This window comes from Sorex fumeus, unplaced genomic scaffold (genome assembly GCF_029834395.1).
Source record: "Sorex fumeus unplaced genomic scaffold, SorFum_2.1 ptg000039l, whole genome shotgun sequence".
In the NCBI taxonomy this organism is placed as follows: domain Eukaryota; kingdom Metazoa; phylum Chordata; class Mammalia; order Eulipotyphla; family Soricidae; genus Sorex; species Sorex fumeus.
This window is the reverse complement of record NW_026606096.1, coordinates 36077087-36221265: the sequence shown is the minus strand read 5'-3', so window position 1 is coordinate 36221265 and position 144179 is coordinate 36077087. Positions and strand designations below refer to the sequence as shown.

Genomic DNA, 144179 nt, shown 5'->3' with positions numbered 1-144179 from the left:
AAGAGAAAGCTTTTGAGTAATATAACCTCTGGCTAATAATACACTGCATATATTTAATCTTAAATCACATTTTCTTTTTCCTCTTATTGACCTATACAATCAGTACTCTTTTTTTTTTGAGGTTGACCCACATATTTATTGAAGACAAATTTATTGAATAACATTTTTTAAAATTTTTTATTGAATTACAGTGATAAACACATTTACCAAGTTGTTTGTGATTGGGTTTCAGTTACACAATGTTCCCACACTCGTCCCTTCACCAGTGTACTTTGCCCACCACTAATGGTCCCTATTTCCCTCCCGCCCTTCTCCTCCTCCTCTCCTTGCCTTCCACGATGGCAGGCACTTTTCTTCTCTCTCTCTCTCTCTCTCTCTCTCTCTCTCTCTCTCTCTCTCTCTCTCTCTCTTCCCCCTGTTTCTCTCTCTCTTTCCTTTTGGACCTTATGGTTTGCAATACAAATAATGAAAGGTTATCAGGTATATCTACTTACCTGCTTTCTTTTTTAGTTATTTCCCAGTATTTACTGCCCCCACGCATATATAAGCCTTCATCCTTCTAGGAGAGCCCGGCAAGCTACAGAGAGTATCCTGCCCGCACGGCAGAGCCTGGCAAGCTACCTGTGGCGTATTTGATATGCCAAAAACAGTAACTATAGTGGGCTTCATTTCCCTGACCCTGAAAGAGCCTCCAATACATTGGGAAGGACAAATAAGTAAAGGCTGCTAAAAATCTCAGGACTGGGATGACTGGAGACATCAATGGCTCCCACTCTGGCAAATTGTTGAACAACGGGATGACAGTGACAGAGATACAGTGATTGTCATGTTGGTCCCTTCTTTATCCTAACTGCCCTTTGCCCTCCACTCTCTCTTGTGGCAAGTTTTCAACCATTGACCATTTCTCCTGGCCCCTGTCTACCCTTGCCTGGGATCACTTGGTCACTTGACATCCCATTACTCATCGATTTGCTCGAGTGGGTACCAGCAAGACCTCTCTTTTCATCCCTGTCATGTGCTAGTGTAGCCCAATGGCATCTGCTCGTTCTAGGAACACGAAGAGCCTCAAACCGATCATTCAGGATCTTGACGAAGAAGTCTGACCATCTCATAGGTGGGTGGCCATGCGATCTTTGGACGTCCAATGAAATCCAGTCAGTAATGCCTCTAGTCCAGCGGTTGTCTCCAAATCTCATTACGTGTCCAGCCCATCTGATTTTGCCTGGGATATTATGAATATTAGTCTCATAATCAGTGCTTTTCTGATGTGCGATGTGATAGGGAGATGTACCAAGAACAGCAACAAACATAGCTGGACTCTCTCATCTGTAGATATTTGGACAGGAAAATAATATCAAATTTATTTCCCAGATGTAGTGTTCTATGTTTGGGGCCTCTGGGTAAGAATAGAAGGCGTCTGTGAAATCCAAGGATAAGACTACCATCTTAAATTATGGTAAAGGGGGCAAATATTGAAGAAAAACCTGAAAGAGTTTGCATTATTTTTGTATTATAATCAACATAATTTGGTGAGTTGGTGAGTGCTTTTAGGTGTGTAGCAAGACAGAGAAATCATTTTTGTTTCCATTTCTCTAGCATGAACAGGAAATCAAATGTAACAGATGATGAAATTTCCTTTTGAAGAAACTTAAAAAATACCTATAGGACTTTGTATTCCTACCTCAGTATTTCTTGAGATTTGCTGGGGATTAAGTAACATCCATGAGCTCAATATGTAAGATCTGGGGACCATATAAATACACAGTCCTCAGTCTTCTGAACACTTTCATTAATGGTAATTAGCATAAGTTGACCTTTATGGTTTCTGAAGTGCTTTAGTATATTGGATCTCAATAGATTATTCTACACATATCACTAACTTCTGGCCTATAAAGTACTTGTTCCAGGAACTCTTTTCTTGGGAAAGCCTCAATTGTACACTTTCCTTGCTGAATCTACTCACCTTCAAGCTCCGGCTTGCATGTCACTTTTCATAGCTTTGTACTCAGGACTTACTCCTGGCAATGCTTGGGGGACCATATGGGATGCCTGGGATCGAACCCAGGTCGGTCGTGTGCAAGGCAAACACCATACCTGCTGTGCCATCACTGCAGCTCTAGGTTTACTCTCTCAATCTCAATTCTTTCCAGTGAGGTGTGTGTGTGTGTGTGTGTGTGTGTGTGTGTGACTTTCTCCCTAAAACACTTGCTGCAACTTATCTTAATATACTTAAAGGTAGGGTGCTATTGTTAATAACTTCTCTCCAGACAGTGCATGAGGGTTGTGGGTTTTTTTCCCCTCTACTGGTTATCAGACCTGACTATTATACCTAATTAATAATATAAGACTTGTTCTTCTTTTTGATGAATGAAGAAAAATAATAACTTTTTTAAATTGTCCTTTGCACGTGGAAGACATACTGCATATTTTTCTCTGTGTTGGACTTAAGTTCCTCTTCAGGTTTTGATATTAACAAACATCATATAAGTTATTTTACTACACTAGAGCATGAATCCCTATGGAGAATTTACATATATTACACTTGTTCATAGTAGTTTGGACATAGTAGGGAGAAGGTACAGAATTGGTTGACAAGAAGTGATATGGATCAACAGACAACATATAAACCATGAAAAGTACATAAGTGAATATTTTATTTACATTCAAAAATAGTTTTTTAAACAATGGTTCTTAATCCTTTAGGTCTTAGGACCCCTAATACTCATATTAATTACCAAAATTCTCTGTAAACATTGTGTTTATATAGGTTATATTGCATACAAAGAGAACTGTAAAAATATTGAACATTAAATTTTCAAACACCACTGTTAAGCTACGCGTGTTAATATGTTTTATAAAAAATACATTCCAAGAAAAAACTAAATTTAGAGAAATGAGAGGAAATTTTTTACTTTTTTCCCCACAATTTCTACATTATGTAGGTTGAGGAAAAGTAGACATATTGCTAGAACTGTTTCTGGATCTGATCTTTTTCTTACATTATTGAAATATATGAAAAATATATTTTATACAGATATTTAATTGGAATAGGGAGAATGATTCAAACTGGCTTTCAAGTAATTATGAATATTTTTCTCTGACACTGCTCTAAAACTTGTCCAGTGTTATTAAGATCTGGAAGAAGTATGGGACCTAAAACCATATGAACAAATTTTTCATGCGCCATTAAATTAAAATCCACTGTCTATTTTGAGCTTCTAATGATGAGATACTTTTACATAACTTTAAAATATATACCTTTAGAAAATACAGTTCACTGAATTATGAAGATTTACCAAAATGATCTATTTAATTATATATCAAATGGTATTATTCATTAATATCACTGCAGCCTCACCTGAATGTCCTTAAATGCACAGAAACTGTCATGTTCATAGCAGCAGATAGAAGATTTTCAAATTTTTAATTCTTATTTGACACTCACCTTTTATCATCAGCATAAATAGCATTAGTTATTTTAAGGAGTGAAATGTGAATAATCAGTTTGTCCTTGTTTCAAGTAAAACTGGTTCTTCATTTAAAGTAGCAATAGTCAGAGTCATAGAGATATTACAGGCAAGGCGTAAAGGCTCTTTCTTGCCTTATATGCAGCTGACCAGAGTCCATGGTTCAATCCCCTGAGAAATGCCAGCGGTCATCCTGAGCAAAGAGTGAGGAGTAAGCCCTGAGCCCTTGGGAGTGTGCCCAACCCTCTCCTAAGCTCCCCACTCCCTACACACACACACAATAGCAAGATTATATAAGGTGAAAAAAATGTAAAAATATTGATAAAACCTGATTTGACTGGGCCGGAGATATAGTACAGGGATTAAGGCATTGGCTGCATATGCACTATAGCACTGTACTCCCGTTGTTCATCAATTTGCTCCAGCAGGCACCAGTAACAGCTCCATTATGAGTCTTGTTGTTACTGTTTTTGGCATATCGAATACGTCAAGAGTAGCTTACCAGGCTCTGCTGTGTGGGTGGAATACTCTTGGTAGCTAGCTGGGCTCTCCGTGAGGGATGAAGGAATCGAACCCAGGTTGGCTGTGTGCAAGGCAAACGTCCTACCTGCTGTGGCTGGTGGCTACATATAAAATATAAAAATTAATGTTTAAATATATGGATTTGGGGCTGGAATGATAGCACAGCAGGTAGGGCATTTGCCTTGCACGCAGCCAACATGACCGACACAGGTTCAATTCCCAGCACCCCATATGGTCCCCTGAGCACCGCCAGGAGCAATTCCTGAGTGCATGAGCCAGGAGTAACCCCTGAGCATGGTCAGGTGTGACCCAAAAAGCAAATAAATAAATAAATAAATATATGGATTTAACTGGAATATTCTTCATAGTAATAAGAACTTAAGAATAATCAGAACATGTATGCCTATATGTATTTGCTTATAATAATTTTGGTGCATCCAATAGAAGAGGCATGAAATAAAATGATAGAATGTTTATCATTGTCAAAGACGGCCCAAAATTAAGTAAGAATTAAACATAAAATGTTGGATAAGGTTGGGTTGTCCTTGCTCCTCCTGCAGGGAGTTTAGGTTTATTGAGCTTCTCCCACAACAGTGCCCCTAAGGCACACCCAATGCCATTAAGCACTAATAATCCTCTATTGCTTTTCTCTTTCCCTTATGTCACTTGCATGGTTTAGCAATGTCCTTTTTGTATAGGCACAGGAAGACATTGATGACTATGAGAAGAATGAGGGCTAGACTAGAAACAGAAGGATAAGATGAGGACGAGAAAGAGGTGGGCAACGGATGAGGACGAGGATGAGGGAACAATGATGACTGAAACTACGACCAAAACTATGACTACGATTGTGCTGTTAGGAGAGATGGGACTACATTGGGGGAAGAGAGAGAAATAAACTGTCTACCAACCAGCCTGGGGTCCAGGCCCTGTTTCTCTGTTCCCTGGTCCTTCGTCTATCCATTGCCATCGTCCAGCCTGAGGAGACGACTCTTGGCCACTGGACGCATGGGCCCCACGTGCGCCTACGCTTTTTCTTTAAAACTCATAATAAAAGACATTACCAAAAACACAGTATTTATGTATTTATCTGACCCTATATTTATAATATCCTATCTAAAATACATTTTACATATGTAAATGGAAGGAAGTGTTGAGAGAATGTATTTATAGAGGGTGAAATTATAGGTGATTTTGAGTTTCTTTCTGTGCATACTGGTGTTTCTCCATGGTAGGTATGGAATGGGGGTGGGGGAACGGGTCAATATTTTTTCCCTTTGAGGGACACTTGTTAGTACCAGAAATATTTTTAAGTATCAAAATTGAGGAAATACTACTGGCATTAAGACAGAACACACAAAGTCATAGAGCTCCGAGTGTCAACCGAGTCAGTTTCAAGGTAATTCAGGCCAATTAAACTTTCCAACTATGCACTGAACTTATGAGTATGTGCCAAATACCAGGAGAACAATAGGAAAAATGATATTTATAATACCTGGATCTTATTTCATGAATCCTTTATCAATTGGTGAAAAACATCATGAAGTTATATTAGTAAGGGGGGAAAGTAGGTTGAATTTCTTAAAAGTCCGCTTTGATATTTTAATTCTGCTCATCGGGATTTTTGTAAGAGACTAATACATTTGCACAGAGATTTATGTACAACATCGCACAATGAATTATTTAAAAGGCAGGGAATTTGGAAATAAATGTGCAAAAAGGAAGGTAAAGTACAAACATTCAGCAGATGGGCTGCTAGGAAGCTTTTAAAATTCACGTCTTTAAAAAATATGGGTTTGAGAAATGTTCACTGTGTCACACGAAATGAAAAGACAGAACACAAATCTCTAAGTACTTCATGATCCTAAATTTAAAGTTACAGGTGGGGTGAAAGTTACAAGCAGGAAAAATGCTCAGATGAGTTATGTGAATGGTCCTGTATGATCATACACAATTTCAGTGCTTTTATTTACACTCTGGGTACTTTCTATGTCATCTAAAATTAAAATATAATCTTTTATAATCAAGGGTGGGGGAAACATACATGTGGTTTGCTGCATGCAATATTCTTAGGATAGAAGAATAAGTATTGTTTCAACCTTTGAGGACCTTGCACATGAAAAAGACGGAATACATGCCTACGAAATGTGTGAGGCACATTAATGAATACAAAAGGAAAACCAGTTTGAGACAAGTATATTTTGAAGATGTGCAGGTGGACCCTGGCCTAGGTGCATTTTTACGTTTGCTGGTTGGTTGGTTTGTGGGCCAAACATGGAGATAATCTGGGCTTACTCCTCGCTCCGAACTCAGCGGTAACTTCTGGCAGTGATTGGAGAACCATATGGGATGCCAGGGATCAAATCTGGGTTGGCCCTGTGCAAGACAAGCATCTTGCCCACTGGAGGATCCCTCAGCTCCTGCTGTCAGTTACTTTAAGTAAGATATATATATTTTTAATTTTTATTAGTGAAACATCATGAGGTAGAACTGTAGACTTACAAATGTTTGTGCTTGGGTTTCAGTTATACAATGATCAAGTACCCATCCCTCCACCAGTGCTCATTCTCCACCACCATTGATCCCAGTATCCCTCCCAACCCCCATTCCCCCACATCCCACCTTGCCTCTGTGGCAGGGCATTTCCTTTTGTTCTCTCTCTCCTTTTGGATGCTGTGGTTTGCAAAAGAGGCATTGAATGGCAATCATGTTCGGTATATAGTCTACTTTTAGCATGCATCTCCCATCCTGGGAGGATCCTCCCAACACCCTTTATTTGGTGCTCCCTTCTCTATCTGAGCTTCCTTTTCCCCTAGCATGTGCGGTTGGTCTCCAGGATTCGATTGCCTCGAGCAGGCCCCAGTAACGTCTCTTTCATCCTAGCCCTGAGATTATATTCAAGGCTCTTTAGGAGAATGAGACCCATCATTGTTACTGGTATTTGGCATATTTGGTGCACCACGGGGAGTTTGCCAGACTCTGCCCTGTGGGCAGGCTATATTCGATAGCCTGCAAGTTTGTCCAAAGTAGGAATGAGATAATAAGATATCATAAAAAGATGTCCTGATAAGATGTCCGGGAGCTGGATTTTATAGTCTCTGAGTCTTGGCCGTTGATGGGATTACACGGCGCCAGGGGGCCAGGTGGTGGGTGTGACCCCCGCCTACTGGAATTTGGAGGATCTGGGTGGAGGATGCTCGACTCCAATTCGAGTAGGCTTGGAGATCTCAGCCCCGGAACCAGCGTGGCTTTGTCCCTCTGCCAGTACCTTCATGTCTGCGGAGAGTGGTCTCAGCATGGTAGTGGCTGGTCCTGGAGGTCTTCGGCTGCCGGAGCCCTGGTAGGGGCGGGGAGGAAAGCTCAACCCATTCCCCTCCAAGGATAAGTAAGATATTTTAAATCACCCTGTGGCTGGTATTAACATCCCTGTCTTTAATTAGTGGGGGTGGGGCAAAGCCAGTTCTTTGAGATGAAATCGGCCTTAGGGTATCTATTGAGGTCATGAACCATAGAGAGGTAGTGACAGGTTTCAACCCTAGGCCTGAGTCATTTCAATAAGTAATGATCATATTTTGGGTGCTTTTCAAGGAATAAGGCACCAAAAGAAAAGATTGTAATGATTCATTTAGATGCTTCTAGAAAGTCAGGAAAACTCACTTGTTTTTTCCTTAAACAACAGAGATCATCACCAATGAGAAAAAGAAATATATATATATATATATATATATATATATATATGTGATAACAGCACATAGGGTGTTTGCCTTGCAATCAGCAGACCCAGGTTTGATTCCTTCGTCCCTCTCAGAGAGCCCAGTATCCTGCCCGCAGCGCAGAGCCTAGCAGGCTCCCTGTGATGTATTCTATATGCCAAAAACATAACAACAAGTCTCACAATGGAGAGGTTACTGGTGCCTGCTAAAGCAAATTGATGAACAACGGGAGGACAGTGTTACAGTGATATATATATATATATATATATATATTTATATATATATATAAAACACAGCAGTAGGGCATTCGCCTTGCATGCAGCCAACATGGCCGACCCGAGTTCGATTCCTCCGCCCCTCTCGGAGAGCCCGGCAAGCTACCGAGAGTATCTCACCCGCACGGCAGAGCCTGGCAATCTACCCGTGATGTATTGGATATGCCAAACACAGTAACAACAAAGTCTCCAATGGAGATGTTACTGGGCCCTCTCGAGCAAATCAATGAACAACAGGAGGACAGTGACAGTGACAATTTATATTTAAATATATATATATATTTATATATAGCACTGTAACACTATATATATATTTATATATAAAGCACTGTAACGCTATATATAAATATATATAATATATAAATATATATATTTAATTCTATAAGGACGAATTCAACTAATGTCTCTCAAGTCCTATTGCTTTGAGCATAGGCTTTTGATGTCTCTGAGACTTACGGCTTTCAAAGAGATCCTATGAATCTCTGTATTGCATCCATAGCCTCTGCCATGGGGGGGTTCTTAATCCCAAGAGGAGGGTAGAGGGGTGATTCACGAGACCACGGTGGATTACTTTCCAGCCTCTTCTCCTTACCTACGAGTAATATAAGTTGGCAGAAAGTCAGAAAATGAATGTTTCCATCAATCTTCCTTTCACGGGGACACATCTCTGCCTGGGAAGGTGTGAGCAATCCCAGGCCTCTCTCCCTGGTCTACATTACAGGGTCTTGGCTCCATTTTCTCTGACACGGGAGACAAATTTATTCAAAATAATGGTTCTCATTTAGATAGGGGAGTTAGATCTATCACTGTGCCGGACAGCATTCCCAGACCTAATTCTCTTTCTCTATTAAACAAATAAAACATCACCCTGCGTCTGCTCCTGAAAATATCTGCCAGTGCTGCAAGATTTATATTTGTTCAGGCTCCATTACAGGAAATCTAGAATTTCTTCTGTTGTTTAACTCAGACCTTTAACCACACTGAAGGGTCCTGGAGTAGAGATGAGGGCCTGGAGTTGTGGAATCCAGTGTATTGAAGAAAAACAAGGCATTAAAATTTTATTCTTTATATTTTATATAAAATTTTAACTTTTATATATTAAAATGCATATTTATGATAACTAGCCGTATTATTTTAAAAACCATTCTCTTTATTTCTCCCTAATGTGATCTTAAATGGCTTGGAAAGTCACTCAGAAAAACTGCATTCTCATTTGGAATTTTGCCAATATATCTAGTATTCTTAAACGAAACGTCATACATTTATTTTCTTGATTTGCAGTATTATTCATTTGCTCGATTGCTCGAGCGGGCCCAGTTACGTCTCCATTGGAGACTTTGTTGTTACTGTGTCCTCCGCCCCTCTCGGAGAGCCCGGCAAGCTACCGAGAGTATTCGATATGCCAAACACAGTAACACAGTATTATTCATACTGATGATAATTTAAGTACATACCTTAAACTGTGAAAAGGGTTATTTCCCTCATTTGCTAAATGAAGACACTGAGGCTCAGAGTTTAAATAAATCACTCTAGCCTTATAGTTATAAATATTTGATTAGGAAGTTTAATCTATTCTCTCTCTCTCTCTCTCTCTCTCTCTCTCTCTCTCTCTCTCTCTCTCTCTCCATCTCCCTCTCCTTGTTTTTGGTCCTCAGTTAGTGAAGCTCAGAGGTTATTCACAGCTCTCCATCTGGGGATCACTCTCAGTGGTGCTCAGGGATCGTGTGGTGCTAGAGATTAACTCAGGTTTCCTTAATCAAAGCACATGCTCAGTCTGGTACATTTCCACTCTCTTGAGCCTGAACAATAGTATAGCCGGTAGGGCATTTGTCTTCTTAGGTGGCTGGCCTTGGTTCTACCCCAACATTCCATATGTTCCCCCAGCACTGCCAGGAGTAATTACTGAGTGCAGATTCAGCAATAAAAAGGTGTGCCCCCCCAAAAAAACCAAAATAATAATAATAATAATAATAATAATAATAATAATAAGAAGAAGAAGAAGAAGAAGAAGAAGAAGAAGAAGAAGAAAGAGAAGAAGAAGATGAACTGGTGAAGTATTTTTGAAGTTTCACTATTACCTTCCCTTTACATCTTTGTTTCAAAATTCCCTATATTTTAAATAATAATTCATTATATAATTTAAATAATTCAGTGAAAATTTCTTATTAATGATTTTAAAATCTAATGAGTAGAGTTAAAAGATGAAAAAAGTATGTATTAAAGGCTGTATTAAAAAGACTCTTTACCTTTCTCTCTAATTAATATAATTTTATAGTTTTTGCTAATTTATAAAGGACTCATGGTATCTACCCAAAAGGTTTAGAAGTGCTAATGCAACCCTATCTCTGTGCTTCGCATTATAAGTCAAGTTGTGCTTCAGTATCTGAATCACAACAGTGTTGTCTTTTTTTGACTTTTGTTTTGTTTTTTTGGGGGTCACACCCAGTGGTGCTCAGGGGCTATTCCTGGCTCTGAGCTCAGAAATTACTCCTGGCGTTTCTAGGGGAGACCATATGAAATGCTGGGAATCTAACCCAGGTTGGCTACATGCAAGGCAAATGCCCTCCCCTCTGACCTATCCTTCCAGGTCTCTTGTTTTAAAACATCAGATCAAATTGTCAGACATACTGCGTCTCCTATGGAATGATCTATGGAAAACATGTGCAGCACAGCTGGAGAGAAGATACAGCACTAAAGACAGTTGTCTTGCGTGAGGCTGATCTGAACTTGATTCTAGCACCTCAAGTTCCCCTGAGAACCATTGCGTGCGGTGGTTGTAAACCTTTCACACACCATCAAACTTAAAAGCGTTTGGAACCCCGTTATTCTGTAAGAAGATTAGGTGAAGGAAGTTATGTAGAACTTCTTTGTGTGAATCTTCAGTTCACACAAATCTGGTGAAATATGGGCAATGAGTCCAGAGTTAATCCCCCCCTCAGATATTGTCACATACAGTGGCTCATAGAAGTGAGCAATTCACCTGGAAGTAAATTACTGGATTCTCAGATAACGACTCTTGTGTTTTCTTCCAGGGCTCTGACCCTTAAGTAATCATCTTACTATTATGAATTTTCTACCTCTCTATGGAGCGATAGCACAGCGGTAGGGCGTTTGCCTTGCACGCAGCCAACATGGCTGACCCGAGTTCGATTCCTCCGCCCCTCTTGGAGAGCCTGGCAAGCTACCGAGAGTATCTCGCCCGCACGGCAGAGCCTGGCAAGCCACCCATGATGTATTCGATATGCCAAACACAGTAACAACAAAATCTCCAATGGAGACGTTACTGGGCCCGCTCGAGCAAATCGATGAACAACGGGAGGGCCTTTACTTTACTTTACTTTACCTCTCCATGGAATGGTGTATGTGTCTCCTTTGGTGATGAGATAGTTTTTAGCTACTAAAAGTTCTAAATTAAAGCAGATAAGATGAAGAATATTAGCCTGATATCATACTTGGAGTTCAAGGTCTAGAATAAAATTTTCAATAATTGAGGCAGCTATATATGCTTGGCATTTAAAGAATTTATAATGTTTAATAGAACCTGGTAAATGAAAGGATCTGAATACAAATTAAAATGTATAATGAATTCTAGAATTGTGCCTGTAAGCTAAAACTGTACCTGAGAGTTTGATTACATTTTAAAAATAAGAAAATGAGAGATATTCTATTAGCGAGCCTACATTACAGTATTTGCAAGACTTTTAAATGCAGACACAGGTTTTCCTTGTTAGACTTTTGTTTTTAAGTTCTCAGAAATTTTAAATGCCTTCAAAATAAAACACTAAGTTTCTAGGCATACTCTAAAATATTTTATAAGCTGGAAATTACTCAATTTGTCAATGGAATTAATTATTGAAATGAATTTGGACTGTTCAATGAATTAATTGAATATTCATGAAAGGAAAGGGAAAATAATTGCTCTTTGCTTATTAGTTTTTACAAATAGGAGACTAAGATTTGTTGTTTAAGTTAGAAGCTTAAGAGAAGCTAGCTTCCTTTATAATCACAACTTTTTAATAATAGTCATATCAATTTTTAAATGAAGAACCTGGACATCAATATTTCCATCACATAGTGCCCAGGAAGATATTTTAGAATTCATACTGATGTTCTTGCCATGAAAGCTGTATGAAAGCAATGGGTCTCAGGTCTTATGGACCTTCTTATGGCTTTGGATCAGTGAAATTACCAACAAGTGGAAGTCATTTGCATAAGAGAATGAATAGGCTATAGGTTACCCTACACAAACATCAAACCCTCTCTGGTTTCCCTCTGGAATATTCTGCAAGGTGGCTTATTTCTGAAAAGCAAAGCGTTCTGAGTTACAGCTGCCATCCACAAGGTATTCTGCACAGTGGCTTCACGGATGAGTAAAAAGAATCAGGAATCTAAATAAAGTGTTGACAAGATATCCTGTTTGCTTTGTTTCCTCCTGAGGATTGACACTTCTTGAAAGCTAGAGTTAAGGATGTGAATATACCTGTATTTCTGTCTCCATGCATAAAGAAGCCAGAAAATTGGACATAACATTAAAAAATTATTTAATAAAACTTTCAGGGAAATTACTCTGATGATTATAACTGTTTATCATTAGAGTCAGTTAAGTATACATTATTACAGCACTGAGTTTTTGTTAACAAAAATTTTTAGAGATATAATTGGTTTTCTTGGAGGGGAGCGGGTTGAGCTTTCCTCCCCACCCCGACCAGGGCTCTGGCAGCCGAAGACCTCCAGGACCAGCCACCACCATGCTGAGACCACTCTCCGCACACATGAAGGTACTGGCAGAGGAACAAAGCCACGTGGGTTCTGGGGCCGAGGTCTCCAAGCCTACTCGGATTGGGGCCGAGTATCCTCCACCCAGATCCTCCAAATTCCAGTAGGCGGGGGTCACACCCACCAACTGGCCCCCTGGCGCTGTGTAATCCCATCAATGGCCAAGACTCAGAGACTATAAAAACCAGCTCCCGGAACCACGCCGCACGACATCTTATTATGATATCTTATTATCTCATTCCTACTTTGGACAAACTGGCAGGCTACCGAATGTAGCCTGCCCACACGGCAGAGTCTGGCAAACTCCCATTGGCGTACCCAATATGCCAAATACCAGTAACAATGATGGGTCTCATTCTCCTAAAGAGCCTTGAATATAATCTCAGGGCTAGGATGAAGGAGACGTTACTGGGGCCTGCTTGAGGCAATCGATGAATAACAGGATGATTTGTGATTTGTGAAAGGATTCAGGAATTGGGAAGTCTTCATCCAGCTAACATACAGTACTGCAAGAACTTGAGCACAGTGGAAACTTTTATAGTCAGAAAGAAGTGTAAAGTTACAAGCAAATCAAATATTTTTCAGGCCAAGTTCCTTTGTTTAGGGGAAGCTGGGAGTGGAGATGTACACAGATTACCATATTTGTATTGATTAGGAAAAGTTAGGATTAGTTAACTGAAACTACCCTTTGGAAGGAGCAATTGATGTTGCTTAAGTTAGAATTTACACCTCGATGGGGCATAGTATCAAGTCCATGTGGGGCATGTTGCTTTTTTTCTTTTTTAAAAAGTGTGTGAGTCTTTAAGAAATTTTTCTTAAGGATATATCGAAAAGTGAAAGCACAGTATATGCATTTTACATAAACTAAAAGAGGTTATGTATTTATAAATATTAAACAGGCCAGTGCCCAGCAGATGTGGGCGGGGGGTGGGGGGGTTGCATTACTAACTGTTCTGTTGGACATAATTTCACATGGCCAATTTCAAGCTTTCACCAGTTCGAATATGGGTAAGTTTCTTCCCCTCACTGCATGCTGGCCTTTAAAGCTTCCATTCCTGTTCCTTTATTCTGGCAGCTGATCTGGTGATCCAGGCAAAACTCTGCAACTCAGAAAGAATGGCTACTGTAGAAAGCATGCAGTATTGTAAATCATGCTGCTTCAAATAAAAAATAAGGCCCTAGTGTACCATCAGCCACATAAGCAGAAAGCTTATCAGAGAAAGCAAAAACAAAAGCAAAAGTAAAAGTGAGAGTCTACTCCCCCCAAATTGGCTAACCCATACAAAGTTGGTTGCCCTGGAAAATTCCAGTGCTCAGCATAAGTTCTAATAAGTAAAGACTGAACAGGTGGGGAATTCCTGGCATTTGCTTTTCTTGGGCAGGTAGTTCTTAGGGTTTCTTTTTTGTGTACTTTCTGATCCAATGTGGGTCGCCTTCACCACACTCTCCTAGAGTAACACCCAAGCATAGAGCCAAGAGTTGCTCTCGTGGCCCCCAAGCAAACCAAGAAAAATTTTAGACAGAAGTAGTTATAATTAAAGAGATTTAGAGCGACAAGTCCATGATCACAGCCCAAAGGCAATGGGGCAGAGTGTAGAACTTAAGTTGTCTGACTCTTCAATCTTTGCTCCTCATCACAACATTACAAAATTGGCAACCAAACCCTCAAAAAAATATATTACTTATTAAATGCTTTTTATGCATTTTACAAGTTTTTTTTTTAATTTTTCACTTAATTTGATACAATGCTTCCTGTGATTCTGGTTCCAGAAAGTTCTAATAGAATGGATGCCAGGTATTTTAGCCATTTCCACTAATAAACATTCAGTTCATCATCATTTTTAAATTGCCATTTACATTAATAAATAATTATCAATCTATTCATATAGAGCGAAAGTAGTTAGAAGCATCAAGTCAGAATTTTAAAAGGGTATTCATCTCCAGATCATTTCAGATAAGCCGGTGGAGAATCATTAAACAGAAATGTCTGATAAATGATTCTAATAATACCACACAGAGACACTGCAAAAGGGGACTGAGAAAGGGAACGATTTGTTCTGTACCCAAGAATTACAAAACTGTTACTGCTATTTACCACACCAATATATCAGTTCAATTTCTTACATAATTAAAGTATTAAAAAGGTCATAGTAATCACAATCAATGTGAGACTTAGTGTTCGATGATTTTAGTTCCATTAATTTATAGACAATCAAAAGTCAAGAGATTTATTGACTTGTCCAACTGAAATCACCAAAATTCGGCAGAGCCACGATAGCCGATGACTACTAATATGAATTTTTGTATTTTTCTATTATTTTCTCAAGGAATTTAAAAAATAATCTTTGGAAAAATGTACAAAACATATCCATGCAACTCTCTACAATACTAGTTATGATAGTTTATGTACTACATGGTAGCACTGTCCTCCCGCTGTTCATCGATTTGCTTCAGCAAGCACCAGTAACGTCTCCATTTGAGACTTGTTGTTACTGTTTTTGGCATATCGAATATACCATGGAGAGTTTGGTAGGCTCTGCCGTGCAGGCGGAATACTCTCGGTAGCTTGCTGTGCTCTCCGAGAGGGACTGAGGAATCAAACCTGGGTCGGCCACATGCAAGGCATATGCCCTACCTGCTGTGCTATAGCTCCAGCCCATACTACATAGTAGATAGTAAGTAAACACCACAATACATGTGATGTAACTTAAGAGACATGATTGCATTAACTCTTGCAAAAATTTTAATGCTATTGAAAGTTGAAGAACGTAAAAACAAATGAGAATCAAGAGATTCCATAAAGACTTCAAGAACTGGATTTTAGCTGTACCCTTGAGGTCCCTTCACCCAAAATAGAAACATATTACAAATGTGCAGCATTCAGTAAAAGCTGGAAGAATTAGCATAACATCAATCAAAGAGGACAAAAAGCATGGAAAGCAGCCAATTATGAATGAGGATATAGTATACAGTCTATTGGTCATTATATATAGCACTGTAGCACTGTCCTCCCATTGTTTGGTTTGCTCTAGCGGACACCATTAACGTCTCCACTGTGAGACTTGTTACTATTTTTGGCATATCAAATATGCCACAGGGAGCTTGCCAGGCTCTGCCGTATGAACTGGATACTCGCTATAGCTTGCCAGGCTCTCTGAGAGGGGCGGAGGAATGAAACCCGGGTCGGCTGCATGCAAGGCAAATGCCCTACCCACTGTGCTATTGCTCCAACCCAGGACATTGTATGTAAATGCGAAAATATTTAATGCATGATTGCAGGTTATTTGACTAGCTCCTTATTAGAAAAGAAAGAAGTCTTAGTCTAACCATAAGCAAAACAAAAGAGAAAGCAAAGAGCAACTCACTGTATTTCACACCGTAGCACGGAAGAGATTGGTGAGCAGATAGATACTCATCTTACAGGCTGTCTAGAAGAACCCAGAACTTAGCCAGTTCTATTGGGACATCATGCTGTTGCATATACTCTTTCTAGGGAAACGAGGTGCTTGGCAGGAAACCTTTCATTTACAAACATCTTTTGATATCACAGTGATATCACAGCCAGAATAGAATTGGAGTATCTCTTTATAAATTTATTTGATATTCTTCAGTAATGAGACTTGTCTCAACCTCTGTTGAGCCTCTGGCTAGGAGTTCAAAAAAATCTTCTATGGAAGTCACTGTGTCCAAGAACTGTGAACGCTTCAGAGTGATCTGTTCTATTGTTGTTGGAGGAGGTGTTGGGCCACCCCTAGCACTGCTCAGGAATGACTGGAATTAGCTCAGGAATCAGGGGTCCTCCTGGCTGTGGTGGGAAATAATACCTGGGCCTTCCACGTGCTGAGCTTTCACTCTGGCTTCAAGAGCTACCTCTCAGGTCCAGCAAAGTAGCGTTTTCCTTTGCTTTTTGGGTCACACCCTGCAATGCACAGGGGTAACTCCTGGCTCTGCACTCAGGAATTACCCCAGGCGGTGCTCAGGGGACCATATGGGATGTTGGGAATCGAACCCGGGTCAGCTGCGTGCAAGGCAAAAGCCCTACCCGCTGTGCGATTGCTCCAGCCCCCTTGATTTATTTCCAAAATCTACGATCTTCAAGTGGGTCTCTGTAGCGTGTTTGAATGGACACTCTACATATCAGCTGTTAGTAGATTTTGTTAATCTCACAAAAATGTAATTTTGTATGTGAATGTGTATGTGTAGGATAACACTGTTTTGTCCTTCCTCAGGTAGCTTAGGTTTATCAGGTCACACCCATCTAAGGACACTGAACTTGTATTGTAAGCAATGTCCTTTCTGTGTGGACATAGGAAGACAGTTAATATTATGCTTTGTAACTTGGGAGTTGATTGACTCCGAATAATATTTACTCCTGGGCATCTGCTTTCTTGACTCAGTTGCCCTTAGTTCCTAGCACCCCCAAAGCAGGGTCCCGACGATGGACTGAATGGACTCACGGCAAGCTATGAGCTACCCTGGCATCAAAATGGGCCAGGCCAACATACCACAATACTCAACTATAAAAGTTGAGGGCATGATCATGGACAAATGCTGTCATGATCCAAAGTAAGTAACGATGAGACTAGGACTCTAGGACTAGGAAGACTAAACTGACCTGAGGACTGTGGAATGTATAATGAGATGTTTATATCTCTTACTGTGCTCACAGAGAATGACATTGCTAGAAATATTAGAAGTAGATTTACTACAACTATTTAGGTAGATTACTAGCTGAGGAAAGAACACACCCTTGTTAGGATCCCACCCTTGAGCAGACCTCCTAGTAATCTGGGATAATCTCTTTAGATGAGATTTTATCCTTGAGTTAATCTCCTGGAGGAGTGGTTTTACCTCTCTTTGTTGATTTGTCAGTATTCAACCCACCTTTATGTCACCGCCTTATGTGACTGCTATATAAACTAAGACTGTAAGCTCGGAGAGGGGAGTCAGAAGCAAGAGGGCTCGGCCTCCAGAGATCCAGAGTCAGAGCCAGAAGGAGAAAGGTTCCAGATTGGAGTGAAGAGGATTGGAATAAACTACTATTGATATTGACCAGCCTGGCCCTCGTTTCTTCTTCCGTCTGCCCTTGGCCTTCCCAACAGTTGTCCCGATCCAGGCCACACACAGCCACTCAAGAGCACCAAATGCGGGCGGTGAGAGCAGTGAGACAGTGCTATCCAGTGAGCCCCCGAACACACAACCTTTGGCGTGATAAGATTTTACATATATGTATCCTCAAATTATATCCAATTTAAAGATATGATTTATAAAATTCCAAAAGATTTTGCTCCTTGATATCTCACCTTCTAACAGTCTTAGAGGTAATCACTTTTTTGATTTTTTTCCTCCCCTGCTTTCTTAGAATGATACATCAGTAGAGAATTGAAGAGCCATTTCTCTACTGACTCCCACATAATAAATACAATTTATTAGGGTGCAGGTGGTAATTGTCATGATCTGCCATGACATAATGTAATTTTCATTGAACATAAATATCATAAAATAGGATTCATCTTCAGCTAAAATAATACATAAATGTACACATAAATGTACATTGGATTTTATCTCCAAGGAATTTCAAACTCTTTCTGAATGTCTTATGAAAATTGAGAGGGAACATGCAGCATGACCCAATCAATCACAGCCTACCATTCTTCTAGAGTTTGTTAAATGTAACGAGTTCAGAAATTAAAGCATTGACTCTCGAGCTAGAAATTCTGGATTCTAACTTCACATCTCTTTAGCTCTGTGACTTTGGTCAAGAGTAAGAAATCTGTACTCCATCAATTAAATTAATAAAGTAATTTTAATAGAAATCATTCCATAGGATTTACATGAGCATTAACATAAGTAAATTGAGCATATAATAGATGTCATGAAAATATGAAGAGCTATATGTGTTTCATATTATTTTATATCCAAATGCTTCCTATAAATGATTTAAGTAGAGATGTTTTCTGAGGGCAATGCAGTCTTATATTTCTGACTGTTTTCTTGTTTCTTAATATTAGTGATTTCTACTACATATATTGTCTTGGATGAAAGAGGACAGGCACTCCATATTCCAGCAAAGTTTCAACATTTGGATTTGATCACACACCACTTAATTATAATAGCACTGTAGCACTGTCCTCCCATTGCTCATCGATTTGCTCGAGCAGGCACCAGTAATGTCTCCATTGTGAGACTTGTTGTTACTATTTTTGGCATATCAAATACGCCATGAGGAGCTTGCCAGGCTCTGCTGTAAAATCTTATCACGCCGAAGGTTGTATGTTCACGGGCTCACTGGATGGCACTGTTTCACTGCCTGCGTTCGGTGCTCTTGAGCCGCTGTGTGTGGCCTGGATCGGAACGGCTGTTGGCCAAGGGCAGACGGAAGAAGAAATGGGGGTCAGGCCGGTCTATATCAATAGTAGTTTATTCCAATCCTCTTCACTCTTGTCTTTCTCTGCCTCCTTCTCTCCTGGGCCCCAGTCTTGGAAGCTCTCTCCTTCTGGCTCTGACTCTGGATCTCTGGAGCCCGAGCTCTCTCACTTCTGACCCGTTTTCCGAGCTTATGTCTTAGTTTATATAGCAGTCACATAAGGCGGTGACATAAAGGTGGGTTGAATACTGACGAATCAACAAAGAGAGGTAAGACCACTCCTCCAGGAGATTAACTCAAGGATAAAATCTCATCTACAGAGATTACTTCAGATTACTAGGAGATACACCCCAATCTACTTCTAATATTTCTAGCAATGTCATTCTGTATGAGCACAGTAAGAGATATAAATTTAGTTTGGTTCTTCCTGAGAACATCTCACTATACATTTCGTAGTCCTCAGGCCAGGTTAATCATCCTAGCTCCAGCAGGGTCCTAGTCTCGTCGTTACTTACTTTAGGATCATGACAGCATTTGTCCATGATCATGCCCTCAACTTATAGTTGAGTATCGTGGCTCTTTGGCCTGGCCCATTTTGATGCCAGGGTAGCTCACTGCTTGCCCTGGGTCCATTCAGTCCATCGTCGGGACCCTGCTTTTGGGGTGCTAGGAACTAAGGGCAACTGAGTCAAGAAAGCAGATGCCCAGGAGTAAATATTATTCGGAGTCAATCAACTCCCAAGTTACAAAGCATAATATTATCTGTCTTCCTGTGTCCACACAGAAAGGACATTGCTTATAATACAAGTTCAGTGTTCTTAGATGGGTGTGACCTGACAAACCTAAGCTACCTGAGGAAGGACAAAAGAGTGTTATCCTACACTCTGCCATGTGGAAAATTTGAAATTCAGGACTTACACTAAATATTTTTTAATATGACCTTTCGATTGCCTTGAGCAGGCCCCAGTAACGTCTCTTTCATCCTAGCCCTGAGATTATATTCAAGGCTCTTTAGGAGAATGAGACCCAATATTGTTACTGGTATTTGGCATATTGGGTATGCCACGGGGAGTTTGCCAGACTCTGCCGTGTGGGCAGGCTACTTTCGGTAGCCTGCCAGTTTGTCCAAAGTAGGAATGAGATAATAAGATGTCATAATAAGAAGTCTTCCGAGAGCTGGTTTTTATAGTCTCTGAGTCTTGGCTGCTGATGGGATTACACGGCGCCAGGGGGCCAGTTGGTGGGTGTGACCCCCGCCTACTGGAATTTGGAGGATCTGGGTGGAGGATGCTCAGCCCCAATCCGAGTAAACTTGGAGATCTCGGCCCCGGAACCTGCGTGGCTTTGTCCCTCTGCCAGTAAACTAAAGTACCTTTAGTTTTCACGACTGTAGTCTGTATCTGTCCAAGGTACCACAAATTTCTTGTTTCAGTGTTAAAATTAATGGCAATAAGAAATCAAGCCCAAGGGGCATCTAATTGGCTTTATGTGAATCATTGAAACCATATTATTTAGAGGGCTGGAGCGATAGCACAGCGGTAGGGCGTTCGCCTTACAATCGGCCAACATGGCCGACCCGAGTTCGATTCCTCTGCCCCTCTCGGAGAGCCCGGCAAGCTACCGAGAGTATTCGATATGCCAGACACAGTAACAACAAAGTCTCCAATGGAGAAGTTACTGGGCCCGCTCGAGCAAATCGACGATCAACGGGAGGGCCTTTACCTTTATTATTTAGAGCAATCAACAATAACTGGAAAAATAAAATGCAGTAAAATTTGTTAAATTCAAATGTAATTTAAAGAGATAAAATCCTAATATATATGTTTTCATACTGCACTGGAAGTTCTACTTGTCAATATAGATTTTAATTTTAATTACAGGAAGGAAGGTGATCAGTTTAATCTAGTGCTAAACTTTTCTTCTCATCCAACTTATTTAATATTCTGATATCTTTCCATTGATATTTACCCTAAGAGGTCTGTGCTTTCCACAGGAAATAATCTGATCTCTCTCTCTCTCTCTCTCTCTCTCTCTCTCTCTCTCTCTCTCTGTGGAGGGTGATGATTGCGTGTATATGTATTTGTTTTAAGGTATAACACACATTCCTATACTTATGCATAACAAAATATGCAGTCATGTATAATGTGTAATATTATACATGACAGTATTATACATGACTGTATACATGACTGTGCAAGCTTAATACATGATTATTATACTTAAAGAAGATAATCCTGTCCTTGTGGCAATGTGGAGGCAACTGGAGGTCATTATGCTAAATAAAATAATCCAGACAAAGGAAGGCAAATATTTCATGACCTCATAAGGCTGAGATCAGTATGGTGTCTGCCAGGGGCAGGGACTAAGCAAATAGGAAGATGTTCATCAAGATAAATAAGATATCCATCATGAAGAATGACTAAATTCTGAGACTCTAAATCACACCCTGGTGACTACAGTTAATAATAGTGTAATAGCTATTTAAACTTTTCTGAGATACCATAATTCTCCTCAGCACAAAAAGATAATGAGATGAGGACAATGCTCACTATTCCACTAAACAACTCTCAATGAAAATATTTCAGAACTCATATTTTGTATTTAAATAGATATAAATGTAATACTTTCAAATATATATCAATAAGGTTGGAAAAATAATATAAATTTTTTAAAAAAAACCTTTAAAAATGTGGGGTAAAAAAGGTGTGAAGAAGACCTAATTCCCCAGAATTTGACTGTAAATATAAATGAGATGATCATGGCCCTTAATCAATGTTCCTGGATTAAAAATGAGAGTATGTCCCAAGGGGAGTCACAGAAGAGCCAGGCTCCAGAGAGTTAAATATCATTAAAACAAACCAGCCTACCTGTTAGGAAGGTAATTCATTGCTTAAACTGCAATGATCTCCTGGGCACCAAAGTTCACATTCTCACTAAAACCACTGTCACAGGAATGGTGATATAGGCTTTAGAGAGAAAGGTAGAAATCAAGCTAATTATTTGATTTGATTTTTCAGCTGCATCACCAGGGTTTGTTCTCACAGCCTAGTCCTGGATAGAACTGATTTCACAATAAACTCTTTCTGGATGTGTGATAGAATTACATCCCAATGAGCCCTTTATAAATTAAAAATATTGCACCAAATAATACAAAAGCTATAAAATATCATGGTTTAACTTATTCTTCTTTCAATGTGCTTGTTAGACAAAACCATTTAACACAAAGTCTAACTTCCAATCGAGTGTTGCCTATCTCAGAAACATATTGGTGTTTTGTAGACATGATGAAATACAAAAACCTCAAACAGTAGATCAGAAATTCTGGCAGCATAGAACAGTGAGAAATTAATTGTTAATCTGCATGATGGTTGCTTAGGTGTTGCTGTGGCTAGCTTCAACTGGCCAGGAGAGAGGATCACTCTGCACATTAGTACCTTGGGAAACTGGGAAAGCATCAGAATTTAAAAGCTAAAGTGAAGTTTCTGTTGGATTAACCTTCATGCCTCCAGAAAGTTCAAAACTCAGAAACCAAACCTCAATAAGGCAGGAAGAGAAGGGTCCTCTTACTTATTAGCACTGTAGCACTGTCCTCTCTTTATTCATCAATTTGCCCGAGCGGGCTCAGTAACGTCTCCATCGTGAGACTGGTTGTTACTGTGTTTGGCATATCGAATACGTCATGGGGAGCTTGCCAGGCTTTGCTGTGCTGGCGAAATACTCTCCTTAAGTTGCCGGGCTCTCCGAGAGGGGCGGAGGAATCCAACCGTTTGTTTGCAAAGCAAACGCCCTACCCGCTGTGCTATCACTCCAGCCCACTTATTAATTTATTAATCTTTTATTTTTATTTTTAAAGGTGCTGGAGTAATAGCATAGTGGGTAAGGCATTTGCCTTGCATGCAGCCAACCAGGGTTTCATTCCTCCATCCCTCTCGGAGAGTATTCCACCCACATGGCAGAGCCTGGAAAGCTCCCCGTGGTACATTTCATATGCCCAAAACTGTAACAACAAGTCTCACAATAGAGACGTTACTAGTGCCCGCTCAAGCAAATCTATGAACAATGGAAGGACAGTACTACAGTGCTATTGTCACTCTGGTGCCTTTTCTATCTTACAAGGGGTGGTCTTTAGTAGAATGCCAGCATCTCTCTTGTCTCCATATCCCTGTTTTCATCCCTGTACCCATAAGTACCCTAATGTGGTGGAGTGTTTTTTTTAAAAATCAATTTCCACAAATCAGCAGATTTCTAATTTAGATGAGAGCTAGAAAGCTCTTTATAGAAGACAGATAACGGAGGGGAATGCCCTGCCACAGTGGTAGGGTGGGAATGGGGGATGGGGGATGGGAGGGATACTGGGACTGGTGGTGGTGGAAAATGGGCAATGGTGGAGGGATGGGTATTTGATCATTGTATAACTGAAACCCAAGCACAAAAAAATTGTAAGTCTACAACTGTACCTCATGGTGTTCCACTAATAAAAAAAGAAAAAACAAAGAAAGTTCCTTATAAAATAGGTATAGCTTCCTTCAGAATCCCTCTGAAAATTCCTATCCGGTCATAACTGTGGCATCTAACTACACGAAGTTCTCACCATCTGGTTAGTATCAAAGTGGTACTAAGGTGCTGTTGCTGGGTGGAGAGAGGAAGGGACCTTGGGAGAAGAAGCCAGTGTCTGAAGCTGGGCATAAAAGGACACAGCTAAAAAAATAAGTTAAAATAAAAAAAAAAAAACAGAAGACAAAACTTCTGTTAAACTTCTCTTGTTTTATCTAGAGACTGAGCTTGGCTTCTGATCTACAACATGTGAGATAGTAAGTTTATTCAACTAAGGTGCTAGTTTGTGGTACTGTTGTGGCAGCAGTAAGAAACAAATGTACCTAGTAATATAAAATTCCAAGTTTTCAAAGTAATCCTTTGATGAAAAGAAAAGGAATGTAGACGCCTGGCTGGGGAGAAGGACAAGAGAAGTAGTTCCCCAAATAAGCAGATGAGTAGTGCCTAAAATATCAAACTATAATAGATCAAGAAAACACATCAAACACAAACAAGGTTGAGGGGGTTGCGAGAGGGATGGGGCGAGGGAGTCTAGAGAACAATTTCCATCCATTGTTTTTAGAACCAGAAAATAAAATCACACTTAAAAAGAAAAAAAGGGTCCTAAAAATCACGCCATCATGGCTTCTTAAGATGGTTGCACTTGTCAGAACTGTGGTTATTTCAAAGTACTGAAAGAGTGCCGTGAACTCGAGCACATCAAAATTGTAGCTTTTATAGCTGGAGCAGAAACATTTTGGATTCCCCCCCCCCGCCCCGGTACACACACACCAGACCTCAGGACCCTGGTCCACCTCCATTCTCATGTCACTTAAGCGTCCCTCCATCTCCACATGTCACAAAGTCACAAGTGGCAACCAGAAACCAGAATAGCTGACTCACACATGTCCCATCCCTGAATCCATCCGCTGTCATTGCCCAGACCACAAGGAGTGACTCTGCCTTGCGGAGAACCTGCCATAACCCCTGGGGAAACAGATTGTGACCACATTCCCATTTTCACATTTTAAATTAAACTTACACCACTGAGCTTTTGCCCGAAAGAAAGCTGTATGGCAAACCAAACAAATCGGCAAACTTTTGTAACATGTCCGAGTTAGAGGTTTCGTTGTTCTGGAGGAAGGTGGGTGTGAGAAGCGGAAGAATCCTCAGTATGATCATAGGAAAAGGGAATATGAGAAGCAGAAGATTCCTCAGTGAGATCACAGGAAATGGGGAATGCGAAGACATTACTCGTGCCCGCTCAAGCAAAACTATGAACAACAGAAGAACAGTAGTACAGTGCTATTGTCACACTGGTGCCTTCTCTATCTTACAAGGGGTGGCCTTTAGGAGAATGCTGGCATCTCTCTTGTCTCCATACCCCTGTTTTCATTCCTGTACCCATAAGTGCCCTAATGTGGTGGAGTGTTTTTTTTAAATCAATTTCCACAAATCAGCAGATTTCTTATTTAGATGAGAACCAGAAAGTTCTTTATAAAACAGGTATAGCTTCCTTCAGAATCCCTCCTAGCTCACCTCTTCTCACTCTGGTTGTAAAATTTGTAGGGGGCAGCTCTGGCCAAGAGGGATAAATGAGTAAACTGAGTTAACTAGTTTACAGCAACAGACCAAGAAAAACTCCTGTAGGAACATAAGGCCAGGAAAGGAATTTCAAAAAAGACCATCACCATTCCCAACGCCCCTAGTACCCGTCTTAAAGGTAAAGGTAAAGGCCCTCCCATTGTTCATCGATTTGCTCGAGCGGGCCCAGTAACATCTCCATTGGAGACTTTGTTGTTACTGTGTCTGGCATATCGAATACGTCACGGGGAGCTTGCCAGGCTCTGCCGTGTGGGCGAGATACTCTCGGTAGCTTGCCGGGCTCTCTGACAGGGGCGGAGGAATCGAACTCGGGTCGGCCATGTTGGCCGCTTGTAAGGCAAACGCCCTACTGCTGTGCTATTGCTCCAGTACCCATCTTAGCAACGGACTTTTGTCTAGGTAGAAGTCCACATTGGGGCAGGTTGGAAGAACCCTATAAAGGCCACCTTGAACAAAGGAAGGGCACGCATATGCCACGCAAGTCCATGTGCTGCTTGTGCCCATGTGACCGAGCACATGTGCCCGAGCACATGTGTTGTCCGCATCTCCCCTCTTGAGATGTGTACTTTCATGCTTTCCTGTCTAGCTGATAAGATGCTTTCTTGATGTATGGGAACTGGGAATGTCTTCTCAATTGGGATTGTTTGTTTTCTTGATAATTTGCTTTTGTATGCTTTTATTCACTTTGGACTCTTTATAAGTTACTTTTGCCTTTGGAATTGTTTTTCTTCGAGCTCCGACCTGACTGTGAAGTCAAGACATCTCGGCCCCAGCTAGCTGGTAAAATAAAATCTTGATGTGCAGTTTGCATTCCCACTGGACTCTTTGTCTCTCTGAATACTGAGGAGTGGTCTTTGGTCCTAACAGTGGGGGCAGATAATCAAGATATCTGGTCCATCCTCTTCATAGAAAACCTGGGTTGTATAGGGCTTATGTGGTCTAATTGGTCATTTTTGTATTACTAAGCATGTAGCCAGTCAGACAGCGGAAACAGTTAAGGGCAGAAGTAAGATAGAAAGAAAGAAAGAAAGAAAGAAAGAAAGAAAGAAAGAAAGAAAGATAGATAGATAGATAATAGATATGTCACTGCATTGGAGTTTAGAGTGGCAGACAATAGAGACAATGAGAGGAAGAAGGCGATGCAGATAATGCAGCTGGCATGGATAAGCGGACAATACAGACTGATGCAGACTGACAAAACCAGTGAAGAGTGGCAGCAAACTGAGTGGGGAACATGGGTAATAACTAGCGTGACTGTCCTGGATGCAGAGATTCCTGTTTCTGGTGCTGCTGCACCTCAGGGAGATAGATCTACATGAATTGCTAAATGAAAGAGTTGTTAACACTGAAGACATCTGGAGTTTGGCCTGCTCACCTTCCATGCCATCCACGAGAACACAGGAGCCGCCTTAACGCACGTCTGGAGATAGCTGTGCAGCTGCACCAGACTACCCAGGCTCGTTCTTAAACAAAGGTGCTGACCCTCGGATTCCTGAGCTAAAGTGCTTGCATAAGTGAAAGCAACTCATTCATACTCCATGTATTGTTCCCGCTCCAGGAAGTTTATCTGGGCATGTTCTCATGATAGCAACAAGGCACAAAAGACCAAACAGAGATGTATGGCATCTTAAAGTCTGGGCTCAGAACTAGTCAGTAATCCATTTTCTAAATTGGCAAGACAGTGATGGAGTTCAGAATCAAGAGTCTGGAAAGGGTCCTCACCAGCAGAGGCTAAATACTCTCTTGGCCTCAGTTGGGCAATGGATCCAAACTTCTCCTGCTGCTTCCTCCCCTGGATTCCTCTTCCCTGTGTTGGCCAATATGTCTCATAGTGCCTCTCAGGACTTTTCCTTTTATCAATACCTTAAGCTTTTTTTTTTTTGCAGGACTCAAATAACACACTCTTTTTTTTTTCTTTTTGGGTCACACCTGGAGATGCACAGGAGTTACTCCTGTCTTTGCACTCAAGTATTACACCTGGGGGTGCTTGGAGGACCCCTATGGGATGCTGGGAATTGGACCCTGGTTGGCTGCATGCAAGACAAACGCCCTACCCACTGTGCTATCGCTCCAGCCCCACACGTCCTTCTTAAGAAAAAATGCTATTTCCTTACAAATGGCCAAAAGGCACATGAAAAAATGCCCCACATCACTAGCCATCAGGGAGATGCAAATCAAAACAACAATGAGATATCATCTCATACCACAGAGACTGGCACACATTCAAAAGAACAAAAGCAACCAGTGCTGGCATGGATGTGGAGGGAAAGGGACACTCTTTCACTGTTGGTGGGAAAGCCTACTAGTCCAGCCTTTCTGGAAAACAATATGGACAGTCCTTCAAAAACTAGAAATTGAGCTTCAATATGACCCCGCAATACCACTTCTGGGAATATATCCACAGGATGCAAAAAAGCACAGTAGAAATGACATCTGTACCTGTATGTTCATTGCAGCACTGTTCACAATAGCCAAAATCTGGAAACAACCCAAGTGTCCTAGAACAGATGACTGGTTAAAGAAACTTTGGTATATCTACACAGTGTAATACTATGCAGCTGTCAGGAGAGATGAAGTCATGAACTTTGCTTATAAATGGATAGACATGGAGAGTATCATGTTAAGTGAAATGAGTCAGAAAGAGAGGGACAGACATAGAAGAACTGCACTCATTTGTGGAGTATAAAACAACATAACATGAGGCTGACACCTAAGGATAGTAGATACACGGGACAGATAGATTGCTCCATAGCTGGAAGCCTGCAGGCCTCATGAGCAAAGGGGAGAAGGTAGCTGGAATAGAGACAGGATCACTAAGAAAAAGATGGCTGGAGGAATCGGTCGGGATGGGAGATGTGTACAGAAAGTAGATAAAGGACCAAACATGATTACCTCTCAGGGTCTGTATTGCCAACCATAATGCCCAAAATTAGAGAGAGATTATGGGGAATCATGTCTGCCATGGAGGCAGGGGGAGGGTGGGAAAGGAGGGATATTCCGGAGATATTGGTGGTGGGGAATGTGCACTGGTGGAGGGATGGGTGTTTGATCATTGTGTGATTGTGACCCAAACATGAAAGCTTGTAACTATCTCATGGTGATTCAATAAAATTTAAAAAATACTATTTCTTATTCAAATTTCAATTCCCTAATACTACTATGGCAGTTGCATATAATAATGAGCATTTGACAACTAAGGTCATGCAGTTCCTAGTATTTTAGTAGATGGAGCCAAAGTAGCTTCATTAAAAGTGTTTCTATTTGGAAAGTCTGAAGACAATCCCCTTAGAATATCCATCTAAATGCTCAGCCATTCCAGGCAGTGTAGGTCTTTCTAGCTTAAAAGAAAGAAAATAAAGTTTTAAACAGCTCTAAGAAAATGCAAAACAGTGTCTTGGGGTTATTTTTTTATTTTGCCTGTCTTAACCCTAAGGGGCTAGATCCATTCCTTTTTCATGAGCTAGATGGGGTTGCCTATTTGTATTGTATTAGCAAGTTGCTTAAGATGTGAAAGAATGTAGGCTTTTTCTTTTACACCTGACTTGCAATGATTAGTCTCTTACTAGCACTTGAGAAATTCAGGCTTGATTTGCCAAGGGATTGGGGAGGAGGATGGAGAGGACTCTGAGTCATTTCAGGTGATTGGTATCCTGTTGGAACATTGCATACCTGAAACTCTATTAACAGTATTGTAAATAATGGGATCCTCATAACAATGGAGAGAGAAAAAAAGAGAAATTCAGGTTTGAATTTCAGAATTGGTTTTTGCCCTCTTTGATTTAGACAATACCCTTGGCCTTGTCCCCTTGAGAAATAAACCCTGGAAAGTAGCTTGGGACATTTAACTTGCTGGTGAACATGATTTAATGGAGAAATAAAAATGCATCCGTTTAATATTGACAAAATACACACCCATTATATTTTACTTTCAACTTTAAGGTACAGATATTTCACTTCAAGCAGTGGGTTTTATTGCTGGATTTCATAGCTTGTCCCCAGATCTTTACATTTTGATTCAGGACCTGAGAGGGGCTTCTGAGTTTTCATGTCCTGATCCATAAAAGATATGGTAATTAGGCAAGATTGGGAATGTTACTTAATATTTCTAGATTTTAGTTTTCGCATCTATAAAATGAGACTACTAGAAATCCCTTATATTCCAACATCCTGCTCTTAAAATTCCAAACAGCCTCAAAATGTGAACTTCAGACTCAACTCTAACAAGGAAATAATTTTTAAAACCGTTAAATGAGAAAGTTGCTATTTGGACACATAATGTTACTGGAACCTGACTTTGAGTTCTTGTGTCTCAAAAGCCAATTAGGGATTGATGCAGAAAGAAAAGGGGCTTATTCAGGGGTAACCTTGAGAAGATAGTAGAGTTTGATTGTTAGTTACACCCGTTGCGCTCAGGGGCAGCTCTTGGGGAACCATGTAGTTTTGGGGATCAGACATAGTCGTGTGCTTCACCCCATTGATCTATATCTCTGCCCAATTGGGGCACTTATTTTGAGGGGGGGAAACACTCCAATGTGCTCAGGCTTGACTCTTCACCCTGCTCAGGGATCACTCCTCCTGATACCTAGGGAAACTTACGTGGTGCCAGGGAACAAATCTGGGTTCATTGTCTGCGATGCAAACACCTGAGTGCAGGTGGGGTATTTCTCTCCTCCAAAGTCATGTTGCTCTCTGGGTGGGATTTCGAAGTTCTGCAGGCTGGTTGGGAAAGTAGCACTGTCCTCCCGTTGCTCATCTGTTTGCTTGAGCAGGCCCAGTAATGTCTCCATTGTGAGACTTGTTGTTACTGTTTTTGGCATACCAAATACGTCACGGGGAGCTCGCCAGGCTTTGCCCTGTGGGCGAGATATTCTGGGTAGCTTGCCGGACTCTCCGAGAGGGGAGGAGGAATCGAACCCGGGTCGACTGGGTTGGCCACGTACAAGGCAAATGCCCTACTGCTGTGCAATCGCTCCAGGAAAGTAAGTTAGAATTAAAAAATGGGTGGTAGGACTGGGGGAAAGACCTCAAATTTTAAGTCCGTCCAGCGTGCTTAAGTGAGTTTTGAGTCGGTGGGAGGAGGATCTGTTCACAGTAAAACTTTGAGATGACAAAGTTGAATAATTTGAGAGACTTGTTCAACACAGAGGGACAGAGACAAAGTGAAGAAATAGAAGTTTATTATAAAGTGGAGAAACAGAGAGGTGGGATTCTGGGAGGAAGGCCCCCTCCACTTACCACCATTTAATATTTAACATTGTCCTCCCATTGTTCATCGATTTTACTCGAGCGGGCCTAGAAACGTCTCCATTTTGAGACTTGTTATCACTGTGTTTGGCATATTGAATACGTCACGGGTAGCTTGCCAGGCTCTGCCATTTAATATTTAATATTCGTTTAATATTATTATAAAGTGGATAAACAGAGAGGTGTTCTCCTGGGAGAAAAGCCCCCTGCCACCTACCACCAAGCCCCTGGCGAGGCTGGGGCAGAGCCGCAGTCTGGGAAAGACTAAAAGGGCTTTTTAGTTGTCTTGGGCCGGAAGAGGGAAGAGGGACCAGTGGAGCCTGTGTGTTTGTTCCTGCCGTCTGTTGTCTGTAAGGGGTCAATGTGAAGAAGCACGGAATGCAGCCTGGTAGCTTCCTGGCACCAGGAGGGCCTTAAGACCTGTCCTCCGCACTAGAGGCAGGGTGATCTTTGATTTGGGGGGTGTCACTATCTTATCAGCTGGTTGCCATTTGGTTGGAGCAAACCTTACAGTAATGTCCTCCTCCAAACTACAATGGCAGCTTCAGGGATCTTTTCAGATCCTGGGGTTCACTCTTTCCCCCTCAGGACCTGGTTTAATGTCAAAGGACCCATGAGAACATGCCTGGGAAACAGGACTAGGAGACAGGGCAAAGGAGACATGAGAGGGGCTAAGAATCACACAGTGGGAAACGGGATGGTGTCTCTGACACTCTCAGAAGGCTTCTGCTCAGTGAGTTTCAATCACACAGCGGAGCACATTTGGTGAGTCAGACCAGCTGTGCTTGAACTCAGAACTCTGCCTGAATCAAAAACAATATGCCTGACCTATTTGCTCCTCCGGTGGCTGCGGGATTGAATGGAAGCTGAAAGTTCATGTTGGGAGAGGGGATATTTACCAACCCGAGCATAGAAAATGTCAATAAAAGCAGCAGAGGCATGACTTTACCTTTAATGGCTGCAGCAGGTTACGCCTTGGCATTTCCATGCCCCTGCCAACCTCCACAACTGCTCTGCAGGATAAGCACCATTTCATCCCAGTTTCTAATACCGAAGGGCTGATTCTGGCCCAAAGCGCCTCTGAAATGGAGACACAGTGCCTGGAGGCTTGGCATGGGGGACAGGCCCACTCCAGGCACAGCTGGGCAGAACACCAAGTGGCTATTGGGGCCAGTGGCATTGCAGACACACCCCCTGCCACTCACAGAGCTGCCGGGATGAGGGACGGGCAGCTGTCTGGTCACTGTGACTTGAGCCCAGCTTCGATTACCAGTCTCTGCTCACGGAGGTCTTTATCCTGTGTGTGGCAAGGCTCTAGAAGAGAAAGACAGGCACTTGCTGGCCAACATTGACGGCTCATGAAGAAAAGTTAAGATGAAAACTCTGTTCCTTACGCACGAGTGCTGAAACTTCTACCAAAGCCAACAGCAAGTGGATGTACAAGCTAAAGGCCTGATTACCATGGTTACAAAACAACTGTAAAATTTTGGGGCAGGTGGTGGGGATCAGAAAACAGTTGAGTGAAATGAAAATTGATACCTCAAGAGAAATCCAGACCTATGTTTGAGAAAAACAAGAGATCTGTTAGTTAGTCACCTGATGTTCCCACTCAGGCTCTGTGGAAAGAGAGGGCTTTTGCTAAACACCTTTGTCCCCTATTTAAGATCGAGCTTTCCAGGCCCACAGGACTAATCTTAAGCCTCCTAGGAGATCCAGGTCAGTCCTCCCTGACTTTGGGCTTAGGTAAACAGATTTAGTCTGAGCCATAGCTTTTGAATGCTTTGAGCTCTGAGTCATTTCAAGGAATATTTTCTCTGCGGACATCAGAACACACTCAGGAAAAGAGTATCATACATAGTACTCAGATATCCTTCTAAAGTATACATCATTTTGATATTTTCATTCTATTTCATTTTTTCTACAAAGAAATTTTTTTAAGTTTTTTTTTACAGGCTTACAAACTTTCATGATTATTTTTCATTCATACAATGATGGAGTACCCATCCCTCCACTAGTGCCCATTCTCCACCACCAATGTTCCCAATAGCCCTCCCACCACCCCCACCCCCCTCCCACCCCCTCCCTCTGTGGCAGGCACATTCCCTCTTACTCTCTCTGTCTCTCTGTCTCTGTCTCTGTCTGTCTCTGTCTGTCTGTCTCTCTCTCTCTTCCTTTGGGTGTTATGGTTGGCAATACAGATACTAAAAGACCATCATGTTTGGTCCATAGTCTACTTTTAGCACGCCTCTCTCATCCTAGGTGAGCCCTTGAACCATCATTTATTTAGCGGTTCCTTCTCTATCCCAGCTGCCCTTTCCCCCAACGTGAGACTGGCTTTCAAGCCATGGAGCTATCCTCCTGGCCCTTATCTCTACTGTCCTTAGGTGTCAATAACCTATTATGTTACTTTATATTCCACAAATGAGAGCAGTCATTCAATGTCTGTCTCTCTCTTTCTGACTCATTTCACTTAGCCTGCCCATCCACTTATATGCAAATTTCAGGATTTCATCTTTTCTAATGGCTATTTCATTTTTTATGAAACAGCAATCATGGATCTGAAGAGGTAGCTCAACAGATCAAGCCTATATTTTGCATGTAGGAGGCCCCGGGTTCCATTCCTAGCACTGCCAGGAGCACCCCCTGGGCCTGGCTGCATGTGGTCCCCAAACAAACAAAATAAATGAAGAACAACTGTAATTAAATCAGTATGTCCTGGAGACTTTCAGATCTGATCTGCACTTTGAAAACTGATGACCAAGTAGCTAACAAAAGACTAGCTTATATTTTCTGTCCCTGTGGAAATATGTGGCATCTCCTCCAGCCCCTAGCAATTATTTTTATCACGAATTTGCATACTGAAGGATATCTTAGTGTAATTGAAACTAGGAAGATCCATTTCTACTGCTGCTCCAGGGCCAATCGAATGAGAGACACATTTCGAGAAAGACCTTCATTTGCAACCCACCAAATGGGCTCCAGTCCTCACAGCAACCATATTTGTGCTGGCTTATTTGGTTATGGATCACACCCCGTGGTGCTCAGGGGAGCCTGCTGGTTCTGTGCTCAGGAGGACCGTGCATGGTGTATTTGGTGCTTGGGATTGGAACCAGGCTCTGCTGAATGCAAAACAAATGCCTTAACCTCTGCACTAGCCAGCCCTAAAGCAATGATTTTGCTTGCATGGTCAAAGGAAAGAGATTTTATAGGGGTGGGGGAACAGGAAGAAAGGGTGGGCTCCAGATTAAGAGGCTCTGGAATAAACAATAAAATCTTCACATGGTTTTGTCCCCGCAGATATGTCATATCTGAAAACTCAGACAAAGAAAGAATCTGCCTTCTGGGTGTAGGTTAAACTGAGGATAAACTGTTTATCTTTAGGCTTTGGGTCAAGGGCCTTATTGTACTTGCTGAATATTGATCTTCGACTTGGTTCCAGGATGAATTTAATTTCCATAACAACGGTTGTTTAGATTTGTATGTACACTAAAATTTCAACTCATTTTGGATAATAGGGCTAGAGCGATAGCACAGCAGTAGGGCGTTTGCCTTGCACGCAGCCAACATGGCCGACCCGAGTTCGATTCCTCCACCCCTCTCGGAGAGCCCGGCAAGCTACCGAGAGTATTCGATATGCCAGACACAGTAACAACAAAGTCTCCAATGGAGACGTTACTGGGCCGGCTCGAGCAAATCGATGAACAATGGGAGGGCCTTTACCTTTACCTTTACCTTTGAATAATTACCTAGGAGGGCGATTCCTAGTTTAGAGCAGGTTCAGTTTTATAAGAAATCACCTGCATTTTTTCCCAAATGACTGTGTCATTTTTTTCCTCCCCCTCCATCCCCAGGAGTGAATAACAATGAATGACAATTCTGGCTGCTCCGAATCCTCAACCATCATCTGGTGTCACAAAACTACTGCTGTCCCACATCCCCCAGGACCTATTAGACCAGCCCATAAGAATTGGAGCTAAAAAGAACTGCACAGACATCTGCAAACATACAGTTAAGATGCTACTTCCTGTGCCCTGAGGAATAAAATATTTTGTCTCTGACTCACTAATCTTAAATCCTTAGCTAGAATCCAGGAAACTGTGCCAAGAACTTCTTAGCTTTCAAAGGGTAAAATCTGATCTTACTTGCAGATCTTGACATGTATTGTAAGGCCAGAGACAGAAATGTAAGGGCCGCCCGGGGTAATAGTCATGAAAGAGTTAAGTGGTAGGAAAGAGTTAACCAGAAAACGGTAAAAGCTGTGAAAGCTAGAGTCGCAAAAGCTGGCTCGAAAGAGTTATAATGTAGCTCCCACCTACACCCTGCTATGACCTTGTGGTTGGGCCAGATATGGGGACATTTGCTCAGATGTTTCGAAGAAGTTCATCTTGTGCAAGTGTTGCACTGTTCTTGGTAAAGCTGCAGATTGCTGTACTGTAAGTTTCCTTTATTTATTCTTGGTTATAAAAACCCACTGTACTTTGGCTCGGGGCTCTCTGCCTCTGTCCTGTTTGCGGGACATGTAGTGAGCCCCAGCATGCTTGGACAATAAACCCTGTGTGTGTTGCATGAGGAAATCTCTTGGAGTCTTCCTTCACGGACAGCGAGCATCTCCACCCTAACAGTATAATCATAAAAACCTGTTTGTGTATAGGAATGTTCACTGTAGTTTTGCTTATAAGAGCTGACTAACAGATGGAAAGGACACAATATCCAGTCACAGGTTGCACTGTAGCACTGTCCTCCCTTTGTTCATCTAGTTTGTTTGAGCGGGCACCAGTAACGTCTCCATTGTGAGACTTGCTGTAACTGTTTTTGGCATATCGAATATGTCACAGGTAGCTTGCCAGGCTTTGCCATGTGGGCGAGATACTCTGGCTAGCTTGCCGGGCTCTCCGAGAGAGGTGGAGAAATTGAAGCCAGGTTGGCCTCGTGCAAGGCAAATGCCCTACCTGCTGTGCCATCACTCCAGCCCCTAGCACAATATCCAGTCACAGGTTAACGGCTAAAATTTTCATTTGTCAAACAATGGAATACTATATAGCAATGTTGCAGGCAGATAGGTAGGGTGACCTTCCTGATAATTTATTTTTGTGAGGGGGGATAATAAAAGCAAGAAAAAGCTGCCTAGTCACCAGTCCTAAAGTATTCCAAAGTCATGAAAACCACATCTCTTTGAGACATGCAAAATGCCGAACCCTTGGGAGATATGAAAATGGGATAACCAGATAAGGATGGAACCTTCATTGAATGAAAAGCTCAAAGATTAAAATAAAGGTTCTGTTAAGAATACAAAAAGATTGTCAAGAATCCAGGGACCTTGAAATGATGATGCAGTGTGTAGGGCATTTTTCTTGTACATGGTTGACCCGTGTTCAGTTTTGGACACTTTACACAGTCCCTGAGCTCACCAGGAGTGATACCTCAGTGCAGAACCAGGAGTAAAGTCTGAGCACAGCTGGGTGTGTTCCCCAAAACAAAACAAAAAAATAATTAAAGAATCCAAGGAGATCCCCTTAACAATACCCCAGTCTACATACAAAATTCTAGATGGGGACAGTTTGTGGAATCCCTTGTGTTAACCAAAATTCATAAAGGGATAAGAATTATATTCTCTTTCTTGGGGGAACCTGCATCTTACTCTGAGATGTAATTCCTTTCTTCTTTTTTATTCTTTATAACCTTGGATGTTGCCCATATCTCACTCTGAGATCTGTACTCTTCTCTTTTCCCCTCTGAAGAAGCCTGTGTTCTCTCTTGGATATCTCTCTGTCTCCGTCTTTCTGTCTCTGCCTAGTCTGCTTCTGTTTTCATTATATCTCCAAATGCAGTACGACATTTCTCTCATTTCACCCTGAGATGCTTTTCTGTGAGGGAAAGTGATGTTCCTGCAAACACTTGGGCAGAGGTCAGGACTGCTTTCCTTGCCCTGAAACAATTTCTCAGTCCAGCCTGAGTCCACGGTTGCCCAAGAATGCGGTGGTAGGGACCAACTCACATGCCTTGCAGATCAAGTGGACTGTGGTACAGCCTGCCTGACTTGTGGTATTGGTGGGATGCAGCATAGGTACATGTCACTGATGTACTAGCAGTCCTAGTACTGCTCCAAAGCTTTTCCCAAAGTGACTGAAGTGGGAAATAGCCCCCAGAAAAATAATGCAACACTTTGATAAAATACAAACCCCCAAACCAAAACCAACCCCCTCCAGGAGTGATTTCTGAGTGTAGAGCCAGGATAAGCTCTGAACACTACTGGGTAGAGTTGGCCCCAAAACAAACAAGAAGTCTAGGATTTTTACAAAGGAAGTTGTACATTGACAATGGATTACAGGAAGCACCTGCACCGGGACTACTCAATGTTAGTTCTGATAACACCGTCTTGCTAACCTTAACTCTTGGCCAGATTCTTCTTTTCATTCTGTCTACCTTCTTTCCCCAGCCCTCACTGCATCATATTTATATGTCACTGTCCACTGTCACTGTCCTCCCATTGTTCATCGATTTGCTCGAGCGGGCCCAGTAACGTCTCCATTGGAGACTTTGTTGTTACTGTGTTTGGCATATCGAATACATCACGGGTCACTTGCCAGGCTCTGCTGTGCGGGCGAGATACTCTCAGGGCACTCCGAGAGGGGTGGAGGAATCGAACTCGGGTTGGCCATGTTGGCTGCGTGCAAGGCAAATGCCTTACCGCTGTGCTATTGCTCCAGCCCCATATTTATATAGCAAGAATAAAAATATTTTTCACAAGCTCGTGGTAATTTTCCATGCCTTTCCTGGATTTTTCCATAGTAGAAGTGATGGTAAGTGGAAATATGATGTGATAGAGAAAACTATTGAAAATCGGAAAAACAAAAATAAAAATTTTAGTTGTCAGTTTAGTCTTAAGGTATTTTTTGCTTCACATCTGGTGGTGCTTTCGAGTCGCCAAGACTCCAAGAAAATCCTGTGAGTGGAAGAATGCAGTGCTCAGTCTAAGGCCTGTATGCAGACTTGCAAATGTGAATGCGCTCTCTCACTTTTTAAAAATACATTTAACTGATTAAGTTAAATTTTTAAATTTTTATTAATTAAGGTTTTATGAATTAAAAAAATTATGATTGGGCTGGAGCGATAACACAGTGGGTAGGGCGTTTGCCTTGCACGTGGCCAACCTAGCCAACCGGGGTTCAATTCCTCCACCCCTTTTGGAGAGCCCGGCAAGCTACCAAGAGTATCTCACCCGCACGGCAAAGCCTGGCAACCTACCTGTGACGTATCGAATATGCCAAACACAACAAGTAACAACAAGTCTGACGATGGAGACGTTACTGGGCCCGCTCGAGCAAATCGATGAACAACAGTAAGACAGTGCTACAGTGACAGTGCTAAAGTTTTATGATTTACAATACTTTATTAGTGGCTTTCCATGAACATCATTTCAACCCACAACCATCACTATTACGCCTACTTCTCTCCCCCAGATATTCCAATACCCTTCCTTTTCAGCTCCCCCAACTCAATTGTGTTATTAGTTCTTCCATTGTGTTGTCTTTGGTTCTTTGTTGCTACCTTACCATATACTTTAGGTCCAAAAAAATGTCTGTGTGTTCTCCCACTTGAGTCACATCACTGGGCCAAAAATCTGAAGGGAAATGTTGATTGGTGGGCCATATGAGGCCATGGTCATGCGCTATTGCTGTCTCTGTGCTCAGGCTCACTCCTGGCAGTGCTCTGGGGACCATATGAGTTTGTAGGAACCAAACAAAGGTTAACTATATACAAGGCAAGAACCTTAACTCCAATACTGTTTTTTTTTAACCCCATTACTTTTAAGATGATAAGTTTTTTCGTGAACAAAGTAGCTTAGAATTTTAAGTACGTTACCAACTGTACTAGAATATTTAAGACAAAAATTATGAACCAGTTTAAAAATCAATATATTTTTCTCAATATCTTTATGAGATTCTGAATTTCTATCTTACTTAAGAGCCTTCTAACATGTTAAAAAGTACACACTGATTTTCCCACTTATTTAGTGAAAAGTATCACTCCAGAATTCTAGTGATACTGTTCATCATACTATCCGAAGTTTATTAGACTATCCTAAGTAAGAGATGGTATAATCCTAGGACATTTTTATAAGCATTGGTACCTTGTTTGTTAGAATTTTTTTTTAGTTGCAATTGACGTATGGTACTATATTATTTGGGGGTCAGAGAGATAGTTCAAGGTATAATATGTTTGTTTCGCAGGGAACTAACACCAGCTTAATCCCAGCACCACATATGATCCCATAGTACCTCACTGCTGTGTGTGACCCAAAAATCAAAACGAAAGCAAAAAAAATTCACACAACAAAACAAAAAACAAAATAACCCCACCCCAAACCCCCATTACACCAATGTATTGAATAGCATAACAAATCTAATTAACATCTGTTTTCAAAAATCAATTATAAAGAAATGTTTTTTCTTATTATAATGACTTCTAAGTTTTAATGTCTCAGAAACTTTCAAGGAAAGACTTAAATATTATTAGCTATAGTCATTTACTACACATGTCACTGATGTGACATTCATAACATTTGGGGGTTAATTATTAGGGATTAAAGGTCAAAAGGTATAAGGTCCCGGTTATAGAATAAATAGGGTAAAAAACCCCTCGTATCAAATTAATTACAAAATTTGAATATTAATTTTGATTTAATAAACATCCTATTTAATATAGGATACCATTTGTTATACATAAGAGAACCTCCTGAATCTTTTATTTTACCCATTTTTAGGTTTATCACCACATTTGAAACTTTCCACTCTATTTCTAGCAAAGAAATTTTACTTAACATAAAATAGATGTCAAAAACTGTGACATTTCTTATTTCCTCTTAAGAAAGCTGAGCAGGGAGGAGTGTGTGTGTGTGTGTGAGAGAGAGAGAGAGAGAGAGAGAGAGAGAGAGAGAGAGAGAGAGAGAGAAAGAGAATAACCAAAGTACTATAAAATAAAATATTACAGATTCATATTCAGAGATAAAAGAGGAAACTTACTTTATTGATCTTTTCTCATTCTTACCAATTTATAAATCATTGATGATAGTTGCACTCTAGTTGAAGAGTTGATTTAAAGAATCCTTGAGTCAAATCTTAGTTACTAGATAAACTTCGGATATAATTCAATGAATAGAATGAACATAACTTTTCATTTTTTCCAGTTGAAATGTACATTTGTCATAGACCGCCAGTTCATATATTTGTTGATCTCTGTTCTTCCTGAAAACTCTAACTTCATGAAATTGCCACAGTGATAGTGGTGTCAGGAATAAGAACTTATGGTCTGATGGCACCAGCCAGGGCTATGCAATCAGATGAAGTGACCATGTTAAATAGGACAGGTAGAAACATTCTGCAGGATCATGTGAAGTGAAACTGAATTAAACATAAACACAGGAAGAGAAACAATGAAATGGGCCAGAATAAATATTCTTGGCATGAAGTCATTGTTATAAGATCCAGGAAAATGAAAGTTACCTACTCTCCTTAAGGGAGAGCAGCTGTATCTCAAGAGGAATCTAAAGCTTTCTTTTGAAAATCTTAAATAATTTATCTGCATGTTTTCTGTGCATTTTCCTCCACTCTGTTTCCTCAATGGTGCTCTAAAGAGAGATTTTTCTCTCCCTATACTCTCATGTCTACCATGCGGCTACCCAGAAGAGCCATTGGCATGAAAGATTACCATGTACTTGTGAAGAAGATTTTTTTCTTGTTTATAGAAATTTGATATGATGAGGACTGGGGAAGGAAGGTAGAGAGGAATGCAAGGAAGAATCTGACCAGGAGGTTAAGCCAGAGAGAAGGTGTCATCGGAACCAACACTGAATGATCTGTCAATGTGCTTCCTGTAATCCATCAATGCACAACTCCCTTTGTAACAATCCTAGACTTTTCCATGTCCCTTTGAGTGTAGCAGTAAGCAAAGAGAGCATGAAGGCGTGAAAAGAAAAGTTCTATTCCAGATGGAAGTGGCACAAAGAGAACCAACTGGGCCTGAATGATGGAGAAGACACAGCCAAAAGTAGAACCTCCATTAAGAGATCATTGTTTTCAAGCCATGCGATGAGTTCTAAGAAATTCTTTACAGTTTTTGCTAGAAGTGTCAAAATACCTGTCAAATGCTGCAGGCTATTGTAAAGAAATAGTAAAGATTTGGGGGTCAGAGCAATAGTACAGAGGGTAAGGGACTTGCTTTGCATGCGGCAGACCTGGGACTTATCCCCAGCAGTCTAGATAGTCCCTTGAGCACGCCACGAGTGATCTTGATCAGAGTCTGGAGCAAGCCCTGAGCACCACCAGGCGTGACCCCCAAGCAAACAAATAAAAATAAATAGGGAATGGGATATAAGGACATTCATAAAAAATTTATGAATCCAGGAATGAACAGAGGGATAAGCCCAGGAGTTAACTAAAACAGAAGGTATCCACTAACTCAGGCCAAGAAGATCTGGGTTAGCTTTGAGCTTTGTTTTAAATATCATATTTAAGAGAAAGAAAAATTAGGGCCATTATAGAGTGAGCAGCTAGATGGAAAATCCTAATGTAATACTCAGACTCACAAACCAGGCTAGTGATGAAATAGGTGACTTCTCAAACTGGCATTTCCTTTGTACAAAGGAACAAAACGTACTTTTCTTTCAAAACTGTGTTTTAATAGGCTTGGGACTTGATTTCATATTATTTGCAATCAAAAAATTTTGTTAATAAATATTGGGGATTATAGCTTCCTAGACCATAGAAAAGTAGAAAAATTTTTATTTGGTAACTATTTTCTTGAGAGCTTGTTTGGAGGTTCTAGCAGGGGAGTGCAGCTACTCGTATACCCTTGACTGAAGACCAGTCCATCTCTATTCGGGGAAGGCTGTGCTCTTCCACCGAGCACGCAGCTTCGGGAGGGACGCACATGGAGCGGTGGGCTGGAGCGGTAGCACAGCGGTACAGCGTTTGCCTTGCAGGCAGCCAACATGGCGGACCTGAGTTCGATTCCTCCGCCCCTCTTGGAGAGCCCGGCAAGCTACCAAGAGTATCTTGCCCGCACGGCAAGAGCCTGGCAAGAGCCTGGCAAGCTCCCCATGACGTATTCGATATGCCAAACACAGTAACAACAAAGTCTCCAATGGAGACGTTACTGGGCCCGCTCGAGCAAATTGATGATCAATGGGAGGGCCTTTACCTTTACCTTTAACTATTTTCTTGAAACAAGTTTCAACAAATATCCTTGGAATTTTAATGAACACAGTCAGAATCAAAGATTATAGAACAGATAAATAAAGTATGAGCTTGTGAGACAGACTAGTAATAGTACATATACACAAATATCAAAATCACTACAATACAAAAGGAACATGATTAATAAATTCATATAAACAAAATATAGACTAAAGACATGAATAAAGACCAAGAATCCCTCAAAGAAAAGCAGGCAGAATTGAAGAAAGAAAAATGGAACTTTGGGGGCTGGAAGTTTGGATCACACTGGCGGTACTCAGGGATTGCTCCTTGCTCTGTGCTCATTTATTACTCTGGTAGTTCTTCATGGGATCATGAAGTGTCAGGGAAAGAACTCAACCTGCCCACATGTAAAGCATATACTCAGTTGGTCGAACTATCTCTCGGATCCCACTAGCACCGAATTATTACAAATGATACATGCAGTCAGTGAAATTAAAACTAAACTTATAGAATGCAGTTGAAGAGAGAATGAAAGAGTTAAGGAAACATGCAATTGATATCCACAAAGTCAAAGATATAGAAAAATATAAAAGGGAGGTTGAGAAACATTCAAGACAGGATGAGCTAGTGTAGCTAGCTAATCTAATCAGGGATCTGGAAAATTTAAAATAAAACTCAACAGAGATAGATAATCTTTAAATTTGCAATTGCTGAGAATTATAAGATATTATGAAGAAATCAGGAAACAACAGATGCTAAATAAATACAGACCAAAAGTGCTTCAGAGTATCAAATATGATAGCAACTTAGAAAAGCAGAGAGAAAAAATATGAATTATGAGCATAGAAATGAGCAGCTAGCCTAACATTTGATTTTTTCAAATTTCACAATGGAAGTCAGAGGTTTTAAAAGCAATAATAGCTTCAAAATGTTGAAAGTCTCTTTCAACCCAAAATCATACCCAACAGACTCTTTTCAAAGAAAGCCAAATTAAATATATTAAAATTTCATTAATGATATTGTAATTTAATAAGTATTCAACAGATTCCCCCTGAAGGAGTTTTTGAAGGATATACTTTAGGAAGAGGGGAAAATGTATGAAAGGAATTTCTGAGATTTTTTTTTTTTAAAAAAATAAAACCAAAACAGTGCACAAAGGGAGCTCATTGGACACCACCAGCTTGAGAAAGGCTCTGATTTGCCCTATTGTTTGGTATTATACATCATTCAAGTGTCAAGTATGTTCATTTATGTGTCAAGTGCTTCATAATTTGAAAGGAAATCAATGAAAATAACCACTAGATCCCTCTAGCAGAAAAAAAAATGTATATTGTGCTATAAGAGAAACTGGAGTGTGTTATCCAGAAAATCAGGGAACAATTCTCTCTCTGGAAACATAATTTACAGAAGGAAGCAAAAGGATCTCTTAAACCACTAACACCAAAGGACTCAAGTCCTTTTTCCTAAGATGAGTTCTGGCTGCATGCAAAGAACAGGCTGCAGGGGTGCCACTGGTCCCTGCGGGGAGAGGAAACTGGGACTCAAACACAGGCAGCAGGAGAGACAATTACTAAAATGACCAAGAAAATAGCTGTAACAGAATGGGCCTGCTGAAGAGAAACTGCAGTAGAGAGTTGTACGGAGGCATCGGAGAAATATTTCAAAGGGATCATGAAGTGATGCAATGAAAGAGAGGATGAAAGGATTGCAAACATGAAAAGCAAGATAGGGATCAATTTTTTAAAAGGTAGCCAGTGCTTAGCAAGAAGAAGCCAAGTCAAAGAACGCACAGCTGTTACCTCCTGGCAGTCCTGGTCCACACGTTATAGCAGTTGCTCATCTGCACAGTAACATGTGTCGGCTCTGGTTTTCCAAGTACGGGAGAAAATAAGAAGCTCAAAAAAAAATATTGTGGGGCTGGAGCGATAGCACAGTGGGTAGGGTGTTTGCCTTGCACGCAGCAGACCCGGGTTTGATTCCCAGCATCCCATATGGTTCCCCCAGCACCGCCAGGGGTAATTCCTGAGTGCAAAGACAGGAGTAACCCTGTGCATTGCCAGGTGTCACACACACACACACACACACACACACACACACACACACACACACACTGCTAGCTAATGTTCACAGAATTGGAGTTTGAATCCAGGGTTTTCTGATTCAAGCATTTGCATTGATCACTTGATTACTTGACATCCTGTTACTTATTGATTTGCTCGAGCGGGCACCAGTAACATCTCCATTCATCTTTGTCGCTTGCTAGTGTAGTCCAATGGCGTCTGCTCGCTCCAGGAACACGAAGAGCCTCAAAGCGATTTTTCAGGATCTTGACAAAGAAGTCTGACCACCTCCTAGGTGGGCAGCCACACAATCTTTTAATGTCCTGTGGAATCCAGCTGGTAACGGCTTTAGTCCAGTGGTTGTCTCCAAATCGCATTACGTGTCCTGCCCATCTGATTTTCAACGGCTTGGCAAATGAGACAGTGTCCCAGATTCTCGGTTGTCCACGGAGGTTGAAACTCCAGATTTCTTCTCTCACTTGAGTGAAGCATGATACTCCAAGCATAGCTCTTTCGATTCCTCTTTGGGAGACCTGAATAGCGTTCTCATCCTGTTTTCGTGGGGCCCAGGTGTCTGAGGTATATGTCAGAACAGTGGAATTGAAGAGATGTGCCCAGAGTTGAAGGTTCTTCATCCTCTTAGCTATTTCTTCAATGCTCTTGAAGGCGTTCCAAGCCACTCTCTTCCTCCTGCATAACTCAGGTGCCAGGTCATTTGTCATGTTGACTTCTCAACCTAGGTAGACATAACTGTTGCATTTGGAGATGTTTGTTCTGTTGAGAGCAAATGGAACAACAGGAACGAGTCTGTTTCTCATAAACATTGTCTTTGTGAGAGTCAGCTATAGTCCTACCTTTTCATACTCACGGTTGATCAAAGTTGGCCAGCATTTGTGCCAATTGGCTAATGTTTGGTGTAATTAGAACGATGTCATCAGCAAAGCAGAGATGGTGTAGTTGCCAACTGTCTATCTTCACTCCCATCCCTTCCCATTCCAGTCACTGCATGACGTTCTCGAGGGTGGCACTGAAGAGATTCAGTGAAATGGTATAACCCAGCTGAACCCCTCTCTTTTTTAATTTTTATTGTTTTTTTTTTAAATTTTTATTAGTGAGACATTATGAGGTACAGTTGTAGACTTGCAAATTTTTTTGCTTGGGTTTCAATTATTCATTGATCAAATACCCATCCCTCCACCAGTGCCCATTTCCCACCACCATGGATCCCAGTATCACTCCCACACTCCATTCCCCACATCCCACCCTGCCTCTGTGGCAGGACATTCCCTTTTGTTCTCTCTCTCCTATTGGGTGTTGTGGTTTGCAAAAGAGGCAATGGGTGACAATCATGTTTGGTCTATAGTCTACTTTCAGCATGCTTCTCCCATCCTGGGAGGATCTTCCCAACACCCTTTATTTGGTTTTCCCTTCTCTATCTGAGCTCCCTTTTCCCCTAGCATGTGTGGCTGGCCTCCAAGCCATGGAGTAAAATTCCTGGTACTAATCTCGGCCATTCTGGGGTGTTAGCCAAACCCCTGTCTTGACATGAATGATCACTTCCTTGTAGAATGGTGAGATCCTGGTAGTATATTCATAATACAGCTCAAGGAGGATCCTGATGTATTGAGTTTGAACGCCCTGCTTGTCTAGGGTTTCGATGACCGCTTCAGTCTCAACAGAATCAAAGGCCTTCTTTAAATCAATGAATGTTAGACAGTGCAGCATCTTGAACTCATGAGAAACCTCAATGATCTTGGTTATCATGTGGATATGGTCGATTGTGCTGAATCCTTTGTGGAACCCAGCTTGCTCGTATGGTTGTCCTTCATCTAGTGTTCTGCCAATCCTATTCTGGATGACTCGAGTGAATAGCTTGTAGATGACAGACAACAGAAAGATCTGGGAATAGTTGCCAAGGTCCTGGATGTCCCGCTTCTTGTACACTCCTGCTGGTTTTCAACTGGGACAGAACCTTGCATTTAGACAGCGTGTGAAGAGCCGAGCCACTGTATTGATGAGTACTGATGGCTGATTCTTCAGGTGTTTGGGTCTGACCTTGTCTAGGCCGGGTGCTGTTCGCTTCTTTACCAATAAAATGGCGTGTCAGGTTTCAGAAGGGAGAAAGTTAAGAACGACATATCCACCCTGCAAAATTTGGTATGTGTATGTGGGCAGGTGAATGTGGTTATAGATGAGATCTGAGTAGAAATCATGGATAATCTTCTCCATTGCCCTTCTGGAAGATGTTATAGATCCATCAGGACATAAGAGGGCAGTCATCTTGGTCTTGTAGTTGACAAAAGACAGGCAGGTGTGGTGTTGCAATTGCATTTCCTGGCTTCTGCTGCATTGGCCAGCACTGCTGCTCTTTTCTCTTTGAGGTCTTCCTTTATCGCTTCTCTGCACTGCTTTGCAAGCTCAGTCATTTGCTTGCAGTTGCCTGAGGCTCGCGCCAAGCCACGTTGGTGAATGAGCTCGAGATTTTTCGAAGACAGGCATCTTTTTGTGGCTATCGCTCTCTCTCTCTCTCAACATTCCTAGCACAATTATAGAGGTGCTGAAGCAGTCGATCATATTCTTCATTAATGTCATCAATGACGGCATCTTCCCATGTTGCCTCTATAGTGCCAGAGAGCTCCCAGTTGGTTTTCATTCTGGGAGTCCTCTTCTTAAGCTTTGCAGCCCTTTCTCCCCACTCCGTGAAGTAGAATTTTGCATGAAAGAGACGGTGATCTGATCCTGTTTGGAAGTTTGGGACAATAGCGACATGGGTCAGGCAAAACCGTCAATTGAATATGATGTGGTCAATTTCGTTGTAGAACCATCCACTGGGAGACTTCCATGTCCAGCGTTTAGATTTGGCCTTCTAGAACTGTGAGTTACCATGGATATTCTTGGTCCACATGATGAACCCAGTCTCTCACCCTGTTCATTCCAGTCTAGGCCATCGATCCCGATGTGGAGTTCTTCAGCTGATTTTCTCGGTCCTATCTTGGCATTAAAATCACTGACAATGATTTGACTGCATTTGCATTAGATGCAAAAAAAAAAGTCTTTTCCAAAAATATTAAGACATTCAGAATTTGAGGTACTTTACATTAAGAAAGAGAAGAGCAGTTGTGTCTTTATCACACACAAAGTGTCAGCAAAGATAAGACAGTATTACAAGCTTGTACTCCAAATACAGCATGGGAATCTATCAGCAGGTAAAGGGAGAGAATAAATAAAGACAGTGATATAATTTATGAGGGTTAATGCAAATCTATGAATTCCATTTAACAACTATTGAATTTATCAAAATTGTAAAGGAATATAAATCAAATGGTGCTGGAGTGATAGCACAGCGGGTAGTGCATTGGCCTTGCACTCGGCCAACCCAGGAGACCCAGGTTCGACTCCTCCGCCGATCTCGGGGAGCCTGGCAAGCTACTGAGAGTATCTTGCCCACACGGCAAAGCCTGGCAAGCTACCGTGACATATTCCATATGCCAAAAACAGTAACAAGTCTCACAATGGAGACGTTACTGGGCCGGCTCAGCCAATCGATGAATAATGGGAGGACAGTGCTACAGTGCTATAAATCAAATGAACAGTTTAATCATAGAATCTATATATGACAGATTCATAATCAATACAAGGAAAATTTTACTGCAATACACCATTTCCATAAATAAAAGTTTAATTAGAAGATAATCTCAGTTTTACACTGAACATTTATTATCACTAAAACTCCTTAATAAACTGACATTAAATGAGAGTTAAATGTAATTCTTTTTGCAATAAAGAAAATGTTTTTAACCCACAGTCCAAAATACACTTTTGGTTAAAATAGCAGAATTATTCCCAATAAAAATAAAGGAGCAACTTTCCCACATTTGTTTAAAATTATTCTAGAGGTAATGAAAAGATAACCTAATGTGCTAAAAACTTGCAAAACCGGTGAGGTTTGATCCCCATCACCCCATTTCCCCATGCAGCGGCAGGAGCATCCTCTGAGCTCATCCATCTGAACACCTTGAGTTAGGCTAAAAAAAAAGAAATGACAAAAAATTCTATTAATAAAACATATTTAGAATGATAGCCAATTCGACAAGTATTAAGAAATACAAGTTTGGTTTGCATTACAATTTTATGATTATATATAATGGATGTTCTCCCCAATTGACAAATACAAAATTCACAAGTTCTAAACCAAACTAGTCAGAATGATTTTGTCTTTCTGGATATTGACATGGAATTAGGAGGTTGTGGTTATGATACCAGAGTGCTCCTGGGATGATCAGTTCATGAAAAAAAAAATTTTTTTTTTTGTTAATTATTTGGACTCTGCTCTCAAAATACTCAGATATGTGTATATTTAATGATTTCAATGTTGTTTTCACAATAGTTCAAAATAGTAATGCTTTTAAATAAGCAATTTTAAGAGGTTTAATTCAAGTTATTTTACTATATCTTTATTAATTTGGATCTTGGAAGATATCAAAGGTTAGGGGTAGGTTAATATGCTGACAGATAAAGGTTTATATTATTTTATTGTTCTAAAAGAGTTGATTTTAAAAAAGATAATTTTAAAAACAACTAAGAAGTCTTCTACACAATATGTTCTATTTAGTGGTAAACTTAAGATTTATAATGTTTCAATAATGTTTCAGTACTAAGATTATAGTGACTTAGACATATCTTCTGTGTAAGTTTGAACTTGATTCAAATTGGAGATAGGATGCAAGATAGAAGAGAAAGAGAGACAAAGAGAGAGAAGGAGATGGAGATAGGGGGAGAAGAAAGGGGAAGGGAGAGAACAGATGGCTTCCCAAATTGGATAGAGTTCTAGCTAATCACAACCATGCCACGAGACAATATGTACATATATACATATATATACACAAAAGACACATGCACACTTACATGCATAGAGCACATACACAAACATGCACAGACACACAAACTAAGGGGCATTTTGCTTGGTAAAATAAGTCAAATGGAGGAAGACAAGCACCTATGATTTCACACCTGAATGTAGAATATTAACAAACTGAACAAACTCTAAGAGTTCAAGAGCAGAACTGGGGAAATGAGGGGAACCAGGTCAAAGGAGCTGGTATGAAGAAAGGTGGAGGGCAGATATGGGGCAGAGATTGTGATGGGACATAGGAAGGTCCTGAAGTATAATTCCAGACCCCTGATTTCTACATAATGCCACAAAGCAACATTACTTCAAGAAAAAAATAAACAGACCAACAGTGGAAGAAGAGAGTGATTTGGGTTGGTGGAAGCCTGAATAAAGAAGCTCATGGTGGAGTGAGTCATCCCTGGACTCTCCAGGGATGTTTCCAGATTAAATGCCATAGGAATTTGATTATATTCCTGTAAAGCATGCCATGGGCTACAACTCACTCCTAATGTGGTTAAACACTGAAATTATCTAACAGAAGCCCTGGCCACTTTCAATATGCTGAATATAAATTGGTGAGCTCTTTTGACAGTTCAACATCTGGCACTGGCTGGGTGACAGTTTGACCTCCATGTGCCCACACCGGGGAAAATGTGCTGATGTGAATGATCCTGATTGTCACAACACTTGGAAAGTATGGTATGCTTGTCAACATTTATAAATGTGGGAAATGCAGATCAAAATGGATTGACTGGACCACACGGAAAGTCAATGGTAAATTCAGATATTGAACACTGGGTCTCTCTCCACAGTCCTGAGGCCCCCAGGGTCTACTTTCCCTCATTATGCATGTGCCAGGCACTCATATCTAATTCTACGGCTGATATCACAAAGTAGCAGCAGCAATGGGACATATAAACATCAAGTTTATATATCTCTTCATTCTGTTCCAGCTCAAATGCAGTGTTTTGGGTTTGTTTTTACTTGTTTGTTTGTTTGTTTGAAATTATTGACATGATTTATGCTGTACTGACATCTCAGGAAATATTGCAAAAATTTCTCACCTACAACTCTATGCCCAAGGTACACATATGCACGTGGGTCTGACTGTAAAGGAAGGGATTATTCCAAAGAGAGAAGAACATGAAGTCAGCATATGCAAGGTACTCTCGAGTTGGTCTTTGAAAGATTTGACTCCTTTAAATTGAACAAGAGGAAGATACACACTAAATAAACATGCTTTTTAGCGCCAGTACACTTATTCAAGATTGTAGAGAGAGATTAAAGCGAGGAGATCAACCAATGGGAAGCTTCGTAACAGTCGGAAGTGCTGGACATAGAGCTCAGTGGTATCGCACCAGCCTTGCATGTGTGAAGTCTTGTGTGTTAGATTCCTGGAATTGCCAGGACCTATGTCCCCCTCCCTCCAAGCACGAAGGATATGGCGTCGGTGACACACTTTCAGTGACACACACACATACACACAATAAATTGCTCAATAACATTGTGTGTTGATGTTATTATATACACGAACATTAAGGCAACCACCTTAACGTTTAGCTGTGATTGACATCTAGTAAGTAAAAGCTGGGGTGTGAACTTTTTATTTCCTTTGCACATTGATACCATCTTGTTATCTAATTCTCTATGTGAATCCAAATAACTATTGAGTAAAAGCTAAGTTTTACCGCTTATGTTGATATATTTTTGTTGAAATTTTTGGTGAGACATGATTTTTTTCCCTCTACTTATTAAAACGATTGCATTCAAAACTGTACCCAACCAGAAGAGCAGATGGCTCAGTTATAAATAAAGCTGTCTTCTCTGTAGGTTTCCAGAACAACAAGAAAAACCCAATAACTCATTCCACAGTTACTTTGAATCAATATCCTATGATAATTTTAATTTTCCCTATGATCTTTTATTGATTCAATCTCCAAGAAAGTGTGTGTAAATCTGCTTTCCTGAACTACAGGTGAAATTAAGTAAGTTTTACTCTGTTATTTCTCGAGTTCATACCCTGCTATGTCATTTGCTACATTACTTAATCTCTTTGAACCCCAGTTTATCATGTGGAATTTGGAGATCATAATTCCTACATTAAAATTTTAATGTTAGGATTAAAGGTGCTGCCTATTACATATTGATAATAGAACATGAGGGAGGGGTTTATTTGTCATGTTAATCAGATACTGATCAAAGTTCAATGAGCTTGCAATCTTTTAGGAAATATGAGGCTTTGCAAAATAGAATATGTTTAAATATTGGATGCACAACTGAATTTCCCTGGACAATTTTATCTTTGATGCCCCAATCACAAATAAGTAAGTGCTCAGTTAGACCAGGTAGATTTAAAAGTAGGCCTGTCTTCAATAATTTTATAAGTTAATATTTTCCAGATAGATATCGTAAAACTCTATCGTATTTCAGTGACTCCACATCTGTGAGATAAGTGCGTGTGACTAATGATACATGGCTAAATCAGTCTTTGAACCCTTAATCCCAAGATTCCTTTTCTAGTTTTAAATGCACACGAATTAGCACACATCTGGCATAAAATTTCCACTAAACAAATTTTTATTGTTGTTTCACTTTGGTTACTTTCTATGTGATCAGCTGCAGGTATAAAATTCAGACATAAAACAATAAAAATTATCACAGTTTTCTAGAAAATAGCATGTTTTTTATGATCCTATTTTATGAAAGTCTACATCCACAGTCTCTCATATGCAACTGTGAAGTCTAAATATCCGTGGAATTTAAAGGTACTTTAAAAAAATCATTAAGCAGAAAAGCGATGTTTCAAATTTACTTACGAGAAACTATGTAGAGTATTTAAACAGGATTTATTAAAAATGCTCATATTCAGAAATGTCAAAATGTTCTGTTATGGAATATCGCCTAGCTTCTATATCACAACACACAGTACATATGCACTGTAACACTGTCCTCCCGCTGTTCATGGATTTGCTCAAGCAGGCCCCAGTAAGGTCTCACAACAAATTGTGAGACTTGTTGTTACTGTTATTGGCATATTGAATAGGTCACGGGTAGCTACGGTACATATAACATATATCACTGTATCACTGTCATTCCGTTGTTCATCGATTTACTCAAGTGGGCTCCAGTAATGTCTTCATTCATCCCAGCCCTGAGATTTTAGCAACCTCTTCTTACTCGTCTTTGTCAACGCATACTGGAGGCTCTATCAGGGTCAGGGAAATGAGTCCTGTTATTGTTACTATTTTTGACATATCAAATATACCATGGGTAGCTTGCCAGGCTTTGCCATGCGCTATAATATATATAAAAGACAAAAAAATAATAAGGTTTTTTTTCAGGAAAGATATTATGAACATATTCTATGGATATATCTAGCTAGTAAATTTTCTATCTCATCCCATTGAGTAATTTTTTTCTTTTTTGGGTCGTTCCCGGTGATGCACAGGGCTTACTCCTGGCTCTGTACTCAGAAATTTCTCCCAGCAGTGCTTGGGGGACCCTATGGGATTCTGGGAATTGAACCAGGGTTGTTCACATGCAAGGCAAATGCCCTACCTGCTGTGCTATCACTCCAGCCCTGAGTCATTTATTTTTAAAGATAGTCAATTCAAATGATATTATGACCTCAAAGTAATTGCACTCTAAACTTCTGCTAAGGTTTTTTTGCATCGACGTTTTCTACAAAGCATTATTTGCAGTTGGATTAACCTATGAAATTATAAATTTATTTATGTAGCAATCCTGTCCCTTTGGGAGGTGGTGACTCTTCCTGATACTATTTCTATAAAATAAATGATGTATGAGGATTCTACATAAGACTTCATTCTTAATAAGCACAGGGAAAAGTCACTTTGGTATTTTAACTTTGGGTCTGTGAAAATCTGTGTTTCATCCACAGATCTTACATTTTACAAACTAAGTTAGATGTAAATGAGAACAGGACTGGGAGTGGGGGGGGGGCGTTAGAAGGGCCAGGGAAGCAGCAAGACCCAAACAGAACCAACATATCTCCAATTAGCCATATAATGGTTGAAAGTAATTGCAAACACCCTGAGTGAGCTTTTCTAACACTTTGATTTCCACTAGACTTGAACATGAAAGTTAACTTGGCAAGCAATTTTCCTTTGCAGTTTTATTTTGCAAATAAAACAAAAATGCCAACCTTTCCCTTGGAAAGTAATTTGTCATGGAAGTGGGCACTCCATATTCAACTTTAAACAGTAGTCAACTCTGAAGAGCTTTCTTGGAAAACGGCACTTTTCCTGGTTGTGTACTGGACAAGAACCTCAGTAGGTACTCTGTAACAATTCAGCTGCAATTTGTATGGCAGGGAGGTCTTCTGTGGTTCATGGCCAAGTCTTTCTTACGACTGGCAAATGCCCTACCCGCTGTTCTATCGCTCCAGCCCCAACAATTTTTTTCAATGAAAGATTTTGCTGAACACTTAGAAGGGCTGTTGTCAAATAAAGCCACTATTTTTTTAATTTAATTTTTTTTTCTTGGTTGGGGGAATTGGGCTATACCCAATGCTCAGATGCTCAGAAGCTACTCCTGACTCTGTTCACAGGGTCACTTCTGGTGGTGTTGGTGCATATGGGGGTGGGTAGATAAGGTAACGTTGAAAATAAAACCTGGGTCAGTTGCATACAACATAAGCATACAACATAAGCACCTTAAGCTCTGTACTATCTCTTTGGTTCTATTTGAGTTGAAATCCACAGCTGAGGACTTTGGCCGTATCTATTCTGTTAAGACATCTGTTCCGTCTACCATCATTTGCATGTAACTGTACATGTGAATCACCTTGTTTCAATATACACTGTTTCAAAACAAAGTTAAAATAGCAAGTGAATTTCTTGGCAGAGATGACTATCGCCTTCCCTCCCATTGTTCAGAGGTTACTTTAATCACTGATCTAAACCTTGAGCCTCAGTGGTCTTTAATGAGTGTTGGCTAAGTTTAAATTTGAGATTCTCCTGACAAATTTCATGTGATAACTTTTTAATTTCGGAAACAAATAAGTCAAGTTATAAATGGCTATTCATCGATTGCCTCGAGCAGGCCCCAGTAATGTCTCCTTCATCCTAGCCCTGAGATTTTTTTTAAAAGTCTTCAATATTCCATATTCAAGGCCATATTCAAGGCTCTTTCAGAATTAGGAGAATGAGACCCTTCATTGTTACTGGTATTTGGCATATTGGGTACGCCACAGGGAGTTTGCCAGACTCTGCCGTGAGGGCAGGTTACGTTCGGTAGCCTGCCAGTTTGTCCAAAGTAGGAATGAGATGATAAGATGGCTATTAGTCATTTATAACTAAGTTGTCTAGTTATTATAAAATATTGTTTTAAGTATAACTTATTGGGATGGAGAAGATGGTACAAGAGTTAAAGTGCTTGCATTCATGTGGCCAACCCCAGTTCGAATCCTTGGCACCCCAAAGAACTTCTTGGAGTGATCCATGAGCACAGAGCAAGTAGTTAGCCAGAGCCAAGTCTGACTGTGGCTCTAATCCTAAACAACAAAAGGCAGTTTTAAAAATTGTTTATTGCAGATTAAAATTGAAAATCCGGGGGTCACACCCACCACCTGGCCCCCTGGCGCCGTGTAATCCCATCAACGGCCAAGACTCAGAGACTATAAAAACCAGCTCCCGAAAGAGAACAGTGCAGTCTCCTGCCCCCGCACCTGGCTGTCCTCACTGCGGCCCCTTGGAGAGGAGCGGGTTGAGCTTTCCTCCCCGCCCCGACCAGGGCTCCGGCAGCCAAAGACCTCCAGGACCAGCCACCACCACGCTGAGACCACTCTCCGCACACCTGAAGGTACTGGCAGAGGGACAAAGTCACGTGGGTTCCGGGGCCGAGATCTCCAAGCTTACTCGGATTGGGACTGAGCATCCTCCACCCAGATCCTCCAAATTCCAGTAGGCGGGGGTCACACCCACCAACTGGCCCCCTGGCGCCGTGTAATCCCATCAGCGGCCAAGACTCAGAGACTATAAAAACCAGCTCCCGGACCCGCGCCGCCGCTTATTATGACATCTTATTATCTCATTCCTACTTTGGACAAACTGGCAGGCTACCAAATGTAGCCTGCCCACACGGCAGAGTCTGGCAAACTCCCCGTGGCGTACCCAATATGCCAAATACCAGTAACAATGATGGGTCTCATTCTCCTAAAGAGCCTTGAATATAATCTCAGGGCTAGGATGAAGGAGACATTACTGGGGCCTGCTCGAGGCAATCGACGAATAACAGGATGATTTGTGATTGATTGTGATTGAAAATTGAAAATATTAGAAGTGTCATATGAAAATATAATGGAACCAAAAAGCTTATTCCACAGCAACAATAATCGCATTCTAATTATGCTTTTCTTCCTTGATCAGCATTGATATTAGGGGCATCAGAGTCCTTGGGTACACTGATGGGGGGTGTGATGCTGGAATTATGAGCTTGGGAAACCATCACTAACAGTATTGTAAATCACAAAACCTCAATCAACAACATTTTTTTTTTTTTTTTGCTTTTTGGGTCCCACCCGGCGATGCTCACAGGTTACTCCTGGCTCATGCACTCAGGAATAACTTCTGGCGGTGCTCAGGGGACCATATGGGATGCTGGGAATCGAACCTGGGTTGGCCATGTTAGCTGCGTGTAAGGCAAACGCCCTACCTGCTATTCTATCGCTCCAGGCCCAACAATTTTTTTTAAAGTCAAGCAATTTCAAACAGGATTTTCTCTCTCTTTCTTTCTCTTTTTTTTTAAACTGTAGAGCTCTCCAAAATGTTTAGCATATAGAAAGTCATTTAGATCTTTATATTTCCATGCTTGCTTTCCTTTGCTCAGTTACTGCTGTGATAACCAGGGTTTGTATACACATGTTTTGTTGTGGTGCTCACCAGGCTTGTGCTCACACATCAGGCAGAGGTGCTCACAGAATCAACTGCTGCTCTTCATATGGGCCTGCCAGGTTCACAACCTGTAGCTTTGGTGCTTGGACACACCTAGTGCTCGACATCTTGGAGGGCACAGTTGCCAGGCTCAGGCAGTGATCCACTGGGATCTTGTTCCATGCATATCATAGTGCCAGGGATCGAACTCACGACCTTCTGCTTGAAGTCTGGAGTGTTAGCCAGGGCCTTGTCTCACTGTTCCTCACTTCGTGTCTTAACAAAGAGAAAAGTTGTTTCGATTTGGAGAAAATCCAGTCATGTTTCCTTTTTCTCCCATTATGAGATGCTTTTTGAACTCCGTCCTTTGTACCCCTCACAAGATGGCAGCGATTTCCCCCTAAGCTTCCTTTGAAAGGCACTGTACTTTTGGCTTCTATGTTAAAGTCTATGAACAATTCTGTATTAATTTTTATGAATGATATAACCTTGGGAATTGGGAATAGTTTGGGGAGCCCATATCTGTCGCTATCCCTGGTGTTCAGGGACTTTTCACAGCTTGGTGTTTGGGGATCTCTCCCCTAGTGATGTGGGGGGCAGCATGGTCCCAGGAGGAGCCAGGGACCCCAGATGTAAATCACACTCTCCAAGTCTCTGAGTCACCCTCGGGCCCTGGAAATTATTTTTGATAATACCCCCAGCTTTTCCTTATATTTTAAATATTATGCCTTGGTTCTCTCTCCTTAGCACAGAAGCCAAAACCAATTGACACTATATCTTTGGATTTTGGATTTTCTAAGCTCTCATTGAGTCCATTGGTTTATCCGCTTTTATGCTATTACTATACTGTTTTGGTGTAGCCTTATTTAAACAGGATGAGAACGCTATTCAGGTCTCCCAAAGAGGAATCAAAAGAGCTATGCTTGGAGTATCACGCTTCACTCAAGTGAGAGAAGGAATCCAGTGCGGAGTTCCATTCTCCGTCAACAATCAAGGATCAGGGATACTGCCTCATTTGTCAAGGTGTCGAAAATCAGATGGGCTGGAGACATAATACGATTTGGAGACAACCACTGGACTAGAGCTGTTACCGACTGGTTTCCACAGGACGTCAAAAGAATACCTGGCCGCCCATCTACGAGATGGTCAGACTTCTTCTTCAAGACCCTGAACGAACGGTTTGATGCTCTTTGTGTTCCTGGAGTGAGCAGATGCCACTGGGCTACACTAGCACATGACAGGGATGAATGGAGACATTACTGGCACCCATTCAAGCAAATCAATGAGCAATGGGATGTCAAGTGATACAAGTGATACCACACTGTTTTGGTGTTTATAGCCTTATTTAGGCTCAATAGCTATTAGCAACGATCCTCTAATATTACTGTTTTTCAAAAACATTTTACCTCTTCTTGCTGCTTTGCATGTTAATTTTTTGCTACAGGGAGTTTTGAGCTACACCCAGTGGTGCTCAGGGCCTACTCCTGACTTGTGCTTAGGGATCACTCCTGGCAGTGCTTGGGGCACCATACACGGTGCTGCCCATCAATGAGCTTTGGCCACACGCAGGACAAGAATTAGAGCTCTGTGCTATGTCTTTGGCCCCCAGTTTATGTACCAGAAAGTCTCTGAGATTCACTGAATCACTATGTAGGTCTGGAAAGAGATGCCATCTTAATAGCCTTGAATTCTCTAATTCATGAACACAGTATCTCTCCAAGCTCTTTTATAAAGCATTAATAAAATATTTCTGTAAAAGGGAAAGTAATCACTCTGTTAAGTTTTGCTAAATTACAGTCTATTTCAAATTTTCAGATGCAACCGTAGTCACAGCTATGTGTGAAAATATGGATGTGACGGCATTAAAAGATAAACAAGGCAAGTACATGTTAGGGGAAAAGGGAGCTCAGATAGCGAAGGGAGCACCAAATAAAGGATGTTGGGAGGATCCTCCCAGGATGGGAGATGCATGTTGAAAGTAGACTATAGACCGAACGTGATTGCCACTCAATGCCTCTCTTGCAAACCACAGGACCCAAATGGAGAGAGAGAGAACAAAAGGGAATGCCCTGACACAGAGACGGGATGGGATGGGGAGGAACAGGGGGGTGGGAGGGATACTGGGATCATTAGTGGTGGAGAATGGGCACTGGTGGAGGGTTGTGTGTTTGATCATTGTATAACTGAAACACAAGCACAAAATTTCTAAGTCTACAACTGTAACTCATGGTGTTTCACTAATAAAATTTTTTTAAAAAAAAGATAAACAAGGCAAAAACTGTGTGACATAGTTTTTCAACTGGTTTCAGATCATTGTTAGTTTCTCATTCTAAAGCTTTCATCATAGCTATTGTTGAATTTATACTTAAATACAAACTATATTCAAAATTTGGAAAGGCAGCTCAGGGCCCGGGGCCCTTCGTAATGAAGCCTGGTCCACAGGGCCAATTGCTTAGTATGAGGGGCTGATGGTTTGCTTCTTGAATCCTTTGGTACCAGAGATTATTCTGAAATATCCCAGTAGTACTCAGAATTCTCTGGGGCCATACCTGACCATATGTTCTCATGGCCAACAACTTAACCCCTCCTATCTCTCAGGTCATGAATATTTCCAATTTGAAAATTATGTATTGCTATATCATTTATTCTACATTACATTGTACATTATAAACATATATAAGCATAATTTATCTTGTATCCCATGAGTGGGCTAAATTCACATGCCATTCTGGTTTTGCTAGATTCTTTGGGAACAGATTGTTGAAATAAGTATAATCTTTATGGGTTTTTTCTTTTCTATTTTATTAAACTGTCTCAAATCTCCAGTGCCAGTTGAAGAGGAATAAGAAGAGTGGACACTCTGTTGTTGTTTTTTTAATAAATTTTATTGGATCAGCGTGAGATACAGTTACAAACTTTCATGATTCCCTTTCAATCATACAATGATCAAGCACACATCCCTCCACCAGTACACATTTTCCATCACCATTGTTCCCAGTGTCCCTCCCACCACCCTCACCCCATCCCATCCCCTGCCTCTGTGGCAGGTACATTCCTTCTTATTCTGTCTCTATTTTGGGTGTTATGGTTTGCAGTACAGAAACTAAGAGGCCAACATGTTCGGTCTTTAGTCTACTTTCAGCACACATCTCCCTCCAAGCATCATTTACTTAGTGGTCCTTTCTCTATCTCAACTGCCTTTTCCCCCAGCACGTGGGACCAGCTTCCAAACTGTGGTGTGATCCTCTTGTCCCTTGTCTCTACTGTCCTTAGGTGTTAGTGCTACTTTATATTCCACAAATGAGTGCAGTCATTCTATGTCTGTACCCCCCTTTCTAATTCATTTCACTTAGCATGATACTCCCCATGTCCATCAAGAGGGGACACTTTGCTTGCAGCTTGAAGAGTAAAGCACTCATCTTTCACTAGACGGTGAACCATTCACTACGGACACTTCTCCAGATGCCCTTTCTCAGGAAGAAGGAACAGCCTTCTCTTTCCAGATTCCTCTGCAGTCTTGTCTTCACTGAAAACTGAACACCAAGAGGATGGAGCAGATGTGGCTTATTAATAAATCCCCTTTTAACATTTTTTAATCACATATTTACAGTATAATAGGATTTGGGTTTTTTTGTTTTGTTTTGTTTTTCGGCCACACCAGGGAGTACTCAGGACGGACTCCTGGCTCTGAGCTTAGGGATCATTCCTGGTGATCGGGATGACTTGTGCTGTGTGAGGAGGTGACCTGTACAGAGCAAGGGTTCCAACTAGAGTTGGCTGTGTGCCAAACAAATGCCCACACTCCTGTACTTCTCTTGGACTCTGGATTCAGGAGTCAGCTTCACACCTCTAGACGTGTATAAGGGTTGCCGCCCTTACCACCAAAGTTATTTTGTTGACTTGCTTATTTATTTTTGTTTACTCTTGTCTCAGAACTCAGGGATCAACCCTGGTGATGCTTGGGGGATCCAATGAGGTTCCTGGGTTTGAGCCCCCCATGTCTGTTGTATGCAAGGTATACTCCCTGCCTGCTGTACTGTTGCTCCAACCCCCATCACCACCAACATTCTAAAAATTCAAGAAATATTTATTGAATGTCTGTTTGCCAGTCACAAGGTCAACATAAATATCATAGTGAGTTGCACTTTGACTATTGGTATAGACATATTATATAGGCATATTATTTGACTCTGGTTTCACGCCTTTTTGCAAAAGTTATTATGTAATGCAAAAGAACATAAATTTAAATTAGGGAGTGAACTGCAGAAATTTATATTTTCTATATACCAGCAAGTATATATGATGAAAAGTCAAATCTCTTTTTATAAGTGCTGATAGAAATACTTGCCAAGAGTCCTTCAATATAATGCACTCTCATTATAAATCTTAGTAAGGCAATTAATGTTTTTTGAGCTAGATTTTTATTGATATATATAAAAAGAAAGACATCCTCCCACTCCCTCTCTCCCCCCATATACACATACACACATAAACCACTGGGATTTCATCTAATTTGACAGGCCTGAAAGCAGTTAGTTTGCTGCTAAGTTTTCACCCAGAGATATAAGGAAAAAGAGTATTCTGGTACTTTCTGTCTGATTATAGCTGGAGGAAAATGTGAAGATTTTGCAGTTTCCAAAATGCTTTGGCCACAACATAGAACATAAAATTCGAGTTGACAGAAGGTACTGAGAAATTATTCCCTTACACTCTCGAAATCTTTCAGTAGATTGTACTTTAAAAGTGAAAAGTGTTAAAACTCAAGCCAGTGAGTCATTAAAAAAAAAAGGTGGGAGGGTATTTATTCTGACAGTTAAGGGCAAACCAGTATCACCCACCTCTAAGGGAAACCAAGGAATCATCCCTCAGATTGCAGTTTTCCAAGTCCTTTTTCAGTCACTTCATTCAAATAGCTGAAGTTAGTAGCCGGGCTGTGAACACCCAGGGCAATTGCATTACAGAAACACAATGAGATCAGGGAGCAGAAATTCAAGCGAATGATGAGCTTCCTCCCTTTGGTGCTTATGATAATTCTGGAGCAAACACAACTGGGCTGAGAGAGAGTACTCAAGGCCCATGGCTTCTTTCCTCCAACCCTTTCCTGAGGTGTATGTGACTCTGTGTGTGTGTGTGTGTGTGTGTGTGTGTGTGTGTGTGTGTGTGTGAGTGTGCACGGGTCTCTCAAGAAGAGATGGCTTTGAACTTATTTTTTCCCACCTGTATATAAATGGAGTTGATACAGGTTTTTATTTCATAGCATTGCTGTGAGAATTAATATCCTTACTTTGCAAGACTTGGGGACATACTTTAGAAATTATCTATTAGTATTTGCAGGGGGAACTAAAACTAAGAAGCATTTGAATACATAATATATGGCTGCGGGGGGGGGGGTTCCCAAGCAGTGCTCAGGAGTCCCTATGATTAGTCCCTGCCTTTCTCAGCACGGCTGTGCAAGGGCCTGAGAGCCGGGTGCTTGCTGCTGACTTGATGTTACTCAAGCCAGAGTGTGCGGGGGTCATCAAAGCCACACTGCCAGGAGCCCCTGCCTGTAATATTCCAGGCATGTGCTCCAGCCCTTTGGGCTTTCCCCTGGACCTGGAATTTAAATATTAAGAGAAAGAATATTGTCCAGTGCCAGAAATACCAAGGAACAAGAGACGTGAGGCCCCTGAGGCCAAGGGGTGCCCAAGGTAAAAAAAACTTATGGGTTCCAAGATCAGGGTTTTCAAAGATCAGCTAATGAATGTCCTTGCTCTGCGACTTGTTCTTGGGAAGTGCATAATAAAGTCACAACCCCGGATAAAAATCATGGGGGAAACCAATGAAAGAGGAGGCCTCAGTTTACTCTTGCCAGCTACTGGGAGTAGTCCCGCTTTTGGCTGGCCTGCAAAATTTTGACTCCCTGCAAATTCGTGGAATTTTCTGATAAACAGGGAGTTAACAACTGTCCAACCTAAAACTCTTCCCCAGAGCTTGTGCTCACAGGGAGGCTGAGATAATGGACAGTGCCTGAGGCAGATGGGCAGAAGGACTCAAACAGAAGACCACCCTGGAGATTCCCTGTTTCTCTCGCATTTGTCATTGATGAGAAATGCAAAGGGCTTTTAAAAAGGGCTACAGAAACCCTGACTTTTTTTTTTTTTTTTGCTTTTTGGGTCACACCCAGCAATGCTAAGGGGTTATTTCTGGTTTTGCACTCAGGAATTACTCCTGGCGGTGCTGGGGGACCATAGGGGATGCTGGAAATCGAAGCCGGGTCGGCCGCGTGCAAGGCAAATGCCCTACCCGCTGTGCTATCGCTCCAGCCTGCGAAGCTCCTTTTCTTTTCTCTCCTACTTTCCAATGATCTTTTCTAATTTCCATGAGTCTGAGCATCGTTATCATTCAGTATCTTCATTCTCAAAAATATCGAAGAACCTGGGAATTGCAAAGGACCAGAGGCCAGCCGCGGCCGCTCCTGCCTCATCTGCAGCAGCACCTAACTGCTTCCATATCGTTTCAAAAGCCAGAGAACGCATTTGTTAGCATTTTATTTTATTTTAACGGGGCAGGTGGGGTCATAGCTGGCAGTGCTCAGGGGAGTCCCATGTGCAAAGCAAGCCCCTTAACCCGTGTGCAATCTCTCTGGTCCTATTTTATTGTTTGTGACTCACACTCAGTGATGCTCAGGGGTTGGTTATTCATGGCTTTGTACCCAAAAATTACTTTGAGGCAGTGCTCAGGGGGACCCTATGGGATGCTGAGGATCTAACCCGGGTTGGGCACGTGCAAAACGATTGCCTTACCTACTGGACCGGACTGTCTCTCCAGTTCTTGTATTTTATTTTCAAGACAGCTACCCCATTGGCCAATGCTTCTTTGGGGTCGCATCTTACAAATTCCATTAAACTATGGTCCTTATGGTTGTTTCTTTAAACTCAAAAAAGGTTATTATGGTCACTTCTGTGAGGTTTAGTTAATTTTTATTTCTTTCCACACTTCAATTTTATTATCTTAAGGCAGTTTAAAATTATTTCATCCATCTTTGTCTTTGCTTTTAATTTGTGTGCAGGAATTTGCTCATTGGTGTGAGTAATTTTAAATCTCTTACAGAATAGCCTGTGGTAACTTTAAATAAAATTTGCATCTCTTAGGGTATTCTGTTTGAGCACTGGGCCCCCATACAAGTAATGCTGAAACCCCACCTTCAGTGAATTTTAGATACTTCCATCTCCAATTCAAATACTATGTATTTCAATATATATGTATATGTATGCATATATAGATACATTACACATATTCATATACACATATGCATATAAAATTCTCCTGAAATTAAGAAAGCAAATTTAATCTACAGTTTGGGGAGGCCCAGAGCAGAACAAGGCACATCACAGAATGCTATAATCATTTGCTTTTTTTGTTGGCTGGGGGGGGGGGGGGGCGGCGTCACACTCAGTGATACACTCCTGACTCCTGGCTCTGCACTCAGGAATTACTCCTGGTGGTGCTCAGGGGACCATATGGGATACTGGGAATTGAACCCGGGTCAGCCATGTGCAAGGCACACGCCCTACCCACTGTGCTATCGCTCCAGCCCCAACAGTAATCATTTTCAATTTTACTCTACTGTTATTTGTGTTGCTTTTATGTCCCTTCTGACTAAATACTTTATATATTGCCCCCTTCACCTTGTCCCAGAACTTACGTGGACATCGGATTACTCTTTGTAGATCGATTTTAATATTCTCACATCTTCAACTTGTGCTTTAAATCTTAGCTCTAGGAAGCAAAATTCCTTTCCATTTCAAACTGTGGTAAAAACTTTCCAGTAGCTTGAGAACGTTCCAGACATGCTAAGACTGTCATCAGACTGAGTTTTTCGGGCCTGGGACAGCTGTTAGACTGTGGAAGCCACCGCTTTTGAGCTCCAGCTAAGGACAGCTTCGCCCTAGACTGGGGCCACAGTCTACTTCTCAACCCACAGGACACCTGGATTCCTCAGTTGGCTGCTGTTTCCTTTGTCACCAATTCACACCCAGCTGCAGGCCCATAAATTCTCACAATACAAGCTCATCCTCACACCAAGGCTGGCAGTGTTCTGTTAGGCAAAGGCTGGTGAGTTGGACTTCCCTGGCATTATCACCAGGAGAGTCAACACTATCTTTATTTGGAAAGAGATAAAAAGATCCCAAGTTCCTCAACTATGGTGAAATTCAGAGTGGTTGTAAAGCTGGTTTTTACATGAAAAAACCTGTTATTCTGTTGATAAGGGCTTAACTTCATTAAAAGAAAAACATGGCTTTTATGTGAAAATTTGTTGTAATTTTATATTTAGCTGCGTATGACTATTTTTGGTTATGGGGTACACCGGTCTGTGATCAGGCTTACCACTGGACAGTGTACTCAGAAATCACTCCTGGGGATGCTGGGTGACCCTACCAGATGGTGTCATAAATCAAACCAATCAAACCAAGGTTGACAGATCTACCTGACAAGCTTTGCCTGCTAGGACACTCCCTGCTATATGGTCTCTCCCACTCTGCTTTGATTTTTGAGGTGCCAGGGATCATGCAAGGCATGCTTTCTCTGCTGAGCCGTACTCTCTGTGGTCACCTGTAGTATTTGAATCACAGTTAATCTTCTATTTTATTATATTATTGCTGGATTGGAGTGATAGCACAGCGGGTAGGGCGTTTGCCTTGCATCGTGCCAACACAGCCGACCCAGGTTCGATTCCTCCGCCTCTCTTGGAGAGCCCCAGCAAGCTGCCTGAGAGTATCTCGCCCACACGGCAAAGCCTGGACAAGGACCCATGAGGTATTCCATATGCCAAACACAATAACAACAAGTCTCACAATGGAGACGTTATTGGGTCTGCTCGAGCTTACTCTTGGCTCTGCTTTCTGGGATCACTTCTGGGGGGCTCAGGAGAATGAATGAATGAGGTGTGTGTGTGGGGGGGGTTGCACCTGAGTCGGCTGCGAGCAAGGCAGACGCAGTTGCGTTCAAGGTGAACCCACTGCACTAGATATATCCGTTCATTTCGATTTTATTATTAATCTATATAGGCTGCATTAAAAAGTGGGGTTTCGGGGAATCTGGTGGTTACTTCTGTGCAGAAGCTCTGGCAAACTGCCCGCGGCACCTTTGCTTGGGGCATGACAGCAGGTGACTCGTGCGCGGGCTTCCCCGACGTATTTACCCGAGCCGGTACGAATGAGGCCTCGGGCTGCGCAGGTGTGGCGCGCCGGCCTTGCAACCACCGCGCACTCGGCCCCTTTCTGCACAGGTGAGTGAGGGCAGTCACGACCTTCCACGCCGTTGCCTCCAGCCACGCGGGCCCCGCAGCGGGATGCGCCAACAGGTTCTTTTCCTCCAAGGTCCTGCCAACTGCCTGGCGCAAAACGGTCACTGGGGATCCTTCCTGGTCCTGAGTCCGGGCTCGTGGTCGCGCCCAGGGCCAGGACAGTCGGGAACAGCCGCCCAATCCCCTCCCAACACCTTCTTCCCCTGGTGCTCCCGGCGCTGCGCCCAAGACTGCAGCTCCCGGTGCCCTTCTCACGCCGGGTGAGGGGTCCCCAGCTGGGGTGGGGACAGCAAAGCGAGCGTCCCCTCGCGGCTCCTCTCCCCCCCCACCCCCCTCGGCTTTGCACCCTGCGGTGGGCGACCGCGGTGACAACGTGCCCGGCGGGGCCGCCCGGGGGTGGGGGTGGGGATGCGGGGAGCACCTGGCCACCTGCGCACGTCCTCCCTGAGCGCGCCCCTCCCCCGGCCTCGCCTGGGGAATGTTTATCTGCGCCTCTGCTCCCGGCTCTTTTTCTCTTTCACTTTTCTTTTCGTCGGGTGGGGGTGTGTGGGGGGGAAGAAGGGTTGGGACTCCCGGGTTCAGGGAACTCCAGCTTTACCCGCGGAGGTCCCAGCCCATCGCCCTGGACGCAAGCCGGTGGCGGCACCCCGGCCGGCAGCGCTACCTGCGGCCCCCTCCCCACACCCACACCCCGGGACTCCGGCGGGTCCGCTTTGGGACGGGAGGTGGTGGAGGGTGGAAGGGCTGGGGGGCTTCCCCCCACCCCCATCCCGCGAGCGCCCAAGCCTCGGGCCCCTCCCAGGCCGGCGGGACCCACCCGGCTCCCCCCCGACGGCTGCGCCCCGCCCTCGGCTGGGGAGCGTTTGGCGCCGACTCCAGTTTTCCGCGGTGGTGCTGCAGCGTGCGCCCCTCCAGCCCCTCTGGTCCTCTCCCGGGGGTGCTCGCCCTCCCCTGCCGCGGGGCGCACCTCGCGCGGGTCCCCGCCAGGTGCTCCCGGGGTGCTGGGCCAGCAGCCGGCGAGCACCGGGCGGCGCTGGGCACCCGACAGCGCGGGCGGCGGGGAAGCGGCGCGTCCGCCCGGCCTCGAGCTCCGGAGAAGACGCGCTTCCGAGCTCCCCGAGCGCGTAGTTCTGCAACTAAGCGAGCGCAGAAAAGTTCCAAAAAGGTACCGCAGATCTTCGCTTCCTCCCCGACCCCTCGCAGACACCCCGCGCGCGCCGGTGCAGACCTGGCTGCCAGGGTGCGCGCGCGCCTCGCTGTCCTCTTCTCTATCTTTTTGGCAGAAGCCAGTGACTCCGGCTGCCACCCCTCCTGGGAACGGGACACTTGTCTTCCTAGGGAGAGGAGTTTGCAAAAACGGTCCGTGCTTGGCAGTCAAGCCCGGGTTCCTCATACGCGCTCCGACTCTGGACCATGCAACTTAGAAGGAGCATTTGAAACGCGGGGGTTTGCCTTGCAACGGCTCCTTGCTAGAGGTGACCACAGGAAAGCCGGCTAATTTTTCAAGCCTTCTGGAAATTGCACACTGCAGAGTATATCGGTCCTTTGAAGTTGACTTAGATAATTTCATGCATTTAAATTGTTCCCTTTAAAGTATGTCCAGGGCTATCGATATTTAGGAACGATGCTTATAGCAGATTCTGAAACCGTGAGTCAGGAGTTTCGAAACTGGAAGAACAGCCTTGTCACTATTTTCCAGTGAAGGCTATATAAAGCTTCTTCCAATGTCACGAGGATGTAATAAGGGCCAGGCCAGTACGCTGGGCACACTGGTGGCTTCAATAGGCTTTAAAAAAAGATTTTTTTTTTTAACGGAAGGAAGGGATTGTTACAGCTGGGAGAGCGCTTGCCTTGCACGTGGCTGAGCCTGGTTCCATCTCCCGCACCCCATAACGTTCCCGAGCCCCGCCAGGAGAGACCCCTCAGCACAGAGAGCCAGAAGTAAGCCTGAGCACACTGGGGTGCGGCCCCAAGCCTAAATGATTCGCTGCCAAGGCGAAACTACTTTATTGAGAAGGAGGTGCGATCTGCCTAAGGTAAACTGTCATTTTATAAGCAGGAGCAGAGGGAGGCGCGTCCCATAGGGAAGGCGAGGGGAAATGCAGGACTATTTCATCCAGTTAAGAAAGCTCAGTAAATTCTCATGGTTCCTAAGCGGTGGGGCAGTGTCTTCATGTTCTAAATTTCCCTCATGCAAAGGGAAAGACCTTTGCTACAGGATCGTCTCTGACACAGTGGCCAGGAGGGGAAAACTGGGCGTTGGTGGGCGGGGACTGTCACTCACTGTCCCACCTGCTGCGCTATGCCTCTTGGAAAGCTCCGGTGAAACCCCCAGGGTTTTTTCCTCAGGGTTTCCAGGATTACTGGCAGGTTGAAGTACAGTAGCTTGGTGTTTTGTTTTCGTTCCTGAAATATGTGCATGTACTTACAAACGTATGTGTGGATAGAGGTTGTCAGCGTCCCAGCACAGAGTGTGGTCAATGATATAGCTGTCTATAAGCTGCTTTGCAATAGTGGGGCTGAGGTTCAGTGACTTAAAGTTTGGGGAACTAAAGTTTGAAAATGAATGGAAGGCTTTTCAAAACTGGAAGTACAGCCTTGTCGCTTTTGCTAGGGTTCTGCTCAGTTTCTTTTTTTTCCTTCTTTTCCCTATACTCAACAAAGCCCAACAATGTGACTTAATTGGATGTTGGGAGAAAAATAATCCCAGTTTTACTCTACTTTTTTCATGGGTATGGGGCTGATGGCAGTCTTAACTGTTTTCATTATCTCCCCCTCCCCTCCCCACAACTTCCTTCCTTCCTTTCTGCCTGCCTGCCCGCCTGCCTTCCAAGACCTTTCTATTCTTGCTTTCTTAGAATTGGCTTATTATGTAACTGTGATTTTGAAAATTAGTTAATAATAACACGGAGCATAGCCATTAGTCATTAGCACCAGCTGAGTGGATTACAGGAATTGGTTTGAATTATACCTAACACCTGTTGAGTTCTGTACCAGATTTTATTCCAGATATGTCTGTCATAAATTCCTGTGGTGGTAGGGACTGCTAGTTGCAGCAGAAGAAACTAAAATTTAAGAACAGTTTAGTAACTTTCCCAAAGTTACAGATCTAAAAAGTGGAAGAGCTGTGAAGCAATAGTGACTTTTACTACTTAACTGTATTTAATTATATGCTACTTTATTATATACATATATTCTAAATATATACAGCACTCCATTGCATTGCATTATATGAAAGAATGTTTTGTTTGAAGTTATTCACTGGAATAAATTGTAGGGAGACTCTGATCTCATTCAATTCAGCAACATTATTTGCACACCTTTTGTATCTGGATGTAGGTATGTATATGCACATATCTTCTACATAGGTTAATCTGGACAGATACAAAATCATGGATATTTATGGAGAATATTGTTTTCCAAAAAATATTGGCCTCAAATTGACAGTAACACCAATATTGCAATTTAATGCAGTATTGCAGGTGTTAGAATGTTAGTTCAGCTTCGTTTCCTTGGGAGGAGGTGCTAGACGTGGTTGTGTTCAGGAGACCATATGGTACTGGGAAACAAACTCAGGCCCCCCACAGCAAGTCATGCGCTCTGGCCTATTGAGTGATAGCCGCAGCCTAGAATATTCATTCTAAATGATTGGATGGTGTTTGGCAACTGACATTTTCATGGTATGTTTTGAGATGATCTTTAAGAGCAAGTAACATTCACAAGAGTGTCTCGAGGGGTCGTTGGCTCACTAGAAGAATGTCTTTTATGCTCCTAAATGAAAGCATTTTTCTGATTTACACCCATTTTTGTCCATTGACTGATTGTGTTGACAGAAGACAAACGAATGTGGCCTAGTGTTCTTGGTGTCTGTATATCTCTACCTACTGTCAGCTCATCAATCCAAATAGAAGGTTATGAAACATGGGGAACTGGAGCAGAAGACTTTCCTATTACATCAATGAAGATGGTGCAGCCAATTACATGGGAAGCCCCTTTTTCTGGAAATTTTGGTCTGAGTGTTGGCAAGTAGCCAACTACTTCAGTCCAGTATTAATTTATCCACAGATTACTCTACAAGATTACTCTGAGGGGCTGACTGAGGTTGAACATTCAGTTCTTACTGCGCTTCTAATTGGATGAATGGATCATTGGGAGGGAGATATTCCTGAGGGAAAATCAGAGGACGTTAGTGATCTTTAGCTACTCCTAATATGTATTCATTACTATTTGATAGTGACTTTTAATAGTTAATGATAATCAATTACTTACTTTTGCATTCGTTGGGTCAGATGATGACTTTTTTTTTTTTTTTTTTGCTTTTTGGGTCACACCCGGCAGTGCTCAGGGGTTGCTCCTGGCTTTGCACACTCCTGGCGATGCTCGGGGGACCATATGGGATGCTAGAAATCGCACCTGGGTCGGCCGGCCGCGTACAAGGCAAACACCCTACCCGCTGTGCTATTGCTCCAGCCCCCAGATGGTGACCATTTTTAAGAGTTACTTAGTTGGAACCAATGGAGGGGGCAAGAGTCTCTTTGCCCTCATTTCAGCGCAGCGCTATCCAGGTCCTGGGTTTGTTCCTGGAGGCCTAGGGCGAACTGCATGCCCCGCCCGCCTTCCAATGGGGTCCCACCTTCACATGCGGCGCTGGCTTGCACACTCTTGGTTCGGATGCTTGCACGTACCTGCCCAAGATCACCTGGGGCTGCGGTGCCAGGGACCCTAACAGCAGTGCCCCCTCCCCCCCACGGGACGCCTCTAGCAGGTGGGGCAGGGACCCGACGGGCAGTCTCATCCTCTGCGAGGTAGCGCTCACCACTGCGCCCCACTCCTGTGCTGGTGCCCTTTTCCCCAAGCTTTCATCCTGCAGACCTACAGGTGGTGTCTGGAGCGCCCCCTTTCGGAAGGAGCCAGAATTAAGGATGGTGTAGACCAGTGATGCCCTTCAGCTTTGTATCCTGGTGGGGGGTGGGGGGGGGTGTCTCTCTGGCACACCTGTTGTTCCTAGTCTGGTTGGTCCCCGAGTCTTGGACCTTGCCCTCCCATCTGTGTGGTGTTTACCTGTGGTTACCTGTGGTCTCTCGACATGTCCCGGAGACCCAGTGATAAGGGCAAATGGCCCTCAGTTGAGATATGCTGGTATACACCACTTACAAGGAATTTTAAAAAACGTCTGTATGAGCCATTCCTATTATTTCCCCTTCCCAGAGCTGAGGTTCCTCCAAGTGCGGATGGTGGCAGGGACCAGGAGAGTGACAGAGCACTTTGTCACAAAAGAAATATAAAAAGGGCAACTGAAATTGAAAGTGATGGTGGCGGAGGATGATGGATCTGGGGTGAGCTGGTGCTCTCTCCTGGAGAAACCCACAGTGCTTGCTGGGCCCTGCTTACCCCAGGGGATCTTCTTCCCCCACATTTCACTCCAAGTTCATTTAATAGACACTTGAGAGGTTAAAAGCTGCACAAACTTGAGAAATGTTCGAATTATTCTTTTTAAACCGGGCATTATATGGTTAGACTCTTTGTTTGTTTGTTTGTTTTGGGTGGGGGCGGGGACCTCTCTCTGCAGTTCTTGGGGTTCACCACTGGCTCTGTGTTCACCGTGGTGGGTCTCAGGAAAATCACTGGTTTGCCAGAAATTGGACTCAGCATAGTACATTCTTCCCAGCTGTGTCATGTCTCTTGTGCCAGTTACGCAGTTTACAAAGGAGCCCTCCACCTGCTCCTAACTGACAGAGAGGACCATGTGCATTGATATTCAGTTATTGAAATCGATAATTTAATTGCTAGAGAGTGCTCTGGAGGCCAGACATTATCCGTACTCTACCCAAACAACATATTAACTTTTGATACTTATTAGGCATGTGATTAGAGCTATCCATCATAACTGCCAAGCGGAGTCAGATTGGTAATAACACTCTGACAAGAGATTTCTTCAACTTGGTATTTCAAATGTCCCTTTCTTTGGCAGCTTGGAGAGGCAAGATGGGATGAAATTCTGAATGGGGGAAAGATGAGTCTTTCTGTCGGGTGGGAGGAGGGTGAAAAGGAAGTGGGAATGCAAAAATGTGCTAGAAATCTGCTGGACTGTGGCTTGTTTCAGTCATTTCTTTGGTGAAAAGGAGAGTGTGGGCGGTAGTGGATTTGGACCCAGTTCCCTTTGGAACTCTCTGTCTGTACATAGCCTGGAAAATTCTGGAGTTCCCCAGAGCACTTGTTCTCTTCTTGGAAGATCTCTTGTTCTGGTTCAGCATTACCCCCATGACCTACCCTTGGCATCTGGGTCTCTAGGACTAATTGTGCTTAATAAAACTTGTGGGGAGGGTGCTGAATCGGGGAGGCAGACTTAAGAGAGACACTCCTGAGAGTGCCGGGCAGTGGGTTCCGGATTGTCTTGGCTGTCTTCTTTGGCAATCTCAACGCAGTCACTTCTCTTACATGCAAGGCTCTTCTAGTCACAGCTGCAGTCACTTCCTCCACATTGTCATTCATTGTCACCCTCTGCCTCTGAAAATCTACCACCTGCCTCCAACTCCATCCCCTGTAGCCTGTACTTCATCCTTCTACTGCCCAGGGAAAATTATTTGTGTCCACTGTAGCACTCTAGCACTGTCGTCCTGTTGTTCATCGATTTGCTTGAGCGGGCACCAGTAATGTCTCCAATGTGAGACTTGTTGTTACTGTTTTTGGCATATAGAATATGCCACGAGGAGCTTTCTAAGCTCTGCTGTGCGGACGGGATATTCTCGGTAGCTTGCCGGGCTCTCCAAGAGGAATGGAGGAATCAAACCTGGGTCAGCCATGTGCAAGCAAACACCCTACCTGCTGTGCTATTGTGTCCACACCTGAATTTATTTGAAGTGGGTGTCATTTCCCTCTAATAGCATTCACCATGGAAGACTCATCTTGTGACTGTCTTACCATTAGCAATGAAAACAATCTCCCTGGTGCCCTGGCAAGGGCTGCTCACCCTCGTGGACTTGTATAGACTTGACTCAGTGGTGTGTCAACTGGGCAACACTCTTTTTTTTTTCCTTTTTGGGTCACACCTGGCGATGCTCAGGGGTTCCTCCAGGCTCTGCACTCAGGAATTACCCCTGGCTGTGCTCAGGGGACCATATGGAATGCTGGGAATCGAACCTGGGTCTGCCGTGTACAAGGCAAACATCCTACCTGCTGTGCTATCGCTCCAGCCCCATGGGCAGCACTTTTGCACTGTAGCACTGTCCTCCTGTTGTTCATCGATTTGCTCAAGCAGGCCCAGTAACATTGTGAGACTTGTTGTTACTGTGTTTGGCATATTGAATATGTCATGGGTAGTTTGCCAGGTTCTGTCGTGAGGGAGAGATACTCTCGGTAGCTTGTGGGGAATGGATGTAAAACAGAAAACAGAGTGATGCTGTTTAAACAGTGTTGGAATATTGTCATGAAAAGCTAGCACTTTAGGAATGTTAGTCTGGGGTGGGATTGAGGTAGAGAAATAAACCTAGGAGAGAGGAAGGAAACAGGTAGAAATCCGTGGTAGTCACTCAGTCACTCGATGTCTGGCATGTTGTAGTCCTGTTTCCTGTCTCAGGACACAGTTTTCCTCCCTTAATCTTTCTTTCCCTAGTGAGTCTGGCCCATTAGTGTGCAGCCAAGTTCTAATTTCTCCCATTTAAATAAAAAACAAAAATAGAAACATTTTCGACTTCAAATTTCTCTCCAGTCACGAGCTGTGTTTTTCTGGTTGCATTTTCTCTCTTCTGCCTTGAATCAGTTATGTTGTCAACTCCATCACTTGACTGGGGACCCACTATCAGTAGTCCCGAGGTCAACCCCCGTGCTTGCTTCCTGGTGCTCTTTCTGTGAGGTCTTCAACAGCACCACTTTTCCTTTGACCTTTGACCTCTCCAGTACTCCTGTCCAAATTCAGAACTTGACCTCTAAGAAGAAAGGAGTTTGAGGGCTGAGTTCTTAGGCTTCGCTCTTTCTCCGCTCACTCTCTCGATAATCTCAATTAGTCTTCTGGCCTTAAATACTTTTAATGCTGGTGATTCCTGCATTTACGTCTCCAGGCACAAGGTTCCTGAAGCCCACACAGTCCTTTCAACATGCTGGTTTGGATAGCTGATACTCACTGGATTCATTCCTGACTTAGCTCCAAATTGCTTCTCTTACCTCCTGCCCCATCCCATCTGATGGCAGGTTTACTCTCTTCATTGCTCAGAGAAGCCATCAGTCATAGAAACTTGGAATTCACATGTATTCCACCCCAATCCATTTAGCTGTGCCTTCGAAGTTGCCCTCATGAGGCTGGAGAGACAGTTTGCATTAGGTCAACTTGGGTTTGGGCCTCAGCTCAACTCATACTTCCCTTGAGCACCACCAGGAATGAAGCCTGAGCACAGAGGCCGGAGTAAGCCTTGAGCACCATTAGGTGTGGCCCAACTTCCCCCACTTCTCACAACTTGACCCATGTCTAAAGCCTTCTCATCACTCTGGTACCCTGGTCTGTCGCCCTCCTCCCAACTCAGGAGCTTCCAAGAGCTCCTCTCTGCCATTGCCCTGCTGGCTGCTGTCTTTACACCGGACTCGTCCCAACTACCAGCAGCCAGATTATTCCATGTATCTTCCATGTATCTTCCATGCGTGCATTAAAATTAATCCAGTTAACCAAACACAAAACATATCCCAACACCTAGCCTATTGTATAACAAGGTAACACGGTCCTCCCGTTGTTCATCAATTTGCTCGATTGGGCCCAGTAACATTGTGAGACTTGTTACTGTGTTTGGCATATTGAATATGTCACGGGTAGCTTGCCAGGCTTTGGCGTGCGGGCGAGATACTCTCGGTAGCTTGCCGGGCTCTTCGAGAGGGGCAGAGGAATTGAACTTGGGTCAGCCATGTTGGCTGTGTGCAAGGCAAACGCCCTACCCGCTGCACTATCGCTCCAGCCCAGCCTATTGTATAAAAGGTAAAGGCCCTCCCGTTGTTCATCGATTTGCTCGAGCGGGCCCAGTAACGTCTCCACTGGAGACTTTGTTGTTACTGTGTTTGGCATATCGAATACGTCACGGGGAGCTTGCCAGGCTCTGCCGTGCGGGCGAGATACTCTCGGAAGCTTGCCGGGCTCTCCGAGAGGGGCGGAGGAATCAAACTCGGGTCGGCCATGTTGGCTGCATGCCCTACCGCTGTGCTATCGCTCCAGCCCGCAGCCCATTGTATATGACTTACAATATAGCCAACGTGTGATTTTGCATTCTGGACTGATTTGGCTGCATGGTGTCTCTTTGGCTTGTGTGTGTGTGTGTGTGTGCGTGTGCGCGCGTGTGCCTGTGCTTGTGCATGTGTTTGTGTGTGTGTGTGTGTGTGTGTGTGTGTATGTGTGAGACTGTGGCCTATGCACATGGCTCACTTATTCTTCCGTCTGCCACAGATGTCTCAGTGTGGTCAGGCTTCTTCAATGGTTATTAACCCCCCAGAGTCCCACTCCCCTGCACATTTCATTATCGCAGCAGCCCAGGCTTTCTCTAAAGTAAATCTCTAGGTGTGGATGAGATTTCCAAGGCAGTTTCTTGAGTGCAGAGATCTATGAACTGAAGAGACAGATCCTCTGTCACTCTTCTTTGCTCCAGATGGTGAGACAAAGATGGGACAATAGCAAGGACAGTGACATTTAACAGGGGGGAGGTGGGGGACATGGGATCGGACTTGTCAGTCCAGAGTTGTGGTGAAAACCAGCCAGGCATGTGTCCCAGGTTCCTCTTTGCTCTGGATGCTGAGCATGTCCCTGGTTTAGGCTCAGAATCATTCTTTAGATTCTGAAAATGGCAGCTTTTAGCTTTATCCTTGGACTTTGGGCTCCACCTCTTTCCCCCCAACCCTCCCAGCCCTATCAGTAAGAACTCACTTTTGTTATTATGACTGAGTAGGCTGTTTTCTGCTCATACGATTTAGGCCAATAGAGGATTTAGCATACCCCTGTTTGACTGGTTGTTGGTGCTTTTTGTTTTAAGCTACAGTTTTCTTATAAACTTGGGTGCCTCGTCTTCATTTTTTTTTTATTGGTGAAACACCATGAGGTACAGTTGTAGATTTACAATTTTTTTGTGCTTGGGTTCCGATTATACAATGATCAAATACCCATCCCTCCACCAGTGCCCATTTTCCACCACCATGGATAATATCCCTCCCACCCCCATCCCCCCCATCCCACCCTGCCTCTGTGGCAGGGCACTCCCTTTTGTTCTCTCTCTCCTTTTGGGTGTTGTGGTCTGCAAAAGAGGCAGTAAGTGGCAAACATGTTCAGTCCATAGTCTACTTTCAACATGCATCTCCCATCCTGGGAGGATCCTCCAAACACCCTTTATTTGGTGCTCCCTTCTCTATCTGAGCTGCCCTTTCCCTTAGAATGCCCGGCTGGCCTCTAAGCTATGGAGTAATCCTCCTGGTGCTGATCTAAGCTATTCTTGGGTATTAACCTCATATTTTGTTACTTTATATTCCCCAGATGAATGCAGTCTTTCTATGTCTATCCCTCTCTTTCTGACTCATTTCGCTTAGCATGATACTTTCCATGTTGTACCACTTGTATGTAAATTTCATGACTTCATCTTTTCTAACAGTTACATAGTACTCCATTGTGTAGATGTAGCAAAGTTTCTTTAACCAGTCATCTGTTCTTGGGCATTCAGGTTTACCTCGTCTTCATTTTATTCTCTCCATTAGAAAGACATAATCCTTCTCCCTCTAACACTCCTTCTAACTCCTCTTTCCCTTGGTGGTAGGACTGGAAGCTGTAAGGAAGGTGCTGAGGCTTGTAGCAGTGCTTCTGTCTGCTGGTAGTGTCCCTGGGTGCCACCTTAAATCCTTCCCACATCTGGGTGAAGGATCTTCCAACTTGATTTGATCTTTGGCCCCAGAGGACATTGCACTCATAGACCTTGGATTTGATCTTTGTCCTCCAACTGCTTCTTCCTTTGAATTTCTTTTGTGACCCAGAGAGATCAGAATGACGACGAATTTTATCTTCCCAACCAGCAAACCCTGAGTTGGGCTCTGATCTCTAACCACTGCCTCTTCTACAGTCTGACCATTGAGTGCTTTCAGAGACCTCTTAGGCGCACAAGTTCTTTGGTTGCGTTTCCTTTCCACTTTCTCTTCCTGGTGACAGTGTTGCCTAAGAGCCTCCGGGAATAATTTCATCACTGCCTTTTCAGACTTCACTTTCTACTTCTACCTCTTATTCTTGTTTCAGTTATGCATTAATTATTCATTGCTGTGGCAAGGAACTCCCTTCCAAATTTCTTGGTGTAGACATGGAATCATTTGATGTGTCTGAGGTTCTGAGTTTAGAAAGTTTGGACAGTAACTGTACAAAGATGTGTCTGTACAGCTAAATCTGTACTACACTACATCCCCCTCACCCCACCCTGCCTCTGTTGCAAGGCATTCCCTTTGCTCCCTCGCTCTCCTTTTGGGTGTTGTGGTTTGCAATCGAGGTATTGCTTCAAGCTGTCTGTGGTCTCAGCTGCTCTCCATCTGATGTCTGGATAACAGTCTGAGATGGCTCAAGATGGTGGTTCATTTGTCTGGGGCGTTGGTTCTGGCAGAGGACTGAATTCCTTTGTTTTTCACATTGGCTAGACTGAGCTTGCTTATAGCATGATGGCAATGAAGTACAGGTACAGACTTACAATCTTTCGTGCTTATGTTTCAGTCATACAATGATCGAGTACCCATACCTCCACTAGTGCCCATTCTTTGCCACCAATGACACCAGTATCCCTCCTACCAACCCCACTACATCCCCCTCACCCCACCCTGCCTCTGTTGCAGTGCATTCCCTTTGCTCCCTCGCTCTCCTTTTGGGTGTTGTGGTTTGCAATCGAGGTATTGCTTCAAGCTGTCTGTGGTCTCAGCTGCTCTCCATCTGATGTCTGGATAACAGTCTGAGATGGCTCAAAACGATGGTTCATTTGTCTGGGGCGTTGGTTCTGGCAGAGGACTGAATTCCTTTGTTTTTCACATTGGCTAGACTGAGCTTGCTTATAGCATGATGGCAATGAAGTACAGGTACAGACTTACAATCTTTCGTGCTTATGTTTCAGTCATACAATGATCGAGTACCCATACCTCCACTAGTGCCCATTCTTTGCCACCAATGACACCAGTATCCCTCCTACCAACCCCACTACATCCCCCTCACCCCACCCTGCCTCTGTTGCAGGGCATTCCCTTTGCTCCCTCGCTCTCCTTTTGGGTGTTGTGGTTTGCAATCGAGGTGTTGCTTCAAGCTGTCTGTGGTCTCAGCTGCTCTTCATCTGATGTCTGGATAACAGTCTGAGATGGCTCAAGACGGTGGTTCATTTGTCTGGGGCGTTGATTCTGGCAGAGGACTGAATTCCTTTGTTTTTCACATTGGCTAGACTGAGCTTGCTTATAGCATGATGGCAATGAAGTACAGGTACAGACTTACAATCTTTCATGCTTACGTTTCAGTCATACAATGATCGAGTACCCATACCTCCACTAGTGCCCATTCTTTGCCACCAATGATACCAGTATCCCTCCTACCAACCCCACTACATCCCCCTCACCCCACCCTGCCTCTGTGGCAGGGCATTCCCTTTGCTCCCTCTCTCTCCTTTTGGGTGTTGTGGTTTGCAATAGAGGTATTGAGTGGCCATCATGTTCGATCTATAGTCTACTTTAAGCATGCATCTCCCATCCTGAGCGGGTCCTCCAAACACCCTTTACTTGGTGGCTGGACACCTTTCTTTCTCTTTGTCGGGAAAAGCAAGTCAGATGGCCATTCCAGAGGCCAGCGAAGAGGACACTGACTGCGTCTTGGGAGGCCTTGTGTCCTGCTGTCCCTGGAGGGAAGGAGTTCAAACGTGCAGCTGTTGGTGGAGATTGTCCACCACATTTTGCGATCTGTTTAGGACGGGACTCTAGCCATGGTACTCCTCTGTTCTGAACTTTACATTGCCTTCATATCTCTTTCCAATAAGAGCTACATTCTGGAGCTGGAAATATAGCAAAGGACTGGAGTGTATGCTTCGCACACAGGTACCCAGAGGAACAGCAGGAATAACACCACTGCTCATCCCCAACACACATACACGCACATACACAAGCAAGCAAAAAGCCAGGAGTAGCTCCCCCCTCAACCCCCAGCACCTCTGGGCATAGCCTAACAATCAAAACCAGATTCGAGTCCTTCTCCAATCATCAGTGAGACTCTAAGCAACATCAACCTTCTGTCTCATCTCTAAACTCTCCTGAGCTCCCTGATTTCAGCTCTATGCTGTCCTGCTCTGTGTTTATCTAATAGTCTTTGAATTCTAAGTCAGCCATTGGCCCTCTCCCTTCCCTTAGCCTGTGCTCAGCTCATTTACCTCCTTTGTAGTGAGGCTTCCCCCAATGGGCGTACTTCAAGTTGTACTTCTGTCAGCCCATACTTCGTAAACTCTATATCCCTGTGGCCCTCCAATATCTCCCAGGCATGTTATTGTACCCTATCCCATCTGATATGATCTGAAATTCATGCTTGCTTTAAATTTTGGAAAGCTCACTGTCCTTGGCTAAACGGTGCCCTCAGCCTCTTTTTTCCAGAGGTTGAGATACTAATGCACCCATTGTGATTGCATTTGGGGACAGGATTTTTGAAAAGAGGGAGTTCTGGATAATGCCTGATAGAAAGAAGGTTTAGGTCACTGAAGAAGACCAGAGTGAAGGTTACTGAGTTGAAACTTTGAATGAATGAATGTTTGGGAATGTCTGCAGGAACGGTTTGGCCAGCTCTGGATCTTCCAAAGAGAATGTTGGACTTCTCAACACCTCTGGCTTCTTGTTTACCAATGTTCCCAGTGCCCCCTGCAAATTCCAGAGGGACTCTGCGTGCCTTCTCACATCTTCTTATGTGCCTCTTGAATGCGTAGAGTTCTAATGTCAGTCCCCTGACATTATTTCCTGTCCAGACCTCTAGAATACTGACCACACCCTCCTTCATGCTGTCTTAGAGGAGCAACCCCTACTCTAAGAGGACCTGCAGTATTTGCAGTATTTGACCTGGCCGGTACGTGTTCACATTGCTTCTCTCCTCCCTTGAGTGATCCAGAGGGTGCAAGAGTGACAGGAGTGGGATCCTGATTGGAAGGGAACTGCTGTGCCCTGGGATGTAGTTGCCTCATCTGGAATAATGTCACTTTTGTTGTCAGTTATCCATCCCTGATTGCTGAGGAGAGGTCAAATGAGATAGGGTTTTGAGTAAAGAAGTTGAACTAGATCAAATCACCGGTAGTCACAAAGTCACTGGTAAACCCTTTAAGAGGCTTCTTCCTTGTTGTCAGGGTCGGGCAGGAAATCAGGTTTCCTGAGGTCCCAATGGGGGTCAGACTGCAGGTGGGAGTCTGACGTTTTCTTGTTTGGATGATGCTTCCAAGCTCTTTAGGTCATTATGAGTTTTTTTTTTAGAATCTCCCAATAGAACTGTTTAAATTTTTGTGCCAATTTTATTATTGAGTAAATAATTTTCTAAACCGCAAAGTAAATAGTAAAATAAATGAAAGGAAGTAGAAACAGGGCACGCCCTCGCCAGTAGAAATTCTTTCATTTTCTTAATTTTATTTGCCAAATATTTGGAAAAGAAAGTGTTTTCAAATACCTGAAAGTACAACAGTGAGGAGAATTTTTGTAAAAGTCGTAGCAGTGTGGATATTTATCTACAGTTTACCTTCTGGAGAGTCCAAGAGAACAAATATCATCATTACAACGTGTTAGGCACTTTATAGCTGTTAGAAAAGATGAAGTCATGAAATTTATGTACAAGTGGTATAACATGGAAAGTATCATGCTAAGCGAAATGAGTCAGAAAGAGAGGGATAGACATAGAAAGATTGCATTCATCTGGGGAATATAAAGTAACAAAATATGAGATTAATACCCAAGAATAGCTGAGATCAGCACCAAGAGGATTACTCCATAGCTTAGAGGCCAGCTGGGCATTCTAGGGGACAGGGCAGCTCAGATAGAGAAGGGTGCACCAAATAAAGGGTGTTTGGAGGATCCTCCCAGGAGGGGAGATGCATGTTGAAAGTAGACTATAGACCAAACATGATTGCCACTCAATGCCTCTTCTGCAGACCACAACACTCAAAAGGAGAGAGAGGACAAAAGGGAATGCCCTGTCACAGAGGCAGGGTGGAATGGGGGGAATGGAATGTGGGGGTGATACTGGGATCCATGGTGGTGGGAAATGGGCACTGGTAGAGGGATGGGTATTTGATCATTGTATTATCGAAACCCAAGCACAAAAATTTGTAAATCTACAACTGTACCTCAGGGCTGGAGCGATAGCACAGTGGGTAGGGCGTTCGCCTTACAAGCGGCCAACATGGCCGACCCGAGTTCGATTCCTCCGCCCCTCTCGGAGAGCCCGGCAAGCTACCGAGAGTATTCGATATGCCAGACACAGTAACAACAAAGTCTCCAATGGAGACGTTACTGGGCCCGCTCGAGCAAATCGACGATCAACGGGAGGGCCTTTACCTTTTACCTTTACAACTGTACCTCATGGTGTTTCACTAATAATAATTAAAAAATTAGTTATTTGTAGTCTTGGACTCTACACGTAGAAAGAAAGTATTATCTTTATTCCCACTGTTTTGTGCCTGCTGGTGTTTTCTTTGATTTGATACTGAGTTGTTTCTCTTCTCCATGCTTTCTTAATTCAAGGCACATTCAAGGAGACTCAGGTCCTACAGTTCTGGTACCCACCAGGGTTTCCACTGGTAATCAGGGGCCTCTGGCTATACCCAATCATGTACTAGAAGTTATGTGATGCCAGAGATTGAAGCAGGTCTTTCATTTTACCCTAACCCTAATCTAATGAACCAAGTCTTCTGCATGCAAACCACATGTCCTGACCTCAGAGCGCACTCCTGGGCCTTTAACCCAATTCAGTGACCATTTCATAGCTAACATTCATTGTCAGCTTTGATGCAAGCATGCAAGTATTGCATGCAATACTCCCAGACCCCACCTTACTGCTTTTCAGACTGCTTATTGGAAGCTCATTTCTGTTTTAATGAAAATTCGCAGAATATTGAAACTAATAAATGAGTTTTGCATGATGGTCAGACAAAACATCCCATTAATTTGTCAATGCTAAATTAAAAAAAAAGCTAGCCAATATGATATGCTGGGGAAACACACAGTATAAGCTCCCCACCAGGAAGAAGGGCCACTGTTTATTATAGTTTATTTGAAGATAAATAGAGGGCATAGGATGGCAGAGGATAGCCATGTAATTTTCAAAGATGCTGAAGAAGTTTTTATTTATTTATTAATTATCAAACTCTTCGATGAGAACTGGGTAGGAAGATTGGGGATCGTCCAAAGAGTGAATGATTGACAGTTACTCCAAGTTCTAGTGAGCATCATACCTGCAGTGCTGGACTAAACATCAGTAGGCTGAGCATCTCTCAGCCCTGTCTCCAAGGAAGATGAGGGAAGAAACAGCAGGTGGAAACTTCCACCTTATCTCATCCTCCATCTCTGGCCCCTGACTCTGTCCAGCTCCTTTTTGCCAATTCCCTTTGCTTTTCTTAAGAGATTTTATAGATATGTATCAATTCTTCAGCATGGATTGGCATTCTGCAGCTCCCCTATTGCTCTGAAATTTCTCTGAATTTCCATAGACAGAACTGGTTTCCCTTGCTGGTTCTTGAACTCGGCATTGCCTGCAATTTGTTTCTCTTCCTTTTATTGGATGGATCCAAGAAAGAGTAGTTGTCTAAAGCTATGCCAATGTTCGCCAGTATTCAACACCATGCAAAGATCCCTGAAACCCAGTGTAAAACCCAAACTGAGGTATTGGCCTTGGTGTACAGAAGCCAGTGAAGCTTTTGTCTTCCAACTTGCCTAGTGCTCACTGGGGTACCATGAGTTACAGTGACAGAGTTGTTTCAGAACAGCTGAGGTTGACATATTTCCCTTGATAGTTCCATAAATATCTGTTTGGGGAAAAAAGGAGAGTGAATTGTATTGTAGCAGCATTTTGATAATAAGATTGAACATATAATAATATAATAAAATAATATTTTATTTTTAATAATAAGACGATGAACATCTCAAATCTCATACTTTCATTTAGTTGTAATCAATACATGCGGGGTCACAATCCAAAGCTTATTGGACTCCTAGAGTTTCCGGATCAGGAGACACTTTGGACATGGAAACTGATGTTGAGAGGCAGCCCAGTGCCAATTCATGTCCTGTACTCCCTGTCAACTGCACGAATGATTCCTGAAGAATGAAAAGGGGAATCCAAGACACATGGATAAGTCCCAATTTCATCTCTTTATATAAAACTTGGGCAAGACTTTCAGTTTCTCTGCACATAGTTTCTCTTCTGGAAAATTGGGGTGATTCAGCTAGAGGAATCCCCTCTTCTGTTGGCAACTGTGATGATCTTGAAGATAAACATAACAGGGATGCATTTGGTAATCTGGCAACAATCAACTTGTGATCTTTACTGGAAAGAATATCTGAGCCTCACATCGGTCTCCTTATTTCAAAGATAAGCGAAGAGTAAGAGAGCCTGGTTGAGAGCTTACCTTCTAGGGTCACAGAAGTGTCCAAAGACAGAAATGGCACGGGGGTTACGGTAAGAGTTAGCAGTTAGGATTTGTCTAGACAGATTCATTTTAGCCCCAGAGTTGAGTAACATGGAAGAAATCGTAGAAAAATTTGGGAAATGAAAGCAGAGAACAATGAAAATCAGGGTTAGCTCTCAGTATCTGTATTGGAAGCCATCATGCCCCAAAATAGAGAGAGAGTACAGGGAATATCGTCTGCCATGGAGGGTGGGAAAGGAAGGGGTATACTGGGGATATTGGTGGTGGGGAATGTGCACTGGTGGGGAGATGGGTGTTTGATCATTGTATGATTGTAACTCAAACATAAAAGCTTGTAACTATCTCATGGTGGTTCAATGAAGGAAGGAAGGAAGGAAGGAAGGAAGGAAGGAAGGAAGGAAGGAAGGAAGGAAGGAAGAAAATCAGGGTTAAAATCAAATCCTGGAGTCCTGCTGCCCCACATTGCCAGATCTTTGCACTGAAAGTCTGGTCTTGTTGGCCAAGAGTCACTGGGATGGACCAATAACCCCACTGAGAACTACATGGGAAACTCTCCATCTTGCCAAAGAAAGAAACCTTTCAACTCCCCTAATTTTGGGAGAGTGACTTCCTGTTAGCTGGAACCCTGTATGGCCTGGTGGAGAAGCAAATTTCAATAAGAAGCAGGGTTCGAGGAGGTAGGGAGTTCTGTCATCCTGTCCTGGGACAGGTGGCCAGGAGCTGCATGAAACACAGGACAACTTGAGTCCCCGCACTCTGCCCGTTGCCAAGGAAACTAGACACAGAGATTGTCTCCTTGCTGAAGTCCTCTAAGAAGTGATTTAGTCTGGGAGCAGTTCAGTTTACTTTTCAGGAAGGAGCGAAGCAAAGAAATGCCTTAGTGATAAGACCTTTGAGATAGCTACAGCGAGTTTGCAGCCTCTGTATTGATTTGGAGATCCAGTGTTCAGGGCAAAGCACTGGAGAGATTTCCTAAAAAGCCATGCCGCTGAGATAGGGCGTTCCAGAGGTTCAATCCATAAAATAATTTAACATTGGAAGAGTGAAGGCCAGCTTGGGGAAGGAAATTGTCAGGAGTCAGGACAGATGGACAGGTAGATGGAGGGTGTGCATCGATGTTTCATGAAAGATCAGCCTTGCTGCACATTTTGTACTTAATTGTGTTATTTCCGAGCCTTGTGGAAATCATGCTTCTTCACTTTTGCAAGGGATTGGCAAGAAGCAATAAAAATGTTTGAATCTGCGTATTTGCCAGCGGGAGATGGGCTATGTAATTATGTGTCGTTTTCACTGATAGGTTATTATCAGCAGGTAATAAGAAATGTGCATCATTATAAATTGTCTTATGGTATTTGAGGCTGCAAGAGATGAGGTATGGGTTCCACTAAAGTGCCAAGCAGTCAGGTGGAGATGGTGCTATTACGGGTGTTATAAATCTCAACATCCACTTTAATAGTTAAACAATTATCTATAGTGGCTGTACCGGAAAATTGTTTAGTAATGATTGGCTGATTTTTATGATGAAGTATAATTCTTTATAGATCTTTTTTTTTGTATGAATACCTGAAGAATTCAGAGGAAGAACTTTTTAAACACATCCTTGTCGGGTCTGAGGAGATAGTATAAGAGTTAAGGTCTTTGTCTTCACACGGTCAATCCTGGAATATGGTTCCTTGAGTACTACCAGGAGCTATTCCTGAGCACAGATCCTAGAGTAACCCCTGAGTTACTGCTGTGTGTGCTCCAAACCTCCCTCCCCACCAGATAAAAAGATCCGTTGCATTTTTTTTGGTCTTTAACTACAAATGTTTGAAGTTACCAAAATAGCTTTTTGTATATATTTTTAGAGTGAAAAGTTATACATCAGTAACCTAGAACATATGCTAATATATCAATTTAGTTTTATCAATGAACTAGGCAAGATTAAATTTATATGATTTGTTTTATATAAATAGAATATATACATCTGTCTTTCACCTTCCTATTTTACAAAGATACTATGTAGTAGAAAGAAAGTACTAAGGTCACAAGGATGTAATTTTAGCTAATAAGTTAATTAGTTTAGTAGGGTTTTTCAGCCATATCTATCACTGTTCAGGGATTACTTTTAGCTTCAGACTCAAGTATCCCTTTTAGAGGGGCTGGAGCAGGGGGAACATGCAGTACCGGGAACTGAATCTGAGTTTGATTCCTATTGAACAGTTAAGGCAAGCACCTAACCCCTATGCTGTATGTTGGCCCCTGTCACTGTCACTGTCCTCCCGTTGTTCATCGATTTGCTCGAGCGGACCCAGTAACGTCTCCATTGGAGACTTTGTTGTTACTGTGTTTGGCATATCGAATACATCACGGGTAGCTTGCCAGGTTCTGCCGTGCGGGCGAGATACTCTTGGTAGCTTGCCGGGCTCTCCAAGAGGGGTGGAGGAATTGAACTCGGGTCGGCCATGTTGGCTGCTTGCAAGGCAGATGCTCTACCGCTGTGCTATAGCTCCAGCCCTAAAAATTTAAAATTTAAAAGTTCTATAACCCTTCTGCTCCTTTTATTTCTCTTCCCCCACCGTGGTTTTCATGTTTTTCATTCCTCAGCCTCAGTTGCCAGCTGCATGAACCTGACCTTGGCTAGTGCTGAGTTTCTTCCATCCCTCAGATTCCAGTGGATGGGGCATCCCCTAGCCTGCGCTGTTCCATAGTCTTTTCTTTGTGAAAACTTTTCATATCAGTCGTGGGGTCTGTGTTAGACTTCACCAGCCCATTGCCATCTCGGGTAGGAAAATATTAGTTCTCAGAATTATTTGGCCCAAGAATGAATAGCGCTTATGCCACATTAGCACCATGTTTAGATCCTCTGACCGCTCTTTTTGTTTTTTTTTTTTTTGCTTTGTGGGTCACACCTGGTGATGCACAGGAATTACTCCTGGCTCATGCTCTCAGGAATTACTCCTGGCGGTGCTTGGGGGACCATGTGGGATGCTGGGACTCGAACCTGGGTCAGCCGCATGCAGGGTAAATGCCCTACCCACTGTGCTATCACTTCAACCCCTGGCTTTTTTTTTTTTTAATTTTTCACAGCAAGACTTTAATGAAGAAAGAATCAATTCAAACTCATTGAAAACTGGGATGTTAGTAACCATGCGACTCTGAAAAGACCCTCTGGTCACTGTTTCTGTGTCTGGTCCTCTAGGAGGATTGGAGCAGCCTGACTGGGAGAGTTCGGGTGTCTGGAGCCTGGGATTTGTCCTTCACAGGAGTGATGAGTGCAAAATAAACGCATCTGGGGGGCTGGAGCAATAGCACAGCGGGTAGGGCATTTGCCTTGCACGCGGCCGACCCGGGTTCGATTCCCAGCATCCCATATGGTCCTCTGAGCCCTGCCAGGGGTGATTCCTGAGTGCAGAGCCAGGAGTAACCTCTGTGCATCGCCAGGTGTGACCCAAAAAGCAAACAAACAAACAAACAAACAAAACCAAAAGCATGTGTCTGTGTAGAGACCCACTCCCTGTGTTTGCCTGAAGAGACTCCCTTGGGCCCGAAGCATCAGCCCAAGGGGCTTGATTTGCTTGTGGCTGACCCTGGTTTGATTATGACACCTCACATGTCCCCTTGATCCTCTCCAGAAGTGATCCTCAAGCAGAGAGTCATAAGTGAGTCTGAGCACTTCTGGGTGTGGCTCCCTCCACACCCATCATACTCGGGTTGGTGTTCCAGCCATTGCCTTTCTCTTCTCCTCCTGATACTGAAGTACTTTGTCTATGGGACAAGGAGGTTGAAGGTGGTTGGAGGTAGTTGAAACAGGTGTTCTCTCCCGAGTTAGCCTGGAACAGGTGTCTGGACATTGCTCCAAAACTCTCTTTAGGATATGGGGCAGTTCAGGGCAGGAGAGACGTGCAGCGTTCCGCCCTTGCCTTGACACTGAAGCTGCTTCAAGCCCAGCTCCCTGCATGGTCCCCCAAGCAAAACCAGGAGTGATTCCCGAGCACAGAACCTGGAGTGAGCCCTGAGCAGAGCTGGGTGTGTCCCCAGAGCCTCAAAAATAAATAAAATTTAGGGACCAGACCTGGTGTTGCTAGAGCTCTTCCTGGCTTCTTTCTCAAGGTGACTTCCATTCGCGCTCAAGGTTCCTTACAGTTCCAGTAGAACCCAGGACTCCCTGCTTACAAAGTATGTGCTCAGGCCCTTACATCTACTTCCCTGACCCCTTAGTGCTTCTTTATTCCCAGAATTGGGTTCTACTCACCAATTTCAAGTGTGAAATCTCATTTAACGTGGCACCTCTCGGCCTCCCATTGTTTTGAATTCTGAGCATCTTCAAGTAAGTCTTTCCTTTTGCTCAAGGGCCTATTTTTCGATAGTGCTCCAAAGTCCTCTCTCTGAAGCTTTACTTTTTGGCCACATCTATTTGTACTTAGGGATTACTCCTGAGTAAGGGATGCCCCCTGATGCTGCTCAGGAGATCTATGTGGTGTGGGAATCATCGAACCCTGGCTGGCCACTGGCAAGGCAAATGCCCTTCCCGCCGTACTATCACTTGGGCCCCATCACTGACGCCTTTTGAAGTGAGCTGTCCTCTTCACGCCCATAGAACCAATCAAAACAAACTTGTTTACACATGAAAATGCCTTTATTCTTTTGTGAAGACACTCAGTTCCCAGATATTTTCTCTTTGTTAATAGCTCCTTAAGGGTTGAGACCAACAACTAGAACTGAATTCTGAATCCTGACCGTGGGGTATTTTGAGCAAATGTTCTAAACTGTGAAAAGGATATTAATAGTCTTTCTGGACCTTTAATAATTATATTAAATTTTCACTAAATCAGTGATAGTCTGAAGTAAGATTATAAAGGTAATTTTCTTTGTATTGTTGATATTAATATCCCTTACCTATGTGTCATACTGAACCTTTTTTAAGTAGTCTAATTTATAAAATAGGACTTAGGCTACTGTCTACTTCACTTTTTAAAGAAATGTAAGGATAGGGAGAAGACTCCTGTGGACACAGGTGGTCTGGGTTTGATCCTCAACACCTCCTTGTCCCCCAGGCACCACTGAAAGAAGCATACTCCCACCCCGCCCCATGCACTGAGCCAGAAGTGATCCCTGAAATGCTGGATAGGACCCCCTCAAAAACAGACTGATCATTTTTTTGTGGTGATTAGGAATGAACTAAGGTACTGCCATGCACGTGAGGTATGTATTTATTCTACAACTGAGTCACTCCCAGGACTCCTGATCACTTTCATAAAAAGCAGGAAATATATTAAAGGTTTTCAGATGATCTGTCACCTTGTCCATACCCTTTTGAAAACATGATGTTTTCATGCTGTGCTTTACTCCAGAGTGCCAAGTGGAAACATGGCCCCTCCCTCTATGGACTCACAACCTGCTTTACACCTGCAGTTTGAAACAGCTCTCCACAATACATTTGAAATCCCCTTTCTTTGTGTTGTTTTGTATGACCATGGGGAAAAAATTTTACTAGGAAATTCAATGAAAGGTTGTACTTTCAACGAGATATGATGATGCTTTGTCCTCCAAAATGAAGTCACTGTAGTCTACACAGATGCCAAGCAAAATGATGGAGAAATCAAAGATTTTAGCAAAGATCAATCCCAAACATGCCTTATTGGTTTATGAAGCTTTTGCTACACGTCTCCATGTCTTCTTTAGAATGATGGGAGTGAGGCTGTCCTAAGTCCAAGGAGAGGAGAATTAGTCACTAATTGTTATTCTTTTCATCTACCTTTGACTCCAACAGAACCCATTTTCACGTGTGGCCCTCTGGCTGTCTGAAACAGTTGCCCATCACGTACCATTTTGGTGACACATGAAAGTTGGATGACGCTACTCACCAACCCACTGGAGGACCTGTAAGTAAGTATGTTTCTAAGAATTATATCAATGCTCAAGAGCCTTATATGTAATCATGTGATTAGAATAATGCAGAGGTATCAGATCAGGTAAAGTTACATGTCCTCAGAATTTAAAAAAATGAGCATCTTGTCTAAGAAAGGAAAAATGACAGTTGTCATAGAAATGAATTTTAAAGCTGGGGTACAGAGGTTACTGCATAATATAGAAATGATACAGGTTTTCCTTGGAAAAAGCCAATAATCTTTAGGGCTCTGTGGGACAAATTATCTTGCCTCAACTACAGGATTCTGCCTGGATTTCTTGAAAGCAACTGTAGGCATGATCAGGTTTGCCTGAGTATTCACAGAACTTTATTTACAGAAGCATGTGGTTGCTGAGGTTTTGGACAAGGACAGTAGTACGCATATTCTGTGGACAAAGAAGAGGGAGGAATTGGGCATCTCACTTTCTTCTGTCTTTGGGCTACTCTAAAAAGAACTGGGCTATTTAAGAATACATAACAGATCTGATGATTTTACTCATAGGAGTATATTGGAAAATCAAAATACATGTTAGGACTTTTGATCAACTCTGAAATTTCAGAAAAAATAATTGAGGATATATGAAATCAAGCTCACTTTAAAAACTAAACATAATAAAGCGACAGCGGTTTAGAAATCGAAGTGGCTGTTTTCTTTCTGATAGAACACAGGCGTATTTCCTTTTCACTTTCATTTTCGGTTATAATTGATATTTAACCCTTTCAGACAGCACGTAGCTCAGGGTGAAGAGTGAAATACATAAAGGAGTTCTGGAAACAGAAACTCATATTTATAGGAATCCTAAAGAACAAAAGGTAATTCCTCTCTTGCTCAATCATTTCTGGCATCAGAAAACAATAAAGGAAATAAAAATGAAAATTAAAAAATGGAAAAGACGTGCCTTTTCCTTGGTAATTACCTACAAAGTAAAGAGTCAAAGAAGTGAAGAAGAAGCTATTCTTATTTATTTATTTATTTATTTATTTGTTCAGTTATTTTATTTTAGCTATTTATTCACGGCTTAATGAAGAGGCAGGAGGACACTTTGGCATATTGAAGAACAAAACCTGGAACCTTTTTGCAAGAGCATCTTGGCCCTGACTTGTTCAGTCATTTTGAGCTATTTCTAAAAATAAGTATTATTTTTTTTAAAAATTCCATTATGATGACTCCTTGGGAAGCCAGTGGAGCTCCAACACGGGGAATTCTCCTAAGTGAAATTGTATGCACATGTGCTTGGAGAAAAATAGGAAACTCCCCTCTGTGGTTTGGAAGTCACAAGAAAATTATTCTGGACTTTCTGTTGGAGTTCTCCTTCAATCCTAGACTTTTGTTGCAAGGTTAAGGCACATGCCTTGCCGATGGCTGCGCCAAATTCGATCCCTGGCCCCACGTGGTCTACCAAGCAGAGCTGGCACAGGATGAAGACCTAAGTAGCAGTGACAAAATGACCAGAGGATCCCGGGCAGCTCAGGACCTGCTCAGTCCCACACCCTCAGGGTCACGTGCAACCTCAGCTTGGCTCACTGTGGGCCACGGGGAAAGTGCTCAGACCCCTGTTCTCAGTTAAAAAGCAACCACAGTCTTTTGAATGTGGTTATTTGTTTGTTTCTGGATTTGGGGGCCACACATGCCCATACTCAGGCTTACTGCTCCTGGTTCTGTGTTCAGGAATCACACCTGGCTTTGTGCTTGGTGGGCCCGTTAGAGGTGCCAGGAATTAAACTGAGGTCGGTCTGTGGCATGCAAGGCAAGCCTAACTCCCTGTACTGTGTCTCTGGTCCTGTAATTAACTAATGAATCATTCAACATCCCTGTTTTTAAACCCTCTCTTCCCTGCTCCCCGAGAATGAGAGCAGTTCAGAGGTAAGGGGGCACACAATTTTTCTTGGAAATCAGAATGGGATTTGGGGGAGCACCTGTAATCTAAGTCTCCAGCAAAGCCCAGAGACCATGCAAAGCCAAACAATTCAAACTGGGTGTGGGCCAAGCAGTGGTTTCCGGTGGTTTTGAGGATGGGCTGCAATTCAGGAGGTTTCAAAAGATTGACAACAGTAGTCTTCTGCCTTAGTCATAACTGGAGCTCAGGGACCTGTATGGAGGTGTTCAAAGGTTGAAGAACAGCATGTGGACAATAGTTTAATGAGACATACAGCTCTGCTGAAGGGGCCTAGAGGAAGCTTGGAGAGGGTCTGTGGTGGCGGTTGTCTACAACAGAGGACCATGTCCAAGAGCAAAGATCCCCCATTCAGTGGGAACTGAGCTCTCCAGGGATCTCAGTTGGCAGCAGTGGAGAAAGTGCTCCCCATAAGGAGTGTCAGGCTTGGCAAGCAAGGAGCTATGGCCATCCTCCAGGGAGCTGAGGTGGGGTCCCAGTCACCCGTTTCCCCAGGGATCCTTGCCGGAGAGACGCTAACCAGGGGCTGTAGTCGACTCCTGACTCAGGCTCAGTGGCTGGGTGCAGAGACTGGCCTATCATGGAACCACAGCGTGCAGGATTCAGACATATTCTTGGCTCTTTCTGTGCCTTGGAGGCACTGTGAACTCGGGTGGCTTCGCTATCTCCATTTAGGAAGACCGGGCCCTCGGCCCCCCGCAGCCCTCCCCGCCTTTCCGGCTGCTTTCCCTTTTCTGGTCCTTTCGGTTTCCTGGAATCCCAGAGTGTTTCTCAGATGGTGATTTCACGTCTTTGTACTTGGTCAGATTTCCTCTGGGATTTGTGTTACATTTCCTTTGCTTTTTGAGTTATTTACAAAGCACTACCACACGTTTATTTATTTTTATTTGTTTGTTTGTTTCTTTTTTTTAAAATTTTTATTAGTGAAATACCATGAGGTACAGTTGTGGACTTACAAGTTTTTGTGCTTGGGTTTCAGTTATACAGTGATAGATACCACACGTTTAAGTCACTGAGAATCCCTTAAGAATTCCTTTTTTTTTTTGTTGCTGAGCCAGAATTCTCCCAGAGAATTAGCTGAATCATCTCAGTCCTTTGAATTGTATACCAATGTATTTCAGGGTCCAAGGTAGGGCCACTTTGGCAGCTCTTCCAATAGTACTTGGGGGGAAAAGTGAATTTTGCTAGGTTCAGTGCAACAAATATGTCAGGGAGATGAACGAAATGCATAGATTTTTTTCTTAGACTTTTTCATCATTATTAGATTTTTCTGACATCTTTTAATTTGCCACTGTGATGGTGAATTTGCCCACCTCTAGACAGGCTCGCCTGTTTTACATTCTGTTAATTTTGCCTCAAAGAATGGTCAGATATATGGGGGTAGAGAGATATTACAGTGGGCAGGGTGTTTGTCTTGCACATGGCCAAACCCAGTTTTGATTCCTGGTACCACATATGATTCCAGAGGTCCGTCAGGTGTGAACCTTGAACAGAGCCAGGAGGAAGCCCTGAGTAATGTCAGGTGTGACCCCAAAGCAAACAAAAACAGTTAGTCAGGTATAAGTTGAGGTGGCTTCATTTTGATCTTTTCACAGACATGAATCTTTCTAGAAGATTCCTCGCCTAAAGTCTGCACCTTCTGGTAGAACTCCCTCTGTGATTTCACTTGGTCAATGCATGCTAAAAGACTCTCTTTCCAGTTACTTTCGGTCTGTTTCTGTTTTCTGTTACAGGGATGGGTTTTGGGTCAGAGTGATTCTACTGCGGGTCGGTAAGGGCATTCGCTGATTAGGGTTTGATCTTTGGCACCACGTCTAGACTCAGCCCTGTTTGTAAACAACCTTTGTTTTTAATTCAACTGAGTAGTTTTCATCTTTTATTTATCTAGTCCATTTGTAAAGCTTGAATATGATTACTGGTATATTTGTATATACAGTTGTACATAGTTGTTTATAGTTTTTATTCTATTTTTATTTAGTGTTTGGCCTATCTCTTATGTCATGCTCACCTTCTTACCTTTATCTGGATTAATAAACATTTTTTTATATAATGTAGGAGTACTGCTATTTATTCAGCCATTGATTAAGCTGATTGAATTGGGCATGAATTCCACATTACTTTTACTATTTTTATTCAGAGTGTTAATTTTATTTTATTATTTTATTACTACTTCCCCCCAACCCTTTCTTTTGATTCATCGTGAGATACAGTTACAAGACTTTCATGTTTGAATCATCAGTGCACATTTTTGATAACCCAAATCCTCAGTATTCCTCCACTCCCACCCCTGTTCCAACCCTTACTCTGCCTGTGTCATAGACAATTTCCCCCATACTCTGTCTCTATTTTGGTTACATTTGATATTTTGACACCAGTCTCACCAGCACTCAAACCTGCTGAAAAGGCAACGGTAGACAATTTGTTTTGCATTGCTTGTTATGGACAGAGTATAATGTCCAGAAAATTCTGTGTTATTCTCTTCCGGGAGCTTTAGTTTATAGTCTCTGAGTCTTGGCCACTGATGATATTCTATGGCACAGGGGGCGGTTTGTGGGTGTGACTGCCAAGCTTCTGGAAAACGGAGAGCTGGGGGGAGGAGGCCCAGTCTCGATCCAAGCATAAGTTCCTGCATACCTGGGTTTTCTGGCCAGTCTGCTCTCTGGTGAGGTTCATCCCATTGAGTGAGGCTCGTCCCCTCTTGGAGGAGGTCATCCGAGCACGTGGAGAGTGGCCTTAACATGGTGGTGGTTGGGTTCTGGAGGTTTTGGGCTGCTGGAGTTCTGTTTGGGGCAGGGAGGGAAACTCAACCCACCCCCCTCCGAGGTGCCCCAGTGAAGACAGTCTGGCGCGGGGTCAGGATATTCTGTGGTTCTCTCTTCCAGGAGCTTTAGTTTATAGTGTCTGGGTCTTGGCCATTGATGAGATTGCATGGTGCCTGGGGCAGTCTGTGGATGTGACTGCCAAGCTATTGAAAAACTGGGCACCTGGGGGCAGGAGGCCCAGTCCCAATCCAAGCAGGCCTGGAGATCTCAGTTACAAGTTCCCACCTACTTCCATGCTACAGGCCCTAACTGCATCTTTTGTTCTCTTTTGAGATTTATGGCTCTCTGAAATATGGCCCATAAGTGAGCTTATATAGCTGAGCAGGAAGTGGTTTGTGGGTGTGGCTTCCACATCTCTAACTTTTGGCCATTTAATTCTTGGTAAACTTGGCCTCAAGTTGTTGGGGTCTGCATCTAACACTTTAACATTTTCAAGGATTAGCCAGCAGTTATGAATTTTCAGAAAAATCTGTAATGATTGCTGCCCAGAACCTGGAATGAAACAGATGTCCTTGTTATTTCCCTCTACGTGTTTAGGTAAAGGGTTCACCCCTTCACGGAGGCTCCCAGCTGCAATTCCCATCTAGTTAGGTCTCAACATGGGCATTAATATTCAAGCCTCTTGGTAATAAAGATTTACATATCTGTAGAATAGTGAAGGAGTCAGAAAACATCCACTTTCCAACTCTTATAAGTTCACCTCTTTATTTATCCTTCATTTTTTATATCTAGTTAAAGAGATGTTTATTATATTTTATTCATCATTTCTAAGTTTTTCATCAAGCAGCAGTTTCTTTTTTTGTTTTCTCTTTTTCATTCTCCTTTCTTTTGTTGTGCTGGGGATTAAATCCAGGACCTCATACACACAGGACAAGTACTCTATTATGAAATTACATCCTCAGCTCTTTCATCATTTTTGTCTAACAAAGAAATGAAGATGAAGCAAATATAATTGACTTTAAATAGAAACTTCACAGCAAAATATAAATGAAACCTGAGGTTCTGAATTCCCGTTCACTTCTTTTTTGTTTTATTTTTGATTTGGGGCCACATCCAGTGATGCTTAGGTCTTACTTCTGACTCTGCACTCAGAAATTACTCCTGGCAGTGCTCAGAGGACCATATGAGATGCGGGGAATTGAACCCTCTTTAGCCTCACTCAAGGCAAGCACCCTACCTGCTGTACTAATGCTCCTGTCCTGTTCACTTATTTTAAGACCATATTAAATAGCAATTCTTCTGTGGTGAAAAAAAAGTTGTTGGGGGTCTGGCCAAAGGCACAGCAGCAATTTTGGGGTATCTGGAAGACTGAAGACACCATCAGGCTTCTGATACATTCGTCCCATGGGCACAGGTTGACCTGCTGGCGGCACCATACCCCCTTGGATTAATAAACTTCTATTAGTTTTTCCCTAGCAATTGTCAATTTATATCACTTTGCTCTTTTATTAACTTGCATACTTCAAGTGTGTCTTTTTCTAAGTTGCTATTCTAGATATTAGTTGTTACCTACATAACACGTTAGACAGATTTATATATTACATTCTATTAATAGTTTTTTGAGGGAGTGTCATACTCAGTACTGCTCAGGGACTCTGGACATTCAGAGTTTACTCCTGGTGATTTTGGGGGACACTTAGGATTTGTTCCTGATGATTTTGGGGGATCATGCAGTTCTGGGGTTAAGCTCAGGGCTTTTATATGAAAAGTATCACTGTATCACTTATCACTGTCATCCCATTGTTCATCGATTTGCTCGAGCAGGCACCAGTAACGTCTCCGTTTGTCCTAGCCCTGAGATTTTAGCAGATTTTATATGGAAAGTATGTGGTCTAACTCTTTAAGATGAGTCCTTATCCCATGTTCAATGTACAGTACCTTATTAATGAATACATAACTTCAGTGTGATTTAACTCTTCCAAAAAGTTACAACTTTATAATTTCATAAAATGAGAATATCATTGATACCTAAGCATGATAAAAATTTCAGAAGAGAAAGATAATACCCAATTTCATTCATGACTATCAATGCAAAACTCTTGAGAAAATTATTAGCAGAAAGAATCCTAACAGCTCATTAAGGGGGCAATAGATCAAAATGGGTTCATTTCAGGAATGAAAGATTATGAACCCTATTAAAATAATGTATCACGTTAATTGATCTAAGGAATAAAAGCCTATGTTAAACTCCATTGATAGAATATATCCATTTGACAAAAATTAATAGCATTTTATGGATATTTTCATTAAGAGGGAGTGGGCTGGGCATGTAGCTCAGAGGTGGAGCATTTTGTCTTTTTTGAAATTTTTTATTTTATAAGGCAGTTCACAATATTTGATTACATTTAATATTCAAACACCAATTCCACCACCATCACACCTTCCCACCACCATATTTGGGGTGTTTCCATCCAAAGCCCCAATTCCTGTCCCAAAGCACAACCAAAATAATGTATTTTTTGTTGTTTGTTATGGAAAAGTGCTGTAAATGCGACAAAAAAAGTATCCATAGAGGAAAGAGAGGGAAGATTGTTCTATTTTGGCAGGCGCCATTAAGACCTTTAGGATATCACAAATATGTTGTTAAAGGTTGAATGATGTAAACTTTCGGGTTTTCTGCTGCTGAGGATGGGTCCCTTGGGATGGGGAGCTCTCACCCATCCCCCCATCCCTGCCCAGGGTGCCCCGAGTGAAACAGCCTGGTTCGGAGTCCAGTTGAATGGCTATGGCGGGCATCATGTTGCTCTCTTCCGGGAGAGAAAGCCCAGAGCATTTTGTCTTGCATATTTGAAGTTCTGGGTTTGATTCCAGCACCTCACAAAAGAGATAATGATAAAGAATGAATAAGTAAAAGAGAGAGAGAACCTGACAGAATCCAAGTAAAATATTGTGTAACTATCACAAACTTAGACCACTTATGCCCTCATGCGCACACACACAAACTCATACCAAAGACAGCATCATAAATAATGGTAAGAAACTAGAGATGTCTTTTTCTCTCTCTCTACTAAAAGTATAGTGAGATAAGGAAACACAATACTCGATCTATTAGTGATGCTGAACTACAGTCAAATAAGAAATCACATATGAAATTTAGGAAGATGAAAGTAAAACTGTTATATGTAGACAACTTAATACTTAGAAAGCCCAAAAGAATCTCACTAAAATTTTTCTATTAATTCCATCACCTAAAAGAGAAAATAAAGATCAATCTGACTAAAAAAATCCTTTGATGGATAAAAAAAGAAAACAAGTAAACCCAACTTCTCTGGGGGAAAATCTAAAGTATGATGTCATTCTACAAATGATAAACTGGGAAAATATTTGCCTCATAAATTACCAGAGGGCTTTTTTCCCCTAATTTATCAAGGGATTTTAAAAATTAGAGAAGGTGGGAAAAGCATAAAGCAGTTCAAATAGGGACAAAAATCACCAGTGGATAGTTTACACAAAGATACACAAAAATAATAATTGGATAGTTTGCCAAAAATACAAAGGGTTTGCACAAAAATACAAACATCTATTTTTTTTAATGCAAACTGTAATATACTCAAGGGGTGAGATATATTCAAGAGGTATATATTCAAGAGGTGATGGAGATAGACCCATGGGCCCACCATATACTTCTCATATTTGAGGCCCAGTTTCACTCAGGGCACTGTATGATCCCCTGAGCAGTGGACAAGAGTCACCCCAGAGCAAAGACACATGGTGAAATATTAGATGTAACCCAGAAACCAAAAGGGAAAAATGTCTGTCTGTCTGTCTGTCTGTCTGTCTGTCTGTCTCCAGTGCTGGGGGGCGGGGATGTCTCAAAGTGCTGGAGTCTGTGCTTCACATATGAAAGCCTGGGTTTCTGTCTCTGCTATCCCTTCTGCACTGACCCAAAGTCACCCTGAACACTTCTGGGTATGCCTCCAAACAAAAGAATTTCAACCAGGTGAAATCCTAGTCATTTTTTCATTTTATTTGAACTATCCAGGAATATAATGTGTTGTGCTAAATTTGCTTGCATTTTAAAGGATACTTTCAGGGGTCCATAGAAATTCAGCATAAATTTTTTTTTCAGATAAAAAGGGTGGGTAGTTCAGGAGTTAAGGCATGATCTCTCTTCCTTCCTTCCTTCCTTCCTTCCTTCCTTCCTTCCTTCCTTCCTTCCTTCCTTCTGTCCTTCCTTCCTTCCTTCCTTCCTTCCTTCCTTCCGGCTGTGTTCAGGGTTAGTCCTCGTTCTGTACTCAGGGATCACTTCCGGCAGGGCTTTGGGGAACCAGATGTAGCAGGATGAAGGATCTGGGTTTGTGTAGCTGCTAACCACAGACATGCTTTACCTGCTGTACTTTCTCTCTGGCCCCACAGCGTGATTTTTAAATGACTGCTTCTTCACACTGTTTTAATTTGCCATGAACTGTATGAATATATTACCTTGAAATAAAAATATAATAAAGTGTAGAATTGCAAGTTTGTTGTGAGAATTGCATCTCATTATATTTTGCATTCTTGATTACTTTAGATGTTGAGTTCCTAGAAGTGCTTGTTATTTGTATCTTCACTCTTAGAAATGGTTCGTTCAAGTTCTTTCTATCTGGAGAGATGTGTTTTCCTCTGTGAGATTTTTATCCCTTAGTATAAAAGGAGAAAATACATTTAAATATATTTATTTTACTTTTTAAAATTTCTTCATTATATCATTTTATTACAGCATTAGTTGATAGGAATTCACAATTTTTATTTAGCCGAATCTGTAAGACATGCTTTCTTAGGTATTATTTTTGGTGTGTGTGTGTGTGGGCTGGAGTGATAGCACAGTGGGTAGGGCGTTTGCCTTGCATGCGGCCTACATGGCTGACCCGAGTTCGATTCCTTCGCCCCCTCAGAGAGCCTGGAAAGCTACCCAGAGTATCTCGCCTGCACAACAAAGCCTGGCAAGCTCCCCAAGATGTATTCGATATTCCAAACACAGGAACAAGTGTCACAATGGAGACGTTACTGGGCCCGCTAGAGCAAATCAAACAACGGGAGAACCGTGACCGTGTGTGTGTGTGTGTGTGTGTGTGTGTGTGTGTGTGTGTGTGTGTTGGCCATCAAAACCAGCACATCACAGGTATGAAGACATGTGCTCTACCACTGAACAACATCCCTGGATCACTTTGTTGCAGGCCTGCAGGGTACTTGCCTTGCACATGGTTCAATCCCCAGTACCACATTTGGTTCCCTGAATCCATGAGTACTGATCCCTGCGCACAGAGCCAGGAGTAAGCCCTGAGCACTGCTGGTCTGGCCCTCAGACAAGTAAACCAAAACCCTCCATAATAAGATACCTTCGCGACCATATCCAGGAACAGATTCTCATTTATATAACTTTTTCTATATTGTTTCAAAGCTTTCATTTGCTGCATAAAATGGCACGAGAATATGCTTTTTCTCTCTAGTAACTAACCAAAGATTCTGCAGAACCATTGTTAAGCTCTTTCCTAGGATGGCTCCCAGTGTTACAATTTCATTGGGTCAGACCAATATCAATACTTCAGTGCTAACCAATTTTAATCCTGTGATAAATTTAGTCTCCACTAGGTCAGTTTCTCCTCATTAGTTTTCTATTTCAAAATTATTTTCACTTATTTTTACCAGTGGATTTTTCCCCCTGCTTGTATGTTTTCAAATATAGTATCAATTTCAATTTCTATGTCAATTCTTATGTCAATTTCACTTCCAATTTCACTTCTTATGAACTAACTGGAGAAAATAGTTTCTCATGGTGTTCCCATCTAAAAATAAAATGTTTCCCAAATTATTTGATTTTTCTTTCTGCTTTTTAAAAATCTAGTTTTATTGATTTTTAAATAGAGTTCTAGTATGTTCCTTATCATATGCATTCATAAGCATTGTATAATCTTGGCATTAATGTTGATTAATTTGCTTTAGTTATCAAATTATATAATGATCAGTATGAAAATTACTGGTTACTTAGTTTTAATTATTATTATTCTTTTGTCCCAAACCATCTCACAAACTTGCTGTTTAAGTTCTTATGCTTTCAGATAATTTAATAGTTTGGTTAATTAAATACTTTACATAGAGTCCACAAGTTTTATTTTTTGAATAATTTTAACCATAGTTGCTTATTTTCTTTATTTAGATCAATCAGAAATTCCAGAAAAATGTCAAAGAATAGGCACCAGGATGTAATATTCTTATTCCTCACTATGACAAGTATACCTACAGTGAATTGTTACTGGGTTTGAAGGTTGTCTTAAGGAAGAGTTTAGCACATGAAGAAATTATTATCTTTTCATTAGGAATTAATTTTTTTGAAAAGTAGGGGTGCTAACTTTTAATTGGTACAGGCTTGAGAGGTTGTGGTGACTGAAACTGGTTTATTAGGTTTATTAGAAGCGGTCTGTTGCATCTTGCTAGCTGGTTATATATTTTTTAAAATTTTTATTAGTGAAACACCATGAGGTATACAGTTGTAGACTTACAAATTTTTGTGCTTGGGTTTCAGTTATACAATGATCAAGTACCCATCCCTTCACCAGTGCCCATTTTCCACCACCACGGGTCCCAGTATCCCTCCCACCCCTCACCCCCCCCTCATCCCACTCTGCCTCTGTGACAGGGCACTCCCTTTTGTTCTCTCTCTCCTTTTGGGTGTTGTGGTTTGCAAAAGAGGCATTGAGTGGCAATTATGTTTGATCTATAGTCTACTTTCAGCATGCTTCTCCCATCCTGGGAGGATCCTCCCAACACCCTTTATTTGGTGCTCCCTTCTCTATCTGAGCTCCCTTTTCCCCTAGCATGTGTGGCTGGCCTCCAAGCCATGGAACAAAATTCCTGGTACTAATCTCAGCCCCTCTTGGGTGTTAGTCTCCTATTTTGTTACTTTATGTTCCCCAGATGAAAGCAATCTTTCTATGTCTATTCCTCTCTTTCTGACTCATTTTGCTTAACATGATACTTTCCATGTAGTACCACTTGTATGTAAACTTCATGACTTCATCTTTTCTAACGCTAGCTAGTTATATTTTGCTTTCTCATTTGTTATCTGGAGATAGCAAACATCATAAAGTTCTATAGTTGGCACACAACCAGATGCTTTTAATGTGTTTTGTCTAAGCCTTGGAATATGGTAGGCACTCAATAATCAGTTTCTATTTTTCTCCATTCAGAGCCTGGTGTGAATAGATCTGGAACAACCTCAGGCGAAAGAATTTGAGCAGAGCTGGTACCTCAGCTAGTAGGGGCTCATTTTACCATGAGCACGTGGGCTCCCTGTGCCATGCTTGAAACCCTTGAAACACCTTGTTTTTCCACACACAAAAGCAATTCTTTTGCTCTATCTAGTCTGTGAGACTAAAAAAATAAGTTCATCTTCTGCTTTCTGGGGCTCTGCTTGTCAATTTGTAAAAAGCTCATGTTCCAGAAAATGTCATTTTTGGGGATGCTCTTATACATAGAGGGGCTGGAGTGAGAGAACAGTGGGTAGGACACTTGCCATCTATGTGGCTGACCCTGGCACCTCTGTGGTCCCTTAAACCTGCCAGCAGTGATACCTGAGCACAGAGCCAGGAGTAAGCCCTTAGCACGTCTGGGTATGGCCTCAGAAGCAAAGCAGAGAAGAAATACAGCGCATGTATGGGTCATGTTTATTATTTCATGTTTATAAGGTGATTCGTATGCATTGCTATTGTATTCAAACTTGCTAAAGATTGTTTTTGTGATAAAGATAGATGAGGCCTCGTGCCACGGTGGCTGGAATATAGGTCTCCACCCTTGTTATAAAAAGTCTTTAGGCAGGAAGGAGGCTCTGGCCCTGAGCCTCAGTGTACCTTAGCTTGCTTTTTTTTCTTTTTTCTTTAACCTTCGCTTGCTTTTACGTGCCTCTGGCTTTCTCCATTATCAACCTCTATGTATTCCCTGGTGGTTTTGGCAGAAACGTCTGGATTCCTTCCAGAAGCAAGACGAGTTACAGATAAAATCCTTCTCTCTTACTAACTCATTGTCATCTTTGCTTTTTCTGTCACATTTGGTTGCCCCTTGGGGTGGGGATAAGGGAGTTGTTGTTCTCATGTTGGTAATAAAACAGTGGAGGGGAGGAAATGACTAAGAATGGCCTCCCGACTCCTTTGTACCCCTCCATATGTGCTCGAAATGCATCTTCAAAACGCTGGCCCTGGACAAAGAGTGTATCTCAGTAGCCACTCGCACTGGGGGGTCCCTTTGTCCCTTCTGACTGAGTCTCTCCCTGTCTCCCGGATCCCCCATGTGTTTTCCCTCCCTGCTCTGGGAGAAACCCTATTCAGGCAAAGTTTCATTTCCAAGGGTGGAGCCTCCAGAAAGCCACGCATGGGGTTTCCCCAGCAGGAGGAGACTTGATTTAATTCTGAGCGGAGCTCAGAGCCAAGGTGAAAATGTGACTGTAAGCTAGGCTGTCTGTCCAGTCATCTGTTCTGGGCTGCCTCACTGGGTAAGTCATAGAGTTTCTCTGTTCTTCAGATTCTTGTTTTTTTGAAATGATGATAACAGTACCTTACTAATGAACTTCTTGTAAGCAAAGAATTAGCTAATAGTAAAAAGTAATAGAAGGTAACGTATAGGCAGTCTGTGCTTGATATGGTTAGCTTTTGTTCTTTTACTATCATTTGTAAAGACAGTTGTAAAAATTCTTTGTATTATATCTGAAGGTGTAGAATGTAAGGAGAATAATGTGGTCAATCTAACAAAAAATAAGCAAATTTCTACTGGAATTCCATGGAAAGTATATTTCTATATTTAGGGATATATAGGATAATATTGGTTTGTCCTTTCCACCTTGCCAGAGGGAGCTTAGGTTTATTGGGTTACTCCCATCACAGTGCTCCCATTCCTCTGTGTTTATTTGTAACCTCTTTCTTTGTGCTCTGCCTCCCCAACCGGTGAATCACCTTTATCTCCTAATCAGACTCTCTTAACTTGTAAATATTGCTTTCCTCTTCTCCTTAAGTTCTTTGCATGGTTCATTCAGAGCAATGTCCTTTTTGTATGGACACAGGAAGACAATTAATGCTATGAATTTGTGTAAACAGCTGGATTAGGACCCTGCTAGGGTTAGGAAAGATTAATCTGGCCTGAGCATGTAGTCTGAGACCTATAGCGAGAAGTCCCCAGGAGAGCCACCCTACAAGCTTAATGTATCTCTTACTGTGTCCATACAAAATAATTAATATTAAGAAGTAGAATTAAGACGTCAATTAGGATGTTAATTAAGTTATTGGATTAAGAAGAGGAGAAAAACCACTAGGTGGTATTTCTGTTCTTGAGGGCTTTGATATGTTGTTTCTGCTACCCCCAATGCCAGGGGAGTTGGTGAGAGACTAGAAAGAGATCAAGGCAGTGAGCTGGAGCAGAGAGAGGAGCAAGGGAGACAGGAAGAGACGGGAATGAGGGGCAGTGTGAGACTAGAATGGGGAGCTTAGTTAGACTGGAACAGCCACGTGGGGAGAATGGAATAAACGGCAACAGATCACCAACTAGCCTGGCCCTCGTTTCCTCCTTTGTCCTCCCATGGCTTTGGCCGTCCTGGGTTGGGGAGGGGGCAGCCCGAGACCACCAAAAGCTGGTGAAGAGAGAGAGAGAGAGCCAAGAGATTTCCTAGTTACCTGGTGGTTACACAGGGTCGTAGGTTCATGATCAAGGAAGATGCTGGAAGCTCCACGGAATTTAGAAATACCACGGTGACAATAGGGAGACTGGATATCATTCGAGCCATCAATAATGAAATTTGAGTTCTAAATGAACCCAGAAGGAGCATGTGCAAAAGGCTCAAGTTGTGAGAGGGGATGTGTAGGTAGGCGTGGGGATTCCATTGTGAAGTAATGAAAGCTGAGGTTTTGTGGTTGCCAATAGCAGTAACAACAAAAGAAGACAGAGAGATTGTAATTAGTCAAGATGAGGATGACATCTTATTGAATGAATGAGAAGTAGAGAATTGTGAAAGGACAGAAAATTTTGGCTTTTGATTTAGTTTGAGACAGTAATGACTGGTGAGGTAGAAGTACCTACTGGCCAGGGACTTCGCAATCTCTTGGGTAAAGGGTCAGACAGCATATATATTAGTCATTAAAGACCAACTTCCTTATTAATATTTTTTTACATGTTACATTTCTATTTTGTTACATTTTTGTTGTGACTTTTGTTTTGGGGTCACACCTGGCAGTGCTTAGATTTTTCCAATCCTGGCTCTGCTCAGGGGTCACTTTTGGCATTGCTCTGGGGACCATATGTGGTGCCTGGAATTGAATCTGGGTCATCTGTGTCCAAGGCAAGTACTACCCTCTGGACCATCTCTTTGGCTCCTATGCTGTTAAAATATTTTAACAAAAATGAAAACCCAAATCAAATTACAACTCAATCTGCCCATAAAGCCATAGTTTCTTCACCCCTACTATCACTTATTGTAAAAGAACAGAACTTGATTGAAGTCTGGAGATTAGGAAGATAGATTCTTCTGGTCTTTCATATATATATGATTTTTTGAAATTATATATATGTATAACTTCAAAAATCCATTAGCCAACATCAACACTCTGTGCAGAATGTTAATGAAAATGAAATTTATAGTGAAATAATTTACATAATTTAAATGAGGTTTTGTCCAAAAATAGATTTTTAAAATCATGTGCCACTTCTTTTGTTATAAAGTTACTAAGAATCCCACAAAATAAGTTCAACAAAATTTCTCTAGCTGTGTTTTAAAACTGTTGATTATAGTTAAAATGAAAGATTCGGAAAATTTCAATTTTATAAATTTTTTGATTTGGGGACCTGTGTACTAGGGGTTGAAACTTTGTGAACACACCACAAAGTGAGTGTGTTCAAGCACTTTTAGTAAATTCTCTGGCTCCTGGTTTTATTCTTTCATGAAAATTAATGCAAAATAAAATTTGACTGAGTGCCACAGACATATAAAATGATAGTTTTGGTTTCTGACTGCCTTTATCATAATGTGATGGTAAGTGACATAATAAACTAGGCCAGGAACACAGTAGCAGCTGCATTTTGGAACTGGAATTAACATGTTTATTAATTAATAAGATTTCAAACAAATGCTTTAGCCCCAAGTCATGCTTCCAGCCTGACTCTGAGACTGTGGAGATTACATACTTTTCAAACTGACCACATGCAGTAAGTGTATTATAAAAATCATTAAATAGAATAATCCAAATTAACAAAATCAATGACAATTTAAAGCTTCCTCTTAAGCAGACCAAAATGAATGAGCACATTTATTCTCTCAAGTTAAGTAGATTATCAGTGAATAAAGTTACCTTCCTCATGTAATTTTATTGACCATAAGTTTTGTGAAGACATTTTTTGCTTTACACAATCAATTTCGAGAGAGATTTCATTTTATTCATGATATAAGCTAGAAATAATTTTAGATTTAAAAATTATTTCTTATTTCAAATAAAATAAATGTTTGAAATCTAAGAATATTATTTGCTTATTGATGAAGTTTGTTAATATTACAAAAGTAGCTTTAGAACTTTGATATGATTGGCAGTTTCAAAGACCATTTTGAGAGAAACATTAATAAATTGCATTCTACTTAAAAGAAGAGACCCAGGAATATAAAATTCCTAGAGACTAACTCAAGTGACAAATATAAAAAAACAACTACTATGGAGAAGAAAAGTATTGGAGGGGGTTGGACTTGGAGGAGGGCTACACACATCTCTTCTTTAAAAAAATTAAAATAGAGTATGTAGTGATCTGGTCCATCATCCATCCATCCATCCATCCATCCATCCATCCATCCACCCAACCATCCATCCATCCATCCATTTATCCATCCATCCCCCCATCCCTCTATCTCTTCATCCATCAAAATTTGCATTTTGTTGTTGTTGTTGTTGTTAGCCACCATACATCACTTGATCACTTGACTTCCCGTTAATCGTCGATTTGCTCGAGTGGGCGCCAGTAACATCTCCATTTGTCCCTGTCGCGTGCTAGTGTAGCCCAATGGCATCTGTTCGCTCTAGGAACACAAAGAGTCTCAAACCGATCGTTCATGATCTTGATGAAGAAGTCTGACCATCTGGTAGGTGGGCAGCCACGCGGTCTTTTGACATCCCGTGGAATCCAGTCAGTAACAGATCTAGTCCTGCGGTCGTCTCTAGAGACGACCGCTACCATACATAAGGTTGAAAAACTGCTTTTGGGCTACAAAGGTGTGTTAGATAACCATACATAAAGAAGCTCACCAACTAATGGGGAGAGTCAGTTTTGGGGGTATACTTCCTACCCTGTTATCCCATCTACGTTTATTTACTCCTCTATATTCTTGAATAATAGTAATAGTGGATTCATAAGATCATGGTTAGGGGGGAAGTATATTGCATAATATATGGAAAATGCTGTAGAAGGTTAGGTGCCTTCATTCTATATACAACGGCCTCATTGACAAGGATTAATAAGACAGATTTTACAAGCTTGTGCTTAAAAATTCATAAGGAATCGCTATTTTCTGCATTGTAACAAACCATTCCAAAAGGTAATAGCTTCAGGGCACGGTGCTTTATTATTTCTCATGATCTGTTGATTGTGCAGTATTTTCACCGTCTGGGTTTGTTCAAGATTCCCTCATTCACATATTTGGTGCTGGCTGCAAGCTTTTTATCTGAATGGTTTATTCACTTAGTCATCTAGTTGGATTTACTTTTAGGACCGCAGAAGCTTTCAGAGGTGATGAAAAGATTAAGCCTCAGAATGTGGCTAGGAGCAGAGCACATGCATGTGTGAGTTCTTGGGTTCAATCCCTTGCACCAAAGTTGCCATCACCACATAACACAAGCAAAGGTGGAGGAGATAAAGCAGGGAGGCTTCTTTATCTTGAATATTGCTAATTATTTCTGCAACATCTTCTCAGTCATAGCAGGGCACAGGAAGGAGCAGTTCAGAGTCAGGAAGAGAAACGGACTCCATATCTTATTGGAAAACAGAAATCCCAAAGTCACGTTGCACCAGGGGGAAGGATAGGAGAATGTTCTGACTGTCTCTACAATAGGATGTGTTTTCATTTCACGTCTGATAAAAATGAAACTACTTTTCTCTGTGCAAAGACACACTGTGATGTGATATTTTTTGTATTTCAGCAATCCTTACTTACAAATAATATCAGATAAAATTAATATAAGGCCTTCTATCTAGTTCATAGAAATTATTGTTTATAATTTTAAAAATATTGCAGCAACTTCTAACCAGTGTTCTAAAAGATTTGTCTGTATGTGTGAGAAAATGTAATCATCTGAGAATTTTAATGTCTCATTAGTTGATCATTACACTGACCTCAGGGGGTTAGAAATAAGAAACATGTCCTCTCTCTTAATTGCTTCCACATTCCTTCATGACAAAAAGATAAATGTATTTTAATTCTGTTTTCATTTTATCTTAGCACATAACCAAGATTCTGAGGATCTAGAGTGAGGATAGATAGTGATTTTGTATTTTTTATCACGGTTTTAATGTCATTTCTGAATGGTCAGTCTCCTTTTCAATAACTTCACAGCAAAATACTTAATTGCAGTGATCTGTCTTCATTTATTTTTAATGTTTACTATTCTTGGTGACTTTATATACCACATTCTCTTGAGGGCATGTGAGATCAACCAGAAACAAACTTGTCCATTTTGATTTAAAAAAAAAAAAGGTACTTCAAGCATTTGGGAGTATCTCTTTTTGGTCACATTTTACATCTTTTTTTTTCTTTTGGATCAAAAACTGGTTTATGACCTTTTATCATATAATTACAGATCATTAAACAGTAGCTTATTTTTAAGTTATACACCACAGATTTTCAAAAGCTTTATAAAAATGGCATAAAATATGCAGTGAGTATGTTTAAAAACACAGAAGAGCAAGAATCAAGAATTTTTCACTGAAAAAGATTCACAGGATTTGGACTGAACAGTACATTTAATACAATAATAATAGAAATAATAGAAATTATAGAAATAATAGAAATTATTGTTTATAATTTTAAAAAATTACCAAAACCGGGACCGCTTTTTAATTTCCCCTTTTGGCACTGCCTGAGTAAAAAATAATTTTTAAAGCAGCGATAACAAAACATTAACATTCTAGTTTTAGACAATTATATGTGTTGATTATAGTAGTAGCTAGAGGGTATGTCTCATTTTTCATCAACAGTGTCTTGCCTTCTGGCTTCCAGTTAGAAGGGTGGGGGTGGGTGGGGATCTCCTTTCAGGCTTCCTTTATTCTGCATCTCCTCCCTGAAGGACTGTCTCTTCCACCTTGACGTTCTAGCTCCCAGGCTGTTTCCCCACAAGCCCCTGTCCCCAGACTTTGCACCTCTGTGGCCTACTTCCAGAGCTCCCTTCCCTACCCCTTTCCACTAATTCCATTACTCTCTGCTTGTCTTATCTTCCCCCAGATGTTCTGGGAGAACAGGTATGACCTTGCTCGTGCTTATGGTAGTTCTTCTTCATATAAAAGCACTTAGAGCATTTTAGTGGGTATTCTGTATTTAGTGCCTTCATTTGGGATAGAGCCCGAACGGCAAAGCCTGGCAAGCTCCCCGTGACGTAATTCGACATGCCTAAAACAGTAACAGAGAGTCTCACAATTTGTTGTGAGATGTTACTGGTGCCCGCTCGAGCAAATCCTTGAACAACTGGAGGACAGTGTTTAGACAGTGCTTATTTGGGATAGAGGAGAATGAAATTTCTTTCTGCATGTATTCTTTCTTCGAATCAAATTGGAATGCACGTTCTGGTTTTTTGTTTTTTGGCATAGGATCTATAATTGTTTGGTCTTAAAGTAAAACACACAAGAAGATCTGTTTTACAGTGTGTACAAATGGATCACAATCACGATCACGACCATCCTGTTGTTCGTCGATTGCCTAGAGCAGGCCCCAGTAACGTCTCCTTCCTCCTAGCTCTGAGATTTTTTAAAAAGTGCCATATTCAAGGCTCTTTCAGGGTTAGGAGAATGAGACCCATCATTGTTACTGGTATTTGGCATATTGGGGAGTTTGCCAGATTATATATATATATACATATATATATATAATCCTATATATATCCATTACCCATTTATGCAATATAGCCACATTTCTCTCTATATATATGTTGTATATCCATACATGTTCACATATACACCTATATGATATATCTATATGCACCCATATATCCATATATCCATTTATCAGATTGATATAAATATATCCCTATATATTAGGCTCTTATATCCATATATGCCCATACAATGAGTTTCTGAAACATCTCAAACCAGCATTCAAGTTTCTTGTTCTTTCTGATATTCCAACATAGTTAAAAATCTGCCCTTTTCTCAGCACAGTTGGTTCTTTCGAAGCTCTGCATCATTTGGACCATTTGAACAATGTAGTCCAATTAAGCATTCACAAAACACCTACCTAGCCTACTCAGGGGCTGACATTTAAAAAGTTTCACTGAGTGGATGTATTAGATTCTTACTATTAGGTTTTAGGCAATTCTTTTAGGTGTTCTTTATTACCATAGTGAATCACAACCTTAAGCACTTCTGACCTTTGTCTACTTATTAGGATCTAATTCTTTATAAGTAGAGCTAGTTTGGGGGCTGGAGAATTAGCTTAAAGTGCTGAGGGCATGCTTTGCACAGGAGAAAGCCCAGGTTCAATTGCCAGGAATGACCCTCCCCCCCCCCCACACACACACAAAATTGGGAGTAGACCTCCAGCCCTTCTGGGTATGCGCCCCTGCACCAGGACCCACCAAAACAGAGAGGAGATCTTTTTTTTGCCTCTGGGCTATGCCTGGTTGTTCTGAGGGATTTCTCTGGGCTCTTTGATCAGAGATCAGTCCCAGTGGTGCTCAGGGTACCATATGGGGTGCTGGGAATGGAACTTGGCCTGTCCACATGCAAGGCAAGTGCCCTACCTCTTGTTCTATGTGCTGTACTATTGCTCCAAAGGATCTAATTTTTGTTGTATTTACTATCTGATGTTCCAGGAAGAGTGGAACGCATAGGGAGGGAGTAAATACGCCAACACAAACTACCCAGGTTGACGTTCATATAGGCTTTGTGGAATCATATGATGATTTAATGTGATCCCTCATATAAAGTTTATTCTTGATCTCAAAATTCTGTCAGTGTGTGTAAGATACAAGATGTGAATGGAGGTCAATATAATGGCTAGATAATCTTGCAGAGGATTTCAAAAAGGTTAACTTGTGTTAGGGTTGTATCAAAACCTCTGAAGTTTCATGAAGTTTTTCAAAGAGCAGTAATTGCATTTTAAATTCCTCCTGCATCGTCAATTCTGTGCTAGAATAATCTCCTCATTGAAGCCTGATTATTATTATTATTACTTTTGGTTTTATTTCAGTTACACGGGAAATGTAATGAATTGTTATCTTTCTATGTAGGTAAAACAAATCCCTAACTTAGCAGGTTCAAATCACATTCATTAATTGTATCTACTTTGCAGATAAGAAGTAGAGCTGCTCTCCACAGGATAGCACACTCTAGGTTTTGCAAAGCATAAATTAAAGGATCCTGGGCCACAGGGTAAGCGCAAAGGATAGGGTTGCTTTCCACGCAGCCGATGCAGGTTTGATCCCTGCCATCCATATGGTCCCCTGAGTCTGCTAGGAGTAATTCCTTAGCATAGAGCCAGAAATAACCCTTGGGCATTGGTAAGTGTGGCCCAAACACGAAAACAAAAACAAAAAATTAAAAGGTCAACCCGCCAGATTCTTAGTTAGAAGCTCTGGCAGAAATTCCCCACTATTCTTTTTCATGTTGTTGGCAGAATCCAGTTTCTGAGGCTGGATCAGGTTCTTCTCTCCTTACTGTCTGCCTGCTGTTCCCAGGGGCGAGGAGGTAGAATCCAGGAGCTCCACACGCTCCTTTTCACGTAGACTCCTGCACCTTCAGATCTGCTAAAGCAGGTGTGGTCCCTCTCAGGAGGCGCCTTCCCAGCTTCGCTTTCTGCTGGCAGCCAGTGCAAATTTCTGCTTCCAAGAACTCCTGTGATTGGGATAGCTCCTCCTCTCCCTCTCATTGCCCCAGAAATCTCCCTGTGAAGATCAGCTGGGACACACAACCTCACGCAAACAAGAAGGAAGGTGGGGGTGTCTCCTCAAGCAAGTGTTTTAGAATAAGGTTTGGGGGAGGGGATGTATAATTCCATTCACCACACCCTGTTAATCAAAACAGTTGTTGACAGAAGCAGAGGTCAAGACTGGATTGAATTGAACTACGGAGTTTGCTCCTTTTACAACATTCATCAGACGGTCTGATTCCCAGCCACGGGCTTTATGGAAACCATAAAGCTTTACTGCTCCAGGGCCAGACTGTCATACTTCTATTAAAAAGTGTTGCCTGGCTTGGAGGCCAATCACACATGCTAGGGGAAAAGGGAGCTCAGATAGAAAGGGAACACCAAATAAAGGGTGTTGGGAGGATCCTCCCAGGATGGGAGAAGCATGCTGAAAGTAGACTATAGACCAAATATGATTGTCACCCATTGCCTCTTTTGTAAACCACAACACCCAATAAGAGAGAGAGAACAAAAGGGAATGCCCTGCCACAGAGGCAGGGTGGGATGGGGGGAATGGGGGGGGGTTGGGAGGGATACTGGGATCCGTGGTGGTGGGAAATGGGCACTGGTGGAGGGATGGGTATTTGATCATTGTACAATTGAAACCCAAGCACAAAAATATGTAAGTCTACAGCTGTACCTCATGATGTATCACTAATAAAAATTTTTTAAAAAAAGTGTTGCCTGGGTGGGTTCCTAAGTTTACATGCACTGCTTCTGGAAAAAGCATATTGAAGTGGCCAAGAATCATTTCTGTGATTTGCATGTGCATCTATTTAGTCTATCTAATTTCAAATTTTGGATTTTACATTGTAGCTGGTTAAAAAAAGAGCACTCTGTTGATCCCGGCAACATACTTTTTTTTAGAAATCTGAACACAATGATCATTTTTGCTCCTTTTTAATATATGAGTAGTAGAATGACCATCTTTCTATAGGACTGCAGTCTTAAGGAACTGCAAAAGATACAGGCAAGAAAAACTCATCCTGTTCTGATCATGCAGAGCTATCTTTAATTAGATACCACGTGGGAAAAGAGCAGGATTTTTTGGTCTGGTGCACACAATGAAAACCAGTGTTGTTTTGTTTATTTGAATACAATCAGCAAGTGGGTAGCATTATACCTTAGCCTGTTGAGTGTCACGTTCTTGAGACAAGCATTGATTTCTTTGTTGATTGTCTTCTTCCCCTTTCAGAAGACAATGATACAAAAATACTTTCTTTATTATTATTTTTCCAGGTCAGAGAGAGCCTCTGTATTGTATTGTATTGTATTGGAAACATGGAAATTCTGTTTAATAAAAATCCCAAGCATGATGGATGCTCAATAATTAAGCATTTCACAACACATCACTATACATCTCTAAACTTTATTGTCCCCCAAACTATAAAAATGAGCAATTCCAAAATTCTGCCATTTTAAACATATCTGCTGTGACATCTTTTGGTCAGTTTCCAAGTTGCTGGAAATTGTTAGTTTATTTTGTTTGGCTTGTTTAGAAAAGTGTTTGCTGGATATGATAAAGATATATGAAACTGTTGCAGATGAATTGTGTGAATGTTGTAGGAGTTGATTGGAGTCTGCATGGGGCTGCCATACTTAATCAAGCAGCGGGATTGTTTTTCTTTACGCGATCAAGTCTTACTTGGGTTTCTGTGATTGATGCTCTTCTCAAATTCGTGTTCTCTGTTTCATTTTTCTCTCATCCCCCCGCCCCCACAAGAAGTGCCTTTATTATGAATGTTTTTTTGTTTACCTGTTGTTTATTTGTGAGTGTTCTCTTTCAAGAGTCTTTAACAGTTCTGCTATAAATGTTTAAATATTCAAACTCATTCAACTCTATAGTCAGATGTGGCCAGAACAGCTATGCATTGTCTTAGCTTCATGAGTTTTGCCTTTTTTTTTTTATGAAATATTTTGTTTGAAACACTAGAGTTGTCCTTTGGATGGGCTCCTCCACCCCACCCCAGTGGATGGTCCAATCATGACAAATCTAAATTGCCACATGATGTTTTAAAGTGTTAAAGAAAATGAAATGAACGGTTTTATTAGAAACCAGGGGATGCTGTAACTTCTCTCACCAGAATGGAGGATGTTATGGGCAACATGTACATAGGGAATGATTTTTCTGGCAATAAACTTTGGAAAATAACAACCCAAATAGAACAAAACGATCCATGCTGTCATTGAGCCTGTGGAGAGCGGAGCGACTTTCCTCTGTGAAAGAATCTAGACTACTATAGACTTGCAATGATGCCTCGGTGCATGGGAAACAGCTGTTTATCTGTTTTTCTTTCCGTTTTATTTCCTTTTTACACTGCTATTCTGTCAGTACGTGGCTTCATAAAGCCGTAGGATTCTGGTAGGAAAGCAAACAAGTTCATGCACAGTGGAAACTGATGCATTGATTTTTTTTAGCCATATGACAGTATTTTATAACGGCTGGAGGGGGTAGGGGATGAGGAGAATAAGAGGGATGAGCCACGTGCCACCATGCCATGTCCAGAAGTGAGCTGTCCCCTGGGTTTGATGAGCTTTGTTCTATTGGGGTCAAGATGGTATTCCTCTTTTCTTTTCATTGTTATGTTTTTTTAAGTTTATTTTATTGAATCACCATGTGATAGGGCATTACAAAGATATTCATGATTGAGTTTCAGTCATACAATGTTTCAATACCCTTTTGCCCACCACTGCATAATTTCCCAGCACCGATGTCCCCAGTTTAACAATTAGGCCCTGTTGATTGTTCTGTGTCTGTCAAACCCTTGATTTTGTTGTTAAGCTTCCATTAGGAGATCATTTTATGTCCTGGAAACTCTACTAACATTTGGAAGTTGGGAGAGAGAGACAGAGAGAGAGAAGATGAGAGGAGAGAGAGTAGGGAGAGCAGAGAGAGAGACAGAGAGAGAGAAGATGAGAGGAGAGAGAGTAGGGAGAGAAGAGAGACAGAGAGAGAGACAGACAGACAGAGAGAGAGAGAGAGAGAGAGAGAGAGAGAGAGAGAGAGAGAAGGCCACTTCAAAGGCCCAAAGTACACACATCAAGAAGGGTAATGTGTGTCCATGTAGCTGGGAGCAACGCATGTGCCAGAAAATTGTCTTGATGGGATGCTACCCTGAATGTCACTTCAGCTCAGAGCTCTGTTTGCCTGCTGTATCCTTGTCTCCAAAGTCCTGTCCCCACAGTCTTTCTTCAGCAACTCCACAACTTTTTCAACCCAGCCCTACTGCAAGTTAGATCCAGGGATGCCTCTTGGAGGCCTTCCCTGCAAATTGGCATTGTCAGGGTGTATCTATCATTGAAGTTCAGGCTTTCACCTCTTTCTTACTAGTGTAGTGATATCTCTTTCCACATGCTTTATTTAGGTCAGAGGGAGTTCTGCATGTGCATGAAATCAAATCCTTTGGGGAAGTATTTTTTTCTTGAAATGAGCACACAGTAACGCGAACTTTCATCGAGATACCTTATTCTCTGCTGGCATTAACTTGGTGACCCTGTCACCCTGATGCAACCGAGTAGCTGCCACCTGTGAACTTGAGCTCAGCAGTTGTGCACCTGTATTTGGGGTTGGGAAGAGGGGCGAGAATTACATTCAGCATTGCTCAGGGTTTGCTCCTGGCTCAACTCAGGGGTCACTTCTGGTGACATTTAGGGACCAGAGGGGGTGCTAGAAATAGAAACCAGGTCCAGCATTGTGCAGAGCAAGTCCCCTACCCATTGGACTACCACACTGTCCCCTGTGCACCTGTATTTTTTCCTGTCATTGTGCAGCCCTTCTGTGGCTCTATTTCACCTACATGTCCCCTGATCATCCATTTTCCTATCTTCTCCAGAATTAATTCTTACTCTGAACTCCTGCAAGGGATGGGATGCACTGTGCAATATGATTTGTGTTCCTTTTTTTTTCTTTCTTATGAGTTGCTATGTTTAATGAACCTGAGTAAAAAGAAAGAGGAGGAGATAATTTTTAAGAGTAATTGAAGTCCTTGTACTCTCCTATTTTGCCTGGAAATATGTTGCAAAGGGAATCTAAAGCATACATAGATTTCCCCACATTTTCTTTACAAAACAAACAGAAGGGTAAGTGGCAGTCCAGACAGGCTGCTGTGCTGTGCCTTAATGGCCCCTGGTAGACCAGATGTTGAATTGCTCTAAGTAGGAGAATTTTTTTCTCCCATTTTCTTGTCTACTGATGGTGTTTATTTCATGTAAATATTCAGTGCTAGGAAGATAATGGATGCCTGAGGGACTCAAGGTAAAATAAGAGGATTCTTACTATTTTTTTTTATTCCCTTCTACTTTATTTCATTATTTCTACTAGAAACAAAGAAAACAGACTTTCCCAATGTGGTCTTTTGTCCAATTATAGAACCTTCTTTCTTTTCTGATTTTCACACATAGAATCTTTCAGATTGTTTGAGTTCAATTATTAATTGTTTTGATGAGGTTTTTAATGCAGAGAGCAAATTCATCCAAAGATGGTACAGAACTCTCAGGCATTCAGGGACCTTTTTGCTGTTTCTGAGGCCAAGAATCATTATTTTGTTTTGCACCTTATAGACTGTATTTCAATTTAATCCACAAATGCATGGCTCATGTTGAAGTAATTTCTGCTGAGAAATGATTTTTCTAGACAATGCTTCACAGTTTTTGATTAAGGTCAACATTACATACAATAGAACAGCTCTACCCTGCCATAAAGATTGCTCATTAAAGCTTTGTTCTTTTAGTGTACCTTTTCCTATTCAGAATTGCTGAATTGTATAATTTCTCCTGAACGTTTATTCAGAGTTAACAGCAAAGCGAGTCTAACAATGAACTTCCTATTCAAATGGTTAATACAAGGGCATCCATCTTGCTCTCTTGATATATACCTGTCCCTTCTTAAATTAAGATCCATATTTGGAAAATAAAACATAAATTCCAGAAAATCTTACTTAATGATAAACAACTGTGAATTTCACTGGCCAAGGCACACTTTGGAAAATATTAATAACTGAAATTCACCAAGAAAATTAATGTCTTCTTACAGAGTTCCTCATCAACCTTTTGAACAAAACTGTTGAAGGTAAGAGGGATTTTTCTAGAATTGTTTCCATCAGAATAGCCAGGATTTTTATTTATGCATGTTTATGATTTTTATTTCCATATCTACCCAAAATGTACACAATGCTCTCGATTGCATTAAAACTTCATCTAAACTCTGTAAAAACTGAATTTTCAGTTTATCAGTGACAGATGTGTGCGTGTGCGTTCCTGTGTGTTTAGATTCATGGACCCATCATGTGTGTGCACACACAAAGTGGAAAGCCAACGTTGCCCAGTTCCCTGGATCATTAGGGAAAAGAAAGAGTGTGCCACAATAGAAACAACTTGCACTGGTACCTCCTCTAGGCTCTCTGCTGACTGCACTGTGGGATCCTGGTACTGGTGACTGAGCCAGGCTCTTATGCCTGTCAGTGAGACAACAGGCCCAAGTCAGTTTTCACACTCTGTGTCTGGAAGTACAGTTGTTTTAGGTGAAGGCAGTGCTGTATGGGGAAATGGAACTAGAGGCTGCAGAGGGCGTGGAAGCAATTTTTTTTTCTGGGAAACAAAAACATTACTCCCATTTTATTTTTAGTTATTGTTAAAATGAGTTTTCGCCCCAACTTACCACGAATGGATTTGTGGAGAGACTGAAAATAAAAAAAGAAAAAAAAAAAAGATGACCAGTGCATGAAAATAGACCAGTACTTGATAGAGTAAATTTCCAAAAGGAAACACAGGTGAAAAGCAACTTAACCAACTGGTTCTTGATCCGGATGGAGGCGCCTGAGGAGCTGAGGGACTGGGAGGCTGGGAAATTTCATGCTAGGATTGCACCTAATTAGGTCCCAATCCTGTATTTTCCCAGCTGGGAAACTGCACAAGGCCTCAGCATGCAACCAAGTTCTAATTCTCACTCTTGGATATTCAACAGTTTCTCTTTTCCTGTAAAACAGGTGATTGCTCGTGGCCAGGAATCATAAAATAATTTATTAACAGAGCACTGTGAATCAGAGTAGGTTAATGGTTTGTCTACCAGATAAACAACTGATCTCTTTGTACCATGTGACGTTTTTAATGATATGTTGTTGTTTTCTTTTTTAAATCAATAAGGACAAACTCTGGTATAGTGCAAATGCTGTGTAACACCATTAAGGTTCTAGAATTAGATTAAAAGTACTCATTGTCCAGAAAAAGCACATCAGATTCTTCAGCCACGGGCAATTTGGTCTTGGCTTCTTCTTGGAAAAGGTGGTTAAAATAAAGGAACTCTGCTTATTTTTTCAATTTGGTCGCCACAAAGCCAGTCAAATCATCTTAAAACATCTATTATTCTTGAGGTAAAACTTTAAAAATATTATCATCCTAAATATATCTAATTTCATGAGTTGAAGTAGGATATTTTAGCATTAGTCCCCCAATGCTATTGGAATGAGTGGAAAACTTAATTGGTACTTATGATAATTGTTCATTCTCTCCCTGAGCAGGTCAGAATGTTTAATTCAATGTTTCTCCTTCATTTAGTGATGACATTTTCAACACAAGTGTATTGTGTGTTTGTGGTGCTACATCAGTACCAGGACATTGCATTTAGTTTTACTTTCACTGTAACAATTTAAGGCTCATCATTGGTTTTCATGCTTTGTGAGGGGGGAACTAACTCAAATCTCCCTGACATTATTCAGTACCTGCAAAACAACATCCTCTTAACCAAGAAAGGGGATTAATAGATGTCAATGATAAATAAAAGATGCATATCAAAGTGCATTAAAATAATTTATGAATTTTCTATTTTTTTTCTTTTTGGGTCACACCTGGTGATGCACAGGGATTACTCCTGGCTCTGCACTCAGGAATCACCCCTGGCGGTGCTCAGGGGACCATATGGGATGCTGGGAATCGAACCCGGGTCGGCTGCGTGCAAGGCAAATGCCCTATCCACTGTGCTATTACTCCAGCCCCTCCTATTTGTTTTTAACAGAATTTTGAAAGTTTTTTTTGAATCTTAACACTGTGTGGCTGATTTTCCATTGCTTGTTTTCTGGGCAAGTTTCATAAAGCCTTTATCTGCAACTTCCTCATCCACCAAGTGGAATAAGGACAGCATCAGTCTTTTACCTGGTTGAATTAAATAATCCCTTTTGGATAAGTGAGTATCCAGCACATCATAAGTATAGGATATTCCAGATTTGTGGGGATTCAAGCTTTTGTAGTGAAATTCTCTTTAGGCAAAGTAATATCAAATTATGAACGCAAAACATGTCAATTGGGATCACAAGATCACAACCATCCTGTTATTCGTCGATTGCCTCGAGCAGGCCCCAGTAACGTCTCCTTCGTCCTAGTCATGAGATTTTTTTAAAAAGTGCCATATTCAAGGCTCTTTCGGAATTAGGAGAGTGAGACCCTTCATTGTGACTGGTATTTGGCATATTGGGTACGCCACAGGGAGTTTGCCAGACTCTGCCGTGTGGGCAGGTTACATTCGGTAGCCTGCCAGTTTGTCCAAAGTAGGATATTTCTATTTATTTGTGTATAGTATGAAAGGAAATCACAAGTTACAGATGTTTTTTAAAGACCAAATATACCACAAGAAAATTATTCATCTAGTGGTTAGAGGTTCATTCCACTATATCTTAGAACCACTGTGGTCAGACGTTCTCTCCCCAATAAAGTTATTTTCCCTTTCCCCACAACAGTTTGTTGTGACCATTTCCCAGAGCTGTTGGTTCGGTGCCTCCAGGAAATGGGAGAAGGGCTCACAGTTCTGCACATGTAAAGCATTTCCATAAGGGAAAGAAGTTGACAAATTTGTTTCTTGGATTTCAGATTCCAATCCAAAGAGAAAGGATTAGCAACATCCTTTCCATGCTTCAGGCCATGTCAGCATTGACCATCTATTCCAGGAAGATCTGTCCACAAGGGTGGGGTGCTTTGGGTTTATTATAAATTCTTAGAAAGCCTTACAGTAGGAACAACCCACATAAGTCTCAGAGCCTACAGAATATTAGAGGGGTTCAGCTCCTTGCCTTGAATGCAGCTGACCCTGATTCTATCTCTGTGATCTCTGATATCCCATATGGAACCCCTAGGACTGCCAGGAATCATCCCTGAACACAGAGACAGGATTAATTCTAGGCACTGCCAGGCATGACCTCCAAACAAACAAAAAGCAGAAGAAATAGCAGCAAGTTTTTTTTAACAATAGCTTTTCTGAGGATGCCATCGTGTGTTAGAAGTGACCCTCCTTCAGAAACACTCCCAGGGAACAGAATGGACCTTCTTTCGTGGCGATGCTCTCTCAACATCTTAGAGAGGGCTGTAATTGCCTGCTGTGCGGTCACATTAGCTGTCGCCAATGACCTGAAACCTTTTACCAAAGCCATTATCTGGAGAGAGGTGAAAGACTATTGTTTTTTCCTTCTCTCTCTGTAGTTTTCTCTACAATGTTTGCACTTGAACTCGACTGGACTCAAGGTTTTAGGGCAACTGCCAACTCCAAGTGGCAAAACAGTCCCTCTTCCCACACTGTGACTGCTGAAAATCACCACCCCTTTGCTCTACTCTCATCCTTCAAAGCCAGACAACCCATAGAACCCTCGAATGTCTCTGGGCAATATTACTCCAATGATAGTAATTTTCATGCACCCGCCAATGTCTCTTGACAGTGCTACTGCAATGAAAGTAATATTGGGACTACTTTCATGAACCCCAATACTACATCCTATGTTAGTTTCTGTGTGGACTACTCTAATTAACATAGACCTTATGTCTGGCTTCTTTAAATACACCTTTTCCCCAGTGGTCAAGGTGATCTTATGAAGTGCAGATCTGTTCATCTGTGACACCCAGCACACAACACACAGAGAGTGAATCCTCCTGCTTGCATGGTTTTCCTTGACTTCACCCCATTTATCATTGTTCCAACCCTTTCCAGCCAGTGCTTGGCTTTCCTGCGTGCCTGTGTGCCTCGTTTCATGCCCTTGCTCATTATTTTCCCTCTGTCTGCCCAGGAAGCCCTGTTTTTCCTTATTAGGCTGCCTCCCTTTAATCATCCTCTAAAGCAATTTATTTTTTGTCATCTTTTTCAGAATACTTTCTCTCAACCTGAAAATTGGTAGTATCCAAACAATCTTAAATTTTACCTATATATAATTTAAGATTGTTTGGATACTACCAATTTTCAGGTTGAGAGAAAGTATTCTCTCTGGAGCAATAGCACAGCAGTAGGGCGTTTGCCTTGCAAGCCACCGGCCCGGCCGAGCCAGGTTCGATTCCTCTGCCCCTCTCGGAGAGCCCAGCAAGCTACCGTGAGTATCTTGCCCGCAAGCTACCCGTGATGTGTTCAATATGCCAAACACAGTAACAAATCTCATGATGGAGACATTACTGGGCCCGCTGGAGCAAATCGATGAACAACAGGAGGACAGTGCTACGGTGCTACAGGGAAATTGTATATGTATTATAGTACTGTGTGATTGTATATGTCCATTTCCCTAGTTCCTAGAGGGATATAGTTAAGTTTATTCACCTCCCCGACTCTAATTTTTTTCCACGCTCGGCAGTGTTTAGAGCATACTTCTGGCTTTGTGCTCAGGGGTCACTCCTGGCAGGCTCAAGGACCATATGTGGTGCCAGAGATTAAACCCAAGTTGGCCACTTGCAAGACTAGCTAAAACCCTACCCCTTGTACTATCACTCTAGCCTCAACTTTATATTTTTTGTTTTCTTTGTCTAATTTTCTCTTTTTCTAAGTTTTTTTTCGATGTTTGTATATTTTATTTTCATAAAAGTAGTTCACAGTAGTTCATTACAGATGGTATTCAAACGCCAATCCCACCACCAAGTACCTTCCCACCACAATAAGAGGGAAGTGTGTGAAGGTTGCTGTTTTTCATTCTGGAGTCATTTAAGCCAGTATATACGAGAATATAAGCAAGTATGTTAAAATCAAACAGATGTGGGCTACTCTTGGCACGTAAGTGGGCTAGAGTATAATAGGTCGCGCGGCCGCATTTCGGTTGCGAAGGGTCAGGACATTCTGCATTGCTCTCTTCTAGGAGCTCTAGTTATTAGTGTCAGGGTCTTGGCGATGATGAGATTACATGGTGCCGGGGGCAGTTTGTGGGTGTGGCTGCCAAGCTACTGGAAAAATGGGGAGCTGAAGGGAAGAGGCCCAGGCCCAATCCGAGCTTGGAGATCTAAGTCATAGGTCCTGCATACCTGGGTTTTTCTGCCGGTTCCCTCTTGGGGAACCGACACATGTAGAGTGGTTTTGGGCATGACAGCAGTTGGGTTCTGGAGGTTTTCAGCTGCCAGAGTTCTGCTTGGGGTGGGGAGGGAAACTCAACTTGCCCCCTCCAAGGGTACCCCGGTGAAGACAGTCTGGTGAGGGGTCAGGTCATTCTGCCTAATTTTCTTCACTAATTTCTGCCCCTTTCTGTTAGATTGCTTACATTTTGATGAGGTTGCTCATTGATTTGCTTGAGCGGGCACCAGTAACGTCTCCACTGTGAGACTTGTTACTGTTTTTGGCATATTGAATATGTCATGTTTAGCTTTCCAGGCTTTCTTTGCCTGTGGGCATGATACTCTTGGTAGTTTTTTGTTATTGGTCTTTTTTTTTTCTTTTTGGGTCACACCCGGCGATGCACAGGGTTTACTCCTGGCTCTGCACTCAGGAATTATCCCTGGCAGTGCTCAGAAGACCATATGGGATGCTGGGAATCGAACCCGGTTTGGCCGCATGCAAGGCAAACGCCTTACCCGCTGGGCTATTGCTCCAGCCCCTATTATTCTTGTTTGAACATTGTATTTGGGGGTGTTTTATCCCCTTTCAAGAAATTTTTCTCTTGATTTTTTTTGGGAGGTGGGATCTTTGGGATCACATTCAGCAACGCTTAGGGCTTACTCCAGGCTCTGTGATTAGGGAGCACTCCTGTGAACTCAGGGAACCATAAGGGATGCGGGAATTGAGCCCAGGTGGGCTGAGTGCAAGGCAAACACCCTACCTACTGCACTATTGCGTTGACATCTTCTCTCTTGATTTTTAATCCATGGATATTTCACACTTTGCATATAAATAATGGTTTTAGCATGAGATTTCCTTTTCTTCTGCCTTCCACATCGTTTTCTACATAGAGAGTACCTAAGTTTTTCTTTCCCCATTGCCATTTTGAGAATGACATCTCAGATCAGTAAAAGTGCTGTGTCTTCGTACAAGGACAGGAATGGGGGTGTAAGAGAAGCTTTTGTGTTTTTGGTACATTTTATGTCATGGTTGTGAGCTAAAGCACAGCGGTAGGGCGTTTGCCTTGCACGCAGCCAGCCTGGCCAAGCCAGGTTCGATTCCTCCACCCCTCTCGGAGAGCCTGGCAAGCTACTGAGAGTATTCAATATGCCAAACACAGTAACAAGAAGTCTCGCAATGGAGATGTTACTGGGCCCGCTCGAGCAAATCGATGAACAACGGGAGGACAGTGTTTGTTTGTGAGCTCATTTGGTTCATCCAATTGTCAGAACTCTGTATTCAGTGTCCCTAAAATGGGTGCATTTCTCCATTTTAAAGTTACACCTCAATGAGGTTGAATGAGGGGGGTGGGGGGCTGGAGCAGGGGCTGGGGTGGGGGGAGCGCTTCGGTTCAGTCTTACAGTGACAGACCGGGCCACCTGCTGGCCAGGAAGGCAAGTGCAACTAAGAGATAGTTGTGACGATTGCGACAGCAGGGTTGTAAACAAATGAAAACTCAAACTTGTGGAAAATGCTTACTGTAGAGCCAGAACACTTGTAGGCATTGAAGTACAGCCACTAATAAAGGTAAAGGTAAAGGCCCTCCCGTTGATCATCGATTTGCTCGAGCGGGCCCAGTAACGTCTCCATTGGAGACTTTGTTGTTACTGTGTTTGGCATATCGAATACGTCACGGGGAGCTTGCCAGGCGCTGCCATGCGGGCGGGATACTCTCGGTAGCTTGCCGGGCTCTCCGAGAGGGGCGGAGGAATCGAATTCGGGTCGACCATGTTGGCTGCGTGCAAGGCAAATGCCCTACCGCTGTGCTATCGCTCCAGCCAATAATAACATCAGTAAAGAATCCTCCAATTTTGCAAAATAAATGACTGCGGTAAAATAACGTATGTAAAAAATGTTGAGTTATTTAGACCCAAGTTTAGTAATTATGTCTTTAATGCTTCAGATTTTCTGTATCTCACCCCCTTTCTTTTTACCTGGATAACAAGTTTTTCAGAAATAAACTTTCTATATTATTTTACAGACATTTTTAGATCATACATTTTTGCGGGGGAGGGGGACCATTTGGCCCTGGGTCTCCCTTGCAGCTTTATGCTCAGGGGTCAGGGGTCAGGCCTGTCCATACTGGGGTTGCCCTCGGGGAAGGCAAGTGCCTTACCCCTCTGTACTGTCTCTCTGGTCCAAATCTGTATAGTTTTAAAGGCTTAGGTTGAAATAAAGATTTATACAATCTGGTTGGAGTGACACGTTTGCCTTGCACGTGGCCAACCTGGCAGACTCGGGTTCGATTCCTCTGCTCCTCTCGGAGAGCCCGGCAAGCTACTGAGAGTATCTCACTGGCAAAGCCTGGCAAGCTCCCCATGGCGTATTCGATATGCCAAACACAGTAACAAGTGTCACAATGGAGATGTTACTGGACCCACTAGAGCAAATCGATGAACAATGGGAGTGACAGTGACTGGTTGAAAGTGTCCTCTGTCCCCTTTCTCAAGAACCTGCTCAATTCAAACTCATTTTCCCTTAGACTTAGGAGATAAGATTTATTATTCTGTTAAGTTTCACCATTGGATTCATTTTGACTCGTGTCCTTAATTGACCTGTTTTGACGCTATGGATGCAATCATAATTTCTCTATCACAGACTTGGGAGATTTCATAGAAAACTTGTGCATTTTGTTGCATGCCTTCAGTGGGAAAACTGGCATTTTTTCCAACTCTGAAGTTTTCCTTAATCCTTTCTGCTACTGTTTGTTCCATTTCTGTTCTATTTGTTCTTTCTGGAGTTCTTTATAAGTGCTGTGCTGGAATTTCTAGAAATATTTTACTTAATGATTTATTTTGTGGTTTTTGATAAACTATGAGATTTATATACCCCAATAACTGTTGTTTGGTCTTAGGAGAGAAGTAGCTACTGACGGGCTTGGAGCGCTAGCACAGCGGGTAGGGTTTGCCTTGCTCACAGCCGACCCGGGTTCTATTCCCAGCATCCCATATGGTCCCCAGAGCACTGCCAGGAGTAATTCCTGAGTGCAAAACCATGAGTAATTCGAGTGTAAGCCAAAAGCAAAAAAAAAAAGTAATTACTGACTTCAGATCCCACAGTTATAGGAATTGATTTATTAAAATCATAGTAGTAGTGATTGGAGATCTAGCACAGAGGTTAAGGTGTCTGCCTTGCATTCGGCTGACTCCAGTTCAATCCTGTAACTGCATATGATCCCTCCAGTAAAATTAACCTCAGCAGTACCCCATGTGACATAGTCCATATCCCTAGACTTTGGTTGTTGCTGTTGCCTTCATATTACGTGCAGATCATGCTTCCTGAAGTGTCTTGTTTGAAGGCATTTTGTTGGTGTCCGTTGAATCATGGCAGTATTCTTGGAGATATGGAGATATGTACAATGCATGGAAACTCTCCTCCTAGTGGTACTCAGACTCCCTGGGGGTTGGGTTTCAGCAAAGTACTTTGGATTTGGGTCAGACGCACCCCCTGCCTTTGGGGGACTGGACGGTCCCCTTTCATGGCACCTCCATTGGCTTCATTCATGATGCCTCTTGCTGCTTTCACACCACAGTGAGAGCCTCTGAGACTTGCCCTTGCCAAGTGCCACACGCTTGCTCCCTGGTGCTTCAGCATGAGCGTTTCCCAATTCCTGCCTCATGCAGTAGGATGGCTTCATCCTCTCTCACTCATTGCCACTTCACACTCAGGAAAGAACTGGCACTGCTGGGAATTTGCACAGCACTTGTTTGCGCTTGTCCTCGCTCTCCCTCTCTCTTCACCTAGAATGTTGTTCCTCTCGTTTGACTCATCTCTGCAATCTGTCCTTTCTTCAAGGTATGATTTCAATAACCTTCCCCCGCCCCCGTCCATGAAAAAGGAAAACTCGGTTTCCTGGACTTACCTCCCTTCCAGCCCCCTGCCTCTCTTGCTAGGACCTGCTTGGCGTTCCCAACCCCCATCCATTCATCCCCTCCAGTTCTCCACCCACTCCAGTCCTGTCTCTCTCTTGAGCCTCAGTGAGGCTGGAACGTCTGAGAGACACTTGCTCATACTCATGCCTGCTTCCGGATCTCCCCCTTGACTACTTCCGCCCATGGCGGAGGCCTGGCACTTCACCATACCTACCGTCTGTTCGTTCTCTGACTTACCTGGACCATGTTTTGGATTTTGTTCCATCTCTTTTTTGCTTATCAGGGGCTTGGGTGTCTCCCAAGCAGGCTCTAGGCCCTCACTGGTAATTTTTGGGAATCTGGGAGAGAGTTTTAAGGCAAGGGCCCTAGGATGTGATGCAGCTCAGCCCCTGTAGTGCCAGAGTTTATCTGGATTCCCTAGGCGTGCTGGGGGCCTTCAAGACCATGCCAAGCAGTGCTCAGGAGTCTCTGCACTTGGCAAGGCTCAGGGGACTGGGGCTCGAACCTCAGGGCCACGCTCTAATTGCTATGCTCTCCCAGCTCCTCAGTGGCTGTTTCATAGTCTCAGGTATCTTTAACCCCTCAGGGCTGGCCCAACTCATCACTGATTCCCTGAGAACAGTGAAGCCAAAGTCCTGAGCTTATATCACCGTGTCCACTGGATCCCGGGCATGCTTCTGTCTCCATGAGTACTCTTCTCGTCCACTGTGTCCGCTCCAAATCAGTGCTCCAAATCAGTGTCTCAGATACCCTCCATTTCCCTCAGTGTTCAAATGTCCTGCTGTTACCTCCTCCTGCTCCTTGTCCTGTCCCTCGTAGAGCAAAATTCTTCAGGACATCTCTCTTAGAAACGCTTTCCCCTCATACTTGAAAGCAGTTGCTGCCTCCCTCATTGTTCTGCACGTGTTCTTGTAGAGAATTGTCTGGGACCACATGCAGACACACACACACATACACACACATACACACACACACGAATGCACATACACACATACATACAAATACACACATGGATACACACATGCACACACAAACACACATACACACATGCACACACATACATACAAATATACACATACACATATGCACAAATACACATACACATACACACATGCATACACATACACACACACTGTGCTGAGCCCACTGGTCTTCCCAGACCGGTCGGTCACCATCTGGCATGGCTCCCAATGCCTCTTTCTGGTTCTTTCCCTCATTGAATTCTAGAGCATCAAACCATCTTCTTGGCTCTACTTTCATGCTGCCTATCATTATTGATTCTCCGCTGCTCTTTTTTTTGCATTTTTCTCTTTTGCCTCTTGGTAGTTCTGTGTCTCCATGGTCTGGGAGAGTGACTCAAAGTGCTTCTTTCTTTTTCTTTCTTTCTTTCTTTCTTTCTTTCTTTCTTTCTTTCTTTCTTTCTTTCTTTCTTTTTCTTTTTTCCTTTTTTTCTTTTTCTTTCTTTCTTTCCACATCCAGTCCATCAGGAAATCCTCTGTGCTGGTCATAAAGACATTCCCACACTCTGGACTGTCTCTTTCCCCATCCTCCTGGCAGTCTTTGCCATCTCTCACTTGAATATCCATAGTCCCAGGACTACTCTGCTTCTGTTGTTGGTGAGGGAACCGGAAGAATTCACACAAAGATACTTTAGATGGTTCAGTCACCTTAAGTGCAGCAATGGCTTTACTCTCCAAAGCTTTGTAATGCTCAGGAAACTGATCCCATCTACCCTCCAGTTGCCTTCCTGGTCTCCCCTCAGACTCTTCCTGACCTTGCTCAGTCTGGAGTCTTTTCTCTGATCCTCAGGCTCAGAGCAACAGCAGCTGCCCCTGGGCCTTTCTTCCAGCTGTGCCCTCATCTTTGGATTCTCCTCCCAGCCGGTTATACGATCATGAGGGTGAGCAACCCAGAATGCACTGGAGACCATGTGACCTGTGACTCTGAGCATTGCCTTTTGTACTTTTGCATTCTCTAACAACTTAGGCAATGCCCATCTCTGTCAGCAATGGTCATCACTTTATTAGAAATTAGGTTTTGGGCGAGATGAATTTTCCCAACCAGAGGTAAGCATTCTGAGCATGTTTAAGGTAGATGAGATGAAACCATGATGTTCACTGGGTTAAGTGTATTAAACACTTTTTCCTTTATGGTACTTTTGCCTTGTGATGGATTTACTGGCATGCAACCCTTTGAAAAGAAAAGGAAGAACTATACCTTACCTAACACCAAGATGAAATAAAGTTTTTGTTTTGAGAGATATATATCATGTATTTAAAATAATCAGTAATTCAGAGGCATGTGAAAATAAAAAATTAGATCATTTGCATTTATAGAACTTAATTGTAGTTAACATGTCAAGAGATGTGGCAGTCAATTTTGTCAGGGAGGTCAACCAATCTATACTTTCTATAGGACAACAAATATCATTGGTATTAGTTGATATCTTTTGGTTTCAAACTTACCTGAAATAAAAGCCATTTGCAATCTATCTGACACTATTTTTTTGTTTGTTTATTTGTTTGTTTGGGTTTTTGAATCACACCAGTGATGCACAGGGGTTACTCCTGGTTTTGCACTCAAGAATTACTCCCGATTGGGGATATGGTGCCTCCAACAGGTCAACCTGTACCTGTGAGGTGAGTGCATTAGCAACCTCATGGTGCCTTCAGGCTTCCAGATACCCCAAAATTGCTGCTGTGCCTTTGGCCTGTCACTGTCACTGTCCTCCCATTGTTCCTTGATTTGCTCAAGCAGGCCCAGTAACTTTGTGAGACTTGTTATTGTGTTTGGCATATCGAATACGTCATGGGTAGCTTGCCAGGCTTTGCCATGCAGGCGAGATACTCTTAGTAGCTTGCTGGGGTCTCCGAGATGGATGGAGGAATCGAACTCAGGTCAGCCATGTTGGCTGCGTGCAAGGCAAACGCCATACCCACTGTGCTATTGCTCCAGCTCCCAAAAACTTGGGGCAAAGTTTACCAAGAAAGTAAATGGCCAAAAGTTAGGTATGTGGAGACACACCCACAAACCACCTCCAGCTCAGTTATATAATTGGAGGCCTGGCCTCTCTGGTTCCTGATGGAACTGCTTAACAGCCATGATCCCAGAGACTTAGAAACAAATCTCGAAACTCAGCGGTTTTGGGCAGAAATGCGTCTTGACTGTGCAGTAGGTTACTTTTGCCAGACCATCCCAGGGGGGAAAGGGTGCTGTCCCTCCACTTGTTCCCCCTAGGTGGCTCAGTGGTCGCCATCTTCCAGAGGACATTGGACAATCAGGTTTGGGCCCGCAGTGATGAGATACACAGGGCCTTAAGGGATGGGGGTGGAGCCACTCTTTCCTCTTCACCCCAACAAGACCCCAGTTGCCACCAACGAACAGCCTCTCTGGCTCCTGATCAAGCTGCTTAATGGCCATGATCCCAGAGACTTAGAAACAAATCTCGAAACCCAGCGTCTTTTGGCAGAAATGTGTCCAGACTGCGCAGTAGGTTACTGTCGCCAGGCCATCCCAAGTGGCCACCCACAAACAGCCTCTCTGACTCCTGATCAAGCTGCTTAATAGCCATGATACCAGAGACTCAGGAACAAATCTCAGAACCCAGCAGGTTTTGGCAAGAAATCCCTCCAGATTTAATTGTTAAAATTTTGGAATTTCAAAATCGCAGCCACTACTGCAACCATGCGAGATCATATGTTATTCATAACCAGCAATAGAAAACAAATTGTCTATTGTTGTCTTTTCGGCAGATCTGAGTGTTGGGGTAAAATCCCAAATAATAATGGTGGGTCTGGTGTCAAAATATTGAATGTAATCAAAGTAGAAAGAGAGCAATTTAGAAATCATCTGCCCCACAGATGGGGGAAGGGGGAGGGATGGGGTTTTACTGGGTTTTTTGGTGGTGGAGAATGGGCATTGGTGAAGGTATGGATGTTTCATTGTATGACTGAGACTTAAACCCAAAAGATTTGTAACTGCTATCATGGTGATTCAATAAATAAAATCTTAAAAAATGGAGGGAAAAAAGAGAAAGAATTACTCCTGGTGGTGCTCGGGGGACCATATGGAATGCCGGGAAGCAAATTTGAGTTGGCTATGTGTATGGCAAATGCCCTACCCAGTGTACTTTCATTCCAGCCCCTTGACACTGTTTTTTAATTAGAAAATGTAGAATATTATTACTTATGACATTCTCATATGTTCTTTCAGTTAATATAATTCGTCTCAAAGATTGAAGACATCTATTCAAGGGCCATAGAACTTCCAATATAAATTAAACTCAGTAGTTTATATGAACCCAGATATTTTCATTTCTATTTTTCACTTCTATGGCATCAGAATTTATCAATTCAGTACATAATAGAGTGGAAAGGGTTTGGACCACGTAATCATATAACTATGGTCTCATATTCAGACTGTGATCAACCTGACGTGGGCCTGGGGGTCCTTCCAAATGCCCAACCCCAAGGGGAGGTCATGAGGACCAGATACCACATTCATTGTACAACATATCATATCTGGTAGAATGCCACGAAAAAGTTGGAACTCAATAGATATTTACTCCCTTCTCTCTCTTGCCCCCACTAGTTCACTTGTGTTTTTAATGGATCGTCCTTAATGCTGGGCTGCATTGTCTTCTGGATGGATGACTGTTGGAAACCCATTGTCTTAGTCGGCTATTTTTTCCTCTTTAAGAACTTATCCTGGCATTGAGTAATGAAAATTTTGGTAAGTAAAGTTAGATGAAGTTCACAGAAGAACTTCTCTTAAAGAATCACCTAGTGAGTTATACAATTTCTTCAAAGGTCTTGGGATGTCCTTGCTGTGCATGTAGAGATTGTGGAAAAGAATGAAATTGATATTTTAACACTAATACTCTTGGTATGGCTGTAAATACACAATTACATATCTCGTTCTATTCTTTCATAAAATGCCAGTGCACTTAGTAAATTGTGAAGTCTTTGAGGACCAAGTCCAGGTATCACTCAGTCATTGAACCTGAATAAGTGACGTGAAGTTTTAGTGGTTCCAGTAACCACCAGAAAGCTCTCTGAAACAATAGAGCTTTTGACAACATAAAAGAAATGGGCAAAAATATCAAAACTCTAGAGGTTATACAATAACTGATTTCCCGAAATCATACATAAAATAACTATTATGTACTGGAACATGGAATGGGGTGTCTTTAGTTCCATTAAAATGGTTTTCCTACAAATTATAAAATGTCTCAATTTTAATAAAGTACAAGATACTAATATATTTAGAGAATCTATATTAGCAATTTATGTTATTGATCTTCACTGTATACTGGGGTCCAGAGATAAATATATAGGGACTAAGGTGTTTGCCTTGAATGTAGCCAACCAATCAGTTCTAGGAGTTATCCCTGAGCACAGAGCTAGGAGTAGACCCTTAGCATCCTGGGTGTAGCTTAAAGGTAAAGGTACAGGTAAAGGTAAAGGTAAAGGTAAAGGTAAAGGTAAAGGTAAAGGTAAAGGCCCTCCTGTTGATCGTCGATTTGCTCGAGCGGGCCCAGTAACATCTCCATTGGAGACTTTGTTGTTACATATCGAATACTCTTGGTAGCTTGCCGGGCTCTCCGAGAGGGGCAGAGGAATCGAACTCGGGTCGGCCATGTTGGCCGCTTGTAAGGCGAACGCCCTACCGCTGTGCTATCGCTCCAGCCCTTAAAAACAAACAAACAAAAAAAAAGTAGGAAATATGGAAAAGGAAAATAAAGAAGGATATGAGAGAGTTTAAGGATAATACAAGAAAATTACTTGGTAATATTAGATTCTATGCAAATTGCAAGTTTGTTAATTTAAAGTAATTTTACAGAAAAGCATATGAAAAAGAAATTACTAGAGAATTTTGTACATAAGAGACAGAGCTAGAGGTACGGGACTGGGAGGGGAAGCAAGTAAAATACATCTAGCTTCGTCAAGTCTAACGACTTGATAAGGGATATTATTTCTTAACCTAAAATCAAAGGTATTATTTTACATTTCACCTTTAAACATAAAGCAATGTAATAATTGTTATATTTTTTCAGAAACCGGACTGGAGAGGTTGCTTCCCGTACTACTTATGTTTACTCCTGAACATTCACTATTCAACCCAGGCTGGCATTCATGTCTTCATTTTGGGGTAATTTTCTCTATAAATACAAATATCCCCATGTTTTTGCCATGACATCACTGTTCCAAAGTATCTTCTCTATCAAATTGTTTTAGCACCATTTGCTTAAGTCCTACATTGTCCTCAATGTGTATGCAGGGTACAGAGACTTGACTCAGATTCAGTTAACACCCAACAAGTATCTCAATATTTTGGTAATCCCCCAAATTAGTCTCTGCCCTTAGAACTGAATGAAATCTCTTAACACCTAACTAAATTGTGAAGTATGCCTTTATTTGTATCTTGAATAATTTCCACAGTAGTAAAATAGCACTCCTTTACACTACTTTTTTTTCTCTCTCTAGCACCGTTTCTTTTGAACCCTATACTAGTTCAATTTAAAACACTTCACTCTTGATGGAGCTAAGCCTTTTGCTTTCCTCCTAATAAGCACTCATATTTTCCATACTTATTAGCTTTCCCTCTCTCTTAACTGCAGCTAATACTCTGTCCTCTGTTGGCTCAAAACACATTCTATAGTATGATTCCCAACAAATTTCTTCAGGGTATGGAAACACATAGAGTTGTTCAAGTAAATCTTCCCCACAAGATAGAGTAGTGCCAGCGCTCATGTTTCTATAAAACTCCACTGGGGCAATTATTTATCCTGAAACTCTTTCAATCACTCCTCAGTGACTTGGTCAATGCATGTGTCTTTTGCCCACATATTGCACTTACATTTTACCAAAATGAGTACTAATATCTATCATGTTTATGAGAAAAAATGCTGCAAGCACAGTAATATTGAGTAATATTGTAACTAGCATGCAAGAGGGATATTGAAACTACTGTAGAGAATATTCACTGTCAGAATCATTATATAAAAATGATTATTGCATATTGAAAGATTTTGCTTAAGCCTTTGACTTATAAGGCAGACAGAACCTCTACTTAATGGAAAATAATAATGTATTAAACCACATTTATTGACCACACACTAGCCACTGTTCTTATTCGTAAATTATTTCCCCAAATTTAGACTGTTCTCTAACCCAGATTGATCTGTCCCCAGTAGCCCACAGAGTCAGGAATATACTATACTTTTGGCATCTATATTCATCTACAAGGTTGTTCAGTGCTCAGAGGCAAGAAGAGAACACAGATTTTCACTAGTCTAAAGAAAAGAGTCTTGGGGCTGGAGCGATAGCAAGTGGGTAGGGCGGTTTGCCTTGCACGCAGCCAACATGGCAGATACAGATTCGATTCCCAGCATCCCATATGGTTCCCTGAGCACCACCAGGAGTGATTTCTGAGTGCATGAGCCAGGAGTAACCCCTGAGCATCGCCAGGTGTGACCCAAAAAGAAAAAAAAAAAGAAAAGAGTCTTGCACAGGGATTACTCCTGGCTCATGTACTTAGGAATTACTCCTTGTGGTGCTTAGGGGACTATATGGGATGCTGGGAGAACTTGTGCCTTGTGCAAAGCATATGCCGTACCCATTGTGCTATCATTCCAGCCCCAAGAAAAGAGTCTTAATTCCTGTTTTGACCACCTTGGTCTTCCCAAAACTATTGCATTCATTCAAAATGTTTGATTATTGTGTCTGCTTTCAGCTGTATCAGTGTGGTTCTTCCTAAAACAGAAGCTCACTACTGGCCAGAGGTAATACAAGATTTGGAAAGAATTGAAAAGCTTATTCAAGTGAGTACTAATTTTCCATAAAATACCTAGTACAACTGTGCTAAAGAATGCCTCTTCCTGTGTTATGTTGTCAATCATTTTTTTTAAAAATTCTATTTTATTTACTGGGGAGGGGGCTCCCCCATGGTAGTCAGGGAGCAGAGAGCCTCTTACAGTGATCCTCAGCCCAGTCACTGGGCTGGTGACCAGTTGGTCGTGAGCTCAGTATGGGGTGGGAGGCAGGGGGAGCAGATGTGCTCAGGCTTTGAACTCTGGGCCTTGCCCAGATTATGAAATTTACCCTTTTGAAATATTTCCTTGGCCTTGACATAATATTTCTGTAGCAATACGTAAGCCTGAGTGGATTTCACATTTTCTTACAATTTGGGGGCCCCTAATTCCCTTTATATCTTATTAAATCTTCAGACCACTCTTAAGTGCTCTGTCTTCACAGGCTAAAGACCCTTTTTCCCTAAAAGAGAAACCAGGTAGTTGGGAGACACATGTGTGGATGCCATGCACACAGTTGAAGCCAGTTCTATTCTCAGGACTGGGACTGAATTTATCCAGGGCCATAAAACAAACTAACAAATTTAACCAAACTAAATACATGCAGGGTGTATTCTCTGGTCAAAGTAGAATTAACTAGAAGTTATTATGTACATACAAGAGGAAAATCACAAAACACTTAGAAATTTGATCATAGACCATGGGTCAATGGTGCATTTTGAAATAAGGAATATGCAGAGCTGAATAAAAATATAAATACAGTATGTCAAGATACGTGTATTCTACTAATGGAATATGGAGAAGGAAATTTCTAAGATTGAAAGATTATTTTAGAAAGCAAAGAAGATCTCAGGTCAATGATCTAAGTCCCCTCCTCAAGACTGGAAAAAAAATAAAACCCAGTACTAGAGGAAGAAAATAAAATAAAAATGAGAAATTAAGAAAATTCAAATCAGGAAGGCAATAGAGAAAATTAATAAAATATGTCCTTATTGTTTGTGGAGAAGTCAATAAAATTGATAAGCTTCTAGCAAGACTAAGAAAGATGGAAAGAAAGAAGACAGAAACTTCAATATCAGAATTGAAATGGAGACCTTCCACACCAGTGTTAAGCCTGGGATTCTGGGTTCCCAAAGATCTCAGATCAACAATCTAAGCCACCTTCTCAAGACTAGAAAAAGAAAAGAAAATAAAAAACAGTGCAGAAAGAAAAAAAGGAATTAAAGATAAGAAGCCAAAACCTTAAACACAATAACTATAAGTTTCAATAGCACTGCAATCATGCAATCATATCCTAAACTATGATAAAAATATTTTTAAATAAGATAGGCAATTTTTTAAAAGTATAACCTACTTTTCCATATGATCTAATAATGTACTCTTGAATATTTGTGTCAGAGAAAAGAAAACTTATCTTCACTCAAAAACATGAACATAAATTTAATTGTTAATAGTTTTAATAGTTTAATAGTTTAATAGTTTAATTTAATAGTTCAAATCCTCAGACAACCCAAATGTCCTTCAAAGGCAAATAGTATCATGCAATTTATCATAGACTAATGCTAAAAAATATAAGAAAAGTGCTGGTGGTACTCACAAATTGGACAGATCACCAGAGTATTATGTGTATGGGAAATAAAGCAACCTGAATTAACAAAAGCTGTGGTACATCATTACAATAGAATATTAGTCTCTGAGTCAAAAAAAAATATACAAGCTAGCTAGCCATGAAAAGACATGGCAGAAACTTAAAGATACACTGTTAAGTAAAAGAAACCAATATGAAGAGATTTCTATTGCATAATGCCAGATCTGGGAAAGCTCAAAGCTACAGTTACAGTAAAAAAGATCAGTAGTTGTCAAGAGTTAGTGGAGAGGGAAGGTGGATTCGGTGAATCTCAGGTGATTTTAAAGCAGTAAAATTATTTTGAATAATAAGGTAATGGTGGATACATGTCATTAGACAGCAATGAACAGTTTGGGAATGTAATATACAGTGAACCATAAGATAAGCTCTGTGCTTCAGTTAAACATTTATCAGCACTAGGGTCAGGGAGGAAGCCTATGCCTGGCATATGAGAGGCTGCCCTGAGTTCAGTACTGCATGCCCTGTACCCCTGGCACTGCCAGTTGTGGCTCTAATAGCCACCAAGCACCTCTAAAGAGCACCATGAGTATGGCCTCTTTATAAACACATGTGTAAGTATCCATATTGATTCACCAGATATAATATGTATGTTAATATCAGACTAATGCAACATGTTAATAATGTGGAGACTGGGGAGAAGGTCACGGGGATGTCCACACAAACTCTGTGCTCTGTAAACTCATGTTCTGCGAACCTACAGCTGCTTGGAACAGAAAGTCTCCAACATCTCCCCTCTCCATCCCCTGCCAAATCCCATCTCTAAAGATTACATGCTGGAAGATTGAGCTTTTATAGTCTCCTGGAAATGACAGCTATCAAGGGAATGGAGAACAGAGAGGTAGATGCCAGAGCTTAGAGAGAAGGGGCAGAGGTGGGCGGATACGTGGAGGGAGGTGAGGTTGACTCTAGAAAGGATGCGGGCAGATCCTTTTTTGATGGTTCTGTGGTGCTCATGGTAATCTATACATCTGATCAGTTCATATAGACACACACACGCAAACGCACACACAACCTATACGCAGTGTCTTTGTCAATTTCCATATTGAGCTTCTGTCTGATGCTTAGATCACGTTGGGAGAAATTGGTGAGGAGGGCACAGGATCTTTCTGTGTTTTCTCTAAAATTACATCAAAATCTAAAATTAGCGCAAAATAATTCCAACAAAAAGCTCAAAAAAGCTTAACTTGATATTTTCAGCAGGTTGCTTTCATATGTAAAGCAGAAAATCACATTTCATATTATCAAATTTTGTTTTCTTTCAGTCTATTCATATTGATGCCACTTTATATACTGAAAGTAATGTAAGTATAGTTTTTTTTTTCAAAATTGGTAATGTCTCTGATTATCAAAAAGTCTCTTTTTATAGTGTGCTGATGTATATATTTAAATCTAACTTTTGGTGTGTTCTACCAACATATTATTAAGGAATATTTTAAATAATTGTTGAGGTTGTAAGACTTGGGAGAAAGAACTATGGAGATCCTGTTTTGATATGAGAGCCAAATCAAAGTATAAAAAAACTTTTTCATCAATTTCAAACTGAAGTTATTACACTTTTGGGGGTTGGATGGGTCGGCCACGAGCAAGGCAAATGTCCTACCTGCTGTGCTATCGCTCCAGCCAGGGTTGATTCTTCCACCCCTCTTGGAGAGCCTGGCAAGCTCCCGAGAATATCTTACCCACACGGCAAAAGCCTGGCAAGCTCCCCGTGACATCTTCGATATGCCAAACACAGTAACAACAAGTGTCACAATAGAGACGTTACTGGGCCCGCTTGAGCGAATCAATGAACAACAGGAGGACAGTGACAGTGACTTTTGGGGGATGCAATTAGTGCACAATGCAATTAAATGCAGAAATCAGGTTAACTGAGTCAATTGAAAAATATCCAATATGTCAGTTCTTCCCCGGGTGTTGTACACTACGGTTCTTAATCGTATTTCCTGCAAATTGCTAAATGCATTCATGTTCTATACTTTTTCATCAATCTCACTAATTGTCAGGCAGGAATTCTGGCTGGTTACTTCTTTGTGAGAAGAGAAACAAACACAATCCATAAAATCTATCAAAATTCAAAAATAATCTTGTGCTTGTTTTCATTAATATGCGGACATTGCTTAAGGCTTGTGTAGTTTTTGTCATCTTGCTAATGGTTCTTAAAAAACAAAAAACACGTTTTCAACATCTCCTGGTGGAAAACCAACTGTGTTGTAATTGCTCAGAACTGTAAGTCCCTTCTCTTATTTCCTTGATTGGAAATTTGAAGTGGAAGATTTTCATGCCCCCACCCCCAATATGAATTTCTTAGAATTGGAAAGCAATCTGAATGTTAGATTCTCATTTTCTCAGGGAGAAAGCTGACATGAGGGATCTATGTTTCTCATCGTATGTTCTTTCTCTGAAACAATTGCTCCATCTTTCTTGATTGTTTGATTGTCAGCTTTTATTTCAAAGTGGAAAAAGACAAAAACTCCAGCTGCTTGCCCTTGAGTTTAGGGGCATTGCATTGCCTTATAAAATATTTGGCTTGAGTTTTAAAAAAAATTCAGAATTATCTTATGTGAAAATGCGTAATGGAAGAATAGTCTTATTTTTTTTACCATGGTTCTTAGGCTCTTTTTTATCCTGGTTGTAAATTAATATTTAGATTGACTTTTTTTTAAAGATCAAGCTTCATCTAGGTGAGAATGAATGATGGGAACAACTATATATTTTATTCTGGTTCCTTGTAACTCTTTTGCAGTTGAGTTGCTCCGTGACAGCAATGAGTTGTTTTATCCTGGAGCTCCACGTTATTTTACAAGAGTGCAAAGATAAGGAAATTCAAGAAACAGTAGAAAACATTATCATAAATGCAAACAGCAGTTTGTCTTCAAGACGGGTGAGTTATCTAGTTGACCTGTGAGTTTTGCACATGTACAGAACTATATTAGATATTTGGGGCCTGATTGGAGAGAGTTAAATTGATTTTCATGACAAACAGACCCTTTTAAGGGTCCCCAGGAATGGAGTTTGGTTACAAAATTGTGGTATCCTGCAGTGAACCATCCTTGGCATGCACTCAGTCCTTAATTTTTCATTCGTCTAGCAGACATGTGCCTTCTGCTGAAGGAATATTCTGGTGCCAGAGTGGCGAATGGTCATTCAGATAACTGACCTCATAAATCTAACTGACAACATTTATCGTCAGGTACAATGGGTAAAGATTAATCTAATTACATACCAAACTATTTAACGTCAGTAATAGTGGTCACATTTATTGCCTCACTACTGTGAGCCACACTGATATTTGAGGTTTAAGTGATGGTGTGTTGAAGGCTCAAAATGGATCTGCGAGATGTTTACCCTCATGTTTGTTGAGAGATTGAAGAAAGTAGAACTTGGAGAGTTTGAGTCACCTTCTCCAATTTCTCTGAGTAGTAAAAGTCCCAGTCATACCCCACTAACACAGCCCAGAGTGTGTCTTTGCTTTTTTCTGAGTGTCTTTGCTTCCTGGATGTCTGGGAAAGCAGGAGAAAAAAAAGACTAGTCACCATGGCAGGCAGAAGGAGGTGAGGAACGAGGTGCTCAACTAGACAAAGGTTCAAGAGTCCTAAGGGTGATGATTTCCTTCATAGCCAGAGCATGGCAAGAGAAATAAGTTTTATAAGCAAAATGGCATGGTAATAATTTGTGGACTTAGTGAATACTTTTGGGCCTGCATGGTTGACCCTCAAAATAGCAGTGGAAGGAAAGCACTGGTAATCTTCCATGCCCATCAGGAGGGGGGAAGCTGATAGAAAACACATCAGTAACAAACCACTTAGTCTTTAAGTCTCAGGGCAAAAAGAGAGGGTCAAAAGAAGGAAGCTGGGGTCTTCTGGAGAGCACCTGAGAACTCTGGTGTGGGTAGCAGAAGTCAAAATAGGAAGTGTGAAACAGGAGTTGAGGAAAACATCAGAAGACTGTATGTATACTATGTGTTTTCCTCTCCACATCTCCCATACACACAGCATCCATACAGGGATGTGGAGGGGGAGGAAGGCAGCACCCAGGGCCCAGAGGTGGTTACGGTGAAACAGGTAAGGAAGGAGTACCTCAGGAGAGCGGTGGGCCGTGCAGGCCGACCTGAGGTTGAGGTTAGGAGAGATAGTAAAAATACCTCCCCGGAAGGCACCCACACAGGAAGTCACTCTTTGGCCTGAAGGACATGGCTTATTTGTTTCAACATCATAACCCGGCTGAGGAAGGCTGCTTTACCGTCTCAGGCTCCTACTTCATTTGAGAAACGACACCTGTGTGCATTTGCAAAAGCATTTCAGATCCATGGTGCATTTTATTTGGAGTTCATTTCTGGTTGTTGCATTCAAAGACCTTCTATTAATGACCAAAATTTTTGTGACCCTCACGCCCCCCCACACACATTTCAGTTCTGTGATCCTGTATGTAGTTAGGTCCCAGCTTTTTATTTTGGGTTTTGGGTCACACCCTGCTATGATCAGACTTACTCCTGACTCTGTTCAAGGATCACTACTGGTGAGCCTCGGGGGACCATTTTTGGTGCTGGAGATTGAATCTGTGTCAGCTGTGTGCAAGGCAAGTGCCTTATCCACTGAGCTATCTCTAGTCCATTGACAGTTTAAAATACTAGGCACTAGGTACTGGAGCAATAATTTAGCCGGTTAAGGTGTTTTACTTTGCATATGGCCAACCTGGTTTGAATCCTGGCATCTCATATAGTCCCCCAAGCAGCTCCAGGAATAATTTTTGAGGGCAGAGCCAGGAGTAATCCTCGAACATCACTGAGTGTGGCCCCCAAAACCAAAATGAATAAATAAAAATCTTAAAAACTAAGCCTTAGAGTGAAAACAAGGATCAGAGATTCCGGCTGCCTTGTCTTCTAATGCATCCTACCAGGATAGCAGTCTACTCCTGTTTTCCTTTCTCAAGACCACACTCCATGGCTCGAGTCTGACATCCTGTGCTCTTCCTAGGAACCAAATCCAGTTGATTTTCCAATATAATGCTTTTTCTTTCTCTTTGGCAGAATGTAACAGAAGGCCAATGCAAACAGTGTGAGGAGCTGGAGGAAAAGAGTATAAAGGAATTTGTTGTGACTTATAAGCAGATTGTACAAGGGTTCCTGGGCGGCAAGTGATTGCCTTCAGTGTTTTGCTGGCTACCGAACACCTCCCCACTGCCTGGGGCAACACCACAATGCTATGGATTCACCGCTGGACAGAACAAGAGTCTCCAGCAAGATGATGAGGGTCTTAGATCTGCAATGAGGGTCTTTGATTAGCAATGAAGACTAGAAAGCAACTTGTGACTATGGACTTTTTGTCTTCCTCCTTTTAATTTATTATTGCAACTGTAAATATCTGTACCATATCATGTTAAATAAAAGTATGTGCATATTTCATCCCTTGAAATTGACTTGATATTTTATCTCCTATAAGAAATTAAAAGGCCCTCCCGTTGATCGTCGATTTGCTCGAGCGGGCCCAGTAACGTCTCCATTGGAGACTTTGTTATATAAGAAATTAACTGGACCGGGCTGGAGAGATAGCACAGCGGGTAGGGCTTTTGCCTTGCACACGGCCAACCCAGGTTCTATTCCCAGCATCCCATATGGTCCCCAGAGTACCACCAGGAGTAGTTCCTCAGTGCAGAGCCAGGAGTATCCCCTGGGCATGGCTGGGTGTGACCCAAAAAGAAAAAGAAAAAAAAAAAGAAAAGAAATTAACTGGACCTTTGTTCCTTGGTGCTATCAAGTGATATAACAAACCAGAGTTGTTGGGGCACTGCTGCTGGTCCAACCAGTGAAGAACCCTGGGTCAACTCAGGGTCAACCCTGGGTCAACTCTCCTTTCCTCTTCCATGAGGTGTCATAGCCTCGGGAGGATTGATTCTCAAGGACAAAGGAGAAAGAGGTGTTTCCCTGAGACATTTTTGTGGAATTTAGTTATTAAGATGAAGGCTTCTTATGAGACCAAGAAATGACAAATACCTAGCAGGTATCAGATATCAGAGCCTTTTTTGGTGGGGTCAATAATAAATCTCTATTGATAGCTTGATTTTTAGTTTTGTTTTAAAGGACAAAGTTGAATCTGCTTTAATATAAAGTCCTAAGAGTTTACTTATATTTTTTTCTTTTCTTATTTATTTATTTTTTTAAATTTAATTTAATTTTTTTTTTTTTTTGCTTTTTGGGTCACACCTGGCAATGCACAGGAGTTACTCCTGGTTCATGCACTCAGGAATTACTCCTGGTGGTGCTCGGGGGACCATATGGGATGCTGGGAATCAAACCCGGGTCAGCTGTGTGCAAGGCAAACTCCCTATCTGCTGTGCTATCACTCCAGCCCCACTTTTTGTATTTATTTTAAAGATTTTTTTATTGAATCACTATGAGATAGACCCTAACAAAACTGTGCATGATTGAGTTTCATTCATAGAGTGTTCCAACACCCATCCCTTCAGCAGTGTACATCATTTCCCAGCACCAGTGTCTTCAGTTTCTCTACCATCACCCCCCCACCCCAGCATGCCTTTATGGCAGGCACTTTTCTTCTCTCACTCGCTCACTCTCTCTCTTGCTCTCTCTCGCTCGCTCGCTCTCACTCTCACACTCTCTCTCTCATTTTGGGCATTGTGGTTTGCAATAGAGATACTGAAAAGTTATCATGTAAATCACTTTACCTACTTTTAATGCTCAGTTCTTGTTCAGTGTGATCATTTCCAGCTATTATTGCCATACTGGTCCCTTCACTATCTTACCTATCCTCTACCCCGCCGCTTTGATGTTTCATGCAGTTGCAAGTTCAGGTATCTAATTTTCACATTCTTTTTGCTCTGGTTGTAGAATTACTGATTTATTAGAGCCAACATTATGTGACAGAAAGTAATTTGTACAAATAATAAAAATCAGGCCTGGAGAAAGGGACCCTCCTTCACTGCTGGTGGGAATGCCGACTGGTTCAGCCCTTTTGGAAAACAGTATGGATGATTCTCAAAAAACTAGAAATTGAGCTCCCATTTGACCCAGCAATACCACTCCTGGGAATATATCCCAGAGAGGCAAAAAAGTATAGTCAAAGTGACATATGCACTTGTTTGTTCATTGCAGCACTCTTTACAATAGCCAGAAACTGGAAGAAACCTGAATGCCCAAGAACAGATGACTGGTTAAAGAAACTTTGGTACATCTACACAATGGAGTACTATGTAGCTGTTAGAAAAGATGAAGTCATGACATTTACATACAAGTGGTACAATATGGAAAGTATCATGTTAAGTGAAATGAATCAGAAAGAGAGAGATAGACATAGAAAGATTGCATTCATCTGGAGAACATAAAGTAACAAAATAGGAGACTAACACCCAAGAATGGCTGAGATTAGTACCAGGAATTTTGTTCCATGGCTTGGAGGCCAGCCATACATGCTAGGGGAAAAGGCAACTCAGATAGAGAAGGGAGCACCAAATAAAGGGTGTTGGGAGGATCCTCCTAGGATGGGAGAAGCATGCTGAAAGTAGACTATAGACCAAACATGATTGCCACTCAATGCCTCTTTTGCAAACCACAACACCCAAAAGGAGAGATATAACAAAGGGGAATGCCCTGCCACAGACAGAGGGGGGGATGGGAGGGATAGGGGGTGGGAGGGATACTGGGATTCGTGGTGGTGGGAAATGGGCACTGGTGGAGGGATGGGTATTTGATCATTGTATAATTGAAAACCAAACACAAAATTTGTAAGTCTACAACTGTACCTCATGGTGTCTCACTAATAAAAATTTAAAAAAATCAGGTCTGCATCTATCTTTCTATATAAACATAGCTATATCAAATGTATATGTTTATGTTACACACATATGTTTACTATATACTGTCTGGAATTTGCAAGTTCTCTTTCAAAGGTAGTCTGAGATGAAATAGTCATGTCTCATTACAAATTCCTTTTACTCAATTCACTTCTGGAAGTCTTCGCTGAGAGTTTGTAGGGTAGCAACTGGACTTCTGTGAAATTCTTCCTCTTCATTTCATTTTGAGAATTTTGAGTCTCAATTTTCTCTAGCAGTGTTTCTCAACCTTTGCAACTTTTTTGACCTGGTTTCTTTCCTGTAGAATTCTCACCCCAACCTACCAGTTGGCTGCGCCTCAGCCTTGAACTTGGCCCCATCTATGTGGTTTCCAACTGTGGTCCTGTTGGAATATACTGGAGAGCCACAGAAACACTGACCTAGACAGAAAATTGCCATAGATACCATGGGCATCTTCCCTCCTTCCCTGAGTGCCAAAAATGCTGGTCGTATATTGTATGCAATAAAGAAAGCGGAAATTCTTAGAATCTTAAAGGTTAAAGAATCACCAGGAGGGGTCCTCGGACCTCCTGAATGCTACTGGGAGACCATCCCACAAATAAAAAAAGAAATAGTAATGGCAAGCCCAGTGAAAAACAGGTTTGCAATTCCAAATCATATTGAATTATATTCTCATCTTTTCTTAATTTTAGATAAAGGAAATGGTAAAGGAGAGAAAGTCATTTCTAACCTCTCTCTGACAATAAGCAGAAAGAACTAGAAAGCAAAGGGCACAAAAACAAACAGAAACAATAAATAATTTGTGAGCCCAGAGAGCTTTCAAACCACCACAAGTCTAGTTTCATATACTCACATTCTTCATCTTAGCACAGAGAATCAATGAAATTATTTTGTTTTTCTACTGTTATTGTGAGAGGGGGTTATAAGTTTTGACATGTTACTGTTTAATGGCCATTAAATTCAATGACTCTTAAGGTCAAACTGACATATGCAATTTGAAAATCAAGTAGCATGATTAATCCCTCTGCTCCTCACACATACCCAGAAATACTAGCAGATGCATTTTTTAATCCTTTATCTGTGTTCTATCAGACTCGGGGTAAGCTTTCTGTGTAAATATGCTAGTCACAGTTACCATATGCATGTCAAGTATAAATATTTTGCCCAGAGGAAATCCCATTTCCATAAAGACATGGTTCATTGCTTCTGAATGTGCCTGATGACTAAAGTAAGGAATTTATCATGCAAGGTAAACTTTAGTTTCATTGAAAAATTTAATTGTATAATCTGTCTGTTGCAACATAGAAGAAAAATGAATGAATCTTTCATAGTCATGATTTTGTCCTAAATTCTACTTCTTCAATTGTGAGTTTCAAAATAGGTTAAGAGAGGTATTTTGGAGGAAATTTTTATACAGAAGTAGAACTGAAAACTGTATTCTCGAATTTTACAAAATGTTGAGATTATCAGCAGATGCAGATTTAATTATCATCTTCATCTTCAGTATCCAGGGAATTCACACCTTCAGTCATATTGTAACCATATGTGAAAACTTAGAATAATATCTTGCTAGAGTTACCTGTGGTGCTGAGACAGTGACTGTCCCGGTCTTAAGCCTCATGGAGTGTACGTTCTACACCAATTCCGTGATGAAATCAATCACTCAAGTGGTTATTCAGTTATTCCCAGTTTTAGTAAGGTACTGGAGAGTACACAAAGGAAAGAGATATTTCTGTGAAATAAGAGAGACACTGAAATCTTTGAGACACTGATACTGAGATCAACTATGATCACTTGACATCCCGTTACTCATTGATTTGCTTGAGAGGGCACCAGTAACGTCTCCATTTGTCCCTGTTGCATGCTAGTGTAGCCCAATGACATCTGATCATTCTAGGAACACGAAGAACCTCAAAGCGATCATTCAGGGTCTTGACAAAGAAGTCTGACCATCTCGTAGGTGGGCGGCCACAGGATCTTTGATGTCCCGTGGAATCCAGGAGATCAACTATGAACAATTGAAAGTTAGCTATGAGGGAGTTTGAAAATTAAATTGAGGAAACAGCCTGGAAAACCTTTAGACTGAGGAATCAAGACGTGTTCAGAGTGGAAGGAAGACCATCGTACCTGGGGTCAGTGAGTACATCCAAAAAATTAGGATACAGAGGAAAATACTGATCTAATAGTCTCTAGTAAGGATTTTTTCCCTTTGTACTTTAAAATAAAGAGATGCATTCTGACAAATGTGAGAAGAATAGAGGAAGAATTGTTCTGACTGTCTAGAGAAAAGTTAAAGTCAAAATGTATCACGAAATCATAGAATAACAAAATTACTTCAAATAACATCTTTTTTTTCCTCCCTAAGAACATCTTAAATGAGTCTCCTGATTGTAGTCTTGTCATGAATCTCTTCGCTACCCTGCTTGGAGATCAATTTCAGGAAGAGATTATTCATTCCCTCAAAAGCCACAAACCTGTTTCCAGGATATATGTTCTAAAAGTTGGAGAGCCTGGGGGTTACCTGGTAAGTCCAGCTTTATGTTCAGAGATA

General features: G+C 41.9%; 1 protein-coding gene across 1 annotated transcript; it reads left to right on the top strand.

Moving 5' to 3' along the window:
• Positions 1–65891: 65891 nt before the first annotated feature.
• IL15 (interleukin 15) lies at positions 65892–139009 on the top strand. The gene is made up of 8 exons (XM_056118946.1): positions 65892–65998; positions 88213–88324; positions 128955–129095; positions 130420–130514; positions 132099–132186; positions 135085–135132; positions 136566–136703; positions 138849–139009. The coding sequence occupies exons 3-8, from the start codon at positions 129084–129086 to the stop codon at positions 138957–138959; spliced, it is 492 nt and encodes a 163-aa protein (XP_055974921.1). The 5' UTR covers positions 65892–65998; positions 88213–88324; positions 128955–129083; the 3' UTR covers positions 138960–139009.
• The last annotated feature ends 5170 nt before the right edge of the window (positions 139010–144179 follow it).

Bases quoted from the DNA above. Each gene is read 5' to 3' on its own strand.
- IL15 (XM_056118946.1), top strand. The intron at 132,187-135,084 runs GTGAGTACTAAT...GTTTTCTTTCAG, and splicing joins GAATTGAAAAGCTTATTCAA to TCTATTCATATTGATGCCAC. The intron at 136,704-138,848 runs GTGAGTTATCTA...TCTCTTTGGCAG, and splicing joins GCAGTTTGTCTTCAAGACGG to AATGTAACAGAAGGCCAATG.